At 44.7% G+C, this 144179-nt stretch overlaps 1 protein-coding gene and 2 long non-coding RNA genes across 4 annotated transcripts; 1 reads left to right on the top strand and 2 right to left on the bottom strand.

Moving 5' to 3' along the window:
- Positions 1 to 25572: 25572 nt before the first annotated feature.
- LOC120979638 lies at positions 25573 to 31983 on the bottom strand. Its single transcript, XR_005774343.1, has 3 exons — positions 31671 to 31983; positions 30191 to 30251; positions 25573 to 26645 (listed from the first exon to the last, which is right to left on the bottom strand). It is a non-coding gene; the product is annotated as an uncharacterized LOC120979638 (long non-coding RNA).
- Positions 31984 to 44302: 12319 nt separating this feature from the next.
- On the top strand, positions 44303 to 104982 carry AK4 (adenylate kinase 4). Its single transcript, XM_040408504.1, has 6 exons — positions 44303 to 44477; positions 45172 to 45361; positions 70352 to 70471; positions 90628 to 90800; positions 101232 to 101350; positions 104036 to 104982. Exons 2-6 carry the CDS (start codon positions 45217 to 45219, stop codon positions 104172 to 104174), a joined length of 696 nt encoding a protein of 231 aa, XP_040264438.1. The 5' UTR covers positions 44303 to 44477; positions 45172 to 45216; the 3' UTR covers positions 104175 to 104982.
- LOC120979639 lies at positions 74345 to 76351 on the bottom strand. 2 transcript variants are annotated; one of them, XR_005774344.1, is made up of 3 exons: positions 75882 to 76351; positions 75508 to 75812; positions 74345 to 74399 (listed from the first exon to the last, which is right to left on the bottom strand). It is a non-coding gene; the product is annotated as an uncharacterized LOC120979639 (long non-coding RNA). The 2 variants fall into 2 exon arrangements; XR_005774345.1 differs by having other exon boundaries at positions 75508 to 75806.
- Positions 104983 to 144179: the final 39197 nt, after the last annotated feature.

Genomic DNA, 144179 nt, shown 5'->3' with positions numbered 1-144179 from the left:
GGGTCCGCACCCGTTACGCAAAAATGCAGAACAAAACATACTGCCGCCTGAATGAGCCCTAAAAGTGATAATTAACTCATTCCTGCCCAGTCATATAAAAGTAATTCTCTAGGTGTTACATTGTAAATATCCAGCTCCTGATCATAGATACATAAAGACATCTTTGTTATGTTCAAGATGGGAAATCGGGGGGGATTTCCTGGTCACAGAAGCGTCGGCCTCTCATGTACAGACAATGTGAGATCAGAATTAGTTTCAGGAAACGGCTCTCGGCTGCTAGGAATACAACCGTACAGCGAGGGCCTCCCCCACAGCAGCCCTTAAGGTGGACCGAGTGCATACTGCCATATACATGCATCAGTCTACACTGCACCACACAGGAGAGCCGCCAGATCCTCTATACTACACCACACAGGAGAGCCGCCAGATCCTCTATACTACACCACACAGTAGAGCTGACAGATCCTCTATACTACACCACACAGCAGAGCTGACAGATCCTCTATACTACACCGCACAGGAGAGCTGACAGATCCTCTATACTACACCACACATGGAGAGCTGACAGATCCTCTATACTACACCACACAGGAGAGCTGACAGATCCTCTATACTACACCACACAGGAGAGCTGACAGATCCTCTATACTACACCACACAGGAGAGCTGACAGATCCTCTATACTACACCACACAGGAGAGCCGACAGATCCTCTATACTACACCACACAGTAGAGCTGACAGATCCTCTATACTACACTACACAGGAGAGCTGACAGATCCTCTATACTACACCACACAGGAGAGCTGACAGATCCTCTATACTACACCACACAGGAGAGCTGACAGATCCTCTATACTACACCACACAGGAGAGCCGACAGATCCTCTATACTACACCACACAGGAGAGCTGACAGATCCTCTATACTACACCACACAGGAGAGCTGACAGATCCTCTATACTACACCACACAGGAGAGCTGACAGATCCTCTATACTACACCACACAGGAGAGCCGACAGATCCTCTATACTACACCACACAGGAGAGCCGACAGATCCTCTATACTACACCACACAGGAGAGCTGACAGATCCTCTATACTACACCACACAGGAGAGCTGACAGATCCTCTATACTACACCACACAGGAGAGCCGACAGATCCTCTATACTACACCACACAGGAGAGCCGACAGATCCTCTATACTACACCACACAGGAGAGCTGACAGATCCTCTATACTACACCACACAGGAGAGCTGACAGATCCTCTATACTACACCACACAGCAGAGCTGACAGATCCTCTATACTACACCACACAGGAGAGCTGACAGATCCTCTATACTACACCACACAGGAGAGGTGACAGATCCTCTATACTACACCGCACAGGAGAGGTGACAGATCCTCTATACTACACCACACAGGAGAGCTGACAGATCCTCTATACTACACCACACAGGAGAGCTGACAGATCCTCTATACTACACCACACAGGAGAGCTGACAGATCCTCTATACTACACCACACAGGAGAGCCGACAGATCCTCTATACTACACCACACAGGAGAGCCGACAGATCCTCTATACTACACCACACAGGAGAGCTGACAGATCCTCTATACTACACCACACAGGAGAGCTGACAGATCCTCTATACTACACCACACAGCAGAGCTGACAGATCCTCTATACTACACCACACAGGAGAGCTGACAGATCCTCTATACTACACCACACAGGAGAGGTGACAGATCCTCTATACTACACCGCACAGGAGAGGTGACAGATCCTCTATACTACACCACACAGGAGAGCTGACAGATCCTCTATACTACACCACACAGGAGAGCTGACAGATCCTCTATACTACACCACACAGGAGAGCTGACATGTTTATGTCCTTGTATACTATCTGCTTATATTCTACTCAGCCATTACCTATGTATGCGTTTCTGGGAAAGCTGGGTGATAAGCAATATAACTACTACATTTACAGAAGGTTTTCCTAAAATCCTGAAAAGTAGTTCCAGGATAAACTACTATATAACCGGTCAGAGATGCTGATCAGGAGTCTGAAAAGCTGGGTATCAGCATCTTTGGTTAATAATTTTTTCTAATGTTTCATCACTTTTTTTCTCTCACAGCTTTAAATGAATACGATGTATTGAGATTCACAGAGCATGGGTTATGTTCTGTACTTTATTGTACTTTTAAACACTAAGAAAACGTACACCTTCCTTAAAAAAATAGATAAAAGGCCTGATAGCAAACTGTCCATCGACAGCGGAGAGTGAGAGAACTGGTGGTGCATTCTCCACCCAGTATGTACTGAGAATCAGGACCTGCACAGTATACGGCCAAGTACATGGCTCCGATTTGTCCAAAACAAGTTAGATCAGCTGCTCCTTCATTTTATCTGCTCCTGGGAAAGCTGTGTGACAAACAAGAAAGTATTGCTTCAATCACAGGGTGGGTCATCCAGCTTTCCTAAGGGCTTTAAGGTTTATTATTTGCACAGAAGAAGATTATATGACACATGTTGTAGTATTTTACCCTTTAATGTCATTTGTGTTTCTTTAACGCTGTGGGCAATTCTCTGTATCTCTTATCTTTTATCGTAACAGTAAAACCTACAGAAAAATCATCACATTTCAAAGTTAGGCTCTAAGAAATAGCAATTACAGTGAGGCTTTTGAGTACTTTTGGGTTAATTAGATCCTGCCAGGAGTGCCCATAGCGCCCCAAACATGCGTGGAATAGTCCAATGCTGGGAGTTGTAGTTTTGAAACAACTGGAGAGCTGCGGAGCTACATTTATAATATGATTCATTTACTGTACAGTGTCCGGTACAGAAGTGTAGATGACTAGTGCAAGCGTTGTGTGGGTGGTAAACAGGCAGGGGATGATGGGAGAGTTCAGCTCTGAAGACTCTGGAATTGTAAATGCAGCTCTGGAGTATAAATACAGGCTGTAATAATTCCTTTTGTTTTAAATATCTTGCCATGTATGAGTCTATAGGCAACTTTGTATTCAGTTTAAATAGACTTGGAATACAGACATTTCATTGTATAGGCTGTACAATCATTATGTAATATTTAATTTGTAAGTAAATAATCTCTGGAATTGAAGTTTTTTTAATGCAAGGTTATCAGTTGTTTTTTTTTTTACTCCTGATCTAAACTCATGAAAATCCTGAAGGTGAATTGACATCAGTTTGCGGTTTGTTTCCCCATCTCACAAGTCATGGTGTATTTTTTTTTTTTTAAATAAAAACTCTGCATTGTGCACAATATTGTCACAAATTTGCAATGGTTTTCCCAATAATGAATATTCTACATAAGCATTTTCCTAGAACAGCTTCTTAACCTGTTCCAGACCGCCCATAGACCACATACGTTCCGATGCTTTATACATATATGTCGCCAAAGATGTTCCTGAATGTCTCTGCAAAAATGACAAATACAGGGAGTGCAGAATTATTAGGCAAGTTGTATTTTTGAGGATTAATTTTATTATTGAACAACCATGTTCTCAATGAACCCAAAAAACTCATTAATATCAAAGCTGAATATTTTTGGAAGTAGTTTTTAGTTTGTTTTTAGTTTTAGCTATTTTAGGGGGATATCTGTGTGTGCAGGTGACTATTACTGTGCATAATTATTAGGCAACTTAACAAAAAACAAATATATACCCATTTCAATTATTTATTTTTACCAGTGAAACCAATATAACATCTCAACATTCACAAATATACATTTCTGACATTCAAAAACAAAACAAAAACAAATCAGTGACCAATATAGCCACCTTTCTTTGCAAGGACACTCAAAAGCCTGCCATCCATAGATTCTGTCAGTGTTTTGATCTGTTCACCATCAACATTGCGTGCAGCAGCAACCACAGCCTCCCAGACACTGTTCAGAGAGGTGTACTGTTTTCCCTCCTTGTAAATCTCACATTTGATGATGGACCACAGGTTCTCAATGGGGTTCAGATCAGGTGAACAAGGAGGCCATGTCATTAGATTTTCTTCTTTTATACCCTTTCTTGCCAGCCACGCTGTGGAGTACTTGGACGCGTGTGATGGAGCATTGTCCTGCATGAAAATCATGTTTTTCTTGAAGGATGCAGACTTCTTCCTGTACCACTGCTTGAAGAAGGTGTCTTCCAGAAACTGGCAGTAGGACTGGGAGTTGAGCTTGACTCCATCCTCAACCCGAAAAAGCCCCACAAGCTCATCTTTGATGATACCAGCCCAAACCAGTACTCCACCTCCACCTTGCTGGTGTCTGAGTCGGACTGGAGCTCTCTGCCCTTTACCACTTCAGCCACGGGCCCATCCATCTGGCCCATCAAGACTCACTCTCATTTCATCAGTCCATAAAACCTTAGAAAAATCAGTCTTGAGATATTTCTTGGCCCAGTCTTGACGTTTCAGCTTGTGTGTCTTGTTCAGTGGTGGTCGTCTTTCAGCCTTTCTTACCTTGGCCATGTCTCTGAGTATTGCACACCTTGTGCTTTTGGGCACTCCAGTGATGTTGCAGCTCTGAAATATGGCCAAACTGGTGGCAAGTGGCATCTTGGCAGCTGCACGCTTGACTTTTCTCAGTTCATGGGCAGTTATTTTGCACTTTGGTTTTTCCACACGCTTCTTGCGACCCTGTTGACTATTTTGAATGAAACGCTTGATTGTTCGATGATCACGCTTCAGAAGCTTTGCAATTTTAAGAGTGCTGCATCCCTCTGCAAGATATCTCACTATTTTTGACTTTTCTGAGCCTGTCAAGTCCTTCTTTTGACCCATTTTGCCAAAGGAAAGGAAGTTGCCTAATAATTATGCACACCTGATATAGGGTGTTGATGTCATTAGACCACACCCCTTCTCATTACAGAGATGCACATCACCTAATATGCCTAATTGGTAGTAGGCTTTCGAGCCTATACAGCTTGGAGTAAGACAACATGCATAAAGAGGATGATGTGGTCAAAATACTCATTTGCCTAATAATTCTGCACGCAGTGTACATGGTAATCATGTAGCTGCAGAGGCAAGGAATCCATTGTCTGTGACAGCCAGGCTCCCCATATAGAAGGAAGTAAGGATTTATTTGCAGCCTGCGTCTTCTTTATCACTGTATACACAATTCTCATTGAGCACTGTCTATACAGGTAAGGCAGCGGTCAGGCTGCTTCCTACTCCGGTCCCGAAATCACTGGGTTCTGGGTAACTGCATGAGCTGCTGACTCTTAGCAGACCCATCGGCTCTGCAGTGCATGTATTCCTCCTGTAACTGGAGCAAATATGTCTGCCCCAGTTACATGAGAAATTATCAATAAAAAAAAATATATATATAATGCTAAAATGCCCTCCGAAAGTCTTCTATGACCTTATGGGGATACAAGGTGTAAAATAAAATAAAATACAAAGCAAAATTTTGGCAAAGAAAAGCAAATGGCACCACCACAGTTTCTATCCCCTGCCCTCTCCACCATAAACTATATATTCCCTATATCAAAACGACCAAAATTGCAAAGAGGACAAAGTTCGAAAATTCTTTAGTTTCACTTTTTGCATTATTTAAATAACCAAATTTTAAAAAGTTACAGCCTTCAAGGCAAAGCATAAAAAAAAAAAAAAAAAAAAAAAAAAAAAAAGAAAAATGCCTCTGGTCAGGGATGTCTTGAACTGGTTAAAAAAATAACAATAAGGCCTAATGCACACGACCGTATGTATTTTGGGATCCGCAAAAAATACGGATGATGTCCGTGTGCATTCCGTATTTAGCGAAACGGAACAGCTGGCCCCTAATAGAACAGGACTATCCTCATCCATAATGCAGACAATAATAGGACATGTTCCATTTTTTTGTGGAACGGACTCACATTTAGGGCTCATGCACACGACCATATGTAGCTTGCGGTCCGCAAAACATGGATCCGAAAAAAAATATGGATGACGTCAGTGTTCTTGCCGTATTTTGCGGAACGGAACAGCTGGCCTCTGATAGAACAGTCCTAACCTTGTCCGTAATACAGACAATAATAAGACGTGTTACTATTTTTTTTGCGGAACACACATACGAACATGAGGTCATTTCCATTTTTTTTTCCGGCCCATTGAAGTAAAGGGTTCTGCCACAAAAAAACTGGAACAGAGACGGAAACAAAATACGTTTCTGTGCATGAGCTCTTACTAAGCAGTTTATTCCAGTATTTAGGATAAAACAACCCCAAAAATATGTTGCAGACATTAACTTGCAATAAATCAGAATAAAATAAAAATTTGCCAATTTTCTCAGCTATTGAGAAATCTGTAAAGTAATGAGTACACAAGGCATGGCCTCCAAGGAGATATCGTTTAAAGGGGTATCCCCAGGGTATGCCATAAATGGCTGATAGATGGGGGTACCACCTTCACCTCTCCCAGAAAATGGCAAAATGTAGGCATAAATCTCAGTGTAGTTTTGTGTTTCTGCCTTTGTGCCATATGTATTAAAAGCCACAAGCCTTTTAATAAATTTGGCACAAATCCCAACAACTACCCCCCACTAAGGCTGGCGTATCTTAAACCTGGCATAGTAAATGGTGCCCAGGATCTCCAGCACTGAGAGTACACATACAGATCCCTAAGGCGTCTTTCACGCGAGCGTGGCAGATTGGCACCGGATGTGTTCAGGGAAACTCGCACAATTTTGCAAGCAAGTTCAGTCAGTTTTGTCTGCGATTGCGTTCAGTTTTTTCCGCGCGGGTGCAGCAATGCGTGTTGATGCATTTGTCACGCGCGTGATAAAAAACTGAAGGTTTACAAACAACATCTCTTAGCAACCATCAGTGAAAAACGCATCGCATCCGGAAGCAAGTGCGGATGCAATAAGTTTTTCACTGATGGTTCACTTCTACGGGACCAGGGCTGCGTGAAAAACGCTGAATATAGAACAGGCTGCGTTTTTCACGCAACGCAGAACTGATGCGTGAAAAAAAATGCTCATGTACACAGACCCATTAAAATGAATGGGTCAGCATTCAGTTCGGGTGCTAAGCGTTCACGTCACGCGTCGCAGCTGCGCGGAAAACTCGCTCGTGTGAAAGAGCCCCAAGTGTGACTGCACCATTATAAGCTGCCTTCTGCAACAAGTGAACGGGATGTTAAAGGACAACAGGAGGGCTTTAGGACCCTACGTCCCGGCATGCTCAGGAGGGGAGGTGCCTGGCATTAGAGAAAATCCGCAGGAAGACGTAATTGCCAGAAAATTATATGTGGGCAGGGAAATGTGTTATTTACCGAAAGTGGAATCCTCCAGGCTCCTTTATAGCCTAATAGCCTGGAATTCCCATAACATATCGATTGAGACGGGATTAATAGATCACGTTGTAAGAGCAACAGCTTGCCGTAAAGTCAATCGAGAGGATCACGTTAAAGGGGAGGTTAAATCCATATAAATGGTATTCTGGTATTAAATTTTCATTTTTTTCAAGATGCTTTGAATTAGTTGCATCGGAAAAATTTTATATATAATTTTTTTTTTGTGCAGCGGTGGCGAAAAGGGAGACGTGATGAAATCTGATCCTGGATTATTGCAGCGATTACTTAACAGCACAGAGAGGGCAGAGATTGCGTCTGGATATCAACAAGGAGGAACTAGAGTATGCAATCCTGCTGAGCTGGTGTATCTAAGCCCATCGTGGGCGATACTGTCATTCTGAGCCTGTAGTTTGTGCAGCTTGCCAATCATGTTATACTATCTCTTGAGTCAGTGTATCTAAGCCTACCATGGGTGATACTGTCTTCTCAGCAGGGGTATCCAAGCCTATTAGGTGAGATACTGTCTGTTGGGCTGATGTTTCTAAGCCTATCAAGTCTGAGCAAATTATAGGTTTATGCTGGTTCTAGGTGTATCCAAGCCTATCATGGGTGATATTGTCTTCTCAACAGGAGTATCTAAGCCTATTAGGTGGGAGAATGTCTGATGAGCTGGTGTTTCTAAGCCTGATCATGTGTGATACTGTTTTCTGACCTGTGTACCCAAGCCTATCATGTGTTATACTGTCTGCTGAACAGGAGTATCTAAGCCTTCCATATGCGATACAAATTACAATCTGCTGAACTTCCAGCCATATCATGTAAGATACTGTCTTCTTCGTATATATAAGCCTGTCGTATGCGATTTTGACGAGTTGTGTATCTAAGCTTATTATATAAGCTACTGTCTGCTGAGCTGGAGCATCTAAGCCTATTATGTGCAAATGAACTTGTGTATCTAAGGCCATCATATGTGATACTGTCTGCTGAGCTGGTGTATCTAATCCTATGTTTGATACAACTACTATGCTGTCAGATCTACACGCGTTGCTTTTTCTTTCCCATATAAAATAAAACCCTCTCCAATAATAAGTCTTATAATGACAATGGTGACGCTACGACTGTGTATTATTTTGGTATGAGAGTCAAGGGATTCTGACCCATCAGGCTACATGCACATGACTGCGAAAAACGGACGTGTGGTGGACTGTTTTTTAACGGATGTCACGCGTTCGGTTTATGAACAATGGTAGTCTATGGGGTTATTCACACAGCAGTCTTTTTGACAGCCAGTGAATAAGGGACGTCAAAAAATAGAACATGTTCTATATCGTCCGTTTTCACTGACTGACAGCCCTCATACAGTTGAATGGAACCATTTTTAGGGTCCGTTTTTTTAAGGCATCAGTAAAAATAAGTCAGTTAAGAACCTGACAGTTTATCCATTTTTAACAGACTTTTTATTTCGTGTGCATGTAGTATTAGGGTACGTCCACGTGGCATAGATATGCTGTGGACCTGTGTGCCGCAAATCCGCAGTGCTTTACAGTACCAGCAATGTGATAAGATTTAAATAAAACATTTACACACTGCAAAAAAAATAAAAATAAAAAAAAATGTGCGGCGGAAATTGCCTTGTGGTGTGGATTTTTAAATCTGCAGTATGTCAATTTATGCTTAGATTTTCCCCCACAGATTTTACCCTTTCCGATGCAGAGCGTGAAAACCTCGGAAAAATCCACCTGTGTCGCTGTGCACTTAGGTTATCGGCAAACACAGTTTTTCTGCATGAATTATTGTGCGGGAGAAACCTGTAGCGTAATCCAGTACCAGCAAAGCGTATGAGATTTGTTTTTTCATTCTGTGCGGAAAATGACCTGCCGTGCCGATTTTTCAATTCGCAGCATGTCAATTCTTTGTGCAGATTTCCCCCTTTTCAAGGCAAGGGCAAGACCTGCAGAAAAACGCATCAAATCCTTACAGAAAACGCAAGTGACACATGCGGTTTTTGATGCAGAATTGCTACAATGCCACAAGTGTAGAGTTTTTGCAGTAAAATCTGCATGTGTTATACACAGATTGTGATGTAAATTCCCTGCGGAGTTCCCCCCTCTGCATTGAAGGTGTGAAATTAAACTGTGAAAATCTGCAGCATTTCTGCAACAAGGCGAGCATGCCCATTTTTCAGTGTAGAATTTTCCTGCTAAATGTGGATGGTGCTTTCATAGCTCCATCCACATGTACTATAGTTTGCTGCAAATACATCACTTCTGAACATGGCAGGTTTGCTTCTGTGACTGAATGGGGTCTGTAAAATCTCCCAATTACAGAGGTTTGGATTCGATAAAAACGCATTGCACCCGGGCGGAAAAAACTGAACGCAATTGCAGACAAAACTTACTGAACTTGCTTACAAAATGGTGCGAGTTTCCCTGAACGCATTCTGGAGCCAACCGGTCACGCTCGTGTGAAAGAGGCCTAAGAGGAGATCCCTAATGAGCTTTAGAAGAAGAAATCACTCTGGGAATGAAGCTCTAATGACACATGAGACAGAGCTAGTGAAGACAGCAGCATCCTGGACACACAGATCTCACATCCAGCATGTATCATTGGGAGGAATCCTTCACAGGAGAAAAGTCTGACAATAGGAGCAAGTTGCAAACTGCATATCAAGGCATCTGTAAATGAAGGAAGGATTAAAGATTGCATCCTGATATTTAGAGCAACTTTTTTTTTTTTACTTAAGTCCTTCTGGCTTTATTTTCCCAGATGCAGCGTTGATGTCAAAACAAAAACATATGTCCGCTACAGCCACTAACTGCTGCAGCCAAGAAAACAGTCTTGATGGTTAATATGTGAAAATTGTAGGATTTTAGTAGTGTATGATGTAAAGTCATGATTTTAGGAAAGACACGGAGGCGAGTATTGCTCAACTCTTTCTTTACTGAAACACAGCAGCAAAGAAGACAATCAGAAAAAACATTCCACCAATGAGGATATAGTCCCTCCCCTTAGATCCCCTATATAGGGACCTCCTTCACACCACATCTTCCTCTTTCTTTGATAACGGAAACTCCAACTCAAACTGGAACGCCAAACACTCAACGAAGAATCGGCGTGACATCCAACTATGCCGGGGAAACAGAATTTACCCACAATCTGAAGTCCAGGCGGGACGAAGCACAAGACCGGGGCACGATCAGCCACGGGCAGCAGGAAACCTGGAATCAACCTGGAAATAAATAAATATAAGTAGCAACGAGTAGAAGAGAATCTAGGTGGGAGAGGAGTGCTATTACAACAAAATGCACAGGCTTAAGCAAGAGCTAATACAATGCACGGTACAGAGGAAAAAAGACAGACCATGTAGAGAGGAGGGTGATATGGGGGGGGGACAATACTCGCCTCCGTGTCTTTCATAAAATCATGACTTTACGTCATACACTAGTAAAATCCTACAATTTTATATCAAGACACGGAGGCTCCTATTGCTAGTTTAAAGCCTATTTACAATGGAGGCAAACACATGCGGATCCGGTCTGAAGTAAAACTCCCTAAAAGTAGACACTCAAGACCAGTCCGCCAATCTCATGACATCCTCCAACTTAGCTACTGACAAAGCCAGAGAGGTGGCAGAAGCACCCCGCACCGTGAAAATGGAGGTGTCGATATCGGACAGGGACAGGATCCATTTCACCCAACGTGACAAGGTGACGCTTGTGACCGGCGAGTAAGGGTGGCGAAATGAAATGAACAGCTGAGGATGAGCCGGGGAACGTAAGGTACAAGTCCTATCCTCGTACTCTCTAAAGGCACGCAACAGGGCAGAGCGCCGAAGACAACGGAAAAAAAACAGGTAAGCCACTGACCTGATGTTGGTCTTAGTACGGCGTGAGATATTAAATGTCACAAGGGGTGAACGAGAGGGCGTTGTAGTGCAACGCCCGAGACCCTTTTACAAGAGATGACAGATCTAACAACGTTTATAGTGCAGTAAGCCTTACCATCCTTGTACAGGGAAGAAAGAAAAAGAATAATATTATTCACAGAAGCCGTAGTGGGATCCAGGTTCCTAAGCAAGCACCAATCAGCCCATGACTGCCAGGCTGACCTATAAGCCCTTCTGGTTCCGGGGGCCCATGCGCTCTCCAGAAGAAATCTAGCCATTTCTGAGAGACACCCGGGATCCCAGATACCCTGCAAGCCAGCAGGCGCAAGGAGTCGGCTAAAACCAGAGGGTGAGGTTGACGCAACGGTCCCAGCAGCAGGTTCGGCGACTGGGGTAATAGCAGGGGTCTGTCGACCAGCATCTCCAGGAGTTGCGGGAACCAAAGACTTGGTCCCCCAAAATGGGACCACTAGAACCATGTCTGCCGATTGGTGGCGAACCATGGCCAGAACCCGTGGAATCAGGGAAAAGGGTGGAAATGCGTACATCAGGTCCCCCGACCACTGTTGCAGAAATGCATCCACCGCCTCCGCGGATGGGTCCGGTCTCCAACTGAAGTACCTGGGCAGTTGGGCGTTCCATCGAGATGCAAAGAGGTCGATGGAGAAGGGGACCCATAGGGATAACACATTGGCGAAGATCTCCTCGTCCAATTCCAGTCGCTGGAATCGGACATGAAACGAGAACTCCAATCGGCCTGGGTGTTGTGAAGACCCGGCAGATATTCCGCCACCACCGACACATTGTTGGAGAGACAGAAGTCCCAGAACTCCTTGGCCAGATGAGTTAGCATCTTGGATCGGGTACCTCCCATGGAGTTGATGTAACGGACAGCTGAAACGTTGTCCATCCGAAGGCGAATACAAGCCCTGGCTTTACCTTTGGCGAAACTGCGGATCGCAAAGGATCCCGCTAGGAGTTCCAGAGCATTGATGTGTAGTTTCGACTCGTTGGTCGACCAAGGACCTCTGGTGGATACCCCCTCGCAATGAGCACCCCAGCCCAGAAGGCTGGCGTCCGACTCTACGACGAGATCCGGCCGAGTCCCGAAAATGGCCCTGCCATTCCAAGCCGAGAGATTGGCAATCCACCAGACTAGCTCGTCTCGCGTCTCCGAGTCCAACCGGATCAGGTCCGCATAAGTCGCTCCTGCTTGCAGGTGGGCTATCTTGAGGCGTTGCAAGGCCCAATAGTGGAACAGGGCAGGGAAGATCACCTGAATGGATGATGCCAATAGGCCTATCACCCTGGCCAGTTGGCGAAGGGACACCTGTGGTAGAGACAATGTGCTACGTAATTCTTTGCGAATTGCGAGCACCTTCCCCGGGGGAAGGCTGAGAGTCAAGGCTTCGGAGTCTACCAGAAACCCCAGGAACTCCATGGTCCTGGACGGGACCAAGCAGGATTTCTCCAGATTGATAATAAAGCCCAAGTCTGAGAGGAGGGACATTGATAGTCGAAGGTGTTCCTGAATGGTGGGCCATGATCAGAATGTCGTCTAAATAGACTATGAGCCTCACCCCCCGGCTGCGGAGCCACGCTACCACCGGACGTAGTAGTTTGGTGAAGCACCATGGGGTGGACGACAGGCCAAATGGGAGGCACGTGAAACGCCAAAGGCTGCCTTGCCAACGGAACTGTAAAAGGTCCCTCGAGGAAGGGGTAATCGGGACCGTGAGGTACGCGTCCTTCAGGTCTAGCTTTAGTAGCCAGTCGTTCGGGAGGAGCATATCCCGAAGGAGGTGAATGCCCTTCATTTTGAAATGGCGATACCTTACAAAGGCGCTTAGGGCCTTGAGATTGATCACTGGTCTGAATTGACCCCCTTTCTTCTCGACCAGGAACATGTTGCTGATCACCCCCTGCGGGGCCTGGGAAGCTGGTTCTATGGCCCCTTTTAAGAACAACTCGTTTAGCTCCTCGTCTATGAGGGATTGTGAGGCCAGGGATGAGCACGTGCGAGGTGGGGGAACAATGGAGTTTGGGAGCGACACTAGATATATGTGGAACCCCTGAATCGTGGATAAAATCCACGGATCCGAGGTGATTGTGGTCCACACATGCGAAAAGAATCGGAGTCTGCCCCCCACACACCGATCCGAAGAAGGGAGAAGAAGTCGTTGACTTACTGAAGGGACATCGGAGGTATGGTTGTCCTCTGTAAGATCGTCCTCTGCCGAAAAAGCCTCGCGACGGGAAGGCGGCTTGGGGTTGCCTCGGGTCCTGAGACGAGGACCTGAAGGATGAGGGGCCTCGACCCGAGCCTCGGGACTGGAAGGATGAACGGCTGGCCAGACGGCCCCTTGTACTGCCGGCCCTGGACGAAACCCTATTGTTAAATACTTTGCGCATTGAGGATTGCGCCTTATCGAGGGCAGTGAAGGTCCCTACGAACTTTCCCAGCTCCTTGATGAATGGGTCACCAAAGAGTAAGCCCTGGGCCTCTTTGCCCGCTTCAGTGAGGGCCATATTGGCCAACTTAGGCTCAATCTTGATAAGAATGGCCTTTCTCAGTTCAATGGCAATGGAAGTGTTGGCATTGCCAGCCATACATATGGCTCTCTGGACCCAGCCTCTAAGCTCTTCAGGGTCAACTAATCGGCCCTCTGCTATTGCCGATTCCGCCATATCGAATATCTTGGCCAGCGGACCCATGACATCCAGTAATTTGTCCTGGCAGGCCCGTAAGGCCGAGTCCAGGCCCCTGCGGGGGCTAAACCCCAATTTCGATAAAAACTGTACGACCTTAGGGTCGACCACGGGCGTTTCACAGACCTTGTTCTGGATCGCCGGACGGGGGCATTCGGCCCTTAACTTGTTTCTGGCCTCCTTACTCAGGGGCTTGCGGACCATAGACTCCAGGTAGTTAGCGACATGGGGTGCCGGGAGCCACTCTGATGATCTAGGGTGGTGAAGAGAGTCCGGGTAAAATAACGGAGTACCGGAGGGGTCCGTTAGGGTCATATGCGTGTCCGTCATCGAGGACGACTTAGTCGCAGCCGGGCGAGACAACTGGGGCGACCCAGAGTCCTGTACAGGCTGGTCATCATCAAAATGCACCTCATCCCCTTCAGAGTTAACTGGGGATTGCAATATAACCTCCTCCTCAGACTCCTGAGAGTCAGATTCAGGTGCCGGCTGGGATGTAGCCGATTTCCAACTCCGTGCATGTTCTGCCTGGCGCGGACAGGCTCTTTTGCGCGGCCGGAGCGTGCTGTCAGAGGATGGAACCAAGCCATCATTCAAGGTGTTTCTGGAGGTATTAGGATGAGATAGCATAGCGTCAGGGGCCGTAACCCCGGTCTGGGCGTAGAGGACCTGTGACAGAGAGCTGGTCAGGGGACATAGAGCCCATTGCCGAGAAAATAGCATCCGAAATGGTTTGTTGCAGAGCCCTAGCCTGGGCATCTGCCGAAGGAGGAATACTCCCCGCGGATGGGGGTACAGCTTGCATTGTAGCTGGAGAAGGGCTAGCCTCTTGAGTGGGGCTACCCTGGAGCAAGGCAGATTTCTGGGACATAGCAGTAAGGAGAAAACACCCCCAAGTAGTGACACTAGTGCAGGTAAGGAGTTAATCACCCCAATCACCAGGGATCAAGGGGTAACGAAACCCACAGGTTATACAGGGGATAATAAGCCCCACAGGGATAAGACAAGGAGTCTGGAGGTCAATGAGTACCAAACCTATCCAACCTAACCTAACCTAACCAAGTGGCCAAGAGGCCGTTGGCGTAGGCACTATGGCGTCCGAAATCTCGCGATGGTAGTTGGTTCGCTCCGGGCAAAACGAAACCTCGCGATAGCGAGATCTCGGGCGTGAAAACAAGATGGCGGCCTGAAATCCTGCGAGAGCGGGATTTCAGGGGAAGAAGAAGCGCGAAGATGGCGCTCGGCTCCTGGGTGCGCGGGAAAAGAGCGCAGATGACAGGGGGAAGCCGCGGGTCGCCAGAGGGGAAAAAGGAGGAGGAGCCCCCTATGGGGAACGTCTGAGATGGCACCGGTAGGTGGGGAGACACAAGGGGAGAGAGCCAGTAGAAATATAAATTATATATATATATATATATATATATATATATATACATACACAGTGGGGGAAATAATTATTTGACCCCTCACTGATTTTGTAAGTTTGTCCAATGACAAAGAAATGAAAAGTCTCAGAACAGTATCATTTCAATGGTAGGTTTATTGTAACAGTGGCAGATAACACATCAAAAGGAAAAATCGAAAAAATAACTTTAATTAAAAGATAGCAACTGATTTGCATTTCATTGAGTGAAATAAGTATTTGAACCCTCTAACAAAAAAAGACTTAATACTTGGTGGAAAAACCCTTGTTTGCAAGCACAGAGGTCAAACGTTTCTTGTAATTGATGACCAAGTTTGCGCACATTTTAGGAGGAATGTTGGTCCACTCCTCTTTGCAGATCATCTCTAAATCCCTAAGGTTTCGAGGCTGTCTCTGTGCAACTCTGAGCTTGAGCTCCCTCCATAGGTTTTCGATTGGATTAAGGTCCGGAGACTGACTAGGCCACTCCATGACCTTAATGTGCTTCTTCTTGAGCCACTCCTTTGTTGCCTTTGCTGTATGTTTTGGGTCATTGTCGTGCTGGAACACCCATCCACGACCCATTTTCAGTTTCCTGGCAGAGGGAAGGAGGTTGTCGCTCAGGATTTCACGATACATGGCTCCGTCCATTTTCCCGTTTATGCGAATAAGTTGTCCTGTGCCCTTAGCAGAAAAACACCCCCAAAGCAAAATGTTTCCACCCCCATGCTTGACGGTGGGGACGGTGTTTTGGGGGTCATAGGCAGCATTTTTCTTCCTCCAAACACAGCGAGTTGAGTTAATGCCAAAGAGCTCTATTTTGGTCTCATCAGACCACAGCACCTTCTCCCAGTCACTCTCTGAATCATTCAGGTGTTCATTGGCAAACTTCAGACGGGCCTGCACATGTGCCTTCCTGAGCAGGGGGACCTTGCGAGCCCTGCAGGATTTTAATCCATTGCGGTGTAATGTGTTTCCAATGGTTTTCTTGGTGACTGTGGTCCCAGCTAATTTGAGGTCATTAACTAACTCCTCCCGTGTAGTTCTAGGATGCTTTTTCACCTTTCTCAGAACCATTGACACCCCACGAGGTGAGATCTTGCGTGGAGCCCCAGAGCGAGGTCGATTGATGTTCATTTTGTGCTCCTTCCATTTTCGAACAATCGCACCAACAGTTGTCACCTTCTCTCCCAGCTTCTTGCTAATGGTTTTGTAGCCCATTCCAGCCTTGTGCAGGTCTACAATTTTGTCTCTGACATCCTTGGACAGCTCTTTGGTCTTTCCCATGTTGGAGAGTTTGGAGTCTGCTTGATTGATTGATTCTGTGGACAGGTGTCTTTTATACAGGTGACTAGTTAAGACAGGTGTCCTTAATGAGGGTGACTAATTGAGTAGAAGTGTCTAACCACTCTGTGGGAGCCAGAACTCTTAATGGTTGGTAGGGGTTCAAATACTTATTTCACTCAATGAAATGCAAATCAGTTGCTATCTTTTATTTAAAGTTATTTTTTCGATTTTCCTTTTGATGTGCTATCTGCCACTGTTACAATAAACCTACCATTGAAATGATACTGTTCTGAGACTTTTCATTTCTTTGTCATTGGACAAACTTACAAAATCAGTGAGGGGTCAAATAATTATTTCCCCCACTGTGTGTGTATATATATATATATATATATATATATATATATATATATATATATATATATATATATACACATACACATACACACATATACACACACACACACACACACACTACCGAACCTATAAGCTAAGATACTGCAAACAACAATTACAGATAAACCCCACACAGCCCAAGAGGGCTGTAGTGAGATACTTTTACTGAACTGCAGCAGCAAAGAAAGAGGAAGATGTGGTGTGAAGGAGGTCCCTATATAGGGGATCTAAGGGGAGGGACTAGATCCTCATTGGTGGAATGTTTTTTTCTGATTGTCTTCTTTGCTGCTGTGTTTCAGTAAAGAAAGAGTTAAGCAATAGGAGCCTCCCTGTCTTGATATAAAATAATTTCTTTCAATGATAAAAGAATTGCCTTGAAATATTAAGAAATATAGGCAAGCACTTCTTACACAGCCACATCCATCGACTAGGGTTTCCTTCACACATAAATTTGCTCTCTACAACAACAAAAAAAAATCCATTGAAAAAACATTTTTATGGGTTTAAGTAACTTTTTTTCAAAACATATGTGCAGACAGTTCTTTCTTCAGGCTTTTTTTTAGATGGAAGATGGCATTGCTTCAACATCCTTCTTTTTTCTTTTTTTTTTATGCCAGACACAGAAAAAAACTTACCAAACTGAAAAAATTGCCAGTAGTGCAAAAGAATTAAATAAAAAAAATATGCTTGTATGTCCTACACTTTAGACAGTATTTCCCATATATTTTCTGATAACATCTTAAGTTAGTGTTTTTTTATATAAACTGCAAAAAAAAAAAAAGCCACTTAAAGCCTATGTGTGAATCCATCCCAGCACACATTATTAGTATTATTATTATTATTATCTTGTATTAAAAAAACTGGTATAAACAACAGTGTTCAGTATTCCTTCTCCTGCCAAAGAAAGTCTACAAGGCTCTTACTTAACAAGAAATTGTAATCAGAAATCATGAAAACAAAACCTGCATCGCACTGCTACAATGTTTCCTTTATTTTACAATGTGGTTTTTTTTTACAAACGCTGCCATCTACTGGCTGATGGAGGACACTGACTACCTTCTCCGGCCTTTTAGACATCTGTGAAGGTACAGCCACACGGACAGGTTTCCTGATGCAGCTTTGTAAACCAAAAACAGGAACGATGTCAATGATTACTGGTATATCATTTACCTTGAAATATCTTAAAATAAAGACAAAGATTTAGTGGACAGATCTTGGTGGGACTTTTCTTGCGATATATATACACACTATGCTTAGATGTATAAGTGGAACCTCTGGGTCCAAAAATGCAAAAATCTGTTATAGGGCCTCAGCCCAAAATTATAATTCTAGCATCCTAGGTGTAAGATGGTGCCTGAGAGTGCCCAAAGGCCCTGGACCATGAGGTAACTACCTCTTCGCCCCCCTAGCTATGCAGGACAGGGGGACCACTAGGCATTCTCATTCTGTCTTAAAGGGTATCTGTTTTGAAAATCGAAGATCTGTAAAATATGGATGCGGTCCATGTGCATCCTCCACTTTTTGCTGGCCCCATTGAAAAAAATGGCTATTCTTGTCTGAAAAATAGACAAGAATAGGACATAAGTTCTATCATTTGCAGCTCGGCTACACGCATAAGATCCTTGTGCGCAGTGTCGGACTGGGGTACCCAGGGCCCCACCAGTAAAATGTATTTTGGGTGCCCACCATACAGATACATTTGAATCTAATAAATAATTTAACAAGTTTTTTATATGAACACCGGCTGGTTGAGGTGCTATACATTGAATATATGTATGTAGTGCAGTATGTCTACTGTGTTATGTGCCACTTGTGGAGGGGGTGTGAGACTAGGGGCCCACCGGGGGATTCCCCTTTACCCGTGTGGGCCAGTCCGAGCCTGCTTGTGCGGTGCTCATTTGCTGCTAAACTGCTTTTAGATCTTTGTTTCAGTTGTTTCTGTGATGTAGTGAAATATAATTACACGCACTTCATACGTTTCAAAGGCTTTTATCGACAATTACATGACATTTATGCAAAGAGTCAGTATTTGCAGTGTTGGCCCTTCTTTTTTAGGACCTCTGCAATCCGACTGGGCATGCTCTCAATCAACTTCTGGGCCAATCCCTGACTGATAGCAACCCATTCTTTCATAATCACTTCTTGGAGTTTGTCAGAATTAGTGGGTTTTTGTTTGTCCACCCGCCTCTTGAGGATTGACCACAAGTTCTCAATGGGATTAAGATCTGGGGAGTTTCCAGGCCATGGACCCAAAATGTCAACGTTTTGGTCCCCGAGCCACTTAGTTATCACTTTTGCCTTATGGCACGGTGCTCCATCGTGCTGGATAATGCATTGTTCTTTACCAAACTGTTGTTGGAAGAAGTTGCTGTTGGAGGGTGTTTTGGTGCCATTCTTTATTCATGGCTGTGTTTTTGGACAAAATTGTGAGTGAGCCCACTCCCTTGGATGAGAAGCAACCCCACACATGAATGGTCTCAGGATGCTTTACTGTTGGCATGACACAGGACTGATGGTAGCTCTCACCTTTTCTTCTTCAGACAAGCCTTTTTCCAGATGCCCCAAACAATCGGAAAGAGGCTTCATCGGAGAATATGACTTTGCCCCAGTCCTCAGCAGTCCATTCACCATACTTTCTGCAGAAGATCAATCTGTCCCTGATGGTTTTTTTGGAGAGAAGTGGCTTCTTTGCTGCCCTTCTTGACACCACGCCATCTTCCAGAAGTCTTCGCCTCACTGTGCGTGCAGATGCGCTCACACCTGCCTGCTGCCATTCCTGAGCAAGCTCTGCACTGGTGGCACTCCGATCCCGCAGCTGAATCCTCTTTAGGAGACGATCCTGGCGCTTGCTGGACTTTCTTGGACGCCCCAAAGCCTTCTTAAAGGGCTTCTGTCAGCCCACTAAACCGTTTTTTTTTTTTTTGCTTAATAATAACCCCTACACTGCGATCTCAGCATACATAAGTAAAATAAGAATTTTGGTTCAGTAGAATTTGCTAAAACCCCATTTTTATAATATGTAAATTAACTTGCTACCAGCAAGTAGGGCGGCTACTTGCTGGTAGCAGCCGCATCCTCCGATGGTAATGACGCCCCCTCTGCTTGTTGATTGACAGGGCCAGCGGACGGGATCTTTCTCCGCTGGCCCTGCCTGTTTTCATTCAATATCTAGCGCCTGCGCCGCACCTATCTTCAATCGGCGCAGGCGCACTGAGAGGCGGCCACTCACTCGGCCGCTTCATCCTCAATGCGCCTGCGCCGACGACGTCACATCTACACCCGGCGCAGGCGCATTAAGGATGAAGCGGCCGAGTGAGTGGCCGCCTCTCAGTGCGCCTGCGCCGATTGAAGATGGGTACGGCCGCGGCGCAGGCGCCAGATATTGAATAAAAACAGGCAGGGCCAGCGGAGAAAGATCCCGTCCGCTGGCCCTGTCAATCAACAAGCAGAGGGGGCGTCATTACCATCGGAGGATGCGGCTGGAACCAGCAAGTAGCCGCCCTACTTGCTGGTAGCAAGGTAATTTACATATTATAAAAATAGGGTTTTAGCAAATTCTACTGAACCAAAATTCTTATTTTACTTATGTATGGATAAATCGCAGTGTAGGGGTTATTATTAAGCAAAAAAAAAAAAAAAAAAAACGGTTTAGTGGGCTGACAGAAGCCCTTTAACAAGAATTGAACCTCTTTCCTTGAAGTTCTTGATGATCCTATAAATTGTTGATTGAGGTGCAATCTTAGCAGCCACAATATCCTTGCCTGTGAAGCCATTTTTATGCAACGCAATGATAGCTGCACGCGTTTCTTTGCAGGTCACCATGGTTAACAATGGAAGAACATCACATCATCCTCCTTTTAACATGTCAAGTCTGCCATTTTAACCCAATCAGCCTGACAATGATCTCCAGCCTTGTGCTCGTCAACATTCTCACCTGAGTTAACAAGACGATTACTGAAATGATCTCAGCAGGTCCTTTAGTGACAGCAATGAAATGCAGTGGAAAGTTTTTTTTTGGGATTAAGTTAATTTTCATGGCAAAGAAGGACTATGTAATTCATCTGATCCCTCCTTATACCATTCTGGAGTATATGCAAATTGCTATTATAAAAACTTAAGCAGCAACTTTTCCAATTTCCAATATTTATGTAATTCTCAAAACTTTTGGCCACGACTGTAGATGACCAGAGAACCTTATGGGGGGGTGGAGTCTTGTAGCTATATTAGGGTAAGGGTACTTTCACACTAGCGTTTTTCTTTTCAGACATTCTTTTCAGAGTTCTGTCTTAGGGGCTCTATACCGGAAAATAACTGATCAGTTTTATCCCCATGCATTCTGAATGGAGAGCGATCCGTTCAGGATGTCTTCAGTTCAGTCACTGAACGGCGTTTTGGACGGAGGAAATTCCGCAGCATGCTGCAGTATTCTCTCCATCCAAAATTCCAGATCAGTTGCCGGAATGCCAGATCCGGCATTAATTTACATTGAAATGTATTAGTGCCGGATCCGTCTATGCGCAGACCGTGAAAAAATGTGAAAAATAAACGGATCAGTTTGGCCGTATAACAAACGGAGAGACGAATCCGTTCTTGCAAGGCATTTGTAAGACTGATCCACATCCGGATCAGTCTACAAATGCTGTCCTTTTGCATGCAGATTGCCTGATCCGGCAGGCAGTTCCGGCGACTGAACTGCTTGCCGGATCACTCAGCCGCAAGTGTGAAAGTAGCCTAAGGTTACATGTGGTGAATTTGTGCAACTTAGAGGGGTTTGCCAGTACTAGATACTGATCACCTATCCTCCACCCGGCAGCACCCCTACAAATCAGCTGTTTGTGGAATCCGCTAACGCCTGAGACTTTACAGGGAAGAGAAGGCTCCGTCCACTGCATGGTGTCTGGCTCTGGTGTACTGCACCTCCGCTCTCATTCACCTGAATGCTACAGTATCCTGAAACAACGGCCACTGCACAGTGGACAGAACTTTATGCCTCCAGCTCCAGCCACTGTATAATTTCCTGCGCCAGTGGCTGCCCAAAACAGCTGATGAGTGAGATGCTCCATCTGAATAGGGTTGATTCTGCAGCATGTGCATGAACTTCCGCAATCCCCATTTATACACTGGGTTATTTCAGGTCTGGGGGAGGGATTCACAGCAGGAAAAACTGCCATGCACCTCACCCTAGGCAGAACACAGTGTTGACTTTGCCCAGAACGTTCCTTTGAGGCTCTGCTCACATCACGTCTGAGCCTTAGGTCTGCAAATGCTCCCACTGTAAAAAATTATATATAATATATATATATAGATATATATATATACACACATTATATATATATATATATATATATATATATATATATATATATATATATATATAAAAAAAAAAAATTTGACAGCTGAAAGAAGGAGCCCTATAGTTATGTTTGGTGCATATGGTGGAAACTTTTTTTTCGATGTACACCCCATACAGATGGCTCAAATGCAGTGTGAACACAGTCTGAAACCAGACAGGAATCTACTACAATACGATTGGCTTCTAGTAATGAAGAACAGACCTTTCTGGTCCTTTGGACGATCGGCCCTGCTGAATTCTGACTAGCCTGCAATGCAAAGGATGCAATTTACCAATTAGTCCAGAATAACCTTATCACCCACCACCGTTGCCTATCTTCTGTCATCCAAGGATACAGCTCCTGCCAACAGGATGAACTTCTGCAAACGGGAAGAGGAGGGACGGTGAAGAACCTGCGGCTTCTGTATGCAAAGTGCAAAAACATAGCAACGTACATACCGCTCTCAGAAGTCTACATTCACTGTTAAATACCGCTTTGTAGTTTGTTTATGGGATAAGTTAAAGAAGCCGTTCAGGATTTTTATACCGATGGCCTATCATTATCTGATCGTCGGGGGTCCGACAACCTGCATCCCCGCCGATCAGCTGCTCTGTAGTAGGTGCTGTAACTACAGAGCTAGTTACTGCAGTGTTGCTGTCATTAAAGTGAATGGTAACCAGTCCACTCCGTCCAGAGCTAGTCTAGAAAAACTAAATTGGCGGGGGAGGGGGCAGAGGGGTACTCCGACTGATCAGACATTAATGTTCTATCCTGTGAACAGAATCCATATAAAAACCCTGGAAAAACTCTTACATTACTGTTAAAGGGATTCGGTCATGAGAATTAACCCTATTAAGCTCGCTGACAGTAGCAATGTGCTAATGTCAGCTGAACCTAACTAGCCTATACCTACTTGTATCTATGCCCCCGTTACTCCAGAAATCTAACTTTTATAATATGCTAATTAGCCTCTAGGTGCCGGGGGGGGGGGGGGCATTGCCCCTGCTCCTAGAGGCTCCGTTCTCCCACCTCTGGCCACGCCCTGCTAAACTAGATTGAGGGCTAGGCAGCTTTCACCTCTAACTGCCGACCCTGTGCGCTGGGGAAATCTCGCGCCGTTCAGTACTGAACAGCGCAGTGAGGAAGCCGGCAGCCTGCGAGCGCCCTTCACTCACTGCGCCGAATACTGAACGGAACGGCGCAGGCGTGAGATTTACTCGGCAGACAGGGTCGGCAGTAGGAGACCAACGCTGCCTGGCCCTGTCAATCTAGTGTAGTAGGGCGTGGCCAGAGGTGGGAGAATGGAGCCTCTAGGACCAGGGTCCTCAAATTTTTTAAACAGGGGGCCAGTTCACTGTCCCTCAGACTGTTGGAGGGCCGGACTATAGTTTAAAAAAAAATAAAAATGAACTAATTCCTATGCACACGGCACACACATCTTATTTCGAAGTGGAAAAAACAAACAAAAAAAAAACAATATTTAAAATGAAGAAAAATTAAAGTTAAATCAACAAACTTACCAGTATTTCAATGGGAACTATGGGCCTGCTTTTGGCTGATGAGATGGTCAATGTCCGGTTCCATATTTGTCACTGCTAGTCGTAACAAGTGATGCATCAGTTAGTCTAGATCTGGTTGGAGATTTCAGATGTTTCATTCTGGAAAAAGTCTGTTCAGAGACATAAGTGCTGCCAAAGATGGTTGCCATTTTAAGTGCATGGTTCCTGAGATTAGGATATGTCTCAGAGGGGAGAGATGCATAGAAATTAGGAAGGCTGTTTGACTTGAATGTGTCTTTCAGAGAGTCACACTCTCCCACGAGCCAGCTCCCAACGTTCACTGCACAAGATACCGCGCAAATCGGGTCCGGCAGGCCCCTCCCACATGCCCTCTCTTCCACCAATGATAGGCTGGCTGCCGGACCGTCCGTCTCTTAAGTTGGGGGGAAAAAAGTAACGGACAGGCATGGCGGGCAGCATAAATGTCCTCGGCGGTGGCGGGGCAGGATAAATGTCCGCGGAGGTGGCGGGCTGGATAAATGTCCTCGGCGGGCCGCATGTGGCCCGCGGGCTGTAGTTTAAGGACCCCTGCTCTAGGAGCGGGGGCAACGCGCCCCCCTTCCTGCACCTAGAGGCTAATCAGCATATTATAAAAGTTATATTTCTGGAGTAACGGGGGCATAGATAAAAGTAGGAATAGGCTAGTTAGGTTTAGCTGACATTAGCCCATCGCTTATGTCAGCTAGCCTAATAGGGTTAATTCTGGAGAAACCCTTTAAGCATTGTACTTTCGAGCTGCATTCACAAGCCTGCAACAAAATTTGCTGCCTATGAAGGCGCCCTCAATCACACCCCTAACAACATAACCGAGCTCCTACACTGCAGGAATACAGGTGGGCAGTACAGACCCAAAACACAATGAACCCTGGGAACTTTCAACTGTGAACTGCGTGAATATTGAAACTGATCACGGTCTTTAGTTCTTTAAAAGATGAACTATGGGCTAAAGGACCTTTGGTGACGTCAGATCACATGCTCCAATCACATGGTGATGTACCATGTGATTGGAGCATGTGATCTGACGTCACCAAAGGTCCTTTAGCCCATAGTTCATCTTTTAAAGAACTAAAGACCGGGAGAACTACGCGAACAAGAGGAGAAGGCGAGTTAATTTTTTTATTTTTTTTTAACCCTCAATTGATTCAGAATGCTATTATTTTCCCTTATAACCATGTTATAAGGGAAAATAATACAGTGTATAGACTGTCACCTAGCAACCATGCGTGAAAATCGCACCGCATCCGCACTTGCTTGCGGATGCTTGCGATTTTCACGCAACCCCATTCACTTCTATGGGGCCTGCGTTGCGTGAAAAACGCAGAATATAGTGATGCGTGAAAATCATCGCTCATCTGAACAGCCCCATTGAAATGAATGGGTCCAGATTCAGTGCGGGTGCAATGCGTTCACCTACCGCATTGCACCCGCGCGGAAATCTCGCCCGTGTGAACGCAGCCTTATAGTAGTTATATTCCTGTACATAGCAGGCAGTATTATAGTAGTTATATTCTTGTACATAGGAGGCAGTATTATAGTAGTTATATTCTTGTACATAGGAGGCAGTATTATAGTAGTTATATTCTTGTACATAGGAGCAGTACTATAGTAGTTATATTCTTGTACATAGGAGGCAGTATTATAGTAGTTATATTCTTGTACATAGGAGGCAGTATTATAGTAGCTATATTCCTGTACATAGGAGTAGTATTATAGTAGTTCTATTCTTGTACATAGGAGCAGTATTATAGTAGTTCTATTCTTGTACATGTTGGGCTGTATAATGGTAGTTTATTTTTAACTTGATTTAGTTCACACAAGGCTTGTTGCTCTGTGTGACAATCTGTATTTATATAGCACTTTACAATTCAGAGGGAACATGTTCAAAGTGGACATTACAGATTGCAAAATCAACAATTCAGACAATAGGAGAGAGGGCCCTGCTCGAGATAGCTTACAATCTATGAGGAGATGGGGGTGATACATGAGGCATAAGTGCTTGTATTGTACAATAGACCAGCCGTCTTTTATATACTATCGGGAAGTACATATTAGGCTACACGAGTCGACACCAGTCAGTACCAATATTAAGTGTTCTGGAGTTTATGGAGTATCAGGGCTATGGTTGGATGAGGGGTATAGGTTCTAGGCGATAATATAGAAGGGGGCAGAAAGGAGTTACAATAGGGAATGTCATAAGTGAGGATAGTTACGTCTTAACCCAATTTGCCATGTAAATTACGTCCTTTCTTCAGTATGTACCTCGTTAATAAAAACTCCAAATCCAAATGCGTTTTACTGGCTTTATTGCAATACTTCCAGCAGCCATGTGGACATCCAGACAAAGACTCATCTGACCACAAAACGAGATGGAGGAGCGTAGTCTTCTGGTTCATTCCAAGAGCATGATGTTAAGATGGCTGCCATCCTTCAGTTATCACAGTACTGTACCTTTAGACTAGACAGCATCAGCACTGTGATAACTGAGCCAGGGAAGCCTGTCAGTCACAGCGCTCTTTACCAGCTTCAGCTTTCACAAGTAAAACAAATATTGTAACTTTTTTACTTTTCTCAGCAGCTTCCTATGTAAGGATACAAAGTTATACAAAAAAGTGCAAAACAAAGAACAAAAGCACATACAAGCCAATATGTTGCAATCTATTACACAATAACTGGTTTCTCTGCATTGTGCTCCCTCTAGTGGCGGCTGCGTGAATAAAGATGGTTTAGGAAATTAATCAGTGTAGTAATCTCGACATTGTTAGACACGTCCTATTGACAAAAGAAAAAAGTAACATTTAGTGGTCAATTTATTCATACATTTCTAGAAGGGATAATAGAGGAACGGCACAACATAGAGGTCTACGTAAACATGCTCCAGCATTTTTACTCCATGGTGAATTCAAGCATTGACTTCAGGAGGGCGGACGGGTCATTAGTAACCCCAAAGTGACCCTGTTTTGAGCCTTACTGACCAAGCGTTTTTCTTCCTTTTTTTTATCGTCGCATTCCAAGAGTCTATAGCTTTTTTATTTTTACGTCTATATAGCTTTATGAGGGCTTGTTTTTTGCGGGATTACTCAAGGCTGGTCTGGGGCCTACATGAGACCCCATCCAGCCTTCACACACATCGACACCCCACAATCGCATTTGCAGGGTGCCGATGGGAGACAGAGGGAGTCCACTCCCTCTGTCAGCACTTTGCTTGTGGCCTTCCTCACCTCAGCGCCGCCTCCCTCACCTCAGCACCACCTCCGAAATAGTCCGCTCCCTCAGCCAGATCCCGTGCGGCTGTGAGAGGATGGCTGCAATAGGGCGGTCAAGGCAGGTTTGAGCGAAGTGCGCCGGCCGGCGCATGCACACTTTACTCACGAGGCCGCGGCCAGGAGTCCGCACAGGCGCATCAGGTTATACCTAGTGCGCAGGATCTGGCTGAGGGAGGCGGCTCTATAGAAAGGGAGGGCGGCGATTTCTAGTGGGAAGGCAGCGCTGGGCACCAGACGGAGATGGCTACAGCCGGCCACCCTGTATGAAGCGACGTCCCCTTGGGCACCTTAGGTAGGTGAATGACAGGTTATAAAAACCTGTTTTATGAGCTAATAGAGCCACAGGCACATTTAATAAGGACAGTTTCGGATTTAGGTTATTAGTAGGGACCTGGCCATATGTTTAGGTTATAGGCCTCAAATGTCATGACAGAATCCCTTTAAATCTTCAACTGCCACCAGCCATATGTTCTGTTAGAAGCTGTGGCAGTTATAGAGAGAGAGCTGCAGCAGAAAGGACACGCTCCCTGAGCTGCTCGGCTGAAGATAATCTAGCAGAGCGATTGGAGCAGTGAATGTGGTGATCTGTGGACCCATGTGGGGTACAGGGCTGGTTCCATTGCCACGTACTATATAATGTCTGATTTTAATTTTTTACATCAATCATGGGATCACCCATTTAAGTACATTCTATAGCGAAGCAGACCTGTTAGGAGCCCAGGAAAGCTGGGTGACAACCGCAATACAACTGATCAACATAATATCCACCGCCACTGTGTTCACAGCACTCGGCTATTTCTGGAACAGTCAAAAATCCCATGAGACTTTGTGGAAGTAACTTATATGGCAGGGTACGAGAGGTTGGCCGCGCTCCAATGAGAAGCAAGGGATGAGACGCCATTTGCTAACTGAGGTTGGGCGGTGAAAACAGACAAGGGGAGGCTTCGTGAAAATGAGTGGAGCTCGAGAAGAGGATTTAGATCAGTCTCCAGTAACATGAATTATTCATAAATTCAAATCTGCAGCCCTGGGGCGGTTATAACGATCTGCCCTGTCTGAAATGGCAGTGTGTTAGGGTGGAGACCACGAACGCTGAGCAAACCTGAAGGGGAACGCCTGGTGACTAGGAAGGACAGACACTAAAATACATGACCCAGTATGGCGAGACGTGGGCAGCGCAGGGAGAGATCCATATCCGTTTGCGGAGGTGTGAAAATTACCTGATCCCTGGCTCGTTCACGCCCCAGCCTCTGCTGATTGTCCCTCCAAGTAGACTTTCTGTTTGCCACCACTGCAGCCAATCACTGGCCGCTGCGGTCATCTGCTCCACTTGCATCACGTGACACAAGGGAAGCAGCGGCTAGTGATTGGCTGCGGCAGAGTCAAAGAGGAAGTTTACATGGACGGACCAGAGAAAAGCAGCAGAGGCCGTGGAGCGAAGGAGCCAGGAACCAGTGCTGGGGGATCAGGTACTGAAAATTAGTGCACAACCCCTTTAACATTTGACCCTATGGGTGAGGGATATAACTGTATAGCTATACAGCGACATCCATCGGCAATATGCAAAATCCTAGCAATGTGTCCCTCCAATGGACAGTTCAAAATGCAGACGGAAAGCAGAAACCCCCTCAGGATGACATCACTGTCATATTGTGGCACCATACCACTGGGCACTGGCGTCGCAATATGGCCATGTGTAGCCCTCAATGTAGAAAAAAATATATAATCTATTCTTACATGAAAAGAAGTCAACAAGCCGGTTGCTTGCTGCACATCCAGATCAAGGCTGAAGCGTTTTGGTGAAAGTTGCAGCTGGACACCATAATGGAGTCACAGTACTAAATAAAATAGCGGTCAAAATACCAAAAAGTCCCTTTAGGGGTCCTAGCTCATGTATGTGATAAAACGACATCTCTATTCGATTCTGTTAAAACGTCTAATATAGAAAAGAAGATTTGTGTTGAGTAAAACTATCCGACACTAGCTGGGTACATATATTGTTTCGCAAATACTGGCGGCAATAGGGACAGTGCTTTATACTGCAGCACTGTGTTGTTGATAACAACAATTTTATGGTCGAGTGGTGTATTTTTGTGATATTATATCATCATCTCCATATAACGATTCCTTCTCATCATTATTCTTATTTTGCACACTGGTTGGTATTACAGTTTGCACCCTGTATTTTTACTGTTAACTACAGCACAGGGTAGTGGAGATAAATCCAAATGCTCTAATTATACTGCAGTACTATACTGCTTACAAAAACTCCTACATACACACACAACACGCTTGAGCGGTTGGTATAACGCTCCACACCATTTGTCACCTCACACTTCACTGTATACGTATGGCGGCCAATCTGAATTTATTGTAGTGGTCACTACTTGAGTGCGCTGTGTATCGATACAATCAGTGTGTCATCCACACATTCCGCTGCATATATATCGCACCGCCCTGAACGCTCGCCCTCTCACTGATAATGTGCGGCTTCGTCAGGGGAGAATGGATAATACGCTATGTACCCATACTCCCCTGACGAAGCCGCACAACATGTCGGGATGGGTTCCTTTTTAGGCAGGAACTAGCTATAGGGTACCAATTATCAGTGAGAGGGCGAGCGTGCGGTGCGATATATATGCAGCGGAATGTGTGGATGACACACTGATTGTATCGATACACCAATGATGTATTCAGCTGTACTGAACGCACTCTGTATGTGTGAGCCTATCAAGGATATAAACACAGGATACAAGAGTAACACCAGCTTGCTGACAGTTTCCCCATGGCAAGAGTATTTCTATTCTACATCCCACACATTGTGAACATATTCTAGTATTGAATAAATTAAGCATGTGTGAGAAAACTGTGGTTTATGCCACGCCTTCATATATAAGTGTGCGTCTCTTCATTACGTCATTGCTTCCTGTAACGCCCCAATATCGTACAGTGTAGCTGCTCTGAGTGCGCTACCAGGTTCTTACCGCCTACAGCTTACCTTTCTAGCCTGGCCCAATACAAGTAATACATACCCAGGAGGACACAAGTTACCATGATGGGTAGGGTCTTCGTCCCAAAAGTTAACCAAGTTTAAGTATTGTGGATGTAGCTGCTTAAGAAACAAAAAATATATATATTTTTGGTTATTTTAGTTAAGAAATTAAACAGATTTCCATCTAATGACACAGAGCATGTAAACATCTAGGTGAATATAATTCCTTTAAACCTTCATAAAGGGCATTTTTGAAGTCATTTTTTCTTGTATCTGCCTCAAATCTCTCAACTTATCTGAGAAATAAGTCTACAGATGTTACTTCGTTCCCCCCCCCTCCCCCCCTCCCTCCTTACTGGAGTGAAAGTTCAACATTTTCTGTAACCTTTTGAAAATGTAATTTTTGCTTAATCTGTTATAAACCTACTCACTTACCTAACCACATCTACCTTTCGAAAATTGTGTGGTTGGGGGGGGGGGGGGGGGGATCATAAAAAGTAGTACACCGTCATGCGACAATGGGGTGCCCCAAAACGTGTGACTTTGTTTACAGCCAAGGCTTTATAACTCCCTGCCTCCCTATGTGGTCACCTCGTCGGTCACGTAAATAAGGAGTTGTTCACTCTTCCGTTAAAATTTCTATTTTTCTGCTCCACCCTAGGAGTGCCGGACGGCGCCTGCGAACCCTATTGACTTATTGCGGGTCCTTCGTGTTGCTAGGAAGAACAGCGCAGCCGCTGCATTATTTTCCCCCTCAAATATGACAATTTCCGATGGGGAATGTGCACGGAGCGTCAGTGTTTGGTCAGTGATTGTGAGCCAAAACCAAGACTGGAGCCTCCACCGACATAAGGTATACAGGAAAGATCTGCCCCTGTTCTGTGTTTAGAGGCGCACCTGGTTTTGGCTCAAAAAAAAATCACTGACTGTGTGAATGAGGGCTTATACTGTCACCGTAGTTGTTTGACAGTCCTAAAAACAATGTAGGGTGGCAAGAACCCGGGCTGCATTATAATGAGCACCCACTCCAGAACTAGGTAAGCCATCAGGTATATGGCATTTTATATCTGAGAAGGGCAAACTGGATGACAACCCTGAGGCAACTGAAATGCAGCCAAGGCACTCGTCACCCAGCTTTCCTGGATACGGCTAACGATAATCAAAGAATGCGGTAAAGCAAATTTGCAATAAACTAACGCCGGGACTGAAAGAGTTACAGCGCTGGTGTTTACGGTTATAGCTTTCATACCCACAATCTGCACAGGACCAGACCCCTCCCCCGCTGCCCTCCCTGCCCCTCCTGCAGGAGCGCCCATGTAAACAGCTTTTCAGCTATCTTTATAATTGCAGAGCAGGAAAAAAAAAAAAAATAGGAGGGCAGCATGCCAACATTAACCCCTCCAACCCCAGTACCATGCCACCCCACCCCCTGCCTGTATAGATGTGCATACATGGACAATGCATGAAGACATGCACCAAATAATCCATGCAAAACACGCTCTGCACGTCCGTATACTGCATGCACACGCGGACACCTACCTGGCACATTGCAAGCGCTGTGGAGCCCTGCCGCCTGCCTGGAGGGATTGGAGGGCAGAGACCCCCCCGGGAGGGTCGCAGACAGCGCCGCCAGCCGCTCCAGCCTTGCCTCTCTGCACCCCCTTCCCGGTCAGCATCACCCCGAGTCCGGCAGCCTCCTTGCACCCGCAGTTACAGGAGGAAGAGCTGGTGACGCAGCAGCTGTAACGTGACTGTCGCCATTTTTGTGTTTATTAAATCTCTCTCAGAACATGTGATGGGATAAAAAAAAAAAAAACTTCCGGGTCTCATGACAGGAAAATAACAAAAGGCACATGAGACCGTAATGAGGGGGGAGGAGGGGTGCAGGGGTTCCCTGAGGGGGTGCTCCTGTCTACTATTACAGCTGCGCACTTATATTTTAATGATAGGAAAGCGGACAGGATTTATTGTAGGAACCAATCAGATTGCAGTTTACTTTCGCCTAGGAGAATGAAAGCAGCGTTCTTATTGGTTGCGATGTTTCTCTCCTCTGTATGCAACCAATCAGTGTCTGCCTTTTTTAAGAGTTAAGAATAAACAGCGTTCTGATTGGTTAGCCACATCTCCCTTCTACATGTGAAAGACGACATAAAGAAAACTCTTTGGGGGTCATTTATCAAACTGGTGTAAAGTAAACACTGGCTTAGTTGCCTATAGCAACCAATCAGATCACAGTTTACATTCTTATGAGCCACCTAGAAAAAAATGAAAACTGTAACATGATTGGTTGCTCTATCTCCCTCATGCATGCAGGTGATAGGGTGGAGCTTTTGTAGCAGCCAATTAGCTGACAGCTCTTTGTTTTCTCTGGCATCTTGGACAATTAAAGCAGTGACCTGATTGGTTGTTTACCTTCGCTGTATTAAAAATAGACAAAGGTTGGGAGTGTGGTTCATAAAAACAGATGACAGATTTTTTAAAATTCAAGTAGTAACCTGAGTGCATGTATAAATGGGGAGATGGGAGGATCCGTCGCTTCAGACGCTCTTTAAAGTGTATGGCCAATTTAAAGAGCAGCTGTCGGTTCTCCTGTAAATATTTGCATTCTACGTGAAATATCAATTCTAGAGCAGCTTTCCTTACAGATCTGCATTGTACTGTTCCTCTGTTATTCCTCCTGGAACTAAACTATATATATATTACACACACACACACAGTATATGATGCTGGGAGAAACTGAAGTAGATAGAATCTATCTATCTGATTCACATCTGCATTTAAAGGTTTTTTCCAAGGTATTTTTATTGATGACCTATCCTCAGACATCGCAGCCGAGAGAATTACAGAAATTACCGCGCGGTGGAATTTATCCAGCTGTTCTTCGGCATATTTGCCAGGTTACGGCCGGGTCTCTGCCGTTCCCCAGTAAGATGAATAGGGCCGGATGGATTTCCTGCAGCGCACGGTAGTGACAGATCCGCCAGGCTGTTCCCGGCCAGAACAGCCTGCCCGATCTGCTTCATGCAGATGTGAAACAAGTTTGTCTGTCACCAGTACATATTTATGTTCTATCTATCTATCGTGGGGACTCGCTCTGGTAGTCAGGACACACGGACCCAGTATAGAGGCAAAGACCAGTTTATAACTCAAAAACTTCAGTGTTTATTCACACTTGTTGCACGTACACAGTACGACAGTTCATTTGCAGTATTGGTGTTAGTTCACACCCAAATAGCTCAAAAACAAAACAGTCACCTTTTGTACTGGGTGTTAATCCACACCCGACCAACATGGCTCAGAACAGAGCAGTCCTCCTGGATTCAGGCCTCCAGCCTGGCACAAGGCTCAGATCTCGGTACAGAGATTGTCAGAGAGCGATAATTCCCCACACCTGACACTGCTGGCTGTTTTTTTTATAGGCCTGACAAAACCCGGCCTGGAACGTGGGGAGTAGTCACCCACCCAGCACTTTGACTACTTCCAGTAAAAGCCGTCCCGGATCAGCTATTTACAGCCATACTAAATAGCAAAGTGTCAAACAGCAACTGCTGCTGACACACGAAAACCGGCTCTTACTCCGGCCAGGAACCTCAGTGAGACGTACCTATCATCCACAATGATTCCTTGTACCTTTTTACACTATCTATTGTATCTCTCTCATGTCTATCTATCTATCGTTCTATCATCAGTGGCATCGCCAGGAGGGGGCCATGGCCCCCCCTACATCACGCTGTGCCCCCCCAACTAAAATGCCCCCCAAGTGAGCCGCCGCAGTCGGGCACAGGGAGATGAGCGCTTCCATTGCGCTCATCTCCATAGTCATCTGCCTGTGCTGCGGCGGGGCAGGGGAGGGAGAGGCGTGTCCCTTCCCTTTCCTCTGATAGGCTGCAGGCACTAGGCCGGCAGACTATCAGAGGCCGGCGCAAGCGGCGCGATGATGTCATCGCGCCGCCTGAGCCATACAGCGCGGGACACAGGACGGAAGAGGCCTGCATCGCATCGCTGACACGGAGGTATTTTGTGTTTTCTTTTTTTTTTTTACAATAGTTTTACAGGCACATTAGGAGGGCTCTTATTACTGGCATATTGGGGGGGCTTATTACTGGCACATGATGGGGGGGCTTATTACTGGCACATTGGGGGGGTTTATTACTGGCACATGATGGGGGGGCTTATAAATGGCACATGATGGGGGGGCTTATAACTGGCACATGATGGGGGGCTTATTACTGGCACATGATGGGGGGCTTATTACTGGCACATGATGGGGGGGCTTATTACTGGCACATGATGGGGGGCTTATTACTGGCACATGATGGGGGAGCTTATTTCTGGCACATAATGGGGGAGCTTATTACTGGCCCCATGATGGGGGGCTTATTACTGGCACGTTATGGGGGGCTTATTACTGGCACATGATGGGGGCTTATTACTGGCACATGATGGGGGCTTATTACTGCCACATGATGGGGGGGGCTTATTACTGGCACATGATGGGGGGCTTATTACTGGCACATGATGGGGGGCTTATTACTGGTACATGATGGGGGGCTTATTACTGGCACATGATGGGGGGCTTATTACTGGCACATGATGGGGGGCTTATTACTGGCACATGATGGGGGGCTCTTGTTACTGGAACATTGGGGGGCTCTTATTACTGGCACGTGATGGGGGGCTGGGCTCTCATTACTGGCACATTGGGGGGCTCTTGTTACTGGCACGTGATGGGGGCTCTTGTTACTGGCACGTGATGGGGTGGCACTTATTACTGGCACGTTATTGGGGGCACTTATTACTGGCACGTTATTGGGGGCACTTATTACTGGCACATTATTGAGGGCACTTATTACTGGCACATTATTGGTGGGCACTATAGGGGTATCTACTGAGGCCACAAAGAACGGTTATTTTATATGGGGGCTCTGTATAGGGGCATTTTATACTGGGACACATTATGGTGGGTACTATGGGGAAGGGGGAGAGGAGTACTATGGAGTCATCTACGGAGGGCACTAAGAAGGGGTATTTTATACTTGTAAATTATGGGGGACACTGAGGGCATCTACTGGGGCACGATATATGGAGCATTTTATACTGGTACATTATGGGGGGCACTAGGAGGAAGGGGGGAGAAGAGCACTATGGGGGCATTTACTGGGGGCACTATATAGGGGTATTTTATACTGGCACATTATGGGGGACATTAGCTCAACTGGGGGCATTACAAGGGGGTATTTTTTGCATTGTCACATTATAAAGAGAATTATTTCTACTGGGGGGGCATTATGGTGGGCTTTATTACTCCCCCATGGTATGACCCCCTAGTAGCAGCACCAGCCTCTCCCTGCTCTGCTATCCCTCTGCCCCTTCTCCAAATCCTTATTATGAAATCTTTCTCATTAGGATAAAGCACAACATCAGCTCTGCCGAGCCCCCGACCAAGTGTGGAAGTGGTGTCCGAGATCCCCAAGGGCCAAGCCAAGTAATTGTAAGTTTTCATGTGAAATATGTTTATGTTATACACATATAGTATACACTGTGCCACACAATGTACAATATACCTCTACACTGTGCCACACAATATACAGTATACCTCTACACTGTGCCACACAATATACAGTATACCGCTACACTGTGCCACACAATATACAGTATACCTCTACACTGTGCCACACAATGTACAGTATACCTCTACACTGTGCCACACAATGTACAGTATACCTCTACACTGTGCCACACAATATACAGTATACCTCTACACTGTGCCACACAATGTACAGTATACCTCTACACTGTGTAGTCTGTTCTATAAGCACCCTTGTTCTGTGGCGGCGGACAGAAAATAATCTGGAAGTGCCCCTCCCGAGACCAGGCTCTGGATCCGCCACTGGTCTGGACCGCTCACAGGAGTGTACATTTCTTCTAAACTGTAATCCGTAACCTCTGACCTGCAGAAATCAGCACTCGCTCGGTAACAACTAACAGGCAGTGCCTGTAGGCTGTAGCCTGGCCCTGTTACCGAAGCTAGCCGAGTGGTGTAAGGTTAAGGTACTAGTAGAGATGAGCGGCCGCTTAATCCTGATTTAAAGTTAAAGTTACTGCAGGATATGGATTACAGTTTAGAAATGTCAAATGTACACTCCTGTGAGCGGCGGGGAGGGAGATCTGTGGATGACACTGTTATAGGGAGGGGGATCTGTGGATGACACTGTTATAGGGAGGGGGATCTGTGGATGACACTGTTATAGGGAGGGGGATCTGTGGATGACACTGTTATAGGGAGGGGGATCTGTGGATGACACTGTTATAGGGAGGGGGATCTGTGGATGACACTGTTATAGGGAAGGGGATCTGTGGATGACACTGTTATAGGGAGGGAGAAATGGTAATGACACTGTCATGGGGTGGATCTGTGGATGACACATATAGCATAAGATGCTATATACGGTATGTGTCATCCACAGATCCCCCCCATAGCAGTGTCATCCACAGATCCCCCTCCCTATAAAAGTGTCATCCACAGGCAACTAGGACATGTTAAAATCTGAGTGATTTTATATATTTTTTTAAACCACAGACAGCAGGACTTTTCTTCCCTTTTGCGGTTTTAGGTATTGGGTAAAGTATCGCAGCATTTCTAAGCGTACTTGTGTAAATGTATAGTTGTTATAGCTGCCCCCCCTACTTTTGTCCTGGCCCCCAGTGTGCCCCCCCAAAAAATTTTTAAAGCTAGAGACGCCACTGTCTATCATCTATCTCATGTCTGTCTATCTATAACCAATCTATCTATCTAATTCATCTACAGTATATCATATATTGTTCTGCAGCATTTTTTGTTAAGTAAAATTTTGCGAACATTTGGTACAAATACATAATGACTTTGCTATGACTGTCTGTAATTGAGCTGTGTTTTCAATTAGACCTTGTATTCCCCTTCTCTTTATGTGTGTACTTGACGCGCTCTTTGTTTATTATTTGTTACACAATTTTTACATTTGTCTTGATGGTTTTTATAAGAAAGAGACTAACAGATGTTATTTTTTCTGCACAAATTTGTGTACATGAACACCAGCCATGAGGTGACGTAAGGAAGGCCTCCACCGTAATCTAGCAGTGGTGGCTGCGCTTGCGCTTTGAGATGATCTCTCCTCAGTCTAGTGGCTGGGAGTGTGCATATACAGTAGCCCTGGACCTGTACAGCGGTGCGGAGCGAGAGCTGCTGCCAAGCTCTGACAACCTTATCGGAGCTTAGACAGTACACCTGTTCTAAGGCAATGTTTTCTCTATACGTAAATAAAGAGGTAATAGTGCGCACATACAGGCAAGTGGCGCTATGACATCACCACCATCGCAGCTAGCCTGTCAGTCAAATCAGGGTTACCGCCCACAGAGGAGACTGGAAGCACAGTTGGTGCTGTGTAAACTGGGAGCAGGGTCAGCAGTCATCTCTGTATCATCAGAGGGCAGGATTGCAGTGAACGGTAACAGCTGGATAATAAAGCTGGAGGCAGGTAACACAGGAATCACCAGGAGCAGCTTAGCTCCATCTCCATCCTCCTCCTGTCTGCACAGCGACTACTCCACAGGTCACAGAGCATCGCTCTCCCACAGAAGAGATTCAAGAGATTTTCTTGGCAGCTGTAAGGCCCCTTGCAGACGAGTGTGAGCGGATTAGGTCAGGATGCATTGCGAATGCGTTCAGTGAAAAATGTGCGATTTCGTAAGAAAGTTCATTCAGTTTAGTCTGCGATCGCGTTCAGCTGTTCAGTTTTTATTGCGCAGGTGCAATGCGATTTAATGCGTTTTGCACGTGCGTGATAAAAAACTGAAGGTATACAAACAACATCTCTTAGCAATCATCCGTGAAAAACGCATCACATCCGCACTTGCTTGCAGATACAATGCAATTTTCACGCAGCCCCATTCACTTCTATGGTTGCATGAAAAACGATGAATATAGAACATGCTGCGATTTTCACGCAACGCATAAGTGATGCGTGAAAACCAACGCTCATGTACACAGACCCATTGAAAGGAATGGGTCCGGATGCAGTGCGAGCGCAATGCGTTTGCATCACACATTGCACCCGCGCTGAATACTCGCTCGTGTGAAAGGGACCTAAAGCAAGTTTCATTTGCATCATTCTGGCGAGATTGGCTATTAAAGGGGTTGTCCTATCTTGCCATTACTAAAGCGAGATGGGCCTAACGGTCTTATTATACCTGCAGACGAAGCAGGCGATTGTCAGGAAGGAAGCGGTCCTTCCCAGCAAGCACGTGCTCGTCAACGCAGGAGACCGCTGCTATTACATGCAGCGATCTCCTCCTCGGTATGGGGAGGAGCGATCACTTATGCCATTGTTCGTCCCCATACTGAAACACTGTTTCCCGGCAGCAGATCGTGCCGTGTAATCACGACAAACGAGGACTTGCTAAAAGATTCCGATGAACAAGCGTTTGCTTGTTCATTGGATAATCGGCGGCAGTATTACACTGCCAGATCGTCGCTATCAAGCGTTTATACGAACACTTGTTAGCAATAATCTGAACGATTATCTTCAGGTGTAAGGCCCCTTTCACACGTGCGAGTTTTCTGCGCGGGTGCAATGCGTGAAGTGAACGCATTGCACCCGCACTGAATCCGGACCCATTTATTTCTATGGGGCTGTGCACACGAGCAGTGATTTTCACGCATCACTTGTGCGTTGCGTGAAAATCTCAGCAAGCTCTATTTTGTGCGTTTTTCACGCAACGCAGGCCCCATAGAAGTGAATGGGGCTGCCTGAAAATCGCAAGCATCCGCAAGCAAGTGCGGATGCGGTGCGATTTTCACGCACGGTTGCTAGGAGACGATCGGGATGGAGACCCGATCATTATTATTTTCCCTTATACAGTCCCGATCAAAAGTTTAAGACCACTTGAAAAATGGCACAAAATCCTATTTAGCATGGCTGGATCTTAACAAGGTTCCAAGTAGAGCTTCAACATGCAACAAGAAGAAATGGGAGTGAGACAGAACATTTTTTGAGCATTCAATTTAATGAAAACAACGAATAAACTGAAACAGGCTGTTTTTGAGCTGATCAAAAGTTTAGGACCACACCTCCAAAAAAAACTAAACCCCCCAAAACAGAAATCCAACTTCCAAACATGAACTCAGTAATGAGTAGCTCCGCCGTTATTGTTTCGGCATGCTTGATGCAAGTGTTTCCATGAGGTGAGTGGGAACATTTCTCCAAGTGGTGAAGACGGCCGCACGAAGGCCATCTACTGTCTGGAACTGTTGTGCATTTTTGTAAACTTCCCTTGCCATCCATCCCCAAAGGTTCTCAATTGGATTTAGATCAGAGGAACACGCAGGATGGGCCAAAAGAGTGATGTTATTCTCCTGGAAGAAGTCCCTTGTCCTGCGGGCATTGTGTACTGTAGCGTTGTCCTGTTGAAACCCCCAGTTGTTACCACACAGACGAGGGCCCTCAGTCATGAGGAATGCTCTCTGCAACATCTGGACATAGCCAGCGGCCGTTTGACGCCCCTGCACTTCCTGAAGCTCCATTGTTCCACTAAAGAAAAAAGCCCCCCAGACCATTATGGCGCCCCCTCCACTGTGGCGCGTAGAAAACATCTCAGGTGGGATCTGCTTGTCATGCCAGTAACGTTGGAAACCATTAGGACCATCAAGGTAAAAAAAATTCTCATCAGAGAATAAAACTTTCTTCCACCTTTGAATGTCCCATGTTTGGTGCTCTCTTGCAAAGTCCAAACGAGCAGTTCTGTGGCGTTCAGGGGGACGAGGTCTTTGAAGACGTTTTTTGTTTTTGAAGCCCTTCAGTCTCAGATGCCGTCTGATGGTTATGGGGCTGCAGTCAGCACCAGTAAGGGCCTTAATTTGGGTCGAGGATCGTCCAGTGTCTTGACGGACAGCCAATTGGATCCTCCGGCTCAGTGCTGGTGAAATTGTTTTGGGTCTTCCATTTGACTTTTTTGTTCCATAACCCTCAGGATCATTTAAGAAATTCCAAATGACTGTCTTACTGCGTCCCACCTCAGCAGCGATAGCGGCTGTGAGAGACCCTGCTTATGCAGCTCAACAACCCGACCACGTTCAAAAAGGGAGAGTTTTTTTGCCTTTGCCATCACAACGTGTGACTACCCAACAGAGAATGACAATGAATCCACATCTTTGCACAGATTTGGCCTTTTAAAGGCATGTGGTCCTAAAATTTGGATCAGCTGAAAAACAGCCTGTTTCAGTTTAATCGTTATTTTCAATTAATTGAATGCTCAAAAAATGTTTTGTCTCCCTCCCATTTCTTCTTGTTGCATGTTGAAGCTCTACTTGGAACCTTGTTAAGATCCAGCCATGCTAAATAGGATTTTTTGCCATTTTTCAAGTGGTCTTAAACTTTTGATCAGGACTGTAGCATAGTTATAAGGGAAAATAATAGCATTCTGAATACAGAATGCATAGTACAATAGGGCTGGAGGGGTTAAAAAAAAGGATTTTTTTTTTTAACTCACCTTAATCCACTTGATCGCGCAGCCCGGCTTCTCTTCTGTCTTCATCTTTGCTGTGCACAGGAAAAGGACCTTTGCTGACATCACTGCGCTCATCACATGGTCCATCACATGATCCATCACCATGGTAAAAGATCATGTGATGGACCATGTGATGAGCGCAGTGACGTCATCAAAGGTCCTATTCCTCAAAGAAGAAAACAGAAGAGATGTCGGCTGCGCGATCAAGTGGATTAAGGTGAGTTAAATTATTTTTTGTTTTTTTTAACCCCTCCAGCCCTATTGTACTATGCATTCTGTATTCAGAATGCTATTATTTTCCCTTATAACCATGTTATAAGGGGAAATAATACAATCTACACAACCTTGAACCCAAATCTGAACTTCTGTGAAGAAGTTCGGGTCTGGGTAACACATTCAGTTTTTTATCACGCGCGTGCAAAACGCATTGCCCCGCGCGCATCCGGACCTCCGGTTTGCCGCAACGCATCCGGACCTTATCCGGACACGCTCGTGTGAAAGAGGCCTAATAGGGCCTTAAGTGCTGACCACCAGGTGGTGGGAAAACAGGTGAGCTAGCTGGAACATCACTGTTTCAGCAGCTCCCGTTGCAGTCCATGGGAACAGCTGTAAGGCCGAATGCACATGGCCGTGAACGGTCCGTGGTATCCCGGCCTGGATTCCTGCTGACAGCAGGAGCGCACGGCGTCACTGGTTGCTATGACGCGGTGCGCTTCATGCCGCCGCTGCACTACAGTAATACACTCGTATGATCTATACGAGTGTATTACTGTACAGCAGCGGCGGCATGGAAGCGCACGGCGTCATAGCAACCAATGACGCCGTGCGCTCCTGCTGTCAGCAGGAATCCAGGCCGGGATACCACGGACCGTTCACGGCCATGGAATACGGCCGTGTGCATTCGGCCTAACAGCGAAGTGCTAGTCTGCTCCAGCCCGCTGGTGGTCGACACTTAGTCCCATCTCGCATTAGTAACAGATGGGACAACCCCTTTAACATAATCATGTGAAATAAATATCATAAAAACATACAATCTTTGAATAAAAAAAGCTTAGATAGATTCCCTTTAAGGTCAGTATGTGCATTAAATTCACATGCAATTTTTTAGGTATCTCCACAGATTGTGCCATCTCTGCCCAAATTATCTGTCTATAAACAGAGCACAATTTGTATATCAGGTGGTAATGTGCAAGGGCAGAATTGAGGGTAATAGAGTTCTCACCCACAGATTTTACTATATAGATTAATGGGGGAGGATGTTATGAATCCCTGTGCAGTGAGCTCCCCCTGTTGGTGACTGCAGGTAGCCAAAATCCTCTCATGTCACTCTAAGGCCTCATGCACACGACCGTTGTTTTATTCCATGTCCGCTGCGCCGTTTTTCGTGATTTTCTGCGGACCCATTGATTTTCAATGGGTCCATTGAAAACTCGGCTAATCCACCGTTTGCCATCCGCGTCCGTGATCCGTGGTTCCAGTCCGTCAAAAAAATATAACCCGTCCTATTATTTTCGCGGAAAACGGTTTGCGGCCCTATTCAAATCAATAGGACGGCTAAAAAACGCGGAGGAAGACAAGATTGTCATCCGCGTCCACGCGTCCGTGTCCGTTTTTTTCCTATCATTTGCATGGCAAACCTGTCTTAGACTTTTTTTTACATTCCTTTACGTCTGGTGGTCCTCCAAAAATAAAGGAAGACGCGCGGAAACAAAAACGGAAACGGATCACGGAACGACGGAACCTCATTTTGCAGAACAGAACACAACAACGGTTGTGTGCATGAGGCCTAAAGCTGTGTGAAGGGGAAGCAGGGGGTTTGGAGCCCTGTATCAGAAAATCAGAGCTCAGACCTCCTATTAAGAATTTGGACTGTCCAGATTAACCCCTTCACCTCCATAGGTTACCAACTTCTCCTGAACCTTCCAATATTAAAACGAATACATTGTTGTCTGCTTCCATCTGATTTCCAGTCTTCACATAAAACTCAAGATTACAAGGGGATTTGTATCACTGACAGGAGGCAGGGAAGAATCAGATACTCGCAGACACTGCTTAGATTTCAACGCCATCTGTTTCCTTTCCTGCTTTATTTAAAGGGACAGTCAAGGAAGAGACGATCCAAGGACTTGGGCACAGAGTGCTATCACCCGCAGTAAGGCCTCATGCACACGACCGTTGTTCTGGTCTGCATCCGAGCCGCACTGGGGCCACAACAGATGCGGACAGCACTCCGTGTGACTTCTCTCCATCACTCCAGTGACTCCACTCCTGGGGAGCCACCAGCATCAGTTTACATCCATGGAGCTGATTACGTGCCGTCTACCCACATGACTGCTGCAGCCAATCACTGGCCACAGTGGTCTTGTTTGACTGCAGCAGTCAAATATATCAGCCTGAAGTGTTTTATACTGATGACCTTTCCTCAGGATAGGGCCTCAGTATCTGATTGGTGGGGGTCCAACACCCGAGACCCCCGCCAATCAGCTGTCTGAGGAGGCTGTGGCGTGAGTGCCATCCATTGGATAGCGGCTGTGCTTGGTATTGCAGCTCATCCCCATTCAATTGAAGGGCCTGAGCTGAGATTAGTCCACGTGATCATTGAATGTGTGTCATTGGCCTAGAGCTGTGAGTGCTGGAGGTTAGCCATCACTGGCCTAGGGTAAGGGTACTTTCACACTAGCGTTTTTCTTTTCCGGCACTGAGTTCCGTCCTAGGGGCTCAATACCGGAAAAGAACTGATCAGTTTTATCCCCATGCATTCTGAATGGAGAGAAATCCGTTCAGGATGCATCAGGATGTCTTAAGTTCAGTCACTGAATGGCGTTTTGGACGGAGGAAATACCGCAGCATGCTGCGGTATTATCTCCGTCCAAAATTCCGGATCAGTTGCCGGAATGCCGGATTTACATTGAAATGTATTAGTGCCGGATCCGGCATTAAAAATACTGCAATGCGTTTGTTCCTTATGTCAAACGGAGAGATGGATCCGCTCTTGCAATGCATTTGTGAGACGGATCCGTATCCAGATCCGTCTACAAATGCTGTCCGTTTGCATGCAGATTGCCTGATCCGGCGACGGAACTGCTTTATGAATCACTCTGCCGCAAGTGTGAAAGTAGCCTAAGCCGCACGGAGGCTGCGGTGTTCACTGCAGCGCCACAGCCCCTCCAAGCAGCTGATTTATGGGGATGCCGGGAGTCGGACCCTCACCGATCAGATACTGATGACCTGTCATCAGTATAAAACACTCAGAACATCCCTCCGTCGACACTGGATACAATTGCAACAAACTCTCATCTCTGAAAAGTTTTAGGTCAGTACAGATTTTCAGCCTCTGGACAAAAAAGAAACAGTTCCTGTTCAATGACAGCCAGCAGAAAATGGGGAAGAATTAAAATACAGAATATATTAGAAAGTTTCGTTTTCATGATACAATGAATCTACTTCCTTTTATTTTTCCTTTTTAAAATTAAATTGTAGCCAAAATCTAGTCCAGCTTTTTAAACACGGTCCTCCAGGTGGCAGCAAAGAGCTGTAGTTTATGCTTGTACAGTAATATGTTTTTGTGAGAGGCAATGAGACTACATTTCCCAGAAGGCTGTGCGGCTGAGTCTCCAGAATGAATTGTGCAGAATTCTTTGCTGCTGATGTGTGAGGGAGCAGCCTGTGCTGGGCGTCGTGTCCCTCCTGTGCCACAGACAATCCTCTCCCTTAAAGGTTCCCAGCCTGGACGTGGAACATGTAATGTAGGAATTCTTCCTGCTGCTTACTCGCCATATTGCAGGATATAGAGGAACCCAGGAGGTGAGTTGGGACTTTGCAAATTGCAGAAGCAAGGATGTTGTGAGCAGCACAGCCTGATCTGCTCTGCCTGTCAACCAAAGCTGCAAAGTGCAAAAGGAAGGGCACCCACTGCTCCTTAAGGTGGCGCCAGGACATTCACTCTGTGTAATATTAGTTCATGCAGTTATTGTCTTTGTTGCAACAGCACCAGTTGTATCTTTTTTTTTTTTTAGATATTTTAAAGATTTTAAAGTTAATAGAATGCCCCTTCTAGTGGAAAGAAGCGTCTTGATGTCTGTGTCCAGCTGTAGTTCCAGATCAATTGAATTTAAAGTGTCACGTTGCTTTAAAAAAAAAAAATGTGTCTAAAGTTGCAGACTGGTGATCTGCAACCTACGACCTTGCATGTTTCACAGCAGATGGAGATTTGAGGATGCTGGGAGTTGTAGTGTCACAACAGCTGGGGAGCCACAGGTCATGCATGCTAGGAGTTGTAGTATCACAACAGCCAGAGAGTAAAAGGTTGCAGATCAGTGCACTGCTTCTTTTTACATTGCAAATGGTTTTCGATTACAATTATTATAATAGGTCATGTCACTTTAATTTGGGGTGGAAGGGGTTAACTTCATTTAGGTTTTCTTTGGCATCCTCAGAGGGGCTGGCACAGAGCAGGAGGCTGTAACCAAATATTTTTTCCCGATTGGTTCTTTTACAGATCCTCATCGGAGTTGGGTTTCCAGACATACAAACACTCCTTCTGATGGCGTCCAAACTTTTGCGAGCTGTCATTCTAGGACCACCGGGATCTGGCAAAGGGACCGTGTGCCAGAGAATCGCCAAGAACTTCGGGCTGCAGCATCTGTCCAGCGGTGATTTCTTGAGACAGAACATCCGATCCAACACCGGTAAGATAATGCATTCAGCAGACTTATCCTGAGCGGGAAGGAGGGGGAGGGGGGTGTGTATTGACTTATAAGATATGTTTTATTAATGAGGTTCTAGATATGGCTGATACAGTATGACACTATGTAAAAAGCATCACCCCCAGAACACTGCAGGGATACTATTACATCTATTACAGATAGATAGATAGATAGATAGGAGATAGATAGATAGATAGATAGATAGATAGATAGATAGATAGATAGATAGATAGGAGATAGATAGGAGATAGATAGGAGATAGATAGATAGATAGATAGATAGATAGATAGATAGATAGATAGATAGATAGATAGGAGATAGATAGATAGGAGATAGATAGATAGATATATAGATAGATATAGATAGATAGATAGATAGATAGATAGATAGATAGGAGATAGACAGATAGATAGATGATAGATAGATAGATAGATAGATAGATAGATAGATAGATAGATAGGAGATAGATAGATAGGAGATAGATAGATAGATAGATATATAGATAGATGTAAATATGAGATAGATAGATAGATAGATAGATAGATATGAGATAGATAGATAGATACTTACAGGACAGCAGCCCCGGCTCTTACCACCAAGCCTGGCTGAGCCACTGGGCCCAGAGCAAACCCTGCGCCCTCCAACTAAGTGTCAGCTGTCGGCCCAGCCAAAACCCCCAACATGCCCTGAACAAAGCACAAATAAAGGGGGTCATAGAGAGCTGCAAAGAGCGATACATAGAGGAATGGAGAAGTGAAATAAACACCTCCCAGAAACTTACCGTATACAAATCACTGCAAATGGACTACACCATGGCGCCCTACCTGGTGCAATAGTGATGTCATAGAGAAGGGGTCAGGCACACAGTAGGGTAACCATGGGGCTCCATAGAAAAACGTATAATGGATCTGCACGTCACCTAACATACACTTCATTACTGACTGTACCATATGTTTCAGTGGATATGGGCTCCCGCATAGCAGCTACTATACCATGGTAGTTACGCCCATGATATATAGACAGATAGATATTAAATGTGAGTTAGATAGAAAGAGAGATGTAGTGACCATATGCAGCGAGATATGAGTTTACCAATGTAGCAAAGCTGACTTTACTCCTTTTGCCTATTGTGATGTATTTATCTCTGTGACTAGAGAAAAATCAGTTTGAGTAACGCTTTAGTGCCACGGTGTCAAAAAGGAACAGATGACTGACACATTCAGCTCTGCTGACTCTATAAATACCGTTACTGCTGTGTATTTTGCATGGGACATATTAACTAGTATAAGTATCCCAGACCAGTCAAGCATGATCGCCTCTCTTTGTATCAAACAATGTTGCTTTCCCAAGGCCATCTAGACCGAAATCATTGATGAGTCCAATTCTCCAAATACTGCTCTGTGATTTTCCTGAGCTGCGCCTTATAACTTTATACCGCTGCTGTTCTTAGGCTACTTTCACACTAGCGACAGCCTTCTCCGGCAGGTGAACAGCCTGCCGGATACGTGCTGCCGCTAGTGCACGCGTGCCTCCGGAGGTCTGCTCTGGACCCATTGACTATAATGGGGGCGGGTGGGAGTTCCGGCAGCAGAACGGCAAACATGGCGAGAGGCGTCCGGAATAAAACTACAACTAGAGAGATCTGACAAGCGTAAACTGACGAAAGCTATGAACACGGAGTTTCAGGCTAAACGACAACATATTTTTATGAGGATAACATTTCCAATATGTAAAATGTAGAACATACCTTAGGAGCAGTATTATAGTAGTTATATTCTTGTACATAGGAGCAGTATTATAGTAGTTATATTCTTGTACATAGGAGGCAGTATTATAGTAGTTATATTCTTGTACATAGGAGGCAGTATTATAGTAGTTATATACTTGTACATAGGAGCAGTATTATAGTAGTTATATTCTTGTACATAGGAGCAGTATTATAGTAGTTATATTCTTGTACATAGGAGCAGTATTATAGTAGTTATATTCTTGTACATAGGAGGCAGTATCATAGTAGTTATATTCTTGTACATAGGAGCAGTATTATAGTAGTTATATTCTTGTACATAGGAGCAGTATTATAGTAGTTATATTCTTGTACATAGGAGCAGTATTATAGTAGTTATATTCTTGTACATAGCAGGCAGTATTATAGTAGTTATATTCTTGTACATAGGAGCAGTATTATAGTAGTTATATTCTTGTACATAGGAGGCAGTATTATAGTAGTTATATTCTTGTACATAGGAGCAGTATTATAGTAGTTATATTCTTGTACATAGGAGCAGTATTATAGTAGTTATATTCTTGTACATAGGAGCAGTATTATAGTAGTTATATTCCTGTACACAGGGGGCAGTATTATAGTAGTTATATTCTTGTACATAGGAGCAGTATTATAGTAGTTATATTCTTGTACATAGGAGGCAGTATTATAGTAGATATATTCTTGTACATAGGAGCAGTGTTATAGTAGTTATATTCTTGTACATATAGAGCAGTATTATAGTAGTTATATTCTTGTACATAGGAGGCAGTATTATAGTAGTTATATTCTTGTACATAGGAGCAGTATTATAGTAGTTATATTCCTGTACACAGGGGGCAGTATTATAGTAGTTATATTCTTGTACATAGGAGCAGTATTATAGTAGTTATATTCTTGTACATAGGAGGCAGTATTATAGTAGTTATATTCTTGTACATAGGAGCAGTATTATAGTAGTTATATTCTTGTACATAGGAGCAGTATTATACTAGTTATATTCTTGTACATAGGAGGCAGTATTATAGTAGTTATATTCTTGTACATAGGAGCAGTATTATAGTAGTTATATTCTTGTACATAGGAGCAGTATTATAGTAGTTATATTCTTGTATATAGGAGGCAGTATTATAGTAGTTATATTCTTGTACATAGGAGCAGTATTATAGTAGTTATATTCTTGTACATAGGAGTAGTATTATATTAGTTATATTCTTGTATATAGGAGCAGTATTATAGTAGTTACATGTAATACATATAAAATGTATTTATTAAATTTCAGCCAATTTGTACTTTCCATTTTGCACACTCAGCAGCTAGGAATGAGTTTTTTAGCTTGTTTATGTTGTGTCTGTAATTCCCTAAAGATCACTGCTTCCTGGAAGAGGTTCCTCTAGGAGTCTTTTTTGCCCAATTGAATGGTTGGGACATTCTTTCCTTCCTTCGTTTTATATCAGTTTTGGGCTGCATGCACACGGCCGTTGGGCAGCCGTGGCCGTATTGCGGCCCGCAAACGGCGGGTCGGCAATCCACAGATCACAGATGCGGACCCATTCACCTGAATGCGTCAGCAATTCCAGAGATGCGGAACGGAGTCACGGAACGGAACACCGGAAGCACTACGGAGTGCTTCTGTGGTGTTTCTTTTCGTTGTTCCGCACCGCCCAAAAATATGACATGTCATATTTTTTTGCGGTGCGGTCTGACCACTGACCCAACTTGAATGGGTCCAGCCCGCTGCACGGATGTTTCCCGTGCATTGGGGACCGCAATTGCGGTCCCCAATGCACGGAACGGCCGCACGACGGCCGTGTGCATAAGGCCTAAATCTGAAGTTCAGATTGAGCAGCTCAGGCTCATCTTAACCCCTGCATTTTTAATCATGACTCCCACTTACGCATGCAATGGGCGCCATAGCCACCGGGTTTCTGCTGTTTCAAACAGCAGAGACCTATGGCACATGTATGCGATCAGCCATAAGGCTGAACACATAAACTTCACCCCTCAGATGCCGTGGTCAAATGTGACCATGGCATCTGAGTAGCCTGGAAGCAGAAGCCGCGCACTCCCGCTCCCGCAACAGCGTTTCCCGGCTGAAATCGGGGAACCTGTCATGCTGTACTAATAGACTGAAGCCAGTGAAATATACAAATACAGCCCACCAAGTGGCAGCACTGTATTGTTATTTTGCAAATGAAGTGTTCAATGATTAGGACTTACTGTGAATCTGCTGCCCATTCTGCCTATACTCCATAGCTGAAGGACCTGCGATGACATCATAGTCATGTGATCTTTTCAACACTGGAAGTGGTGGTAGGAACTGTGATGAGGTCCCCATCATGTGACCAGTGCAGAAAAAGGCAGCGCTCCGCAGTAGGGACCTGTGATGCCATGTAAGTGCCAAAGAAATGAGATGTGGTTCTCCTCTATTAAACCTTCTCCCTGCTTAGTGGGGGGGAAATATGTTATTGAACTGGGACTGTATGTTAGAAAGGCTGAGGGGAGGGGTATGAGTTACATGGGACTGTATGTTACAGAAGATTGGGGAGAGATGACTGGTGTTATTTACATGGGACTGGATATTATAGAGGACTGGAGGGTAAGGAGCAATGTTATTTACATGGGACTGTGTGTTGGAGGGGCTGAAGGAGGGGATTTAAGTTATTTACATGGGACTGTGTGTTATAAAAGACTGTAATGAAGAGAGGTTATTTACATGGGACTGTATCATATAGAAAACTGGTGGGAGAGGACTGGTGTTATTTACATGGGACTGCATGATATAGAAGACTGGAGGGAAAGGAATGATGTTATTTACATGGGACTGTATTGTATAGAAGACTGTAGGAGAGGACAGGCATTATAATTTATGTGGGCACTACAGAGAAGATTATAACTCCAGGGGGTACTGCAGGGGGCAATATAAATACTGTGGGCAGTGGTGGCGGGCATTACTAGTGAGGGCTCTATAGGAGTGCCTTATAGATTGCCCTTATTTCTATTAGGGGTGCCTTATTAGTACTGAGGGCACTGTAGGGTTAGATGGTGGGGGGAGGGGGGCTTCTGCCTAGCAGTGAGCCCAGGGACACCGGGAACACTGCTAGGGCTGTAAACAAAACAGCCTTTGCCCTACGCTTTAGAGCGCAGGCCAAGGGAGAGCATCGGAGTATGAAATGTTAGAGGGGCTGAGTGGGGGGAGAAAGGGATATGTCCGGGTTCAGCTGTGAACCCGGACAACTGCTTTAAAGGGCATCTGTCAGCAGTTTTTAACCTATGACACCGGCTGACCTGTTACATGTGCACTTGGCAGCTGAAAGCATCTGTGTTGGTCCCATGTTCATATGTCCCGCATTGCTAAGACAAAATTATGTTTTAATAGGAGCAATGGGGTCGTTTCCATTACACCTAGAGGTTCCGGTTTCTTTGCAACTGCCGCTTCCTGTCTACTTTGACAGAGCCTGGCAGTGAAAATGTCATCACAACTGGCCATGTCAAAGTGCAGAGGGCGCCGCAGTTACAGAGAGAGCAGAGCCTCAAGGTGTAATGGTGACGCCCCCGTTTGCATATAATAGAACATAATTTTTCTCAGCAATGCGGGCACATATGAACATGGGACCAACACAGATGCCTTCAGCTGCCAAGCGCACATGTAACAGGTCAGCCCTTTAATTCTGCAAGCGTATGAGGCAGTCCTGATGGATAGCTGAAGGCCTAGGGAGCATTTTACTGTCAGCTATCTAAAAAATGTGGACTTCAGTGGGGGGAGGAAGCCGGCACTAAAGTGCCCAGGGCAGCATAAAATCTAAATATGTCCCAGGTTCCACAGCAGCAGCACAATGAAGTGTCAGACTTCACACTGCTACTGTGAAGGGGCATAACTACTGATAAGGGGGCACATATCTTCACATAAATACTGTGAACGGGGCACAGATCTGGACATAACTATTGTGAAGGGGCACATATCTGGGCATAACTGCTGTGAAGGGGGCATCTCTGGGCATAATTACTGTGAAATGGGCACAGATCTGGGCATAACTGCTGTGAAGGGGCACATATCTGGGCATAAGTGCTGTGAAGGGGGCGCATATCTGGGCATAAGTGCTGTGAAGGGGCATCTCTGGGCATAATTACTGTGAAATGGGCACAGATCTGGGCATAATTACTGTGAATTGGGCACAGATCTGGGCATAACTGTTGTGAAGGGGGCACATATCTGGGCATAACTGCTGTAAAGTGGCCATAGCTACTGTGAAGAGGGCATATCAGCATAACTACTGTGAAGGGGGCATATCTGGGCATAACTTCTTTGAAGGGGGCACAGTGTGGGCATTACTACTATGTGCAGGTACAAAGGGGGACTGGGTGTGTATAGTTATGCTTTGGGCAGAGTTAGAGCCGTGGCCTAGTATGAAAAAAATATATATACGCATATTGTAAACATATTAACCCATCAAGATGTTTTTTTTCTTGCACGTATATGTTTATATTTGTATGTGTGGTTTGGGGGGGGGGGGGCAGGTACATTCCTTGCACGGGGGCCTTCTGCTGTCTGTGTCGGCCCCGGATCTCAACACATCTCTATTCATTTTATTGTGACTGTGTTGCAGTTCCTGACAAAGTACCTAGTTGGTGGGGGCGCTATTTTGGAAATAGGCCAAGGATGATGCACGGCCACGGTCTGTTCATCTAGCCTCATCTAGGCTTTCAGTGGCCAGAGCCTTACCAATCCCATGAGACATTTGTACATTATTCTATTGATAGTTCATCAATGTTCATCTTGGTAAAACCCCTTTAAGAGAAAAGAGGTTGTCTGTACAGATGGAACTGAAGGTGTGCATGCCCTTTAAAGGCTAGGTCCACTTTTGCAATCATTTTATTTATTGTCCTTTTGCATCTAAAATGACAAATGAGACAAGTATATTAGGTTGTAACGAAAAATTTCCTACCTTTTTGAGTCTTCAGCTCCTATGTGTCTCCATGGTAACAGACAACAAAGAAACTCTGTACAGTCTGGTCCTGCTGTCACATTCCCTTTTATTTGTTGGCTACACCTTGCCGACCTACCAAGTGTATGTTACAATAAAGTAGGAGTTAATTGGAAGATAATAATGCAGGATCAGACTACACAGGTTGTTTGTTGTCTGTTACCATGGAGATGCACAGGTCTTCATAGTAGCTGTAGATACAAAACAATAGGAAATGTTTAAAGGCAACCTGTCATCAACTTTAAGCTACATGCACACGACCGTATGTGTTTTGCGGTCCGCAAATTGCGTATCCGCAAAAAAAAACAGATGACATCTGTATGCCATCCGTTTTTTTTTTTTTTTTGCGGATCCATTGTAACTGCCTAAAACGGACAAGAATAAGACATGTTCTATTTTTTTTGCGGGGCTATGGAACGGACATACTGATGCGGACAGCACACGGTGTGCTGTCCGCATTTTTTGCGGACCCATTGAAATGAATGGCAAAAAAAACTGAACGGACACGGAAACAAACAACGTTCGTGTGCATGTAGCCTTAGGCGGTCCGTGTTATGCCGGCCTGGATTCTTGCTGACAGCAGGAGCGCACGGCGTCATTGGTTGCTATGACGCCGTGCGCTTCATGCCACCGCTGCACTACAGTAATACACTCGTATGATCACTGAGGATAGCATAAATTAGTGACAGAAATGCTGATGTCAGCGGTGTGTCACTCATCAGCTAAAAGTAAGTGGTCGCCGAGAACCAGCATCACAATCATTGCAGCCCAGGCCTGGAAAAGAGTCAGATCTACCTGAGAAGAGTCCTGGATATTATAATCTCCTGCTCTCCCGCCACCTGCTGATGATTGGCCGTTCTCTCCTAGAGAGAGAGGGAGAAAACTAGGTATTAGACGGTCAGTCATCAGCAGGAGAGCAGGAATTCATGAATAACCAGGACTCTTCTCAGGAGGCCGGGACTCTTCTCCAGGCCCAGTCTGCAATGATTGTGATGTCGGTTCTCTGCAACTTATAAATGACCGACCGCTGAAATCAACTCGCCTGTCTCTACTTTATGGCAACTTGGAGAGAGAAGTGAAAAACAAAGTTGCGGCACTCACCGAAGTGTATCAAAAAGTATCCTTTATTGTAGCTTCCTCAACAGGTAGCAGTGGGGATCCAGGGCGGACACATAGTTGCGAGCAGCGACGGCCGTTTCGCGCGCTCAGACGCGCTTCCTCAGGCCATCAGTGGCCTGAGGAAGCGCGTCTGAGCGCGCGAAACGGCCGTCGCTGCTCGCAACTATGTGTCCGCCCTGGATCCCCACTGCTACCTGTTGAGGAAGCTACAATAAAGGATACTTTTTGATACACTTCGGTGAGTGCCGCAACTTTGTTTTTCACTTCTCTCTCCAAGTTGCCATTTGTATACTATACACTATTTTGCTGAGCACCACGTTTAGAAGTGTTCCTGACTGCATCTGGCTCGGTTTTTGCAAGGCGTATTCAGTGCATGCAGTGCCGCCTGTTCACGGTTCATGTCTCCCTCCTCTCTGTCTCTACTTTATACTGCCGTTAGTATGGGCAGTTGATGACAGGTTCCCTTTAAGATCTATTGAAAAGTTATTTTAGCAGGATTGCACGGGGTAGACGTAGCCTTCTTGGCTCAGGCATTGTTCCCTGGGCAGTGACCAGTGTTTTCTGTGCAGCTCTGGGTTATTTTTCCTTTGCTCAGTCTTGCGCTCTTCCTGGGTGACAAGATAAATTGTCACCCTGTGTGCAGGTTAATGCTTGCCCGCTTCACTGCTTCATTATCGCTCATGTTGCTGATGTTTTCTGCAGTGGCGTACTGTACTGAAGGGACCTGCAGTCAACAACTGGCCATAAGTGCGTCACACAGCGTGGCACAGAGCGGGCGGTCACTGTGGCTGCAGGCAGCCAGCATCTGCTGAAACCTTCTAGCATTAGGCTCATGCACACCGTCATTGCCATTTTTGTGGTCCACAAATTTTGGATCTGCAAAAAAACGGATACCGCCATTCCTCATTTTCCAGAACGGAACGTCCTGCTCTCTGTAGAACTGTCCTATAGATATGTTCTATTTTTTTTGCGGGCGCTGCGGAACGGACATACCGATGTGGACAATAGACGAAGTGCTGTCCGCATCTTTTGCGGCCCAATTGAAGTGAATGGGTCCGCATCCGATCCGCATGTGGACAAAAACCACGGTCGTGTGCATAAGCCCTTCCAATTTTTGCCTCAGGCTATGTGCCTCCCTACCCCTGGCCACAAAGCACTGAGGGAAGGGGGGTCCAAGCTGAACTCTTGCACCAGGGCCCATGAGCCTTTAGCTACGTCCCTGCTTCTGCAGGTAGCCTAAGTCTTCCTGCAAAGTTACATTTTTTCATATCTTAGGGGTAAATGCTCTTTTGCATGTTATATGAGCAACGAGAAGGTGTAAGCGGATTGTGTCCTGTCAATGAGGAGCTTGTTTGCAGGTTGGGATTTTATGACCCAGTTTTCTGAGTATTTAACCTTTCTTCAGGCCTATTAACCAGTGACTGGTGGACTTGGCTGCACATGGAGTTTCCTCTCTAGCTCCATGAAGCTGCAGGAGGCAGCTGAGCGTAGCTGTTGCTCAGCAGGAAGGAGGATCATGGTGGGTGTCAGGCGTGGTTAATGAAGCGGGCAGCAGGAGTGAAGGTTAACTGGTAAACAGCGTGCCATCTATATTAATCATTGAGCCTTAGGGGCGAGAGGTCTTTCTTATTCCTGCGACTCGGGGAGGCGAAATAGATTTGTCGTATGTTTTGGATTTCGTCCAGAGACACAATAGCTAGAAGCAATGTGCTGCTGGAACAGTACTGCACTGTGCTGCTGGAACAGTACTGCACTGTGCTGCTGGAACAGTACTGCACTTCGCTGCTGGAACAGTACTGCACTTCGCTGCTGGAACAGTACTGCACTTCGCTGCTGGAACAGTACTGCACTTCGCTGCTGGAACAGTACTGCACTTCGCTGCTGGAACAGTACTGCACTTCGCTGCTGGAACAGTACTGCAATGTGCTGCTGGAACAGTACTGCAATGTGCTGCTGGAACTGTACTGCAATGTGCTGCTGCGATAGTACTGCAATGTGCTGCTGGAAGTCAATGAAGAACTGCAACTTTACAGCAAGCTATCTTTCTACCAGAAATAAAAGGACAAAAATTGCAATTTTCCAGTATAGACAGGCATCGATTGAACATCCACATGCTATGCGTTGATAGGGTTCAGCTAAGCATAATTTAAAGACATGAAATTTGTAATAGGCCACCTGCACACACTGCAGATTACGCATGTTTTTTCTGTGTGGATTTTCTTGCAGAAAAACCGTGACGTAATACAATACCAGCAAAGTGAATGGGATTTGACAAAATGTCATGTACATTTTGCTTTTCTCTTCCATGCGGAAACAGACCTTCTGTGCAGATTTTGAAATACGCAGCATGTCAGTTGTTTGTGGAACCTTATGTATGGTGGTTTTCTCCGCAGACTTCAATGGGGTTGCTAAACATAAACAGAAAATCTGCACCAAAAGGTCTCATACAATATAGTGGCACCGGCTGTGTGTACTCAGTATCACAGATGTGAACCCATTCACTTGAATGGGTCCACAATCCACAATATACGGAGCGGTGTGGAGCAAAGGCACAGAGCGGAAGCCCATGGAAGCACTACAGAGCGCTTCCATGGGACTTCGGCCCGGGCTTCTGCACTGAAAAAAAATAGAACCTGTTCTATTTTATTTTGTGGTGCGGACTGAATGTTGACGATCCATTCAAGACAAGTTAAACAGGTCCGAATCTGCAAACGGCAGGCACACGGCTGGCGCCCGTGGGTTGCGGAACACTATTTGCGGTCCGCAGCAAAACCGGACCGAGTCCAAAACCACAATAAATAGTGCAGAGTTCTGTTTTTTTCTACATACAAATCTGCACCTTGTCCCACATACTCATATACATTGTGTTTTAACTCTTTCCCAGTTTGAAGATCTCTGCTTTCTGTCATTGAATGGTGACATTCTTATTTACATTCAGAGGCTGAAGATTAATAGGTTCTGTGTATTTCTGGTAGCTGAAAGCATATTAAAGGGAACCTGTCACCGGGATTTTGGGTATAGAGCTGAGTACATGGGTTGCTAGATGGCCGCTAGCACATCCACAATACCCAGTCCCCATAGCTCTGTGTGCTTTTGTGGTATAATATTTTTTTTTATATACATATGCAAATTAACCTGAGATGATTCCTGTCCCCGACTCATCTCACATACAGGACTCATCTCAGGTTAATTTGCATATGTATCAAATCTTTTTTTACACAATAAAAGCACACAGAGCTATGGGGACTGGGTATTGCAGATGTGCTAGTGGCCATCTAGCAACCCATGTGCTCAGCTCTATACACAACATCCAGGTGACGGGTTCCCTTTAAATATTATTACCTTGTAGACAGATCTCTAAACATCCACCTGCAATTATTCATTACAAACCTGACACCTCACGGTTGAGGATTTGTTACATTTGTATCCAGTCTAGACAGTCTTCTGTGCGCTAAACACATCAGCAGCACCAATCCTGATAGTTTGCTACAGTGTATCCGTGTAGGTAAAATATATCAGTTCAGAATCCAATCTGTTTAGCTCAGAGGATTGTCTAGACTTTGGATGCCAACAAGAATGTTCAGATTAATGACAGCAAGAAGAGATACTGAAAACGGTGACAAATGTAAACGAATTATGTTAGAAGGTTGTAGAATAAAATTATTACGTACAGTGCTCTGGGCAAAACTGATTCTTTGAGTTACATCTAGTGCAGGGTGCTCGGGGGTGGTGCATGACAAAGGGATTCTCTTTCATTTTCTTTGAACTCCTGTGTCAAGGCCCACCCCCGAGGGTCCTGCTCTAAGATAAACCAGTGTATCAGTTTTGTCTGGAGTGTTTAAGTTAAATCTTCTATTAGATAAATCTAAGAACTGTCCAGCATGGGGTTTGGAAAACCTCTGAAATCAACAGATGCAGTCCATTTTCAATGGGTCACTTGCATTATTTTGTCCTTCTGCAGAAAACATAAGCACTAACATATCTACCACCCTTCTGGAGGCCCTCAGCAGGAGATGGGACGTTCATCCAGGGGTTTAGGCAAGGGCTACACGGCGACACCTGTTGTGGTCAGTATCGCTGAGTAGCGATGAATGGGATCGCCACGGCAGTCACAAGAAATCCAACACTGCTGGATTTATTGCGACTGCCACAGCGATCCCATTCATTTCTATGGGATCACCGCTACTCAGTGATCCTGACCACAACAGGTGTTGTGCGACAAGTGTAGCCCTTGCCTTAGGGCTCGTTCACACGAACGTGTGAAGCCTGTGCTGTGAGCCGCAAATTGTGAAACCATCCGTGGGGCAGGCGCATGTGGATCGTGGACCCATTCACTTGAATGGGTCCACGATCCCTCCGTTCCGCAAAAAGATAGAGCAAGTTCTATCTTTTTGCGGTGCGGAAGCACGGAACGAAACCCCAGAAAGCTTCCGTAGTGTTCCGTATCTCTGGATTTGCGGACCCATTGAAATGAATAGGTCCGCATCTGCGATACCGAATGGCCACGGAACGGTGCCCATGTATTGCGGATCCGCAAATGCCGTCCGCAATACGGAATCGGACAGCACACGTTCGTGTGAACGAGACCTTATTCTGATTGCCACATTTGGTGCTGGGAACGAGTCTTATTTTCCTTAATATAAAGCAGTTGGCATCTGCCTCATAGGTTTTTTTTGTGTTTTTTTTTGCATCATTTGGATGAACACTGTAGAACAGGGATCAGCAACCTTCGGCATTCTAGCTGTTGTGAAACTACAACTCCCAGCATGCTCTTTCCACTTGTCTGGGAGTTTAGACACCAGCCGAGCAAGTGTGCATGATGGGAGATGTAGTTTCACAACACCTGGATTGCCGGAGGTTGCTGAACTCTGCTGTAGAATTATAGGTTGCACTTGATGGACCTGTTTTTCCAACCTTACAAACTGTTACCGACTGTGTATGAGAAGCAGGAACTTACATGGTTTCAGGCTTTCAGCCCATAAAATTGCAGTTGGTGACAAATTATGTTTCCTGAAATGATAAAAAAGGACATTCTCAAAAAGAAAAAGAGGAATTACAAAATTCTGCATCATAGTATTTTACAGCTTTGAAAATGTCACCTGGAAAGCTTCCAGTTTACTTTTTGCATACCATGAGGAGCTGTGTGAAGGACCAGGGTTGTCAGACCTTGCCTTCACTTTCTGTCTAAGAAACTCAAGGGTTCTACATGGCCGAGCAGCGCCTGCAGGAGTCACCGGGATCCGAAAAAACCTGTCAGAGAGAGGGGTAAACTCTGACAACTGTGTTCACAAGCTATAGCGGTTGTCAAGGAGAGCATCTTGAGGGAAAGAAATCCCCTGCAATGTTGAAGGTGCTTATAAATAAAACCAGCCGCACACTGACCTTGAGAACACCCGCTGGCGAAGTCTCTATAATGGTATGTGGCATTATGAAGCATCTAGATCCCGATATAACCCAGCTGTAGTTTTCCGAGGTGTCAGGCCGTGGTATGAAAGAAAAGTATCTTCAAGGCCAAGCATAGAAACATTGGGGGTCATTCACAAAGACCGGCCTTGTTTCCCCCCTGCACTGGCGGATAAAGAGCTTAATTTATGGCAAGGCTCAATGGAGTAGTTTTTACTCTTCTTTTACTCCTGGTAAATGTGTTTATGCCACACAGTGGCAAACGCGGCGCAAAAATGCCTGCGCAACAAAATATTTGACAAATATTTAAAAAGTCACAAAATGGGGTCTTGCAACTTTTTTTAAAACCAAAAACTTGCATAGAGCTGGTTGTAAATGACCCGCATTGTGGTTTAGACTAAGGCTACTTTCACACTTGCGCTTTCCCTTTCCGCTATTGAGCGGGGGGGGGGGGGGGGAACACTTCAGTTTTGTCCCCATTCATAGTCAATGGGGACAAAACTAAACTGAACTATGTCCGTTCCGTAGCTCCGCAAAAAAAATAGAACATGTCCTATTCTTGTCCGTTTTAGGCATTGTTACAATGGATCCGCAAAAAAAACAAACGATGGCGTACGGATGTCATCCGTTTTTTTTTGCGGATCCACAATTTGCAGACCGCAAATCACATACGGTCGTGTGCATGTAGCCTTATTCTGAGGCATGATGTCCCTTGTACATTAGTGTTAGAACATGCCCATTCTAGTTTTCCTTGTAGCTGCCCTGTAAGTGATAGAAACATACCCACTACTCTATAGCAAACAAGTACGGTATAAATTGGGCAAGCTTATTGCCTGCTATGTAATGCAGGCTCCATTCACGTGTCAGATCTTGCGGACAAGAATAGGCAGTTATATTAAAGGCTGTCCGTGCCGTTCCGCAAATTGCCGAACGCGCACAGATGCCATCCGTGTTTTGCGGATCCGCTATTTTCGGACTGCAAAACACACCACGGTCGTGTGCATGTAGCCTTAGGCCTCTTTTACACGGGCATGTGTGCCCCGTGGTCGTGCTGCGGCCCGCATTTTGCACAAGCACAGTCCGTGGGGCAGCCGCAGCGGATCGCGGACCCATTCACTTGAATGGGTCCGCGATCCGGCCGTTCTGCAAAAAGATAGGACATGTTCTATCTTTTTGCGGAACGCAAGTATGGGACGAAACCCCGCGGAAGCACTCCGTAGTGCTTCTGTAGGGTTCCGTTCCGTACCATTCCGCATCTCCGGATTTGCGGACCCATTTAAGTGAATGGGTCCGCATCTGTGATGCGGAATGCCCGCGGAACGGCACCCGTGTATTGCGGATCCGCAAATCCGGTCCGTAAAACGGCAACGGGGCGCACACGCCCGTGTGAAAGAGGCCTTAGACTGATTTAAAAAATATATAAATTTCTAGCCTTAGGGCTCATGCACACAAACATACTTTCTTTCCCTGTCTGTTCCTTTTATTTTCCTTTTTTGCGGAACCATCATTTAAATGGGTCCTCAAAAAAAAATCTAAGTTACTCCGTCTGCATTCCGTTTCCGTGTGTCCGTTGCACAAAGAATAGAACATGTCCTAGAATTGTCCACATTACGGACAGGGATAGGACTGTTCTATTAGAGGCCAGCTGTTCCGTTCCGCAAAATGCACACGGACGTCATCCGTATTTTTGGCGGATCCGTGTTTTATGATCGTGTACATGAGCCCTTATTATATTAGTGTGGGATAAGCGGCACCAGGGGTGTCTGGTTGCCGCTCATTCCACTTTCCATGTAACATTGCAGGGAAATTGTCTATACCCAGCAAATCTTCGAATGTTGGTTTTCTGACTAATTTACTTTGATCTCAGATGTGTTGTTTGGATGTCCGTCTCGAGGCTCCTGTGGGTTCTCATGTTGGTGGAGAAGACTCGGTGATAACGTGGAAGCGATTCACACAAGGCTTCCTTTTTAGACGTTGCGCTCATGCTCGCTTGGACCCTGGGCCTCATACACTCTGCAATGCCCTGTCCATGAAGCCTGTATAGCAGCACGAAGTGACTCCCTATAGTCCCTATAAAGGGGTTATGTCCAGAACTTATTTATCACCTACGTTCAGGATCCCAAAAATGAAGGTTCCCCTGTAGGAGTGGAGCGGTTGTACGTATATCAGTTCACTGCTCATTCAATTGTATGGCAGTTGCAGCACAGCCTGCAGGACTGTGTCCCTAACCCCGGCCACCTCTGGCCGCCACATATGAGGGGTATTCCGACCTCAGCCATGAGGGACTGAGAGGAGAAAACCTCTTTAATCATTGTGCAGTATGCAGCTAACATAATTTATATTTCTCATCATTTTAAATCTCTCTGCTGGCTGTCAGCCAATGGGAACACAAGGATGGGAACATTCAAAGACTGAAGAAATACTTTGCACAGCTGAGAGTTTGCTACAACTGTATCACACATGGTAACACTCTATCAAGACTGGAGACAGATGAGTGCTCCTGAATTGATGTGTTTAGCTCACAGAAGATTGTTTAGACTGGATACAGTTGTAGCAAAACCTCAGCTGTGAGAATCAGTAGTTGTGCACAAGTTTCCATACTCTGTCTGTAAACAGGATTACAATGACAGCAAAGAGAGAAAATGAGGAACTTAGAGAATCCTGTATTTCTGCCATCTGTCTGGAAGCGGCATTTAGGGTACAACCATATGGTGCAGCCGTGGCGCGGTCATGCTGCGGTTAAGGAACACGTGGTTACCGTGTATATAGTCATGCTTTTAGGCTGGGTTCAGACCTGAGCGTATTTGATATGCGCGTTTAACGCACGTTTTTGTCGTGCGTTTTTATGTGCGTTTTTTGCAATAGTAAACGCGTGTTTGACGCGCGTTTGTGTGATTGACTGCAGTGTCCTATGGCCACAAACGCGCGTCAAAACGCCCCAAAGAAGCTCAAGAACTTGTTTGAGCGTAGAGCGTTTTTCAGCGCGTTCAAACGCGCTGTAAAACACTCAAGTGAAAACCAGGGCCATAGGGAAGGATTGGTTTTCATGTGTTGAGCGTTTTACAGCGCGTTTGAACGCGCTGTAAAACGCTCAAGTGTGAACCCAGCCTTAGGGTGCATTTTTTGCACACGATTGTTTATGGACTTTTGTTTGAACTGTTGTGAATTTTTTTGAGGTTCTTCAGCATTCTGAATAATTTCAAATAGTGATACCAAATAGTGATACCTCAGCAACCGGCTGATTAACTGTATAACAAATGCGGTCAGACGGGCATGTTTTACGTTTTGCGTCAACAACAGGTGCAGTCATCACAACTTGGGAAGTGCCAGGTCTGTCTCAGAAACCCATTTTACCATTGACTTCAATTGGGAAATGAGATGCCGTGGTTCCTAACCGCACCCGGATCCGCAACAATTTGCGGAACGGCACGGACAGCCGTTTTTCCAAATTTTACAAGGTTATTCAACAGTCATCCTATTCTTACATTACAGGTATTTCCCCAACCCCCCACCCCTGACATATCAGTTGCTCGAAAAAAAAGAAAAAAGGGACATAATATTCGCTGGTCCCCCCCCCCCCCCTCCAAAGGCCCAGCCCTCCCTCATTGGTCCTCCGTTTTTATTTAGTCATTTCTGCCATAACCTGGCAAATCTATGTTTTTTCTTAATCCCAACCAAATGGAATTCCTCTCTGGCCAGCAACACCCTAGTGAGGGTCTCCCATTCTTTAGCCTCCTGCACACGGCCGTTTTTTTTCCCGTTTACTGGCCGTTTTTTGCGTTCCGTATACGGAACCATTTATTTCAATGGTTCCGCAAAAAAAACTGAATGTACTCCGTATGCATTCCGTTTCCGTATTTCCGTTTTTCCGTTCCGTTTTAACATAGAACATGTCCTATTATTGCCCGCAAATAACGGTCCGTGGCTCCATTCAAGTCAATGGATCCGCAAAAAAAACAGAACACATACGGAAATGCATCCGTATGTCTTCTGTTTCCGTTCCGTTTTTTCCTGAACCATCTATTGAAAATGTTATGCCCAGCCCAATTTTATCTATGTAATTATTGTATACTGTACATGCCATACGGAAAAACGGAACAGAAACGGAAACACAACGGAAACAAAAAACGGAACGGATCCGTGAAAAAAGGACCGCAAAACACTGAAAAAGCCATACGGTCGTGTGCAATAGGCCTTTAACTGTGGGAACAACACTCCCCCCCCAATGTCCAACTATACATTTCCTAGCTTGAAACAGTAGTTTAATTGCTATCTCTCTATGTCGGGGGGCCTCCACTCCATCTATCACCCCTAAGATACATTCCTCGAAGTGCCTAGGCGCTATAAACTGATGGTATTCCTCTATTTTTTCAATAATCTTTACCCAATAATCTTGAATTTTTACACATGTCCATAATATATGTATATCGTCCACTCCTATCTTTCCACATTTTTGACAAGTAAAAACTTTAGCTTTGTAACACTTCATTAACTTCTTGGGAGAGTAGTAAAGACAATACAATATATTAAATTGGGTTATTCTATAGGAGAAATTCCTTGAGACCCTGTTCTTTGCCTGTATAGCCATAAGGGGTTCAAGGCACCCTGCCATTTATGCATCAGATTGTCAGCTGCTCTTCTGTTGTTCTTTTGGTGCGACAGACATTGGTATATTCTTTATTCTTGAGACCAGTTTCTTGCCAGGTATTAATTTAGTAATGTTAACCAAAGGCTGCGGCAGAATAGTTATTTGTGTGCCTTTCCCTATCATCCTATACCGTGCGTGTTTTAGTTGTAAGTAATAAAACCTCAACTCTATATTTTTCAATTGGTATTTCCTTTTTAACTCTTCGTAGGAAATTATTTCCCCCTCTTCCCATACCTGGCCTATTTCATATATACCGTATTTCCACCAGGTCTTCTGTTCAATTAACTTTATTTCTGTAAGATTAATATTGTCCCATAATATGGTGTCAACATGAAAACCAGTTTGGGACCATAGTTCTTTTGCCGTCTTCCAACTTTTAGCCATCAACACAATTAAGGCCCCTTTCACACAGGCGAGTATTCCGCGCGGATGCGATGCGTGAGTTGAACGCATTGCACCCGCACTAAATCCGGACCCATTCATTTCTATGGGGCTGTGCACATGAGCAGTGATTTTCACGCATCACTTGTGCGTTGCGTGAAAATCGCAGCATGCTCTATTTTGTGCGTTTTTCACGCAACGCTGGCCCCATAGAAGTGAATGGGGCTGCGTGAAAATCGCAAGCATCCGCAAGCAAGTGCGGATGCGGTGCGATTTTCACGCACGGTTGCTAGGAGACGATCGGGATGGGGACCCGATCATTATTATTTTCCCTTATAACATGGTTATAATGGAAAATAATAGCATTCTGAATACAGAATGCATAGTACAATAGGGCTGGAGGGGTTAAAAAAATAAAATAAAAATTAAACTCACCTTAATCCACTTGTTCGCGCAGTCGGCATCTCTTCTGTCTTCATCTGTGAGCAATAGGACCTTTGATGACGTCACTGCGATCATCACATGATCCATCACCATGGTAAAAGATCATGTGATGGACCATGTGATGAGCGCAGTGACGTCATCAAAGGTCCTATTCCTCAAAGAGGAAGACAGAAGAGAAGCCGGGCTGCGCGATCAAGTGGATTAGGCCTCTTTCACACTACAGTATGTCGATTTCAGTGTTTTGCGTTCCGTTTTTCACAGATCCGTTGTTCCATTTTTTTGTTTCCATTGTGTTTCCGTTTCGGTTCCGTTTTTCCGTATGGCATATACAGTATACAGTAATTACATAGAGAAAATTGGGCTGGGCATAACATTTTCAATAGATGGTTCCGCAAAAAACGGAACGGATACGGAAGACATACGGATGCATTTCTGTATGCATTCCGTTTTTTTTGCGGACCTATTGACTTTAATGGAGCCACGGAACGTGATTAGCGGCCAAATATAGGACATGTTCTATCTTTCAACGGAACGGAAAAATGGAAATACGGAAACAGAATGCATACGGAGTACATTCCGTTTTTTTTGCGGAACTATTGAAATGAATGGTTCCGTATACGGAACGCAAGAAACGGCCCGCAAAACGGGAAAAAAAAACGGTAGTGTGAAAGAGGCCTTAAGGTGAGTTAAATTATTATTTTTTTTTTAACCCCTCCAGCCCTATTGTACTATGCATTCTGTATGTATTCAGAATGCTATTATTTTCCATTATAACCATGTTATAAGGGGAAATAATACAATCTACACATCCTTGAACCCAAACCTGAACTTCTGTGAAGAAGTTCGGGTCTGGGTACTATTCCGTTTTTTATCACGCGCGTGCAAAACGCATTGCACCCGTGCGGTAAAAACTGAACAACGGAACGCAATCGCAGTCAAAACTGACAGCTATTGGGTACCTACTCGCGCGGGTTTGCCGCAACGCATCCCGACCTTATCCGGACACGCTCGTGTGAAAGAGGCCTAAAGGTGTATATTTACATCCCTGTTGGGCCAGAATACCTGTTTCCATTATTTGAAAGATATTACATTTTTCCAATCTTTTATTTTTCCCTGCTATTATATTCTTAGAACTTTGCGTGTTACTCCATGTTATCATATTTTTTATAATCCCTAAAATGAATTAAAGTTCCAAGTCTGGTACAGATAGTCCACCCTCCTTCTCATGGATACACAGTATCTGTGCCTTTATCCTCATTTTTTCCCCTCGCCATATTAAATCCGTTAGTAAACTAGCTATTATTTTAGAATATCTTTTAGGGATTATCACTGGTGAGTTCCACAGAATATAATTCAGGGCAGGTAGTAAACACATCTTCACCAATGAAATGCGACCCGCCATTGACATGTATAATCTTTTCCATACCTCTATTTTCTTCCTAAATTCCTGAATTTTCGGAACCACATTCAGTCGGACATAATCATTAGGATCCGGGGTAATCTGAATTCCCAGATATTTAACAGGTTCATTAATCATCTTAATTTCCAACAGTTCCGGTGTAAATCAATCGGGATACAAGCTGATTTAGACCAGTTTATACTGAGTCCAGCATATTTACCATATTGTTCAAATACTTGAAAAATCCTGGTGAGTGATCCATGTGAACCCACAAATAACATAATGTCATCCGTATATAAAGTGATTTTTTTCCTCATGAGTACCATATCTAAACCCCACAATTCCCGGATCCTGCCTAATCATGTCCGCAAGTGGCTCAATAGCTATAGCAAATAGCAGAGGGGAAAGGGGACAGCCTTTAATATAACTGCCTATTCTTCTCCGCAAAGCGCGGACAAGAATAGGACAGGTTATATTTTTTTGGCGGACCACGGAACGAAGCAACGGATGCAGAGTGCTGTCCGCATCTTTTGCAGCCCCATTGAAGTGAATGCGGACCAAAACAACGGCCGTGTGCATGGGGCCTTATAGAAATACCGACAAGACATAAAAAAAGAATTGGAGACTTCCTTGCCATTAGGGCTCATGCACACGAACGTATTTTCTTTCTGTGTACGTTCCATTCTTTTTGTGGACCGTATGCGGAACCATTCCCTTCAATGGGTCTGCTAAAAAACGGAAGCTACTCTGTGTGCTTTTCGTTTCCATATTTCCGTTCCACAAAAAAAATAGAACATGTCCTGTTATTGTCCACATTACGGACAAGGATAGGACTGTTCTATTAGGGCCAGCTGTTCCCCTCCCTTTAAATTGACGGCCTGCGCACTCGCTGTCTAGAACGGGGCGTGTGCACAACATCTTCGGCTTCAAAATGCATACTGCGCATGCGCCATTCACGTCGCTGAACCCAGAAGTGGTGGCACGGTTGGCTTCAAGCCAACATGACACCATTTCTATGGCCGGTCTGCCCCTGTGTACATGACTTTACTGACGAACTCCCCCACATGTGGAGACTGAATAGGCAGAAAGAAATCATGGGAGGCATGTAGGGGGTGTCACTAAAAAGTAGAATAAATTGTAAAGACGGCTTCACGTGATCCAGTATCGAAAAAGGAAATGGAGACAGTTTTCAAAATGCAAGTATATTACAAACTGCCTTAGATTCACGTGATTAGATCAGTGGTGGATAGAATATTATTCTCGGAAACCTCTTTAAATGATACACATCGTCAATATAAGAGGCTTTGATGTCGCTGCTTTATGGGGACATAGAGACTGACGCATCTTCTCAGGTCTGTGCATTATAAATGATATCAAAGCAGATCCCATTTTGCAAGGGAGGGTTTTGGGTGGTGTGAGATACTTGGCAGGATTCCCTCTGATAAATCTATTGTGTTCACGCTGTGCATAACATCCCGGCTTCTCTGCTTCTTGCTCCATCTGTCGCTTGTTCAGCAAGATCTATCATCTGTCAATACAAGAACACAGCGCAATGCATTCCTGCAACAGCAATTTTTTACAACGATTTTTTGGAAAGGCTAGTGTATATGTCTAACTTTGCAACCATTCTTTTTTTATTGCAGCGTATAATAATTTGCAACTGTGTAACTAGAGTTATTTATTTTGTGTATAGAGCTCCTATGCATAACTGTGTGTCTCCGGGGTTATAAACCACAGAGAAATCCTTCACGGTGGAGGGTTGTCCAAAGATTAAGTATCCCCTCAGTTTAATCATGCAAAATATAACCATGTTTCAGTTGAAATTAATAAAAAATGTGCTCTTTTGTCTAGATTGCTGTTACATACTTGTGACCACCCTGCTGTTTTTTTATTTCCTCTCAGGACATCCACCTAAGGCTACTTTCACACTTGCGTTCGGAGCGGATCCGTTTGCATAACTTTTTTTCAGATCTGATTTTTCACTTTGTGAAAACTCAGATCCGACCGTATATTCTAACACAGAGGCGTTCCCATAGTGATGGGGACGCTTCAAGTTAGAGTATACTAAAAGAACTGTGTACATGACTGCCCCCTGCTGCCTGGCAGCACCCGATCTCTTACAGGGGGCTGTGATCAGCACAATTAACCCCTCAGGTGCCGCACCCCATCATTGGTGGCAGCGGAGAGTTCCGATCGGGGCTCCGATCGGTTACCATGGCAGCCAATTGGAGTCCCAGTTTAAATCGCTGGGGCTCCGATCGGTTACCATGGGAGCCAAGACGCTACTGCAGTCCTGGCTGCCATGGTTACTTAGCAATTTTAGAAGCATTATACTTACCTGCGCTGTCTGTGTCCGGCCGGGCGCTCCTCCTACTGGTAAGTGAAAGGTCTGTGCTATAAGCAATGCGCCGCACAGACCTTTCACTTACCAGTAGGAGGAGCGCCCGGCCGGTCACAGACAGTGCAGGTAAGTATAATGCTTCTAAAATTGCTAAGTAACCATGGCAGCCAGGACTGCAGTAGCGTCTTGGCTGCCATGGTAACCGATCGGAGCCCCAGCAATTAAACTGGGACCCCGATCGGAACTCTCCGCTGCCACCAATGATGGGGGGGTGATTTTAATTAGGGGGGGAGAGGGGAGGCCGCACTGGCCACCAATGAATTAAATACTGGGGAGGGAGGGGGGCCCGCACTGGCCACCAATGAATGTAATACAGGGGAGGGAGGGGGGGCCGCACTGGCCACCAATGAATATAATACTGGGGAGGGGGGCCGCACTGGCCACCAATGAATATAATACTGGGGAGGAAGGCCGCACTGGCCACCAATGAATATAATACTGTGGAGGGAGGGGGGCCGCACTGGCCACCAATGAATATAATACTGGGGAGGGAGGGGGGCCGCACTGGCCACCAATGAATATAATACTGTGGAGGGAGGGGGGCCGCACTGGCCACCAATGAATATAATACTGGGGAGGGAGGGGGGCCGCACTGGCCACCAATGAATATAATACTGGGGAGGGAGGGGGGGCCGCACTGGCCACAATTGAATTTAAAACTGGGGAGGGAGGGGGGTCTGGCCCCCGCTGCCTGGCAGCACCTGATCTCTTACAGGGGGCTATGATACGCACAATTAACCCCTCAGGTGCGGCACCTGAGGGGTTAATTGTGTTGATCACAGCCCCCTGTAAGAGATCGGGTGCTGCCAGGCAGCAGGGGGCAGTTATTACACAGTTCTCAGTATATTCTAACTTGAAGCGTCCCCATGACTATGGGAACGCCTCTGTGTTAGAATATACTGTCGGATCTGAGTTTCACGATCTAACTCCAATCCGATGGTATATTCTAACATAGAGGCGTTCCCATGGTGATGGGGACGCTTCAAGTTAAAATATACCATCGGATTGGAGAAAACTTCGATCCGATGGTATATTAATAGGGACTCCTGACTTTACATTGAAAGTCAATGGGGGACGGATCCGTTTGCAATTGCACCATATTGTGTCAACGTCAAACGGATCCGTCCCCATTGACTTGCATTGTAAGTCAGGACGGATCCGTTTGGTTCCGCCTGCTGAGCGGAATGGAGGCCAAACGGTGCCATACTGATGCATTCTGAGCGGATCCGCATCCACTCAGAATGCATTGGGGCTGTACGGATCCGTTCGGGGCCGCTTGTGAGAGCCTTCAAACGGAACTCACAAGCGGAACCCCAAACGCAAGTGTGAAAGTAGCCTAAGGCCTCATGCACACAGCCGTTGCCCGGCCATTCCGTGGATTGGGGACCGCGGGGCGGCTGACATTACAGAGAGGATGGGTGTATGAAGGCAGCCATTACCTCACACTCAGATCAGCACTTAGGGCCGTTGGTGTCCCGTGCAAATTGCGGTCCGCAATGCAAGGGCACCTTCCGTGGGGCAGGCGCATGGGGATCGCAGACCCATTCACTTGAATGGGTCCGCGATCCCTCCGTTCCACAAAAAGATAGAGCATGTTCTATCTTTTTGCAGTGCGGAGGCACGAAATGGAACCCCAGAAAGCACTCCATAGTGCTTCCGTAGTGTTCCGTTCCGTGCTTCCGGATTGAAATGAATGGGTCCGCATCCGTGATGCGGAATGACAACCCGTGTATTGCGGATCCGCAAATGCGGTCCTCCATATGGGAACGGGACATCAACGGTCGTGTGAACGAGCCCTTAATGTGTTATTTAGCGCCCTCTAGTTCAGCATTATTATGATGTACTGAATTTAAAGGGACCTGTTCTGGTGACCTGCTCACTTTAATTCCACTCTCACTCTTCTTATCTCGCCCTTACCAGACATCCAATGACAAAAACATCGCACAATGAACACAATTATTGTTTCTTCTCTTCCTCTGGATCCAAAGCAAACAGGAATTTCATGAGCTGCGTGAATAATAATACTTTCCTCCTCGTTGATGGTTTTCACAGATTTTTCCAGCCTCCTAACATTTTGTTGGCCCCGCAGTCCAACAGTTTTTTGAAATAACATGGAAATGACCGACTGCACTACCGAGGATCAGTTATTGTCCCTGATCTGGTTTGTTTGCAACTGTGCAGACACACAGATTGACACAGGAGCTGTATACATATAACATACATACAACAGAATATTTGTTTTTGCTAATTTTTGTTTCATTTTCAAAGCACTGATGCAACAAAAAATTGGTTGAAAAAGTATACATACCCTTCATATTGTGTTCCTAATTTTTTTTACGCCTTAGAAGTGCAATGAATTCTTGTTACATGTTACCTGGTGGAAGTAAAATCCATTTATAGATCTTTCTTTATTCTCCTTGCTGGTAGAGGCCGGAGTATTAGCCAAGCAGTATATGGAACAAGGTCTTCCCGTCCCTGATAAGCTCATCACTCGTGTCATGCTTTCGGAGTTGGAGAAGAGGACGACGCACAGCTGGCTGCTAGACGGTGAGATTACACCTCTCATTTCTGAATGGGTTGAAATATAGCTCTACTCTATTTTACACTTTGTAATATTGTGTCTTATACTCTAGTTACAAGCTGCATGCAAAAAAAATCTGGTTTGTGTCCATCTGGTCATCGTCTGGATACTATGTTGAGTTTTTATCAGGAGTGCGACAACCTATCCGGCAAAGCCAACGTAAAATGTCATCCAGGTTCTATAAACTACAGAACGATTATATTTCTAAGGGCCCATGCACACGGCCATTGCGTTTTTTGCAGCCTGCAAATTGCGGATCCGCAAAACACTGATACCGGCCGTGTATGTTCCGTGCCGAATGGAACGTTCTACTCTCTATAGAACTATCCTAGCCTTGTCGGTAAAAAGGGCATGAATAGGACATGTTCTATTTTTTTGCGGGGCCATGTAACGGACATACAGATGTGGACACAGGTGTGCAGTCCACATCTTTTGCGGCCCTATTGAAGTGAATGGGTTCGCATCCAACCCGCAAAAAATACAGATTGGATGCGGACAAAAAATACGTTTGTGTGCATGAGCCCTAACACAGAGTCTCAGAATGTTCTGCAAGTGTGTTTGCACGCCCAGGATGCCTTGCACTCCAGCCTGAAATGTCACTGTACAACAGCAATGCAGCTGTGTGATTACATACATACCACGGTCCACACAGCGTCCTGATTTATACACAGAGATCAGATTTTGCACTTCATGATGATCCTCGCTCCAGCATAGACAGATGGCTAGGGTATTTTTATACATTGGATTATTGTGCTACCTATAGACATAAGCCAATATATTACAGTTAAAAATAAAAAAAAACTATTTCTAGGTGGAGCACTAACAAAAGATTACTACATAATTACTAAAAAATATCTAAATTGCATATATACAGTTGTGTTCAAAATAATAGCAGTCAGACATCACTAACCTGATCAATCACTGTTTTTGGTAGAAATTATATTTCTTCATGGCAAATAATTTACTAGCAGGTGTAGAGTAATAGAAACCCAACAGACCCAACAGACATGACATGCATGCTGGTGATTCTCTGTAATTCATTCACTTATTGAAAGGGGCATGTTCAAAATAATAGCAGTGTGGAGTTCAATGAGTGAGATCATTCATTCTTTGAAAAACAGGTGGCAATTATTGCCCTTATTTAAGGAAGGAAGGCAGCAAATGTTGTACATGCTGGTCACAGTGCATTTCTCTCTGAAATTCTGAGGAACATGGGTCGTTCCAGACATTGTTCAGAAGAACAGCGTACCTTGATTAAAAAGTTGATTGGAGAGGGGAAACCATATAAAGAAGTGCAGAAAATGATCGGCTTCTCAGCTAAAATGATCGCAAATGCTTTAAAATGGCAACCAAAACCTGAAAGACATGGAAGAAAGCGAAACACTACCATTCGAATGGATAGAAGAATAGCCAAAATGGCAAGGACTCGGCCAACAATCAGCTCCAGGAAGATGAAAGAAGGTCTAAAGTTACCTGTGAGAACTGTTACAATTAGAGGACGCCGATGTGAAGCCAAGCGATCTGCAAGAAGTCCCTGCAAAGTCCCACTGTTGGAAAAAAGACACTATTTGCCAAAGAGCACATTGACGGCCTAAAGAGACATTCTGTGGACTGATGAAAGTAAGATTGTTCTTTTTGGGTCTAGTGGCCGGAGACAGTTTGTCAGACGACCCCCAAACACTGAATTCAGCCCCAGGACACTGTGAAGACAGTGAAGCATGGTGGGCAAGCATCATGATATGGGGATGTGTCTCATACTACGGTGTTGGGCCTATTTATCGCAGACCAGGGATCATGGATCAGTTTGAATCCATCAGAATACTGGAAGAGGTCATGCTGCCTTATGCTGAAGAGGAAATGCCCTTGAAATGGGTGTTCCAACAAGACAACGAACCCAAACACACCAGTAAACGTGCAACATCTCGGTTCCAGACCAACAAGATTGACCTTATGGAGCGGCCGGCCCAATCCCCGGATCTTAAAGGGTTTCTACCACTACATTTTGACCTAATTAGCTGTATGACTTTTATTGCTATGCAAATGAGCCTCTAGGTGCTATGGGGGAGTCTTTTCAGCACCTAGAGGCTCCGTCTACTCACCATGTCTGCCGCCCAGCTCGTCCCTCCAGCCCGCCCATCTCCTCTAGATTGACAGCCTCCAACGCGGCCGAATTCTCGCACCTGCGCCCTGTGCGTCTGTATTTCATTAGACTAGAAATCTACTCAGGCACTTGGCTGGAATAGATTTCAATTCTGGCACAGACAGCAGAAGATGCACCTCAATAAATGGTCGGATTCTTCTCCAGCTGGCTTTTACTGTGAAATGCCTGTCTTTCGTAAATGAGGAGGTATGGGGTTTAATGTCTGAGAAATGGAAATCTGACCACTATAGGTCACGGCGGGGAGTGGGGAAAACCCCCTACCGTGCAATAGCTGTGGCTGCAACGCCAGATAGCAAGGAACAGGGAGCAGGTCACCTCCTAATGTAACCCTGAGCTCTCCCTAGACTCCTAGCGCATGAGCCGCCTCAGAAGGTAAGGGGGCTCATGCTCCCCAACCTAGGACCCTGCTATCCCTGCTACGCCCTAGGCCTGATGACAGGGCAGAGAATACCTGTGCATCCACGACACGGATGACAGGCGTCTCCAGAGGCCCAGTAGCTGACAGGATGCAAGGCTATGGGTGAAGCAGTACGGCAGGTAAGTCACACAGCAACATAACACTTACCTGCCGTAGCCGAGATGGACGGAGGCTCCAGGCTGGGAAACCCACAGTCATGTTTTCGCTTAACCCCTCCGGGAAAGCACGCCCCTTCCGGAGCTGTCACACACCACAATCAAACCTCCAAGCAAAACTCACACCATAACTACATACACCAGATGGGGGGAGGAATGACAGAAACACACCGGAGGGGACAACAGACACAGCAAAGGAAACAGAATAATAAATAAGGGTGACTCACACAGACATAATCACAAACAGCCCAGGAGCAGAGCTCCACACCAAGCTGACAACCAAAATCAAACTGACCTTCAGGCTCCACCACACCAACATATAAGGAGGCCTGAGGTTACACCCACCACACCTACCAGACACACCTTAACCCCGTGCATACCAAAATGGGGAAACACCAAATCCAAGGAAAAGTGCCTCACATGCAAACCACGTTGCCAAAGGCAACCGCATGTGAAGACACAGAGTCACGACCTAACCACGGGTCGTGACACTATATGAAGATGTATCATAACATTTATCAGTCTACAATTTAGGTCTCCTCATAAATACATCAGACTCATAAACTATAGGCTGTATTACACTGGCCGATTTTTCGTATGAATGTTCGTTACCAATCCTCTTGCAGTGTAATACTGCCGCCGATTGCCCGATGAATGAGCAAACTCTCGTTCATCGGGCAATTGTGATTTTTAAGCACACTTAAAAATCATTGTTTGCGGGCAGCAGATCGGCTGTGTAATTAACGATCTGCCGTCGGCAAACCACAGCATGGGACAAACGATGGCATAGCGATCGCTCCTCCTCATGCTGTGGATGAAAACGCTGCATGTAATAGCAGCCGTCTCCTCCGCTAGCTAGCTCAATCGGCCTGTGTAAATCTGGCTTATGTGTCCTTTGTACTCTCTGATTGTTTCTAATGGCCAAGTGGCACAATTGTGCATTTTGGCTAATGGGAGAGCAGACCTTCGAGCAGACCTGTCCCCTTACCTAGAGCTGACCTGTCCCCTTACGTAGATCAGACCTGTCCCATTACGTAGAGCAGACCTGTCCCATTACGTAGAGCAGACCTGTCCCCTTACGTAGAGCAGACCTGTCCCATTACGTAGAGCAGACCTGTTCCCTTACGTAGAGCAGACCTGTCCCCTTACCTAGAGCAGACCTGTCCCCTTAGAGCTGTCACATCTGTGACAGGTCCCAGAAGGTCTGAAAGATTATCTATGCATTAGTGATCTGACAGCCTCTTTTGTATTTCTTGCTTTGTCTGTTGTCCCCTCCGGTGTGTTTCTGTCATTCCTCCCCCCACCTGGAGTATGTAGTTATGGTGCAGGTTTTGCCTGTAGGTTTGATTGTTGTATGAGGCTCCGAAAGGGGCGGGCTTTCCCGGAGGGGTTTAAGTGAAGACTCGCCTGTGGGCTTTTCCAGCTTGGAGCCACGGTCCATCATGGCTACGGCAGGTAAGTGAGGATTGCATAGTTATGTTACTGTGTAACTTACCTGCCGTACTGTTTAGCCCATGGCCTTCTATCCTGCTTGCCACTGGGCCGTTTGAGACACCATTCATCCGTGGTGTTGGATGAATGGGTGGTCTCTGCCCTGTCATTAGGCCTAGGGCTTTGTAGGGATAGTAGGGTCATAGGTTGGAGAGCATGAGCCCCCTTACCTTCTGAGGCGGCTCATGCGGTAGGAGTCTAAGGTGAGTTCAGGGTTGTGCTAGGTGGTGACCTACTTCCTGTTCCTTCCTATCTGGCATTGCAGTCTCTGCCTTTGCACGGTGGGGGGTTTTCCCCACTCCCCGCCGTGACATAATAACAAATAAGGATAGCTCACACAGACAGTATCATTCAGCCCAGAAGCAGAGCTCCACACCAAGCTGACAAACAAACCAAACTGACACTCAGGCTCCACCACACCAACATATAGGAGGCCTGAGGTCACACCCACCACACCTACCAAGCACACCTTAACCCCGTGCACACCAAAGCAGGGAAAAGAAACATCCTAAAAGGCAAAGCGCACACACATGCATAAAAACAAGTTGCCACCGGCAACCAGCATGCGTGGCGAAAAAATGTTGCGGCACACACCGAGGCCGTGACAAGAGCAGGATGAAATCGCTGCATGTAATAGCAGCCGTCTCCTCCGGTAGCTAGCTCAATCGTCCGGTTTAATTCTGGCTTATGTGTCCTTTGTACTCTCTGATTGTTTCTAATGGCCAAGTGGCACAGTTGTGCATTTTGGCTAATAGGAGAGCAGACCTTAGAGCAGACCTGTCCCCTTACATAGAGCAGACCTGTCCCCTTACATAGAGCTGACCTGTCCCCTTACGTAGAGCAGACCTGTCCCCTTACGTAGAGCAGACCTGTCCCCTTACATAGAGCTGACCTGTCCCCTTACGTAGAGCAGACCTGTCCCCTTACGTAGAGCAGACCTGTCCCCTTACGTAGAGCTGACCTGTCCCCTTACGTAGAGCAGACCTGTCCCCTTACGTAGAGCAGACCTGTCCCCTTACGTAGAGCAGACCTGTCCCCTTACGTAGAGCAGACCTGTCCCCTTACGTAGAGCAGACCTGGACCTGTCCTTTTACGTAGAGCAGACCTGTCCTTTTACGTAGAGCAGACCTGTCCTTTTACGTAGAGCAGACCTGTCCCCTTACGTAGAGCAGACCTGGACCTGTCCTCTTACGTAGAGAAGACCTGTCCTTTTACGTAGAGCAGACCTGTCCTTTTACGTAGAGCAGACCTGTCCCCTTACGTAGAGCAGACCTGTCCCCTTACATAGAGCAGACCTGTCCCCTTACATAGAGCAGACCTGTCCCCTTACATAGAGCAGACCTGTCCCCTTACATAGAGCAGACCTGTCCCCTTACATAGAGCAGACCTGGACCTGTCCTCTTACGTAGAGCAGACCTGTCCTTTTACGTAGAGCAGACCTGTCCTTTTACGTAGAGCAGACCTGTCCTTTTACGTAGAGCAGACCTGTCCTTTTACGTAGAGCAGACCTGTCCCCTTACATAGAGCAGACCTGTCCCCTTACTTAGAGCAGACCTGTCCCCTTACTTAGAGCAGACCTGGACCTGTCCTCTTACGTAGAGCAGACCTGTCCCCTTACGTAAAGCAGACATGTCCCTAGGGACGGATTGGGAATTCAAAGTGGCCATGGAAAAAAAAATAAAAGGGGCCCCATGTTGTAGGCGGGACTAAATTGATAGACGACGTTGACACAATGCTGAGTTATGAACGGATGGTGTACCAGAAGCGTGGATGTCCAGCGAAATTTGAAAAATTGTGGGATCCATGGCTGTCGTTTCGATGTCTGAATAGAAATGTTTAAAAATGTGCCTTTGTATTTTGTAGGTTAGGGTGGGGTGGGATGGGGAGGGGGGGTTGGATTGGAACTGGATTAATACACATAATTTGGTGCCCTTTTTGTTATTAGTCCTATGGACAATATGTCTCTATGTCATCCTTGTATGTATTGTGGAAAAACGTGTATTTACACTGTAAAATGTTCAATAAAAATGATCTGATTTAAAAAAAAATTGATAGACGACGGGGCGACATAAGTAAAAGTATAAGTAGGCACGGACTACAGAAGTATACAGGGGCTGCAATACCATAGTCCAGCACAAAGTACCGCCCCAAATACCACATTGCAGCACAAAATACTGCCACCCTCTCCACAGTATTCTGTCACGACCATGGTTGTGGTCGTGACTCCTTGGTTCGCATGCAGTTGTCAGCGGATTGTTTTATGTTCTCAACCACAGGTGTGTGCTCTGTATCTTGCCTCACGTGTGGTTGCCGTTGGCAACATAAGGTTGTTGGCAGTGGAGCGGCCTGAGCGGTTGCTAGGCGCTCGCTGTCACGGCATGCTGTGTGGTTTTAGTGTGCACTTTCTATGTTTGGTATGAGGGAGTTTGTGGTGTCTACACTTCCCCTTTAAGTGACACTTACCTTGTTTGGTAGTGGAAGGGTTAACCCCTTTCCTAGTGTGTGTGTGGGTGTGGCCTCTTGGGCTATTTAGCTTCCTGCTGGAAGGCAGTTGCTGAGGGGTACTTCAGCCATGCGGTTTGCTGGAGTCATCCTCCTGGTTCATATACCATCTTTCCTGTAAGGGCCACCCTTGCGGTCATAAAAGGAATGTCTGATGTTAAGTTGATGTTTTTATGCTCTTGATATTTATTGCAGCTATGGATGTCCTGGTTACCTGTGTGTTTTGATGTGTGTGCTGTCTCCCTAGTGTTTGTGTGGACAGCGTATCTGAGCGCGGGTTCCAGTCAGCAAGGCTGTGGCAGGTTAGTGTGGAACTGCTTGGTTCACCTGTCATATCCATATGTCTGTTTATGTTCCCCATCTCCTTGCAGCTTGGCCAGTGAGACTCCTGTTCGTCCGTGATCAGGAGGAACAGGTCGTCTTACCCTGCTCCTAGTTCAGGGCCACCCTGAGGGCTAGTAGGGACCCCAAGGTTCCGGAGTAATGAGCCCTCCTACCATCAGGGTCGGCTCATAAAGCTAGGAGTCAGGGTCAGAATTAGGGACGCGATAGGAGGTGACCTGATTCCTGTCCTGGCCTAGTAGCGACCATCATCTTCTGGCATCACACGGCTGAGGGTTTCCCCCATCCTCAGCCGTGCCGTGACATATTCAAATGTATCACCGTCCTGAGAACAGTAATACAATTGATTTCAGGAGGGCAACTGAGGCCTGTGGCCATCAGGAGAGCTTGGGTGGCCCCCTGGGCATCGGCCCACCGGGAAAATTCCCTGTAGAGTCTATGGCCAATCTGCCCTTGCCTGTCCATTTACATACAGTAGGGCAGCATCGTCTGGTAACAGATCCACTTTCACTACAATCTGGACTCTTTAGTTTCCTCTTTGCATCAGAAAGAATAGTTTTGTACGGTAAGAAGCTCCAGCGCCTGCTAATCCTTCATTGTGAAATACTAGTTGTGGTCTGTGGAGTCTATCTGCCTGGCTCAGATGTGGCATTAACGGAAAGGCATGACTCAACGCTCTGTCATAACAGAACCTTGTGGCTGTTACACTGTGTCGCCCCCATCCCCGCCCCATCGTCACTTGTCCTTCATTTCAATACAGTGTTTTAATTTTTAACAGAACCGATCTGAGATTTAGGATTATGTTTTATGTAAAAGTAGAACTTAGTTCACCCACAGCTAGAGTGGATGCACGCTTCCTGCTCGTCCTTTACTAGCTGGATCCGCAAGATCGCCCCCCAGGCGCCCTACCAAAACCTTGTCCATTCATATAAATGTTATGTAACGAGATGTAACCCTGTTATGTAACTCAGGAGATTGCAGCTCTGGAAAAGCTCAGTGACAACCAGCATGGTGATTGTTACAGCTCCCACAGAGATTGTCACCTTTCTTTCCCAGACCCACCAATTATAAATCCGCTTTGTTTCAGAAAGATATGAAAAGTGTCAGAGGGATCTGGAACAGCTGGGTGGTGACCCCTGTGGAAGCTGGTATTGCAGACATTTTGGTTTTCAGCCAGCTTTTCCAGGAATGGATACTATATATATTTTTTGTAGATTTTTCCTATGAATAAAGTTTATACAAGATTGCAATGAGCTACCTGAGCAATATGATAGTATGTCAATTCTTTTAAGGTAAGTTCACACAGTGAATTTTCCACCAGAAAACCTCATGCATGCTACCCTGCATAGTTTCCCAATTGGAATCTGCAATGCAGTTCACATGGTGTGAATCTTACAATTCTTGGAAGAATAAACATGTCAATTCTTCCCATTGAATGGGCCTGAATCCCAGTTTGGATCCACAGCAAGTACGACCGCAAATCTGCAGCTGAATTCCAACGCTCACACTGAGGCCTCGTGCACATGCACATTTGGATGCAGATCCATTCCTTTCTGTGGGACTGTAAAAAATGCGGACAGCTCATGGATGTCACATGTGTGCTGTCCACATCCGAATGTCCGTCTCACAGATTATAGAACCTGTCCTATTCTTGTCTGTTTTGCAGAAGGAATAGGCGTTTCTACTGTTGGGCCTGCAAACAATTCAGCATGCACACGGCTGGTGTCCATATTTTGAGGATCCACAATTTATGGACCACAAAATACATACTGACGTGTGCATGAGGCCTTAGGGTAAGCTCATATGATGGACTTAGGCTTTGGTCAGACTTTGCATTGTGGTGCAGCACTTTAGATACAGAAGGAAAGGTGCAGCAGGAAATGCAGCAGTCGCTGTGGTTTTCCCGTTATTGGCAGCTGCAGCTGTTTTTTCTAAAGAGCCATGGCGGCATGCCTCCAGCTGTAGAAAAGCATAGCACATTTTAAAGGCTACGTCCACTTTTGCCCCCATTTATTCATTGCTTCTGTGCATCTTAAAAAATTAAATAAAGCAACTTTGCAAACAGTCTTAAGTAAAAAATTTCCATCATGTAGTGTACCAGCTCCTATGCAAACCCACGTGCTCTCATGGTTACAGACTACAAATAAACCATGTGTAGTCTGATCCAATATCCAAGCTGTCTCCATATCCATTAGATTGGGCTTATATTTTCCTGCATTCTGGTTGGATGCCAGCCTAGGGGATCTACTTCCCCATCTGATCCCACAGATTCTTCCCAGACTGGTGGGGCACATTTACTAAGGGACTTGTGACTATTTTAGGCGTAAAATAGTTTCAAGTCTCCTTTTTTTAACTGGCTGTGCGACAATATTTAACGGCATGGCTGGTTTTAGGCCCCCTTTACACGCCGAGTATTCCTTGTGGGTGCAATGCGTGAGGTGAACGCATTGCACCCGCACTGAATCCTGTCCCATTCATTTCAATGGGGCTGTGTACATGAGCAATGTTTTTTACGCATCACTTGTGCGTTGCGTGAAAACCGCAGCATGTTCTATTAGGCCTCATGCACACGGCGGGTCGGCAATCCACGGCCGTGTGCACCACGCATCACGGATGCGGACCCATTCACTTGAATGGGTCCGCATTTCCGAAGATGCGGAACAGAGTCATGGAACGGAACACCAGAAGCACTACGGAGTGCTTTCCATTGTTCCGCACCGCAAATAAATATGACATGTCATATTTTTTTGCGGTGCGGACAGACCACGGACCCATTCAAGTTGAATGGGTCCGGCCCGCTGCACGGTTGTTGCCCGTGCATTGGGGACCGCAATTGCGGTCCCCAGAGCACGGAAGGGCCGCACAACGGCCGTGTGCATGCGGCCTAATTCTGCGTTTTTCACACAACGCAGGCCCCATAGAAATTAATGGGGCTGCGTGAAAATCGCATCGCATCCGCAAGCAAGTGCGTTTAAGAAGACGAGGGATGAGCGACCCGGAACACCATTTACTTTATTATTTTCCATTATAACATGGTTTTAATGGAAAATAATAGCATTCTTTAATACAGAATACAAAGTCCAATGTCAATTGGGGGTTAAAAATAATAAAAACATTACTCACCTCATCCACTTGGAACTAAGACCGGCGTAAAAAGCTGGTCTTAGTAAATGTTCCCCTGTGACTGTATTCAGTGATGGGATTTCAAACGCTCTTGTTAATTTTGTTGCTTTCCACAATAAATTAGTAAATAAATAAAATGTTTGTTCCAAAATAAATGTGACAATGTAGCGCTATGGAAACCGTGAGACTGATCTCAGGCCAGTATGCTTCAGATTGGGATGTGAGGTGGGAGATTTATATTTCTGACAGCAATTTCTGGCGCTTTATTATGTCATGCCATTGCCTTTATTAAGGAGGAGAAGAGGCCCTAAATCTTATAGGTCGGCAGATTTGCATTCAGGAGCCAGAAGATGATTAAAACTGAATTTTTAATGTGCAAATCTTGCCTCAATCTGGATTTATGCAGATATATTTAGAAGGAGCAGAGCTGAATTTGCTAAAACTTCCATGCTAAACGTGTGCAACTCCATTAGGATAGGTGGAGGCGCCGGTGCAAAAACACTAGTGAGGGCACCTATCCCAGTCACATATGAGGCCTGAAACTCGGACTCCACCTGGCCCCCTGTCTCTGCAGCATATAAGAGAGGTGGTCTCACATGTGTGTATGGAGACACTCTTATAATCCAAAACAGTCAAATGCATGTGTAACCTAGTTCTAAGGGAATGACTGCTGAGCCTGTGCTTATACAACAACCAAGCAGAAATGCAGTATAAAGGCTCATGCACACGAAAGTTTTTTGCGTTCCGTATACGGGCCGTATTTTGATTCTGTATACGGTCCGTATACGGAACCATTCATTTCAATGGGTCCGCAAAAGATGCGGACAGCACTCTGTGTGCTGTCCGCATCCGTTGCTCCGTTCAGTGGCCCCGCAAAAATGATGAGGCATGTCCTATTCTTGTCCGCGTTTTGCGGACAAGAATAGGCATTTCTATAATGGGCCTCCTGTTCGGTTACGCAAATTGCGGAAGGCACACAGGCGGCATCCGTTTTGTGCGGATCTGCAATTTGCGGACGGCAAAAACGGCACGGTCGTGTGCATGAGCCCTAAAAGCATGGAGGTCAAAGCAGCAGACTGAGCCGCTGATGAGACCTGAGTTGGATTTCAGACCATCTCGGTCTCCAGTAGACAAAATGTGATAGAAAAATGAATCAAGCCAGCAAAGGAGGCAATATGGAGAATCACATTACATTAGTAAGTGCCTTGTATTCACTTTGTCTGCATGATAAATGCCACTTATTGAAGTGAGAGGACCCCTTTAAATATTCATAATCCCTTTTTGAAAGGGATTTTAAAAGAGAAATCTGAGTTGTGGATGTTTTCTACTTTTTAAGAAGACTGTGCCATAGTACATTTGGGTTGAAATGAAATTCATGTTTAATGGATTTTATATTCACATCCCAGCATGGACGGCAGCGCAGAGGGACGTACCGAGAAGTGCTCCAGATTCTGCCTGGATTCCTGAAGCCACAAAAACAGACCATATACAGTAGAAATTGTGTGATTTTTATGTTTTATATTCCTTTGTAGATCTACGTATTACATCGAATAGGCCTATAGGCTATCAGTATGTAGCTGTACTCTAGTCACTTCCAGAGCTTCATTAATAATGTCTTGTCAGGCTTCTATGACTTTGAATCTGATTGCAGACCCTTGCTGGTCCAGTGTGCAGTCTTTGTGTTATCACCATACATTACACAGCAGCATGTGGTGAACACTACATTTTCCACAATGCATAGGAACAGAGCACAGGGCATTATCAAGGTGATTAGAGAGGCAGCTGCCTGCACAATGTGAACAGTTTCCAGTCTTCCACCCCCCACATCCTGAATCTGAATGGACTTCTGTAATACCTGGATACAAACATTTCATTCTGATGATTATACAGAGATTAGACACTGCTCATCTCTTCCAGCAGTCTGTCACTGCCAGCGTGTACAAAGCTCCTTCTGCTGGTGCCAACCACCGAGTGACTGACATGTTTTGCTCACACTCTTTTTAAAAAGAAGTTCTTCAGCAGCTGCAGTATCTATTATACAACACTGCGCCCGAGTTGACCTGCAGAACATAAAACAGCTTCTGCAGAGCTTCATCGTGAAAAGGTTGAGGAGGTTTCATGCTAGACATTGGTGCAGAAGTGCAACTTTACTTTTTTAAAAAGAGGTTCTGCAGCAGCTGAATGATAAAGAATAATGTATCCCTACCAAAAAGTTCTGTCTTGTATAAAGGCACTTGAGAAGCTTATTAGCCCACACCTGACCGTTATCTAAAGTCTATGGTCAGCAACCTCCAACACTCCAGCTGGTGTGAAACTACAACTCCCAGCATACACACTTGCTCAGCTGTTCTCGGAGCCCTGATACAAGTGAATGGAACATTCATGGTTGCTGACCCATGGGAAGGCTAAATGTTGTCCGTGAAAGCCTAGGTACGACCACATGGGGCGTATTTTGCTGCAGAAAATCAGTGAATTTGCTTTGCGACAATTTTTATAATGGCAGTCTATGGTGTCGCACTGCGACATGCGACATGCTGCGACTGTGATGCAATAGTCGCAAAAAATACATTCAAAATTGATTTTTCTGCAACTGACGCATCGCAGTCGCAGCATGTCGCAGTGCGACACCATATACTATCGTTATAAAAATAGTCGCGCAACAAATGTTGCAGTGTAGTTGTGCCCTATCTGTCGCACGACACATGTCGTCGTGTAGACCTAGCCTAAGGCCTCATGCACAGGACCGTTGTTTTGGTCTGCATCCGAGCCGCAGTTTTGGCGGCTCGGATGCGGACCCATTTACTTTAATGGGGCCGCAAAAGATGCGGACAGAACTCCGTGTGCTGTCCACATCCGTTGCTCCGTTCCGTGGTCCGCAAAAAAAATATAACCTGTCCCATTCTTGGCAGTTATATTAAAGGCTGTCCGTGCCGTGGCAGAGATCCGTAGCATAAATTGACGCGCTTCGGGATTAAAATCTGCACTGTATGACGCTGACAATTCCGCACAGATTTTTTTCTGCATCATGTGGATGAAATTTGTTTACATGTTATGCACTTTGCTGTTACTGATTTATGCCCACAATTGCATGATGGAAAATGTCAGTGTATGGAAGTACCCTTAAAGAGGTTGTCCAAGATTGGAAGTTTTCCCAAAACAGCACCCCTCTTGCTCATGTGGCTGTTTCCGGTATTACATCTGTTTTTTGTTTTTCTAATTTTGGACAAACCCTTTAAACCAATGAAATTACCAAATTATAAAGGTATAATTTAGCAAGATTACTTTTGTATAAACCATGGCATTAAAATGACTTACAAATGACTTTATAGTGAGGAGAAGATTGTTTTATCCATATGAACGTATGATGTCTTTGATCCCGCAGCTATGAACCCTCATTAGACCATCTACAGGGCACAGGAGTGAGAACCTTTCCTTGCAGCCGACCTGACACTCATTATTTTGTAAGAAATCCTTCCATGTGACAACTGTCAGGTTCATAGAAAACCCACTGATAATAATCACAGCCGCTGCCGCAGACTACACCCGTCCTGCTATCAGCCTGCTTTATGTGGTGGATTGTGACATATGCATTTGTATGATGATAGGATTTGTTTTATTTGGATTCTGATCAACCCTCAGGCAGGCGTAGCCCCGGGACCGCAATGTGCGTTCGAAGTATCGATGATCAATGTGTCCTGTGATTCACACTAAAGCCTCATGCACATGACCGTATGTATTTTGCGGAACTGAACAGCTGGCCCCTAATAGAACAGTCCTATCCTTGTCCGTAATGTGGACAATAATAGGACATGTTCTATTTTTTTGCAGAACGGAAATGAAATGAATGGTTCTGTGTACGGTCCTCAAAAAAAACGGAACGGACACGGTTCATGTGCATAAGGCCTAATTCTCGCAGCTAGCTGCATTCTTCATCGACGCGCGAGCCGAGCGATCCACCGCTGAGAGTTGCTATATTTGGATTCTGAGTAAAGTGGGGCACATTTATCAAGCTTGTCTGTTTTTGGCCATAAAATTAGACAGCATATTTCATTCGGAGGTCTTTCTTTTGCCAAGAATTTACTAAAAGTCGCACATCTGTTGATGAATTAGACTTGGCGTATTGCTATTAAGGCTCTTGCACATAGCAGTCGCTGTTTTTGCGGTTTGCGAATTGCGGATCCGCAAAACACGGATGCTGACAGTGTGCCTTCTGCATGTTATGGAACGTCCGGACCATAATAAAACTGTCCTAACCTTCTCTGTAATACGAAAAAGAATAGAACATGGTTTATTTTTTTGCGTGGTCGCAGAACGGACATACGGATGTGGACAGCAGACAGTGTGCTTCATTGAAGTGAATGGGTCCGCATCTGACCTGTACAAAATGCAGATCGGATGCGGACCAAAAATAGGATAAGGGTACTTTCACACTTGCGTTTTTCTTTTCCGGCATAGAGTTCCGTCACAGGGGCTCTATACCGGAAAAGAACTGATCAGGTATGTCCCCATGCATTCTGAATGGAGAGTAATCCGTTCAGTTTGCATCAGGATGTCTTCAGTTCAGTCGTTTTGACTGATCAGGCAAAAGAGAAAACCGTAGCATGCTACGGTTTAATCTCCGGCTAAAAAAACGGAAGACTTGCCTGAATGCCGGATCAGGCATTTTTTCCCATAGGAATGTATTAGTGCCGATCCAGCATTCAGAATACCGGAATGCCGGATTCGTCCTTCCGGTATGCGCATGCGCAGACTGAAAAAAAGGTGAAAAAATAAATGCCGGATCCGTTTTTGCCGGATGACACCGGAAAGACGGATCCGGCATTTCAATGCATTTTTTCGACTGATCAGGCATTTTTAAGACTGATCAGGATCCTGATCAGTCTTACTAATGCCATCAGTTGGCATACGTTTTGCCTGATCCGGCAGGCAGTTCCGGCGACAGAACTGCTTGCCGGATCTCTCTGCCGCAAGTGTGAAAGTAGCCTTAGGGCTCTTTCACACTTGCGTTCTTTTCTTCCGGCATAGAGTTCCGTCGTCGGGGCTCTATGCCAGAAGAATCCTGATCAGGATTATCCTAATGCATTCTGAATGGAGAGAAATCCGTTCAGGATGCATCAGGATGTCTTCAGTTCCGGACCGGAACGTTTTTTGGCCGGAGAAAATACCGCAGCATGCTGCGCTTTTTGCTCCGGCCAAAAATCCTGAACACTTGCCGCAAGGCCGGATCCGGAATTAATGCCCATTGGAAGGCATTAATCCGGATCCGGCCTTAAGCTAAACGTCGTTTCGGCGCATTGCTGGATCCGACGTTTAGCTTTTTCAGAGTGGTTACCATGGCTGCAAGGACGCTAAAGTCCTGTTTGCCATGGTAAAGTGCAGTGGGGAGCGGGGGAGCAGTATACTTACCGTCCGTGCGGCTCACCGGGCGCTCCAAAGTGACGTCAGGGCGCCCCACGCTCATGGATGACGTGATCGCATGGACACGTCATCCATGCGCATGGGGCGCTCTGACGTCATTCTGGAGCGCCCCGGGAGCCGCACGGACTGTAAGTATACTGCTCCCCCGCTCCCCACTACTACTATGGCAACCAGGACTTTAATAGCGTCCTGGCTGCCATAGTAACACTGAACGCATTTTGAAGACGGATCCGTCTTCAAATGCTTTCAGTTCACTTGCGTTTTTCCGGATCCGGCGGGCACCTCCGGCAAATGGAGTGCACGACGGATCCGGACAACGCAAGTGTGAAAGAGCCCTAATCTGCATGAGGCCTTAGTCTGACCTCTAGTGGTTGTTTTTCAGTTAGACAGGTTCATATTCACTTTGACCGGTCTAATGTATTTGCACGTGAAAAAAAGTCGCATCTTTGCAGAGAAAAGTCACATTTCTCCAGGAAAGTCTGACATTTAGGCCTCATGCACACCACCGTAGTTTTGGTCCGCATCCGAAACGCAGTTTTGCGGCTCGGATGCGGAACCATTCACTTCAATGGGGCCGCAAAAGATGCAGACAGCACTCCGTGTGCTGTCCGCATCCGTTGCTCCGTTCCGCGGCCCCGCAAAAAAAATATAACCTGTCCTATTCTTGTCCTCGTTTTGCGGACAAGAATAGGCAGTTATATCAATGGCTGTCCGTGCTGTTCCGCAAATTGCGGAACGCACACGGACGCCATCCGTATTTTGCGGATCCGCGGTTTGCGGACCGCAAAACACACAAAGGTCGTGTGCATGAGGCCTTAATGCAATGAAATTTGCACTTCACCACTCCAAACAGCCAAAGAAAAGTACACCAGCCCTATTCAGGCGCCAAAACGGCGCACCTACATAAATAGATCGGAAAAAAAGTCTTAAAAGTTAGAAAAATTCTGAAATTGTAAAAAAAAAAACGAAAATCGAACGAGGTGCAAAAGCCTCCAAAACAGGCGACATTTCAGTAGTAAGGCCTCATGCACACAAGCAGCTGTGCCCGTGCTGCGAACCACAAATTAGGGGCCTGAAATGCACGGGCACCGACTGTGTGCCCGCCTTCTGCGGATGCGGACCCATTCACTTGAATGGGGTCCACGATTTGCATCCGATGGTCTGCACCACGAAGAAGTAGTGCATGCACTATGTTTTGGCGGGGCAGAGGCACGGACAGAAAATTCCGGCCATGGACTGCTTCTACCTTTCCCAGACATCTGAAAAGTAAATCTGCCTATGGAGCAATATGGTGGCTCCTCATGTATCACTATGTAACTGGGTTGATCTGCCATTTAGGAGACTGGGAACAATGGATCACAGACATAGTGGTCACATTGTTTCTCACCTTTTGAGAGAAAAGTATTGGGGAGAGGGTGCACTTCTCGTAAGAGCTGAGCAGACATATAATCGCGGACTCATTGCTGGCCATATATTTTAGTCCTTATACACGTTTAATGTTCAGCGGGTACTGCAGTACATCTGGTTCCGCCAACATACATCTAATGTGTATGGCCATATTTGTTCTGTAGTCATAACCAGAGCTGCAGTCACAGCCTTTATTTGGCTGTATGATTTCATAGCTCATTGCTGCCCCCTGCTGGTTCACTGAATTATCTTTTCTATTACCACCATATAATGCACTGCGTGACAGCATGTGGTGGAGAACACTACATCCCCCACAATGTCAGAGTACTGTGTATTACTTGGGTTTAGCTAAGTTGTGCGAGATGCATCTGTCTGCACAAGTCTGATGGTCTCCAAGTTTCAGAATTCGTTTGATGCACAACTTGAAGCTCTTGGGCCCCAATGCAGATTTGACACCAGGGCTCCCACTTATCATGCATCATGTCAATCGGTCACTTGACGCATGGGTGACACGTCGCCGCTGCAGTTAGCTGACCCTTATCAAACCCGGATGTTTACATGGGAAGACCGGAGAGCTGTGGCACTCGAGAGGGAACACTAGAGCCAGAACCCAGAGGGGTCAGGTAAGTATAATTCCCATCGGGGGTCCTGTTTTGTAAAATAAAATTCCCCTGGGGTGAACAACCCCTTTAAGGGCTCGTTCACTCCAAAGTTTTTTGCGTTTTGTACACGGTCCATATACGGAACCCTTCATTTCAATGGGTCCGCCAAAAAAACGGAATGTACTCCGTGAGCATTCCGTTTCCGTATGTCCGCATTTCCGTTCCGCTACATTTTGAGTCTTGTCCTATTATTGTCCGCAAATCACGTTCCGTGGCTCCATTCAAGTCAATGGGTCCGCAAAAAAAACTGAACACATACAGAAATGCATCCGTATGTCTTCCGTATCCGTTCCTTTTTTGCAGAACCATCTATTGAAAATTTTATGCCCAGCCCAATTTTTTCTATGTAATTACTGTATACAGAAAAACGGAATGGAAAAACGGAACCGAAACGGGAACAAAAAACGGAACAACGGATCCGTGAAAAACGGAACGCAAAAAACTGAAATAGCCATACGGTTGTGTGAAAGAGGCCTAAGGTCTATTTACAGGGGCCAGTAAACGGGAGGATAATTGCTTTTTGTTTGAACGCTCGTTTCCAATTATTGCCCCATGTAAATATACTCGCTGATTAGCCATCAGGCGAGCGTCGATCACATCTTTTATGTAGGTATAAACGTCACCAGTTGTCAGCAGCACTTCATCTTGTGTAAACAGGGGACGTGCTACTAACAGTAATGAAACTGTATGTGCCTGAATGATGGCACTAATGATGATTCACGTGCAGAACTGCTGATCGCCCCATGTTAATGAAGCTAAACAAGCATTGATCGCTGCTTCTTACCAGCAGAAATGCTGTTAGTGTGAATGGCCCGTACTCTGTGTCATCTATTTATCATCTCAGGGCCATAAGACAACACCTTTATTACAAAGCTGGAGGCAGATAACACAGGATCCACCAAATGATGGAGACAGCTTACCTCCTCCCCTTCCCTGCACAGTGACTTCTGCACATGTCAGATCGTGCTCACAGTAAGGCTGCGTTCACACGGGCGAGATTTCCGCGCGGGTGCAATGCGGTAGGTGAACGTATTGCACCCGCACTGAATCCCGACCCATTCATTTCTATGGGGCTGTGCACATGAGCGGTGATTTTCACGCATCACTTGTGCGTTGCGTGAAAATCGCAGCATGCTCTATATTCTGCGTTTTTCACGCAACGCAGGCCCCATAGAAGTGAATGGGGTTGCGTGAAAATCGCAAGCATCCGCAAGCAAGGGCGGATGCGGTGCGATTTTCACGCACGGTTGCTAGGAGACGATCGGGATGGAGACCCGATCTTTATTATTTTCCCTTATAACATGGTTATAAGGGAAAATAATAGCATTCTGAATACAGACTGCATAGTAAACTAGCGCTGGAGGGGTTAAAAATAAAATAAAAATAAATTAACTCACCTTAGTCCACTTGATCGCTTAGCCCGGCATCTCCTTCTGTCTCCTTTGCTGAACAGGACCTGTGGTGAGCATTAATTACAGGTAAATGACCTTTGGTGACGTCACTCCGGTCATCACATGATCCATCACATGATCTTTTACCATGGTGATGGATCATGTGATGACCGGAGTGATGTCACCAAAGGTCCTTTACCTGTAATTAATGCTCACCACAGGTCCTGTTCAGCAAAGGAGACAGAAGGAGATGCTGGGCTACGCGATCAAGTGGACTAAGGTGAGTTAATTTATTTTTATTTATTTTTTAACCCCTCCAGCGCTAGTTTACTATGCATTCTGTATTCAGAATGCTATTATTTTCCCTTATAACTATGTTATAAGGGGAAATAATACAATCTACAGAACATCGATCCCAAGCCGGAACTTCTGTGAAGAAGTTCGGGTACCAAACATGCGCGATTTTTCTCACGCGAGTGCAAAACGCATTACAATGCGCGGAAAAATCGCGGGTGTTTCCGCAACGCACCCGCACATTTTCCCCAAACGCCCGTGTGAACCCAGCCTAACTCTTCCGTACAAGTCAAGCTGCTTTCTGACTGAGGTGTCCTATGACCTTGTGGCTGCTGTAAAAGCAAATCTCAGAGCAAAATGTCTGCCAACATAATAATGAGTATAAAACACAATTCAAAAATGCAATCAGAACAGAAAAACAGGTGAGAATAAAACAATATTTATCACTGAGGTTTTCCAGTTAGTAAAAGGAGTGAAATATTTGCAAAGAATGCATCAACCTCAGGGTCCTAGTCACAAGGTGAGGAGGCCGAGTGGAAAGCTACTCATTTGCCGAGCTGCCCCAGGGCGACGCTGAGAACACGGCAATTAATAATCATCTTACACAGAATTACTAAGGGCTTGTTAGGACCTGACCAGTGTCACTGAATGCACTTTGCATTTGCAGCTTTGATGAAAGTTCCATGTTTGTTTGTTTTTTTAAACCCCGCAGGAAATTTACAAGGGTCTGAATATCTGACTATGTTCTTGGTGTTTAGGTTTTCCCAGGACCCTGGTGCAGGCAGAGGCTCTTGATAAGATGAGTGACCTGGACCTGGTAATCACGTTAAACATCCCATTTGAGACCCTAAAGGATCGTCTGAACACACGGTGGGTCCACCTGCCCAGCGGGAGAGTCTACAATCTGGAATTTAACCCTCCTCAAGCGCACGTAAGAACATTTAGTGCTGGTCGCTTTGTATTAAGGAGTTTGACTATTGCCTCATACACACGGCCGTTCCGTGCACTGGGGACCGCAATTTGCGGTCCCCAATGCATGGGCGGTCGGGACGGATCGAGACCCATTCAACTTGAATGGGTCTGTGATCTATCCGCACTGCAAAAAAATACATGTTCTATTTATTTGCGGTGCAAAGGCACGGACAAAAACACCACAGAAGCACTCAAGTGAATGGGTCCACATCCGTGATGCGGGGAGCACACGGCCGGTGCCCACATATTACGGATTCGCTGTTTGCGGGCCACAATACGGTCACAGCCGGGCAACGACCGTGTGAATGAGGCCTATATTGGGTGGAGCTGCTGCTGCTACTGACAGAGCCAGGCAAAACAACTATGCAGAAATCGGGTCCTGTCAATCAAGATGGAGAAAGGGGCTGGCATAGGAAGCAGGAGGAGCAAGGGTGCACAAAGTGGCTAGGGCCTCCCCTCAGTGCACTTAACTGTTCATTTGGTGTAGCGCTGCATTCCCCTTCACTGTTTTTCCCTGCCCAGGAGCGCTTCCACCTACCTAACTGTGCAGGGATCAGTACTCATAAAAGAGGACTGCTCTGTCATTCTCTGCACAGCCAGTGGCCAGGGTGCCACTTTACAGGGTAAAATGATGACAAGGACACACCACTACTACAGCACTATGGCTCCTTCATGCTTAGAATCAGTAGTGGTTCACATAGCACAGTTGTGGCAGAGTCTCCATTTTGTACATAATGCCAGAAATTGATCAAAAAATGTAAAGAAGTATGCAGCTTGCCTTGCTCGTATGTACAAGAATATAACTACTATATTACTGCTCCTATGTACAAGAATATAACTACTATAATACTGCTCCTATGTACAAGAATATAATTACTATAATACTACCTCCTATGTACAAGGATATAACTACTATAATACCGCTCCTATGTACAAGAATATAACTACTATAATACTGCTCCAATGTACAAGAATATAACTACTATAATACTGCTCCTATGTACAAGAATATAACTACTATAATACTGCTCCTATGTACAAGATTATAACGTCTATAATACTGCTCCTATGTACAGGAATATAACTACTATAATACTGCCTCCTATGTGCAAGAATATAACTACTATAATACTGCTCCTATGTACAAGAATATAACTACTATAATACTGCTCCTATGTACAGGAATATAACTACTATAATACTGCTCCTATGTACAAGAATATAACTACTATAATACTGCCTCCTATGTACAAGAATATAACTACTATAATACTGCTCCTATGTACAAGAATACAACTACTATAATACTGCTCCTATGTACAAGAATATAACTACTATAATACTGCTCCTATGTACAAGAATATAACTACTATAATACTGCCTCCTATGTACAAGAATATAACTACTATAATACTGCTCCTATGTACAAGAATATAACTACTATAATACTGCTCCTATGTATAAGAATATAACTACTATAATACTGCTCCTATGTACAAGAATATAACTACTATAATACTGCTCCTATGTACAAGAATATAACTACTATAATACTGCCTCCTATGTACAAGAATATAACTACTATAATACTGCCTCCTATGTACAAGAATATAACTACTATAATACTGCTCCTATGTACAAGAATATAACTACTATAATACTGCTCCTATGTACAAGAATATAACTACTATAATACTGCTCCTATGTACAAGAATATAACTACTATAATACTGCTCCTATGTACAAGAATATAACTACTATAATACTGCTCCTATGTACAAGAATATAACTACTATAATACTGCTCCTATGTACAAGGATATAACTACTATATTACTGCTCCTATGTACAAGAATATAACTACTATAATACTGCCTCCTATGTACAAGAATATAACTACTATAATACTGCCTCCTATGTACAAGAATATAACTACTATAATACTGCCTCTATGTACAAGAATATAACTACTATAATACTGTTCCTATGTACAAGAATATAACTACTATAATACTGCTCCTATGTACAAGAATATAACTACTACAGTTGCAAGAAAAAGTATGTGAACCCTTTGGAATGATATGGATTTCTGCACAAATTGGTCATAAAATGTGATCTGATCTTCATCTAAGTCACAACAATAGACAATCACAATCTGCTTAAACTAATAACACACAAATAATTAAATGTTACCATGTTTTTATTGAACACACCATGTAAACATTCACAGTGCAGGTGGAACAAGTATGTGAACCCCTAGACTAATGACATCTCCAAGAGCTAATTGGAGTGAGGTGTCAGCCAACTGGAGTCCAATCAATGAGATGAGATTGGAGGTGTTGGTTACAGCTGCCCTGCCCTATAAAAAACACACACCAGTTCTGGGTTTGCTTTTCACAAGAAGCATTGCCTGATGTGAATGATGCCTCGCACAAAAGAGCTCTCAGAAGACCTACGATTAAGAATTGTTGACTTGCATAAAGCTGGAAAGGGTTATAAAAGTATCTCCAAAAGCCTTGCTGTTCATCAGTCCACGGTAAGACAAATTGACTATAAATGGAGAAAGTTCAGCACTGCTGCTACTCTCCCTAGTAGTGGCCGTCCTGTAAAGATGACTGCAAGAGCACAGCGCAGACTGCTCAATGAGGTGAAGAAGAATCATAGAGTGTCAGCTAAAGACTTACAGAAGTCTCTGGCATATGCTAACATCCCTGTTAGCGAATCTACGATACGTAAAACACTAAACAAGAATGGATTTCATGGGAGAATACCACAGAGAAAGCCACTGCTGTCCAAAAAAAACATTGCTGCACGTTTACAGTTTGCATAAGAGCACCTGGATGTTCCACAGCAGTACTGGCAAAATATTCTGTGGACAGATGAAACCAAAGTTGAGTTGTTTGGAAGAAACACACAACACTATGTGTGGAGAAAAAGAGGCACAACACACCAACATCAAAACCTCATCCCAACTGTGAAGTATGGTGGTGGGGGCATCATGGTTTGGGGCTGCTTTGCTGCGTCAGGGCCTGGACGGATTGCCATCATCGAAGGAAAAATGAATTCCCAATTTTATCAAGACATTTTGCAGGAGAACTTAAGGCCATCTGTCCACCAGCTTAAGCTCAACAGAAATGGGTGTTGCAACAAAACAACGACCCAAAGCATAGAAGTAAATCAACAACAGAATGGCTTAAACAGAAGAAAATACGCCTTCTGGAGTGGCCCAGTCAGAGTCCTGACCTCAACCCGATTGAGATGCTGTGGCATGACCTCAAGAAAGCGATTCACACCAGACATCCCAAGAATATTGCTGAACTGAAACAGTTCTGTAAAGAGGAATGGTCAAGAATTACTCCTGACCGTTGTGCACGTCTGATCTGCAACTACAGGAAACGTTTGGTTGAAGTTATTGCTGCCAAAGGAGGTTCAACTAGTTATTAAATCCAAGGGTTCACATACTTTTTCCACCTGCACTGTGAATGTTTACAGGGTGTGTTCAATAAAAAGATGGTAACATTTAATTCTTTGTGTGTTATTAGTTTAATCAGACTGTGATTGTCTATTGTTGTGACTTAGATGAAGATCAGATCACAATTTATGACCAATTTGTGCAGAAATCCATATCATTCCAAAGGGTTCACATACTTTTTCTTGCAACTGTATAATACTGCTCCTATGTATAAGAATATAACTACTATAATACTGCTCCTATGTACAAGAATATAACTACTATAATACTGCTCCTATGTACAAGAATATAACTACTATAATACTGCCTCCTATGTACAAGAATGTAACTACTATAATACTGCTCCTATGTACAAGAATATAACTACTACAGGGAGTGCAGAATTATTAGGCAAGTTGTATTTTTGAGGATTAATTTTATTATTGAACAACAACCATGTTCTCAATGAACCCAAAAAACTCATTAATATCAAAGCTGAATATTTTTGGAAGTAGTTTTTAGTTTGTTTTTAGTTTAAGCTATTTTAGGGGGATATCTGTGTGTGCAGGTGACTATTACTGTGCATAATTATTAGGCAACTTAACAAAAAACAAATATATACCCATTTCAATTATTTATTTTTACCAGTGAAACCAATATAACATCTCAACATTCACAAATATACATTTCTGACATTCAAAAACAAAACAAAAACAAATCAGTGACCAATATAGCCACCTTTCTTTGCAAGGACACTCAAAAGCCTGCCATCCATGGATTCTGTCAGTGTTTTGATCTGTTCACCATCAACATTGCGTGCAGCAGCAACCACAGCCTCCCAGACACTGTTCAGAGAGGTGTACTGTTTTCCCTCCTTGTAAATCTCACATTTGTTATTTGGCTCTACTTTACCAGGTGATCTTAAGGAACTGTCATTCCAATTGGTTGACCTATTAGATCCGGCAGGTCAGTTAATAGAGGATTGGGAAAAACACCCTAAATTGCAAAAGTTATCCTTTATCCACAAATTATATATCAAACAATACTTAGGGAAAAAGAAAATATCCACTTCAGCCTCTACAACACAATTTGAACAAATGATCCTTTCTAAAGTCCCTCCTCTGAAAAAAGTCTCGCGACTGTATTCCCTGCTGGTTTCCCAGACCAGACCCGACTCATATCGTTTCATCCGTAAATGGGAAATTGATTTAGATGTACACTTTTCAGCTAGGGAAATAGCACAGATTTGCTCTAACACTCCAAGGGTATCTAGATGTGTCAAATTACAGGAGAACCTTTACAAGGTGATCACAAGGTGGTACTTCACGCCTCAAAGATTACATCATATATACCCAGAATGTGATTCAAGATGCTGGAGATGTCTCAATGCAGAGGGCTCACTGGTACACATATGGTGGTCATGTCCTGATATTGCTGAATACTGGACAAGGATATGCATAATATGTTCACAGATCAGTGGGGTAAAGTTTGTTCCCTCAGCTAAAGGGTGCCTATTGGGGATATTGGGAGAAACTAAAGGGAATAGACATATTATCTCCTTGTTGGGCCAATTGCTGGCAGCTGCGAGGGTTCTTATAGCCTTTAATTGGAAGAATCGCAAGGCCCCCCCCTATCTCCCAATGGATTACAAAGTGTGATGCAATCTACAGAATGGAGCAGATTGCTGGGTGGGAATCCAAAAGGTCGCAGGTGTTCGAAGCCATATGGTCCCCATGGAAAAAATAGAGAGGTTTCTCATCCTAGTAGTAAATAGAGCTAAACAACAATTGTATCAGAGATGTAGGAGTAACTCCTCCTCTTTCCCCTCCTGTTAACCCCTCCTTTTTTCTTTTCTCCTCCCCTTCTCCCTACAGTGTTGGTACTTAAATATGCTTACATTCTCAGATGTATGATTTGTATAATATGTGCCCCAATGTGGGGTGGATGTATCTTTTGTATTTTCTGCCTATGATTCAGAATAAAATATTTCTAAAACTTAAAAAAAAAAAAAAATCTCACATTTGATGATGGACCACAGGTTCTCAATGGTGTTCAGATCAGGTGAACAAGGAGGCCATGTCATTAGATTTTCTTCTTTTATACCCTTTCTTGCCAGCCACACTGTGGAGTACTTGGACGCGTGTGATGGAGCATTGTCCTGCATGAAAATCATGTTTTTCTTGAAGGATGCAGACTTCTTCCTGTACCACTGCTTGAAGAAGGTGTCTTCCAGAAACTGTCAGTAGGACTGGGAGTTGAGCTTGACTCCATCCTCAACCCGAAAAAGGCCCCACAAGCTCATCTTTGATGATACCAGCCCAAACCAGTACTCCACCTCCACCTTGCTGGCGTCTGAGTCGGACTGGTGCTCTCTGCCCTTTACCAATCCAGCCACGGGCCCATCCATCTGGCCCATCAAGACTCACTCTCATTTCATCAGTCCATAAAACCTTAGAAAAATCAGTCTTGAGATATTTCTTGGCCCAGTCTTGACGTTTCAGCTTGTGTGTCTTGTTCAGTGGTGGTCGTCTTTCAGCCTTTCTTACCTTGGCCATGTCTCTGAGTATTGCACACCTTGTGTGGGCACTCCAAAAGGGCACTCCAGTGATGTTGCAGCTCTGAAATATGGCCAAACTGGTGGCATCTTGGCAGCTGCACGCTTGACTTTTCTCAGTTCATGGGCAGTTATTTTGCGCCTTGGTTTTTCCACACGCTTCTTGCGACCCTGTTGACTATTTTGAATGAAACGCTTGATTGTTCGATGATCACGCTTCAGAAGCTTTGCAATTTTAAGAGTGCTGCATCCCTCTGCAAGATATCTCACTATTTTTGACTTTTCTGAGCCTGTCAAGTCCTTCTTTTGACCCATTTTGCCAAAGGAAAGGAAGTTGCCTAATAATTATGCACACCTAATATAGGGTGTTGATGTCATTAGACCACACCCCTTCTCATTACAGAGATGCACATCACCTAATATGCTTAATTGGTAGTAGGCTTTCGAGCCTATACAGCTTGGAGTAAGACAACATGCATAAAGAGGATGATGTGGTCAAAACACTCATTTGCCTAATAATTCTGCACGCAGTGTATAATACTGCCCCCTATGTACAAGAATATAACTACTATAATACTGCTCCTATGTACAAGAATATATCTACTATAATACTGCTCCTATATACAAGAATATAACTACTATAATACTGCCTCCTATGTACAAGAATATAACTACTATAATACTGCTCCTATGTACAAGAATATAACTACTATAATACGGTCTCTATGTACAAGAATATAACTACTATAATACTGCTCCTATATACAAGAATATAATAACTATAATACTGCTCCTATATACAATAATATAATAACTATAATACTGCTCCTATGTACAAGAATATAACTACTATAATACTGCTCCTATGTACAAGAATATAACTACTATAATACTGCTCCTATATACAAGAATATAACTACTATAATACTGCCTCCTATGTACAAGAATATAACTACTATAATACTGCCTCCTATGTACAAGAATATAACTACTATAATACTGCCTCCTATGTACAAGAATATAACTACTATAATACTGCCTCCTATGTACAAGAATATAACTACTATAATACTGCTCCTATGTACAAGAATATAACTACTATAATACTGCTCCTATGTACAGGAATATAACTACTATAATACTGCTCCTATGTACAGGAATATAACTACTATAATACTGCTCCTATGTGCAAGAATATAACTACTATAATACTGCTCCTATATACAAGAATATAACTACTATAATACTGCCTCCTATGTACAAGAATATAACTACTATACTACTGCTCCTATGTACAAGAATATAACTACTATAATACTGCCTCCTATGTACAAGAATATAACTACTATAATACCGCTCCTATGTACAAGAATATAACTACTATAATACTGCTCCTATGTACAAGAATATAACTACTATAATACCGCTCCTATGTACAAGAATATAACTACTATAATACCGCTCCTGTATACAAGAATATAACTACTATAATACTGCCTCCTATGTACAAGAATATAACTACTATAATACTGCCTCCTATGTACAAGAATATAACTACTATAATACTGCCTCCTATGTACAAGAATATAACTACTATAATACTGCCTCCTATGTACAAGAATATAACTACTATAATACTGCCTGCTATGTACAAGAATATAACTACTATAATACCGCTCCTATGTACAAGAATATAACTACTATAATACCGCTCCTGTATACAAGAATATAACTACTATAATACTGCCTCCTATGTACAAGAATATAACTACTATAATACTGCCTCCTATGTACAAGAATATAACTACTATAATACTGCCTCCTATGTACAAGAATATAACTACTATAATACTGCCTCCTATGTACAAGAATATAACTACTATAATACTGCTCCTATGTACAAGAATATAACTACTATAATACTGCTCCTATGTACAAGAATATAACTACTATAATACTGCTCCTATGTACAAGAATATAACTACTATAATACTGCTCCTATGTACAAGAATATAACTACTATAATACTGCTCCTATGTACAAGAATATAACTACTATAATACTGCTCCTATGTACAAGAATATAACTACTATAATACTGCTCCTATGTACAAGAATATAACTACTATAATACTGCTCCTATGTACAAGAATATAACTACTATAATAATGCTCCTATGTACAAGAATATAACTACTATAATACTGCTCCTACGTAGAAGAATATAACTACTATAATACTGCTCCTATGTACAAGAATATAACTACTATAATACTGCTCCTATGTACAAGAATATAACTACTATAATACTGCCTCATATATACAAGAATATAACTACTATAATACTGCTCCTATGTACAAGAATATAACTACTATAATACTGCCTCTATGTACAAGAATATAACTACTATAATACTGCTCCTATGTACAAGAATATAACTACTATAATACTGCCTCATATATACAAGAATATAACTACTATAATACTGCTCCTATGTACAAGAATATAACTACTATAATACCGCTCCTATGTACAAGAATATAACTACTATAATACCGCTCCTGTATACAAGAATATAACTACTATAATACTGCCTCCTATGTACAAGAATATAACTACTATAATACTGCCTCCTATGTACAAGAATATAACTACTATAATACTGCCTCCTATGTACAAGAATATAACTACTATAATACTGCCTCCTATGTACAAGAATATAACTACTATAATACTGCTCCTATGTACAAGAATATAACTACTATAATACTGCTCCTATGTACAAGAATATAACTACTATAATACTGCTCCTATGTACAAGAATATAACTACTATAATACTGCTCCTATGTACAAGAATATAACTACTATAATACTGCTCCTATGTACAAGAATATAACTACTATAATACTGCTCCTATGTACAAGAATATAACTACTATAATACTGCTCCTATGTACAAGAATATAACTACTATAATACTGCTCCTATGTACAAGAATATAACTACTATAATAATGCTCCTATGTACAAGAATATAACTACTATAATACTGCTCCTACGTAGAAGAATATAACTACTATAATACTGCTCCTATGTACAAGAATATAACTACTATAATACTGCTCCTATGTACAAGAATATAACTACTATAATACTGCCTCATATATACAAGAATATAACTACTATAATACTGCTCCTATGTACAAGAATATAACTACTATAATACTGCCTCTATGTACAAGAATATAACTACTATAATACTGCTCCTATGTACAAGAATATAACTACTATAATACTGCCTCATATATACAAGAATATAACTACTATAATACTGCTCCTATGTACAAGAATATAACTACTATAATACTGCCTCCTATGTACAAGAATATAACTACTATAATACTGCTCCTATGTACAAGCATATAACTGCTATAATACTGCTCCTATGTACAAGAATATAACTACTATAATACTGCTCCTATGTACAAGAATATAACTACTATAATACTGCCTCCTATGTACAAGAATATAACTACTATAATACTGCTCCTATGTACAAGAATATAACTACTATAATACTGCTCCTATGTACAAGAATATAACTACTATAATACTGCCTCTATATATAATACTGCCTCCTATGTACAAGAGTATAACTACTATAATACTGCCTCCTATTCACAAAAATTTGACCATAATGCAAAAATGGAATTAAGATAAATTGCATTAGTAATAAATCATCTTCTTTCTGTGAGGACATATTTGGTTACAAATCTTTCATCGCAGTCAGATATATTTATAGGATGTTATTCTAGTTACTCCTCTTGTTGTTGTCATCTCTCTCATTACCAGTAGATGGCAGCAGTATCATCACAGATTGTCATAGTATATAGCACCGTGTGTACAGTATTATGCAATATTCTTCCTTGCAGCATAAATGTTTGTATTCTAGTGATCAGTTTTGTTGCCATTTATCATATTGGTTCCAGGGCATCTGGTTCTACAGATTAACAGCCAAGACGTCTGCAGAAAATAGTGTAAATTGTAAAATATTGCTGTGGATCTTTAGTGAAACTAAAGCTCTAACCATACCACAGGCTGCCATGGCATGCTGGAAGTTGCAGTGTTGCAACTGTGGGAAAGCCACTGGCTGCCAAGCAATGAAGCCAGTGGAACAGGAACCTGAACAGATAATTATATAATGGTTCACTGCATTTTTACCTCCTCCTGGAGAAGTCTCCGTTGTGTGGACAATCACTGTTCACTTAATTCTCCCCAAAATTTCTTTATCTCAACTCATAGTAAAGTGGAATACTTCAAAGATACAGTTTGTGTTATGCTGAGAGCTGCAGGTTGAGTGTTTCTTCTTTTTAATGTCTGGTTTTAGGGCATTGATGACGTCACCGGGGAGCCACTTGTCCAGCAGGAGGATGATAAGCCCGACGCAGTGGTGACCAGACTGCGCCAATACAAAGATGTTGCCAAACCGGTGATAGAGCGATACAAGTAAGTACCCATAGTAGTAGTATTCTTATTACAGCACAAGTGATTCAGCTGATTACATCAGAGGAGTCATCCCATGTGTCGAGAGCTGTCATGACTGCGTGAGCCAGGGGAACAATGCAAACCTTTTTCATGAGGACGACCGATTTAGAAAATCACTACCAAACAGCATCTCTGACTCAGCCCATATTAGTATTACACGGTCTGCCATTCATTTGAATTACTAGAATGTAATACTACATTTCACCTGTAGTGGCCACTGCAGGGGGAATGTACAGCTGGCTGCAGATTCCCCGATCTCTGGGGGATTCAGCACCCTGCATAGCATAGAACTTTCCATTAGATTTTTATACATGGGAAGGAAAGTGATTGGCTCATTTCTGCCAGACCAGCATTCACCCACACTCTGTAATCTTTAAATTCCTTGTAGCGCCACCACAGGAAAAATTAAGTATTACATGGCGCCCATTGAAGTAATTGAAGATCCGTGTGCTGCGGGGTCCTCCAGCAGTTCTTTGTAGCTGATCCCTGCTGCGGCTAATTGACGGAGGATTGGCCAATTTGCTCTTTGAACTAATAGGGTGTTTGAAAATGGGTAATAGGAAAGAGGGCTGATCCTGATGGAGTGCAGAAAGCAGGTCTCAGAAGTGGCTAACAACGGGGGTCCTAGTCATGCGAGCCTGACTCTAGTTTTCTAGCATTTATATCATGTACCCCTGTGGAACGTCCTGATCCTGCCAGCCATGGGTCTCATGACAAGAAGTCTCTGCATAGTCTCTGTGACAGAGACAAAAATAGCCCGACTGTTGAGCCGGCCACGTTCACAGCTTAACACTTGGCTGGTGGATCTTGCAGTCGTCTTTACATTCACTTGATGAGTTTAATGCTGAAGCCTAGAACGGTTTTGTCTTACATAAAAGCCACAGCCATATGGTGTCCGATCCACCACAGGCCTCGAAGTGAGAGAAACCAAAGTACACTGCAATTGTAAATGAAAGTCACAGCATATGTTCATGTCTTTGTATATACTTATCCTGTACTGATCCTGAGTTACATCCTGTATTATACTCCAGAGCTGCACTCACTATTCTGCTGGTGCAGTAACTGTGTACATACATTACTTATCCTGTACTGATCCTGAGTTACATCCTGTATTATACTCCAGAGCTGCACTCACTATTCTGCTGGTGCAGTCACTGTGTACATACATCACTTATCCTGTACTGATCCTGAGTTACATCCTGTATTATACTCCAGAGCTGTACTCACTATTCTGCTGGTGGAGTCACTGTGTACATACATTACTTATCCTGTACTGATCCTGAGTTACATCCTGTATTATACTCCAGAGCTGCACTCACTATTCTGCTGGTGGAGTCACTGTGTACATACATTACTTATCCTGTACTGATCCTGAGTTACATCCTGTATTATACTCCAGAGCTGCACTCACTATTCTGCTGGTGCAGTAACTGTGTACATACATTACTTATCCTGTACTGATCTGAGTTACATCCTGTATTATACTCCAGAGCTGCACTCACTATTCTACTGGTGCAGTCACTGTGTACATACATCACTTATCCTGTACTGATCCTGAGTTACATCCTGTATTATACTCCAGAGCTGTACTCACTATTCTGCTGGTGGAGTCACTGTGTACATACATTACTTATCCTGTACTGATCCTGAGTTACATCCTGTATTATACTCCAGAGCTGCACTCACTATTCTGCTGGTGGAGTCACTGTGTACATACATTACTTATCCTGTACTGATCCTGAGTTACATCCTGTATTATACTCCAGAGCTGCACTCACTATTCTGCTGGTGCAGTAACTGTGTACATACATTACTTATCCTGTACTGATCCTGAGTTACATCCTGTATTATACTCCAGAGCTGCACTCACTATTCTGCTGGTGCAGTCACTGTGTACATACATCACTTATCCTGTACTGATCCTGAGTTACATCCTGTATTATACTCCAGAGCTGTACTCACTATTCTGCTGGTGGAGTCACTGTGTACATACATTACTTATCCTGTACTGATCCTGAGTTACATCCTGTATTATACTCCAGAGCTGCACTCACTATTCTGCTGGTGGAGTCACTGTGTACATACATTACTTATCCTGTACTGATCCTGAGTTACATCCTGTATTATACTCCAGAGCTGCACTCACTATTCTGCTGGTGCAGTCACTGTGTACATACATTACTTATCCTGTACTGATCCGGAGTTACATCCTGTATTATACTCCAGAGCTGCATTTACTGTTCTACTGGAATGTAATTCTGAATGTAACTCAGGATCAGTACAGGATAAGTAATGTAATGTATGTACACAGTGACTGCACCAGCAGAATAGTGAGTGCAGCTCTGGAGTATAATACAGGATGTAACTCAGGATCAGTACAGGATACTAATGTAATATAGCAGAATAGTGACTGCAACTCTGAAGTATAATACAGCATACCTCCCAACATTTGAATCTCCATTTTCAAGTTCCGACCCAAAACCCCTATGTAACCTCCCAAAAATGCTTAATTTGGGTTATATTTGCAGAGCTATCCCCTATGAGGTCTGCTTTGAGGGACGGTTGGGAGATATGCTAAGGTACTGCCTAGACTGAAGGGTATCATCGCTGACGACCTATGTATGGTAACATTGTTTCTTATTCCAGGGGTAAAGGAATTCTTCACTCATTCTCAGGAACCGAGACAAACAAAATCTGGCCGTACATCTACACACTCATGAGCACCAGAACTACCCCGGTGCACCCCGAGGACACCAGCCAAGCCTTCCGCCCTGAGGACTCATAGACACCCCGCTTATTTATTGTCTGTGTGCAGTATCCATGTGGTGCTATGTCCTCACTGTAGATGAGTCGTTTATGCTGTTTTGTTACATTTTCTTCTCTTACAGGAGCTTTAAACAATTACGTCTAGAAATACAATGTTTTCTAAATGTGTTCATTCTTTCCCAGAGCATCAACCAATGAACTCTCCACTGCACTTATCTGGATAATTTTGAACATTATCTATATGACATATCAGATGACTGGCCTTGTGACCTTTATGATATTATTCTGTATTTTTGTGAGGGAAAAATAATCTATATATATGTCAAAGGATTTTTTGTAATACTATTAGATGTAAAGCATAATAACAGTAGACTATGGGCCCGATGCATTAAAAATGTATGAGAGGCAGAAGTGACCTTGTTGTCCATGAGAACCAATCAGAACTCAGCTTTCATTTTGGAAACCTGCATAGGGGCGGGGGAACATGGATTCTGATTGGTTGCTATGAGCCACAACCAAGACACATGAGGCCTATAGTGCCTATACAAACCGAAGACAGTCAGAGATTACATAGCACCCTGGGCAGATTTATCAGTGCTGATGCAGGGCATAACCCCCATCATTTGAATCTTCATTTTCAGGGCATTTTTAAATTACGCCTTCAGAAATGCTAATATTAGGGCACATTATCATAAACTCTTCCCCTCTTTAATGTCAGTTTTGCAGGACAATCCCACAAAAAACAGGAGTGTTGGGAAATATAAAGGAGGGGCATAGTTGTTAAGAATCCCAAATTTGCAGGGATTGTACAGAATTTTGGCTTGGTGTATGTTCGGCGCATGCACTGTACAGGGATGGAGCGCACGGCGATCACCATCCCTGTACAGCGCGTGGGCTGAAAGCGCAACTTCGGGGCCAGGCAGTGAATATGTTTTCAGTGCCTGGCTGATAGTCTTAGCATTCGAGGGGGCAGAAAAGCAGGCAGGGAGCGGAGCCCTGGGTGCAATGACACCACCCCTTGTAGCACTAGATAATATAAAGGATCGTTTTTCTACACATTGAACCCACATAAAGAAATGGGAATAAAGGCATTACATTCAGCTGACGTGTGCACATCTCACATACCAGCTGGACTAAATGCCCGTAAATTGGTGACAGATGCCCTTTAATGATAGTTTGTCCCCCATGCAGTTCTCATTGGCCCATGTGAAGGCCTGGTAAACAGGTGACTTGTTTCTATTATGGTCCTGCAGGTCGTGTAAAAAGATTCTTATATGCCACAAGGGTCAAGGACAAATGTACTGCCCTTACCAAATCTTAGTGATATCCTTCTGTACTTTGGCGCCTACCGAGGCTGTAGTCAAGCATCCCCCCAGGTCTCAAACTGCGGGGCTCCCCCAGAAGACAGGGCCGGAGGTTGTGGGGGGCTCATGAATCTATGGGTCGCACAGCTTCTCTGTCCAACAGGAGGGTCATCTTATAAGAGCACCTGGAATATTTTGCCAACCAGGCGCAATAGAGGTGAGGGTGTGCATATGCCGTCAACCAGGATCCCGTCACCAGTGACTTTTAGCACCCATGGGGTCACCACTCCAGAGGCAATTTTGCACCTTGGGATTTCAAGCTATGCCATTGTTGACCCCGTCTTAGGTTTTTCACCTCCGTCACACTAATGGATCTGCCCCGGTCTTGACAACGAGGTTCAGATCATATGATTCCCGGATCTTGTGCTCTCCATTATTGAGAGCAATGCAGACCCGATGTATGAAGATTTATGGCACAAGAGGTATTATTATTTTTGTCATTATCATCATATCATCCAATATGATTAAAATACAAATTCTTAAACTGTGTTTATTTGACTCATAGTTCTCCATTCAGTCGTATGTTACATACATACAGCACATTTACACTCAGCGTATATGTAGGATCACATGTGGGAATGAATACACATGTGCATGTTCTGTATGTGATTCTGGTACACTGTAAATGCAAAGCAGTCTTCCATTCATCACAAGAGGAAATATGGGGGCTCATGGATACCACCACCGACTAATGATACTGTATCAGCGCTGAACACTCTAAGGTTATATCGAGCAATACATAGTCATGTGCATGAGCCCTGAAAGTGACAACTGACAACAAAAGTGTTCACACATTGATTATCACATCCATCAGCAGGGGGCGACACAGCTCTTCCTGTGCAACCTGCAGGCAGCATGTTATAGAGCAGAATCTGAGCAGATTAATATATATTTTTGTGGGAAAAGATTCTGTAAAAGGTGTAATTTCTGCATTTATATATCTACTTTTCTGACTTCAGATGTCACTCTGGGTGGTGTGTATGTATAAAGAGACAACTACAATCACTGTTAGGGTCTTAGGCTACTTTCACACTAGCGTTTAAGTTTTCCGGTATTGAGTTCCGTCATAGGGTCTCAATACCGGAAAAAAAACGCTTCCGTTTTGTCCCCATTCATTGTCAATGGGGACAAAACTGAACAGAACGGAGCGCTCCAGAATGCATTCCGTTCTGTTTAGTTGTGTTCCCAGACCGGACAGCAAACCGCAACATGCTGCGGTTTTCTTTCCATCCTGGGAAAACGGATCCGGCATGACCCCCAATGTAGTCAATGGGACGGATCCGTTTTCTCTGCCACAATAGAAAACGGATCCGTCTGGCAATGTTAAAGATAATACAACCGGATCCGTTCATAACGGATGCAGACGGTTGTATTATCAGTAACGGAAGCGTTTTTTGCTGAAACCTGCGGATCCAGCAAAAAAGCTAGTGTGAAAGTAGTCCAAGGGGTTCTTTGAGAATTAATCAAAAATAAAATGACTGAAAATACTTAAATGTTACTTTATTATAAAGGCATTCCCTAATAGCTTCCATTATTAATAAGGGCTTGATTTTCTAGGTGGCAATAATCAGGGGAAATAAAATGACCGCCATCCTATTAGTGCACAGAAAACTTGTCCTAATCACACAGGAGGAAAAGTTACTTCAGAGCACTGAGCTAAGGAGCTGCCTCATACTCCTTTCTGCTATGACTGACAGGAATTATCCTACATAATGCTGATAAGATCTTCAGCTGTGTGTGTAGGAATGGAGCAAAGTTAAAGCTGAAGGATGAGGGGTGTGAGGCTAAGGCTACTTTCACACTTGCGCTCAGAGAGGATCGTCTGGTGTCTGCACAGTCGGATCCGCTCCTATAATGCAGACGTTTGGATCCGTTCAGAAACGGATCCGTCTGCATTATAGTTTAGAAAAAATTCTAAGTGTGAAAGTAGTTCAGACGGATCCGTCCAGACTTTACATTGAAAGTCAATGGGGGACGGATCCGTTTGAAAATTGAACCATATTGTGTCAACTTCAAACGGATTCGTCCCATTGACTTACATTGTAAGTCTGGACGGATCTGTTTGCCTCCGCACGGCCAGGCGGACACCCTAGTCCGCTTGCTGAGCGGTGCGGAGGCTGAATGCTGCCAGACTGATGCATTCTGAGCGGATCCGCATCCACTCAGAATGTATTGGGGCTGGACGGATCCGTTCGGGGGCCGCTTGTGAGAGCCTTCAAACGGAGCTCACAAGCGGAGCCCCGAACGCTAGTGTGAAAGTAGCCTAAGAGTACGCAGTCTGCTACATTGCCACATCCCCACAACAGTCTGTCTTGTCTGCCCTCTCTGTACTTCAGCATTGACTTTGCTCGTTCCTACACACACAGCTGAAGATCTTATCAGCCGTATGTAGGATCGTAATTCCTGACAACCAGAGCAAGGAGAAGAGCGTGAGGCAAGCTCCTAAGCTGAGGTAACCCGTCCTGCTTTGTGATTAGGTCGGGTTTTGTGTGTACTAATAGGATGGTGGGCATTTTATTTACCCTGATGACCGTCACCTAGAGAGAAAAATAATTATTTTCAGTCATTTAATTTTTATTAATAAAAAGAGAATCGTATAACTTACCGGTTTTACTGGATCCTTTCTCACAATACTAGATATTCATCTGTTCAGCTCTTCCTTCTCTATAACAAGCTAATTGCATTTTGAAGACCATCAACATACAGGACAGATGTGGGGCCATGGATTCTGCTTCCGCAGATTTGGAAATGTTTCCTCTGTACTTGTATCATGGGCAAGGTAACCCGAGGTACGAACAGTCGCCGCCAGGAATCACAAAGACTGCCAGCCTGACTCCTCCAAGCAATAGAGAGTCCCAGCAGAGGAGCAACGTATATAGTGGCATTGATAGCAACTACTCCATAGTGCAGGCCCTAGACATAGATATGTGTCATGATCGGCCAATCATCTCATGTATATGGGAGCCCCCTGACTATCTCTCAATGGCAGATGTCCGGAGCAAGAAGAGTCGGCCATGCTGGATTCTTTTGTACTCAGGAGATGGGCCCCATGGACTACACTCGCTGGTTCTGTTTGCATCCATTATTCGTCACACGTTTTATTTACATGTTTCATCTTCTTATTCCATCAGACATTTCTGTATCCCTGGTTTACAGAAGGGGGGGGGACTCTAACTCTATTGCACAAACCAAAGTAATGTCTCACTGCTGCTACAGTCATGGGTAGGGTGAGCGAGCAAATGCTGGATTTGTTTTCATTTTTTTGCAAAGAAAAATAATAAGGCAGGGTACAACTAATATGGCCATCATTAGGGATTATAAGCACCTAACTGTGCAAAGATACAGCCCCTGCTCTTGTAGATTTGCTGATCAGGAGTCCTGGAAAGCTGGGTGACAACCTCTATGGCAGTGGTGTATGTAGAAGATAGGGGGCCCCATAGCAAACATTATGGGTCCCCATATTATGCTGCTGGGTTGTGCCCCCTGGATGGAATGGCCTGAAATTTGTCTTCCCTCCATGACTATTGGGACAATTCTCTGCCCCCTTGTTTGCTTGCACTATTGTTCTTTTGGATAGGGGAGTGCTGCACAGGTTCTTACCAACCCTTACCAAAAATGACAGAACAGCCAGGACTGGGCCCCCTAAGTCTAAGGGCCCCATGGCTGCCACATGGTCTTTCTCTATAGAATATGTGCCCTTGCTTGTGGGAGCTGTAGTGACGGCCATATTGGTACTCGCCCAATTATCTCAGGGACTGGAGGTGGTAGAAGAAGGCAATCTAATTATTACCATTTTCCTCAGGGTACATTATGGACTGCTGAGATACAGGAAAGTCCTTCAATATCTAGTAGTCCGGAAATCCTCATAGTTTGGCACGTTTTAGAGGACACAATGCAATGAGGACTGTGCAGAAATATCAGTACTTGTGCCAGGGGGATCTCTAAATAAGAACTTTCTATCACTGTCTGATAATTTTGAATATTTTACAACCGGGCCCCTACTGGTTCCTGTGAGTGTCAGATTAAATGGCTCTTTCTGGGAACTGAAAGGATTTAATACATTTCCTAACAGGCCAATGAGTGAAAATAAATGACAGATTCCACCTCTCACGTGTATTAGGCGCGTCTCTTTCATTGCTTGTATCAACTTCACTTTCTTAATAAATGCTACATTTTATGTGCAGTTTTGTTAAATCTGTATCTGTGTGACAGATCAAATGGATCTTCCAGTTTTAAGCCTCATGCAGACGTGTTTCACGGACATGTGCTGTACGTGTTCTCCACGGACAGCACACGTCCTTATTCATTTTAATGTGTGTATTCACACATCAGTGTTTCAGCACGGTCCGTGGGTCCGTTTTTTTTATCACGGATGCATGCTCTATTTTGTCCGTTTTCACGGATCCATCACGCCCATTATAGTCTATGGGTCCGTGAAAACCACGGATGCCATCCGTGTTGCATTTGTGTTTCACGGATTAATAACAAGAGATTCTTTGAAAATTATTTTTCAGCTGTTGAATGTTAGTGAAACACGGATGCAACACGGACAGCAAAAGACGGACCCACGGATCTGTCACGGGAGAAAACACGGATTGAACACGGTCAGTGTTACCACTGATCCAAAACTGACACGGACGTCTGCATGAGGCATTAAAGTCTATAATATCCCAATATGGGCACAAGATTTGTGTCATTTTGACATGATACAGATGGATTTCCAGCATCTAGTTTAAAACAATTAACATTCCCATTCACTGAAAGCAAGTAGAGATCTTGAAATCCCAGCAACTGAGAGGCAAAATATATTACAAAGCTGGACATGTTCACAATAAAATGAGTAATGGTGATGTGGTGGGAGTCTCAGCTCACAAGTCTTGGAAGGAGCGAGGACTCCTTTAATAAATGAATTGTTCCTTAGGACAGAAGACATAATCGGTGGGGTCTAGGGGCTCAGAGTCAACCACAATAGCTAACTATAGTCTCTATGGGCTGTGACCATTGGCATATAGATCTCTTGGTCTGTGTGCCAGGTTAAACCAGTGCTGTCGAAATACATGGCTGGTTACTAAATATGCTCAGTACATCAATGGATTGTCATCAGGTCTTACCCTAGTCACAACCAGAGCTGCACACAAAATTATCCTGACATTTAAAGGATCCCTCACTGATGTCTTCACAGAGAGATGCTTAAAAACCTTAGCTAAGGCAAGGGAAATGTTTTAGTTTTTTTTTCTATATGAGACTACTGTACAGTTCGTAGTGTAAAAGCTACATTTCCCACAGGTGGAGCACGGTGTGCGCACAGGCTGAACCAGCAGAGGGCAGCAGTGATATGTTAGGATCTGAAGCCTTCAGGAAAGCAACAAAATTGTGAATGCAGCTTTAGGCCTCGTGCACACGAACGTATTTTCTTTCCGTTTCCGTTTCGTTTCTTTTGCGGACCGTATGCTGAACCATTCATTTCAATGGGTCCGCAAAAAAAAACTCTGTGTGCATTCCGTTTCCGTATGTCCGTTCCGCAAAAAACATGTCCTATTATTGTCCGCATTACAGACAAGGATAGGACTGTTCTATCAGGAGCCAGCTGTTCCATTCTGCAAAATACATAATGCACACGGACGTCATCTGTATTTTTGCGGATCCGTTTTTTGCGGACTGCAAAATACATACGGTCGTGTGCATGAGGCCTTAGAGGTTATAAAAACTGTACAAGATGAATAATAATTACTGGATTTGCTAATGTACAGTGTGGCTATCAGGCTGGATTTCCAGAGGTGACAACCAATAGTAACATCTATTAATGCACCCATAGCTGCTGCTATGCTATAACTTATTTCACCTACAGTGTTTTTCCTGTGTGTCAGTCTTCACTGTAGTCCTCGTGTTACATGCATAAACAAAGAAGGTCATAACGAACAGTGCTCAGAATTTCAGATTGATTAAAATGCTATTTCAAAATTCATGATATAGCTGTTTATGGGATAGATGGCTCCTAAATGGACACTGTCTAGCTCTTAGAAATTCCTGTATGGCAGCTATGAGTATTCATCCCCATATCTCTGCAAAGTTAGATTTGTAATTCAGGTCTTGAGCAACAACTCATGGAGGAGCTGTCATGGCGGATAGTTTGTTATTCACATTCCCAAAAGCAAATAGCTGAATGGAATTGTTAACAACTTGATGCCAGAAAATGATCAAATGATACCTGTACTTGGAATTGTCTGATTTTTAGGCTAAAGTGTTCTTTAAATTAGCTGCTTAAAATAAACACCTAACTTTTGCATTAAATCAGACTGTCTCCATAAAAGAATATAACTACTATAATACTGCTCCTATATACAAGAATATAACTACTATAATACTGCCCCTATGTACAAGAATATAACTACTATAATACTGCTCCTATGTACAAGAATATAACTACTATAATACTGCTCCTATGTACACGAATATAACTACTATAATACTGCCTCCTATGTACAAGAATATAACGACTATAATACTGCTCCTATGTACAGGAATATAACTACTATAATACTGCTCCTATGTACAAGAATATAACTACTATAATACTGCCTCCTATGTACAAGAATATAACTACTATAATACTGCTCCTATGTACAGGAATATAACTACTATAATACTGCTCCTATGTGCAAGAATATAACTACTATAATACTGCTCCTATGTACAAGAATATAACTACTATAATACTGCTCCTATGTACAAGAATATAACTACTATAATACTGCTCCTATGTACAAGAATATCACTACTATAATACTACCTCCTATGTACAAGAATATAACTACTATAATACTGCTCATATGTACAAGAATATAACTACTATAATACTGCTCCTATGTACAAGAATATAACTACTATAATACTGCTCCTATGTACAAGAATATAACTACTATAATACTGCTCCTATGTACAGGAATATAACTACTATAATACTACTCCTATGTACAAGAATATAACTGCTATAATACTGCTTCTATGTACAAGAATATCACTACTATAATACTGCCTCCTATGTACAAGAATATAACTACTATAATACTGCCTCCTATGTACAAGAATATAACTACTATAATACTGCCTCCTATGTACAAGAATATAACTACTATAATACTGCTTCTATGTACAAGAATATCACTACTATAATACTACCTCCTATGTACAAGAATATAACTACTATAATACTGCTCCTATGTACAGGAATATAACTACTATAATACTACTCCTATGTACAAGAATATAACTACTATAATACTGCTCCTATGTACAAGAATATAACTACTATAATACTGCTCCTATGTACAAGAATATAACTACTATAATACTGCCTCCTATGTACAAGATTATAACTACTATAATACTGCTCCTATGTACAAGAATATAACTACTATAATACTGCCTCCTATGTACAAGAATATAACTACTATAATACTGCCTCCTATGTACAAGAATATAACTACTATAATAATGCTCCTATGTACAAGAAATATAACTACTATAATACTGCTTCCTATGTACAAGAATATAACTACTATAATACTGCTCCTATGTACAAGAATATAACTACTATAATACTGCCTCCTATGTACAAGAATATAACTACTATAATACTGCTCTATATGTATAAGAATATAACTACTATAATACTGCTCCTATGTACAAGAATATAACTACTATAATACTGCCTCCTATGTACAAGAATATAACTACTATAAAACTGCTCCTATGTACAAGAATATAACTACTATAATACTGCTCCTATGTACAAGAATATAACTACTATAATACTGCTCCTATGTACAAGAATATAACTACTATAATACTGCTCCTATGTACAGGAATATAACTACTATAATACTGCTCCTATGTACAAGAATATAACTACTATAATACTGCTCCTATGTACAAGAATATAACTACTATAATACTGCACACTATGTACAAGAATATAACTATTATAATACTGCCTCCTATGTACAAGAATATAACTACTATAATACTGCCCCCTATGTACAAGAATATAACTACTATAATACTGCTCCTATGTACAAGAATATAACTACTATAATACTGCTCCTATGTACAAGAATATAACTACTATAATACTGTCTTCTATGTACAAGGATATAACTACTATAATACTGCTCCTATGTACAACAATATAACTACTATAATACTGCTCCTATGTACAAGAATAAAACTACTATAATACTGCATCCTACGTACAAGAATATAATTACTATCATACTGCCTCCTATGTACAAGAATATAACTACTATAATACTGCTCCTATGTACAGGAATATAACTACTATAATACTGCTCCTATGTACAGGAATATAACTACTATAATACTGCTCCTATGTACAAGAATATAAACTACTATAATACTGCTCCTATGTACAAGAATATAACTACTATAATACTGCTCTCTATGTAGAAGAATAAACTGAAGTCATATTTATCCAGATGTTGCTGCACATGTCTATAATAGCTGTCAGATTATCTTCTGGTGAATTGCTCCTCGGGTTATTAATGATTTATTATGTGTTTATTCATCTCGGCTTTATGATAATTACAATCATGTTGATAAATATGTGACATAGATGGTAATAGATAATACATTCTGCGTTTCCTTCGCCTTGTGCCTCCCTCTCACTCCACAAAGTAGTGGTATGTTTCCATATAAATGGTGGCTGTGGGAATTTGTGCCCAGGCCATGACTGGTAACCGGTTTATGACTCATGCAGGCAGCTGGCGGTGGCAGCGGTTATTGATCAGAGGCGCTGAACCTTCTGTCTGATCCCTGTGTAATATACAATTAGCCCTGCATCACTCTTGAAATGTGCCGCTTAACTCTTGGCTGCCCGTTCATTCCGAGGCCACACATAGGAATCCAGTGGAGGCTCTGGATCTACAAGTGTGAGCTCAGCATCGGGAGCCAGGTAATCAAACAGGGCCCGGGGCCATAACAGCTGGGGGGGGGGGTCTGCGGGGAGGATTGTTGTGTTAGCCATAGGCCAAGTAACAAACCAGACATAGAAGTCAGTACTTAAGCCTTAGCCTATATGCACACGAACGTTTGTGTTTTGCGGTCCGCAAATTGCGAATCCGCAAAAAAAACGGATGACGTTCGTATGTCATCCTTTTTTTTTTGCGGATCCATTGTTACAGTGCCTATCCTTGTCCGCAAAACGGACAAGAATAGGACATGTTCTTTTTTTTAGCAGGGCTATGGAACGGAGCAACGGATGCGGACAGCACACAGAGTGCTGTCCACATCTTTTGCGGCCCCATTGAAGTGAATGGGTCCGCACCCGAGCCGCATAAACCAGTGTGCATGTAGGCTTATTCACATGTCCGTGATGAAATATGTTATTACATGGTCAGTGATTCATTCATGAAGATTTCCGAGAAGTATCCATGTTGGGTCTGTGTGCCTGTTTTTTGCTCTCCGCGTGTCATCCATGTTCCACCGCAAGTAATTTGCAGAGCAACTCCTATAAATGGTCCATGAAACATGGAAGAAACGCGGATGACGTCCTTGTTGGGTTTGTGTTTTTCACAGACCCATAGACTATAATGGCTGTGATGGATCTGTAAACATGGACAAAATAAAGCATGCTTGTGTTAAAAACACGGACTAAGGCCTCGTGCACATGACTGTATGTGATTTGCAGTCCGCAAAAAACGGATCCGCCAAAAATACGGATGACGTCCGTGTGCATTCCGTATTTTGCAGAACAGAACAGCTGGCCCCTAAGGCTGGGTTCAGACCTGAGCGTCTTTGATATGCGCGTTTAACGCGCGTTTTTTGCAATAGTAAACGCGCGTTTGACGCGCGTTTGTGTGATTGACTGCAATGTCCTATGGCCACAAACGCGCTGTAAACGCCCCAAAGAAGCTCAAGTACTTGTTTGAGCGTAGGGCGTTTTACAGCGCGTTTTTCAGCGCTGTAAAACGCTCAAGTGAGAACCAGGGCCATAGGGAGGCATTGGTTTTCATGTGTTGAGCGTTTTACAGCGCGTTTGAACGCGCTGTAAAACGCTCAAGTGTGAACCCAGCCTTATAGAACAGTCCTATCCTTGCAAGCAGAGATCTTGTAAACTATGAGGAATTGGTACACAAATTATAAAACTTTAAGTTTTCATTATACAATAATTACCAGTTCAAGATCAGGCCATAAACCCCCTTCCTGAGCAGGCCCAATTTCTATTATTTTTCTACTACATGTGTGTTTGGGAGCGATAACTTGTTTTTTATGTTCGGTTATGCAAATAACTTTTGCACCTTTTCGGTGATACATGTAGCTTTATGTTTATGCCATTTTTATTTTAGCATTTTTTTTATATGCCCAGAAAAATGTAAAAAACAAACAAACAAAAAAATAACAAGATTAAAAAAACATCACAAAGTACAATTAAAATACTTTTATAAATGATGTCTCCTTTCTGTAAGGCCCCTTTCACACGGGCGAGTTTTCCGCGCGGGTGCGATGCGTGACGTGAACGCATTGCACCCGCACTGAATCCGGACCCATTCATTTCTATGAGGCTGTGCAAGCAAGTGCGGATGCGGTGCGATTTTCACGCACAGTTGCTAGCAGACAATCGGGATGGGGACCCGATCATTATTATTTCCCCTTATAACATGGTTAGGAGGGAAAATAATAGCATTCTGAATACAGAACGCATAGTACAATAGCGCTGGAGGGGTTAAAATTAAATAATAATTTAACTCACCTTAATCCTCTTGCTCGGGCAGCCGGCATCTCTTCTGTCTTCTTCTTTGCTGTGTACAGGAAAAGGACCTGTTGTGATGTAACTCCGGTCATCACATGGTCCATCACCATGGTAAAAGATCATGTGATGGACCATGTGATGACCGGAGTGACATCACCACAGGTCCTTTTACTGTACACAGCAAAGAAAAAGACAGAAGAGAAGTCGGGCTGCACGATCAAGTGGATTAAGGTGAGTTAAATAATTTTTATTTATTTTTTAACCCCTCCAGCGCTATTGTACTATGCATTCTGTATTCAGAGTGCTATTATTTTCCCTTATAACCATGTTATAAGGGAAAATAATACAATCTACAGAACACCGATCCCAAGCCCGAACTTCTGTGAAGAAGTTCGGGTTTGGGTACCAAACATGCCGATTTTTCTCACACGCGTGCAAAACACATTACAATGTTTTGCACTCGCGCGGAAAAATCGTGCATGTTCCCGCAACGCACCCGCACCTTTTCCCGCAACACCCGTGTGAAAGAGGCCTAAAGGTCGTTTTGATATAGGTGGACGTGTACTGTAGTTTATGGTTGCTGAGGGCGGGATAGAAGATGCTGTGTGGCAGCTTCTATTTTTCTTTTGTCTTTCTTTTTTTACATTTTGTCAAACAAGAACATCACATTTTTTTTATTGCTGATTTCTCCTTTAATGCCTCATTCACACTCTCAGTGTTTGGTCAGTGATTTCCATCAGTGATTGTGAGCCAAAACCAGGTGCAGATCTTTCCCTTAGGCCTCTTGCACACGACCGTATGGCTTTTACAGTATTTTGCAGTCCGCAAAAAATACGGATGACGTCCGTGTGCATTCCGTTTTTGCGGAACAGAACAGCCGGCCCCTAATAGAACAGTCCTATCCTTGTCTGTAATGCGGGCAATAATCGGACATGTTCTATCTTTGAACGGAACGGAAAAACTGAAATACGGAAATAAATGGTTCCATATACGGTCCGTAAATGGAATGCAAAAATCGGAACGTAAATGGGAAAAAAAACCTTTGTGTGCAAGAGGCCTTACTCCTTATGTCTGTGTAGCCTCCACTCCTGGTTTTGGTTCATAATCACTGATGAAAATCACTGACCAAAACACTGAGGCTGGGTTCAGACCTGAGCGTATTTTATATGCGCGTTTAACGCACGTTTTTGTCGCGCGTTTTTATGCACGTTTTTGCAATTGTAAACGCGCGTTTGACGCGCGTTTGTGTGATTGACTGCAGTGTCCTATGGCCACAAACGCGCGTCAAAACGCCCCAAAGAAGCTCAAGAACTTGTTTGAGCGTAGGGCGTTTTTCAGCGCGTTCAAACGCGCTGTAAAACGCTCAAGTGAGAACCAGGGCCATAGGGAAGCATTGGTTTCCATGTGTTGAGCGTTTTACAGCGAGTTTGAACGCGCTCTAAGGCTCAATTCACACCTGAGCGTTTTACAGCGCGTTCCTACGCGCTGTAAAACGCTCAACAAGGAGAAACCAATGCTTCCCTATGGGAATGGTTCTCACCTGGGCGTTTTACAGCGCGTACGATCGCGCTGTAAAACGCCCGACGCTCACACAAGTACAGGAGCGTTTTTTTGGGCGCTTGTCGCGCGTTCCCGTACATAGACTTTCGGGAACGCGCGACACTGTGTGCACACTTGTCTCTGTATGCGCGCTTTGTAAACGTCCCGTACAAGCGCGCATACCGAGCGCTCCTTTCAGAACGCGCGACAAGCGCCCAAAAAAACGCTCCTGTACTTGTGTGAGCGTCGGGCGTTTTACAGCGCGATCGTACGCGCTGTAAAACGCCCAGGTGAGAACCATTCCCATAGGGAAGCATTGGTTTCTCCTTGTTGAGCGTTTTACTGCGCGTAGGAACGCGCTGTAAAACGCTCAGGTGTGAATTGAGCCTAAAACGCTCAGGTCTGAACCCAGCCTGAGGGTGTGAATGAGGCTTAACCAGGGCTGACATATTAGTCCCAAGTTACAGGGGTGTTTGGTTATGTACACACAGCTTAAGGGCTCGTTTACACAAACGTGTGAAGCCCGTGCTGTGGACTGCAAATTGCGGTCCGCAATGCACAGGCACCGTCTGTGGGGCAGGCGCATGGGGATCGCAGACCAATTCACTTGAATGGGTCCGCGATCCCTCTGTTCCGCAGAAAGATAGAACTTGCTCTATCTTTTTGCGGTGCGGAAGCACGGAACCTCAGAAAGCACTCCGTAGTGCTTCCATAGTGTTCCGTTCCGCACCCTTCCCCATCTGCAGATTTTTTCGGACCCATTAAAGTGAATGGGTCCGCATCCATGATGCGGAATGGCCACGGAACAGTGCCCGTGTATTGCGGATTCGCTAAATTGTGTTTTCCGCTGCTAAAACCACATTTAAAGCCTCATTCACACGTCAGTGTTCCACATACGTGTGCTGTACACGTTCTCCACGGACAACACACGTACCCATTCATTTTAATGTGTGTATTCACACATCAGTTTTTTGCACGCTTTATTTTTGTCTGTGTTCCACCCTACTATAGTTTATGGATCCGTGAAAACCATAGATGCAACACATCCGTGTTTCACAGATCATTAGGAAGAAATGCTTTGAAAATTATTTTTCAGCTGCACAGTGTCCGTGAAACATGGGTTACACACGTGAGACAAAAACGGACACACAGACCATACACGGATCCTTCACGGGCATCTTCACGGAGGCACCACTGACCACCTTTCTTACGGATTTAGGCCTCATGCACACGACCGTATGTTTTTGCGGTCCGCAAAAACGGGTTCCGTTTTGCCGTGATCCGTGACCGTTTTTTCGTCCGTGGGTCTTCCTTGATTTTTGGAGGATCCACGGACATGAAAAAAAAGTCGTTTTGGTGTCCGCCTGGCCGTGCGGAGCCAAACGGATCCGTCCTGAATTACAATGCAAGTCAATGGGGACGGATCCGTTTGACGTTGACACAATATGGTGCCATTTCAAACGGATCCGTCCCCCATTGACTTTCAATGTAAAGTCTGGAGTCCCTTTTATACCATCGGATCGGAGTTTTCTCCAATCCGATGGTATATTTTAACTTGAAGCGTCCCCATCACCATGGGAACGCCTCTATGTTAGAATATACTGTCGGATATGAGTTAGATCGTGAAACCTCATTTCCGACAGTATATTCTAACACAGAGGCGTTCCCATGGTGATGGGGACGCTTCTAGTTAGAATATACTACAAACTGTGTACATGACTGCCCCTGCTGCCTAGCAGCATCCGATCTCTTACAGGGGGCCGTGATCAGCACAATTAACCCCTCAGGTGCCGCACCTGAAGGGGTTAATTGTACTATCATATCCCCCTGTAAGAGATCAGGGCTGCCAGGCAGCAGGGGGCAGACCCCCCCCCTCCCCAGTTTGAATATCATTGGTGGCCAGTGCGGCCCCCCCCCCTTCCTCCCTCTATTGTAATAATTCGTTGGTGGCACAGTGTGCGCCCCCCCTTCCTCCCTCTATTGTAATAAATCGTTGGTGGCACAGTGTACGCCCCCCATTGGCCCCCCCTCCCTCTATAGCATTAACAACATTGGTGGCCAGTGTGCGGCCTCCCATCTACCCCCCCCCCCCCCCGATCATTGGTGGCAGCGGGTTACTAGCAATAGTACAATAGTAAAAGATTCATACTTACCTGGGAGCTGCGATGTCTGTGTCCGGCCGGGAGCTCCTCCTACTGGTAAGTGACAGTTCATTTAGCAATGCGCCGCACAGACCTGTCACTTACCAGTAGGTGGAGCTCCCGGCCGGACACGAACATCGCAGCAGCCGGTAAGTATGAATCTTCTACTATTGTACTATTGCTAAGTAACCATGGCAACCAGGACTGTAGTAGCGTCCTGGTTGCCATGGTTACCGATCGGAGCCCCAGCGATTAACTAGGACTCCGATCGGAACTCCGCTGCCACCAATGATGGGGGGGGGGGGGAGATGGGAGGCCGCACACTGGCCACCAATGTTGTTAATGCTATAGAGGGAGGGGGGGCCGATGGGGGGCGCACACTGTGCCACCAACGAATTATTACAATAGAGGGAGGGAGGGGGGGGGGGGCGCACACTGTGCAACCAACAAATTATTACAATAGAGGGAGGGGGGGGACGCACTGGCCACCAACCTATTATTACAATAGAGGGGGGGGGGGCCGCACTGGCCATCAATGATATTCAAACTGGGGAGGGGGGGGGAGGGTCTGAGCCCTGCTGCCTGGCAGCCCTGATCTCTTACAGGGGGCCGTGATCAGCACAATTAACCCCTTCAGGTGCCGCACCTGAAGGGGTTAATTGTGCTGATCACGGCCCCCTGTAAGAGACCATCAATGATATTCAAACTGGGGAGGGGGGGGGAGGGTCTGAGCCCTGCTGCCTGGCAGCCCTGATCTCTTACAGGGGGCCGTGAATCAGCACAATTAACCCCTTCAGGTGCCGCACCTGAAGGGGTTAATTGTGCTGATCACGGCCCCCTGTAAGAGATCGGGTGCTGCCAGGCAGCAGGGGGCAGTCTTGTACACAGTTTGTAGTGTATTCTAACTAGAAGCGTCCCCATCACCATGGGAACGCTTCTGTGTTAGAATATACTGTCGGTTCTGAGTTTTCACGAAGTGAAAACTCAGCTTTGAAAAAGCTTTTATGCAGACGGATCTTCGGATCCGTCTGTATAAAAACTAACCTACGGCCACGGATCACGGACACGGATGCCAATCTTGTGTGCATCCGTGTTCTTTCACGGACCCATTGACTTGAATGGGTCCGTGAACCGTTGGCCGTGAAAAAAATAGGACAGGTCATATTTTTTTCACGGCCAGGAAACACGGCTCACGGATGCGGCTGCCAAACGGTGCATTTTCCGATTTTTCCACGGACCCATTAAAAGTCAATGGGTCCGCGAAAAAAAAACGGAAAACGGCACAACGGCCACGGATGCACACAACGGTCGTGTGCATGAGGCCTTAAGCACAGATACGGACGTGTGAATGACGCCTAAGACTCCACTATCAGTTTAAACTCCACCTTGTGCACACAGTGTAAAAATGTTACAGTCTTTTTTCAGTAATTGATTTTTAAAAAGCTTGAGAAGTGACATGTTACATCTAAGAAGCAGACTTGATTGTGGATTAGCAATCAATGGGAGAGCAGGAAAACCTGAACCAAAAGCTCTTGTAAAAACCTCTCTAAAAGGGCTCGTTCGCACGTATATGGGCCTTTTTCTGCGTTCAGCATACGGTCTGTATACGGAACCATTCATTTTAATGGGTCCGCAAAGGATGCGGACAGCACTCTGTGTGGTGTCCGCATCCGTTGCTCCGTTCCGTGGCCCCGCAAAAATTATGAGTCCTGTCCTATTCTTGTCCATTTTGCGGACAAGAATAGGCATTTCTATAATAGGCCTCCTGTTCTGTTCTGCAAATTGCGGAAGGCACACGGGCGCCACCCATGTTTTGCGGACCGCAAAAAATGGCACGGTCATGTGAACGAGCCCAAATAGCCGCCAAACTCCACATCTGCCACAGTTTTTTCATGCTATGGATTTTATCCATGTGAACATAGCCTCACAGCCCCAGACAGCTTGTACAAGCAGGGGTGAACACAGACCTCATAGGGCTTCATAGCAAAACTTAGTATAGGCCCCCTGCCCCTTTCCCAGTGTATGTGCATCAATCACTCTCAGGTTATGCGAAACATGTGCAACACCGCAGATTTCTGCCAAATTTACATTTTTTAATCAAGTGAATGAAATGTTAATTAAAACACATTGTAATAAAAAAGTTGTCTTTGGCTTCACCCACTGTTAGGCTACATTCACACGTCCGTGGTGTGTTGCGGACCCGCAAATTGCGGGTCCGCAACACACCAGCCCGTCACCCCCATAGAAATGCCTATTCTTGTCCGCAAGCTGCGGACAAGAATAGGACATGCTCTATCTTTTTGCAGAACTGCGGACCCAAAATCGGGGACGCGCTCCGCAATTGCGGCTGCAGACAGCACACTGTGTGCTGTCCGCATCCATTCCGTCCCCATAGAGAATGAATGCGTCCGCACCCATTCTGCAAAATTGCGGAAAGGATGACCCTCATTCTAAACACCATATTTCTCAATGCATCTACACCAGAAGACTGGCAAAATACTCTGATAAATCTCCTGCTTCTCTTCTACTACAAAGCTAACTGGCTGCCTGCAGCCACCACTAGGGGGAGCTAAGTGAATAGGAATTAATACAATGACCATGAAAGCTGTCATAATCTCTTTGCACTGTGCTCCCCCTAGTGCTGGGGAGTGTTTTCACTTGGAAGAGAGGAGCAAGTTCCGTGTGGCTCCCCCGCCTACCCGGGCTCCAGAGCAGTGGCATTGCTTCTAAGCAGATTTGGGTCTACTAGGACCCAGCAGCTCTTGCAGTTACCTAGCCCCAATAATTACATGATCGCTAAGACTGCAGCAGGCAGCAGCATTGTCACTTCCTGATCTGTATATACAGCTCTCAAAGAGAGTAGTGTCAAGAATCTTGAAACCACACACGCTTCTAAACCTCCCTTCTATATGCTGGATCCTCAGGGGTGTGAACATTACGGGCGATGGGCGTGGACCATGAGGGTCATGAGCTACATCCAGAGGAGTTGAAATGGAGTGGTGGTCATGCATGTGCCTTGATGCTCTATTCCAGGAATGCTCAACCTGCGGCCCTCCAGCTGTTGCAAAGCTCCCCCTAGTGGCGGCTACAGGTAGTCAGAGTTTTATTCATTTAAGGCAGGCAGCCTACAGCTATCAGCCTACAGCAGGGCATAGTACGGAGTTGTCGTTTTACAACAGCTGGAGGGCAGGTTGAGCATCCCTGCTTTCAATATCTATGGGACTGATGAAGATAGCTGAGCACAGCGCTCTCATCTTCATCAGTCCAATAGGCTTTGAATGGAGCTGCTGTTCACATGCATGATCACGGCTCCACTCCTCTGTTCTGGGATGATCCCTGCGGTCATACATTGCTCACTTATCCCCTGGAGAAATGTTTTCATGGGATAACCCCTTTAAGAGATTATATTTAGAATAGTTTTAGGAGGATATGACCCACACAGATCTATGAAGAGGGGACCTATAATGATAATATTATGATATAGTGCACAGGACCGATTCTCACTCTTAATTGGATTCTTACATCTTCCTCTGGAATAATCACACGTCTATTTTTACCTAACACGGTCGTGAATCTCTGTAGTCACCTCCTGTATAAATGCTGCTGTTTTAAAGAGGACCTGTTAGGCCTCTTTCCCACGGGCGTTGCGGGAAAAGGTGCGGGTGCGTTGCGGATGCGGTGCGATTTTCACGCACAGTTGCTAGGAGACAATCGGGGTGGGGACCCGATCATTTTATTATTTGCCCTTATAACATGGTTATAAGGGAAAATAATAGCATTCTGAATACAGAATGCATAGTACAATAGCGCTGGACGGGTTAAAAAAAATAATAATTTAACTCACCTTAATCCACTTGCTCACGCAGCCCGGCTTCTCTTCTGTCTCCTTCTTTGCTGATTGCAGGAAAAGGACCTGTGGTGACGTCACTCCGGTCATCACATGATCCATCACCATGGTAAAAGATCATGTGATGACCGGAGTGACGTCACCACAGGTCCTTTTCCTGCAATCAGCAAAGAAGGAGACAGAAGAGAAGCCGGGCTGCGTGAGCAAGTGGATTAAGGTGAGTTAAATTATTATTTTTTTTAACCCGTCCAGCGCTATTGTACTATGCATTCTGTATTCAGAATGCTATTATTTTCCCTTATAACCATGTTATAAGGGCAAATAATAAAATGATCGGGTCCCCACCCCGATTGTCTCCTAGCAACTGTGCGTGAAAATCGCACCGCATCCGCACTTGCTTGCGGATGCTTGCGATTTTCACTCAGCCCCATTCACTTCTATCGGGCCTGCGTTGCGTGGAAATCGCACAATATAGAGCATGCTGCGATTTACACGCAACGCAGAAGGGATGCGTGAAAATCACCGCTCATGTGCACAGCCCCATAGAAATGAATGGGTCGGTATTCAGTGCGGGTGGAATGTGTTCACCTCACGCATTGCATCCGCACGGAATACTCGCCCGTGTGAAAGGGGCCTTATTCTTTTAAATATAAACAGAGTACTTGGCCTAATTCCTGTCGCCTAACGTGATGCATCTGGAGATGTGGCCCCTGTTACTTATGGTGCCCTATATGATGAGTGTGGTGTAACAACCGCATCCTTCAGTCATGGAGGAGTCTCTGCATTGCTCTGATGCTGTCCAATCATCATGGTCAGGGTCAGAGCGGCCAGCGTGGTCTTGCAAGATAAGGTTGCGTTGGGCCAGGCTGCCCCCTTGGCAAACCACATTTCTTAGCATATAGGAACCAAAACAAACAGGAGCCATAGGAACAGGGTCAAATCAAGAAAAATAATAATATGCGGAATACTGAGGGGGCTGGTGGGAACTAGGACAGGTACTTGTATCAGTGGTCTCCAGTCTATTGCGCTCTAGTCATATTTTATATTAGACGTATATCTGCCTGCAGTCACTGCTTACTGTACACGGTTCCCACCTGCTTTGGAGGCTCTGTTAGGGCTGCCACAGAGTCCTTTAAAAATATTGGACAAAAAGTCCTGTAGGCAGGACTGTATTGTCTAGTAAAATGACGAACTCCTGGAGATAAACCTGACGAAGCCCTTTATAGTCAATGGGGTTCGTCCGTTGCCGTTCATCTCAGTTATGGGCCAATAACAGAGCAGAACAATGGAAATCATGTCATGTGACTGCCGCCTAATACATGAACTAAATAATAAAACAGTATGCAGGGAGCTCCCCCTAGTGGTGACTGCAGGCTGTGTGAACGGAACTCCAGGGGATATGGAGTATTGTATTAGAAAATATTTATTTGCATATGCGTAAATGGGTAGTGCACGTTTGTGGAGGTTTTTGGCAACCCCCCCCCCCCCCCCTCTTTGTCTTGCGTCATGTGACCATTTGACATAACGCAAAGGGAGCAGGTCACCACTGCGGCCAGCGATTCACTGCAGCTGCACCAAAGTGAAGTTTACACCCAGGGAGCTCAGTGAAGCAGCCAAGGCCGCAGCACCAAGAAGCAGGTAATGCTTGTCTTTGCAGGTCTTCCCAGGAGCGGTGCCCCCCCCAAAAGAAAGTCAGTATGGTGTTGGCATCAGGTCATTGTCAAGGAGCCATTGGCAACACTAGAGGCTACATGGACTTCTGATAATCTACAAAGTCTAATAATATGGCACCTCAGTGACCCTGATCAATTTTGCTGTATATGTAAGTGTATGTAAAACTAAAAGGTGGCCATAGACCTCAGCTGAACCCACATTCCCCCCCCCCCCCCCCCCCCAAATACACGCACCCTGCACAACAGGGAGAGAGGAGTATGCTGCTGCTGCTATACACCATCTCCCTCGATGGCTAAAGGATCGGGCATGTTGAAGTTCAATATGTCCTGCCTGTCTTACCCCTGGCACCTGCTGTCGGGGGAGAGTCAAGAGGCTCCCATGCACATTAGATCATGGGTGTCAACTTCCATCATGCCTAGACAGTCTCTACAGCTATCATGGCATGATGAGAGTAGTAGTTTTTCAACAGCTGGAGGTCCATGAGTTTGGCATGCTTGCATTAGATGGTTGACATGAATTAATCTAATGTGCATGGACAGAGTTAGGAGAATAAGCTTCGACTCCCTGCATGGCCTTAAGGGGTAAGGTGCATTCCATGCAGAATCAGCTCAGGGATTACTCACAGTTCATTTAGTATTTGCCGAGTCCATTCAAGCCTTATTTACAACAAGGTCCTGTGTCTTTTGTTTTTGGGACAATGGAGATTTGACTGACAGCAGAATGCTCATTGAGCGGGTGAAGATCGATGGAAATCTGCTGGGAAGGAGCGGGACGTGGATGAATCCATGCCATGTTTTGCAACGTGTCTCGGTGACAAGTGGCTAAGCCTCCCCTTAAATCCTCACAGTCCAACCACAACAAAAAACGCAATAGCTTGCACTAGTCCCACATCAGGAGCCCAGCAGCTCCATGGACATCACAACCCGGTGACCTTTGACTGCTGTGAATGACAAATCCAAGCTCAGCATTTACAGAAGCAGCTGGAGACAGAAGCCTCTCGTTCTCTGCCTGGAAAATGAAAGACTCTGCTCAGCAAGGTAAGCGCACTCCTTATACGTTGGGCACGGGGAATGCAGAGCAACGGGTATATAATCGCCATCTGGGCATCATCTCTGCTGCAGAGCTAATTTTAGGAAGGGGGCGAAGGATCTGACCCGTGAAAGAGAGAAAGAGAGATCTATGTACAATGTATCAAATTTACACACATTCAATCTCAGCTCTGTTCTGTTCACATCCTTCTATGACCCCATTGGAGACAGATCACTTCTGGATACAGTGTTGGCTACAAACAGGGATGGGGAAGAGGGGGAGGGGAGGAAAAATATCGAGGGATTTAAAAAATAGAAATATGGTAAATAAAGCAGGGAATCATCTGTACACATGTAGGACAATCACAGCGTTTCCGGCTTCTGGAGTCTCTCCAGCGCTGAAGGAGTTAATGCCTTCTCTGGAGAACAGACTCCATCTTCCTCGCTCCTGCTGAAAACATGGATGTGCTGTATCCACAGGGCTGCGGGGGTCGGTAGAGCCGGGTTGTAGAGTATTAGGCTGGAGTCACACATTCAGTTTTTGATGCAGTTTTCTGAGCCAAAGCCAGAAGTGAATCTAAAAAGAAAGCAATGTCTAAAGGAGAGACGGATTCATTGCCTCTCTTTTTTGTATTTATTCTTGTGATCGCCTCAAAAACTGCATGTGTGATTGCAGCCAGTTTATGTGCTTTCTACGTCATCACTTGCATCATGTGGAGGTTGGATGTTGTCCTTGAGCAGCTGCGTTAGATATATAGAGGGACCCCTGGCTGCTGCCCGCGTCTGCTGACTGCACGGAACCACGGAAGGCGGCTGCTTGGGGCACTTTCACACTTGCGTTTCTCTTTTCCGGCGCTGAGTTCCGTCCTAGGGGCTCTATACCGAAAAAGAACTGATCAGTTTTATCCCCATGCATTCTGAATGGAGAGCGATCCGTTCAGGATGCATCAGGATGTCTTCAGTTCAGTCGTTTTGCCTTTTCAGGACGGAGATAATACCGCAGCGTGCTACGGTTTTATCTCCAGCCGGCCCAAAAAAACGGAACACTTGCCTGAATGCCGGATCCGGCTTTTTTTTTCATAGGAATGTATCAGTGCCTGGTCCGGCATTTAAAATACCGGAATGTGAAAAAAAATTGAAACGGATCCATTTGTCCGTATGACAAACGGATCCGTTCTTGCAATGCATTTGTATGACGGATCAGGATCCTGATGAGTCTTAAAATACCATCAGTTGGCATACGTTTTGCCGGATTCCTCTGCTGCAATTGTAAGTACCCTTAGGCTCAATTCACACCTGAGCGTTTTACAGCGCGTTCCTACGCGCTGTAAAACGCTCAACAAGGAGAAACCAATGCTTCCCTATGGGAATGGTTCTCACCTGGGCGTTTTACAGCGCGTACGATCGCGCTGTAAAACGCCCGACGCTCACACAAGTTCTGTAGCGTTTTTTTGGGCGCTTGTCGCGCGTTCCCGTACTATAGACTTTCGGGAACGCGCGACACTGTGTGCACGCTTGTCTCTGTATGCGCGCTTGTAAACGTCCGTACAATCGCGCATACAGAGCGCTCGTTTCAGAACGCTCAGGTGTGAATTGAGCCTTAGTACCCTAAGTACCCTTAGGCTGGGTTCACACTTGAGCGTTTTACAGCGCGTTCAAACGCGCTGTAAAACGCTCAACACATGAAAACCAATGCCTCCCTATGGCCCTGGTTCTCACTTGAGCGTTTTACAGCGCGTTTGAACGCGCTGAAAAACGCCCTACACTCAAACAAGTTCTCGAGCTTCTTTGGGGCGTTTTTACGCGCGTTTGTGGCCATTGGACACTGCAGTCAATCACACAAACGCGCGTCAAACGCGCGTTTACTATTGCAAAAAATGCGCATAAAAACGCGCGACAAAAACGCTCGTTAAACGCGCATATCAAATACGCTCAGGTCTGAACCCAGCCTTATTTGTATGACCTTGTTCACACACTATTTTAGCAGTGTTTTTACAAGCAATTTTGTAGCATTTTTTTTGTAACATTTTGTACATAAGATTTTTTTTTCTGACATTTTTTTATTTTATAGAGAAGTCGACAAGAAAACCATACCCAGAAAATGCGACGTAACCCCCTAAATGCCTGTGTGACTCCAGCTTTAGGCTGCAATGTACAACTCAATGTACAGTGTTACCAAAATCTGATTGGTTGCGTCGCTGCTATACGTTGTGGCAAGCGGCCAGGGATGGAAAATAGAAAAAAAATCAATGACACGTTATATTTATAGAGCGCACTGCGAGCTCTTCATTTCAATGTCACTATAAAGAAATTGAAGGAGATTTATGCAGAGAGAACCCCACAGAGATTAATAGAAAGCAAATCTCTGTTCCAGACTACTGGAGTTTCTAAACTATTGAGTTCATCTTGGTAATCCAGGTTTCCAGTTGTCTGGAACTTCATGGTCCGAAGCATTTGGGTTTATTATTGGAATATACAGATATTCCATTATTCCAGTATCAAAGTTCAGGAAAATTACTGGATTTGTTTGCATTATAAAACATCCAAACAGGAATTACTGGATCGGGAGAAATAAAAAGATAAATGTTCAGGATTTTTGTTGTCCAGTATCTGATGATCTGCAGCATTTTTACCTTTGTGCGTGGATTGATTACTTGAATATAAAGATATTCTATTACTCTGACATTTTTCACACGAAGAAATAGAAAGTGAGGTCGAAATCTGTAAATCCAGAATTCTAATGGACCCGATGGTTTCCACTTGGGTCCACCATTTGCGGCTCGACTACATGGTGGCATGTGCCACCAGGGGCGGATTGGCCATAGACCTCACAGGGAGATTTCCCGGTGGGCCGATGCCCTGTGGGCCGCCTGAGCCTTCCTCACAGAGGCCAGTGGAAGTTTTTGGGGATGTATTTTGTGCTGCTGGCAGTATTTTGTGATGGACTGTGGTATTTGGCTCTGTTGGGTGGTATAATGTGCCGCAATATGGTATTGCTGGCCCTGCCTTCCATCAATTTGGACCCGACTACAAATCGGGGCCACTTTTAGCATTTTTTCCAGGGCCACTTAAAGTTCCCAGTCCGCCCCTGCTGTCAGGCGACTGTTTTAGAACTGTGATTTGTCTGTAAAAATACAGCCAAGCTATAGGTGACTCCCTCATGCACAACTTCCATTAACTCTAATGCTAGAAATGTTGCACATGACAAGTCTGAATTTTTTGCAACAGTTGCATCGCAGTCCCAGCATGAAATGTTGCACAACTCTTCATTGGATAGTTTAGAATTTCTACCAGCTCGTTAAGATCTGTAGAAATAATCCATAATCCATAATCCAGATGCAAGGAGTTTAAAGGGGTTTTCCAGGACCCAGCAGGTCCCACAAACCCACCTTAATTACACATAACATGCCTGTAGGAGAAAGCTTGTAATATACTTACCATTCTGAAATGTGTGGATAAGACACATAGGAACCTGGTCACGTGATGCTCCTATTCCCGCGGCCACAGGACATCACTATTGCAGGCAGGGCCAGACCTATTCCTCTCCCCGGGGCCTGTGCAAACTCCTGAATCCACGTCATCTGTACACTCTCCTACAGGCCAGTTATACGTAATTAAGATATGTTTGAGGGATCTACTGGATTCCAGAAAAACCCCTTTAAATGGAGCAGTGGTCAAGCAGGGCCCCACAAAGCCTATGGCTCTGATGAAGGAAGCCAAAGCTTTGTTTGATTGCCACCCCATTGAAAACTCCTCCTGTTTTGGATGCACACAAGCTCTGCTATCTTATCAACTGTCTGCTCCGTGCACGACGGAGTAAACAACGCTGACACCTCTCGAGGATCAAAGCAGAATGCTTGATTATTAGAGGAGGCTAAGCAGTATATATGTACATCAGAGGGGGCGTCCCCCCTGAGGCTTGTGGCATTGTTCCATTGGTCATTATACAAAAATAACATTTCACTTCTGCGCAATTAGCATAGCTAAGGAATGTAAACCATAAATAAGTGGGGAGCAGTCCTGGATGCCACCGCCATCTTGTAATGGCTTCAGATCTTTCAGTCTCATATCCACAACACTCCGAGCTATGGGCACCTTGGACCATACAGAGAAATTCCATTCCATTGGCAGATCATTAGGTTTTCTGGACTATTAGATATCCCCAAACTTCCAAGAGGAGATTCCTGGGAGACAGTTCTGTTTGCCATCCACAGGAATACTATCAAGTATCCATTTTCAAACAGACTGAAACATAGTAAAGCCTATGTATTCAAAATAAAAATTAAGGCAGCTTTGAAAATATATACAGCTTCTACACAGACCTATGTGTCTCCATGGTTACAGACTACAAACACAGTAGTCTGATCCTGTAGTCATACTCTCATCCATCTGCCCCTACCTTGCGCTAAACTTACAGCTGTAAGAGGGCAGATGGAGGGGAGTATGATCGCAAGATCAGCATCAGACTACACAGACTTTTTGTCTTTAACCATGGAGACACATAGCTCTGCAAAAGAGCTGTAAACACAATATGGTATGACTTTTTTTTTTTTATTATCTTTATTAGAATAAGACAATGTCATTAAGACCTATACAGTACATTTTTAATACAAAATTACAATTGAAAATTATTATGCTTCCCCCCCCCTTACACCATCTAGCCCTCCCCCTACCCTTGCGATGCGTCGTAAATCCCTCTATCACTTACAAAAAAAAAAAGAAGGAGAGAGGAAAAGAAAAAACTAAAATGGAGAGAAGAAAAAAAAGAAAAGTCAAGTCAAAAATAGTCAAACACAGAAATGAGGAGAGGAGGTTTGATGCCTCCAAGACTCCCATATCTTCGTCTAAGGCCTCATGCACACAGCCGTTTTTTTTGGTCCATTCACTTCAATGGGGCCGCAAAAGATGCGGACAGCACTCCGTGTGCTGTCCACATCCGTTGCTCCGTTCCGTGGCCCCGCAAAAAATTTTTTAACACGTCCTATTCTTGTCTGCGCTTTGCAGACAGGAAAAGGAAGTTATATTAAAGGCTGTCCGTGCCGTTCCGCAAATTGCAGAACGCACACGGACGCCATCCGTGTTTTGCGGATCCGCGATTGGCGGACCGCAAAACAAACAACGGTTGTGTGCATGTAGCCTAATTCTGAGCATTTCTTTGCTTGTAAAGAATATTTTCTACGTTTTTTACCTTATTAACCAAGTTTATCCATGTATTCAGCTCTGGGACACGTAGTGAAAACCAGGCTTGAGTAATCAAGAGTCTAGCCAGAAACAATGATATACCCAGAAGAATCTTCTTATGTTTATGGGTACAAAATATTAAATTGTACCAAAACGTGATTAAAATTGTGAGATAGAACTTAAATTCACAAAAATATTTCCCCATCCCTCTAATTGAATTCTTGTACACTCAACTCCCAGGGGCCATTTGTCCTGGTGATTGTATTTTAATAAATATTGCCTTATGTAGTAATTTATAAATATGTGCAATCTTAACTCTCCGTTCTAAATTCACTATTAAATCATTTACAAAAGTGGAAGTGTCTATCTCAAAACGTGATTTATCCTCTACACTAGAAAGTGCCGATCGCAACTGAGAATATCTAAACCACGACAAATTATCCAAGGCCCCCCTTTGTGCTAACTCCGGAAACGATAATATCTCTCTATTCTTCACCACCCGTGTAACATATAAAATGCTGATCTCGGGCAATTCCATCTAAAGCCTGTAGATAGGAGGAATTATACCAAAGAGGGGTGCATTGGAGCGATCCTTTTATCCCCAGCCATGATCTAATAGTGTCCCAAGAGTTGGATTATCCAACTCATGGTACGACATTTGTAACCAGGACTATTTGCAAAGTTACTTGATTTTTTCTTTCAATTTTTTTATGCCCTGAAGCAAATGGTTGCAAAGGTGGACATACCCTTTAAGCTACTGGGTAGAAGATGTATGGTGTCCAGGTACTGCTGTCCATATTGCAATGCTGCCGGGCATTTGATTGACATTATGACTGTTCAGCAATGTCCTCCCCCCTCCCCAAGAAAAAAAGTGCCGGCCTCTTCTACCTGAATGATTGATATTATTATTACCTAGTAAGATAACGCACTGCGTTCGGGTGCTCAATCTGCAGCGATTCACTGCAGCCTCCTCTTTGCTTGCTATGGCTCACAGCACAGTTTTGACCTAAATGAAATGCTACTTAATGAGCTCTATAGTCCTCTGCTTTATTAAAATAAATGACTGTGCATGGATTAAATAGCGCTCCCAGTGGTATCACTAAGATGGCCTTTCATAGATTGCTCTAAAGACCTCTTGCTGGTTTCACTGGCACTCTTATAACAATATCCTTCTCAGTGATAAATGGGGACAAGAGCATCTTGCAGCTGTTATATTGCACCTTGCCCCTTACCCAACAACATCCCTACTGTACTATACAGGAAGACCACACTACTGCTATAGAGCATATGGTCCGAGGGCATCAGCATTGAACTGCTCATTTCTGTTTATCTACAGCCACCACTAGGAGAAGCTCACTGCCTATAGATGCACACAGCTCCATGAGTTTAATAAGAGATGTAAAAATCCACATGATGTGAGCTCCCCCTAGTGGTGGCTGCCTGAATTTTATAATTTCACTCTGGTGGTGTTACCACTGTAGGTAGGGAGAGACAAGGACAGTGAGCCATAAGGCTAGAACCCAGTCCACTTTCCCTACCTACTCGCAATACAAGCCTTAGATAGCTAGACCACAACTGGTCGACGGTCCCTATGCTATTTAAATTCAGAGATGGACTGAGAAACACAATACCAGAGTTGTACGTAAACGGGTCAGAACCAGAAAAGATACGAAGTACCTAATGAGAGACAGAGGGTCGTCAGAAGACAAGCTGAAATCAAAACCAGACAGACAATGCAGCACCAAACAAGAGACAGAGTGGTCAGAAGATAAGCCGGGGTCAGAGGAACGAGCAATCCAACAAGCACAGGAACAAGGAACCAGGAGCCCAGCTAGTCAGTCAGTGACTATCACTGGCACTGGTGTATGGCCAGGAAAGGGTTGAAATAGAGCGCTGAGTCCCAGGATCAGAACCTGATAGGTCCATGACCCGGGCTCCATTAGTCAGAACACAGCACATAGAAATAGAGCAGCTAACACGCCCGCTGCTGGAAGAAACAGAGCATTGCTAAGCATGTTGTCATGTCACCAGGGGGCATGGCTCAGCAGTGTTTCTGTCCGGGCGCGGCCATGATGAGGCTGAGGATTGTGCCACTGGACAGGGACAGGTTCTTGCAGGTGGTGTGAAAAGGGTTTTATCATCTCAGACATTGGTGGCATATCGCTATGATATACCTCCAAAGTCAGATATGTGCGGGTCCCACCTCAGGGATCACTACTTATTTCCAGAAGGGACCCCCAAAAGTGAAGGAGAGCGCAACATGCAGAAATGGGACCCGCACCTATCTGACATTGGCATATCCTAGCAAGAGACAGCCTTTTTAATTTCACACCAGAATAAAATTATAAAATTCAAGTAGCCACCACTAGGGGGAGCTCACTTCACGTGGATACATGCATCTCTTATTAAACTCATGGAGCTGTGTGTATCTATATGCAGTGAGCTACGCCTAGTGGTAGGGGAAGCGCTGTGCCGGCAAGGGGAGCTCTAATACCTATCTTGCTTCATTTTCACTAAGGCTACTTTCACACTTGCAGCAGAATGATCCGGCAAGCAGTTCCGTTGCCGAATCTGGCAAAACGTATGCCAACTGATGGCATTTGTAAGACTGATCAGGATCCTGATCCGTCTTACAAATGCATTGAAATGCCGGATCTGTCTTTCCGGTGTCATCCGGAAAAACGGATCTGGCATTTATTTTTTTAACTTTTTTTTTTCAGTCTGCGCATGGGACGGATCCGGCATTCTGGTATTTTGAATGCCGGATCTGGCACTAATACATTCCTATGGATCCGGCATTCAGGCAAGTGTTCCGTTTTTTTGGCCGGAGATAAAACCGTAGCATGCTGCGGTTTTAACTTTTTCCTGATCAGTCAAAAAGACTGAACTGAAGACATCCTGATGCATCCTGAAAGGATTGCTCTCCATTCAGAATGCATGGGGATAAATCTGATCAGTTCTTTTCCGGTATCGAGCCCCTAGTATGGAACTCTATGCCGGAAAAGAAAAACGCTAGGGTGAAAGTACCCTAAGATATATTTTTGAGCGTTAGCTTTTCCTCTTTGGTAATCTGAGCCTGGTATAAGGTATAAGACTAGCAAGGGGGAAGAACACGGGTTTAAGGGGCATACAGTAGGAAGTAGTAGGGAAGTAACATGCTGTTACTAGCTTGTCACCTTACTCTCCTCTTAGTTTGGCCCCATCCTGCCTCGTCCATTAATGGTGCACGTGCACCAAGAGCCTCTCTTCACTTTCCACATATTTACTCCTATACTTACTGAACCCCCGCTAGTGGTGGCTGCAGGCAGCCAGCATTGTAAGGCTACTTTCACACTAGCGTTTTGGCTTTCCGTTCGTGAGGTCCGTCCAGGGCTCTCACAAGCGGTCCAAAACGGATCCGTTTTTCCCTAATGCATTCTGAATGGAAAATGATCCGCTCAGAATGCAACAGTTTGCCTCCGTTCCGTCTCCATTCCGCTTTGGCGGCGAGCAGCGTTTTGACGAAACTGAGCCAAAACGGGGACGGATCCGTTTTCTATGACACAATCTGGCACAATAGAAAACGGATCCGTCCTCCATTGACTTTCAATGGTGTTCAAGACGGATCCGTCTTGGCTATGTTAAAGATAATACAAACGGATCCGTTCTGAACGGGGATGTAGACTGTTGTACTATCTGAACGGATCCGTCTGTGCAGATCCATGACGGATCCGCACCAAACGCGAGTGTGGAAGTAGCTTAATATGTGAAGGGAAGTGGGACACTAGCAGTGTATTTATGCCAGTTTTCTGGTGTAAATGCATTGAGAAATATGGAGTCCATGACGAATACCATACATTTGAAGCACCAGTTTCACTTTCTCCAAAATAAAAGATGATAAATCTGTCAGAAATCTGGAGTGTTGCGGTTTGCGTTCTGCATTGCCTGAGAGTGGTTGATGCATGTGTACTGGGAAATTGGTGGTGTGGGGGGCGCATACCAAGCTTTGCTATGGAGTCCTTTGAGATATGTGTTTGCCTCAACTACTTTATACAAGATTAGCTAATAAATCTTCTGAAATACTCTGTTCTGCTGGGAACCTATTTTGTCCACTACTTCTACCGATTCCTCTGCCCTTATGCTTTTGGGAATAGTTATATTACATGGAGCACATGTTGGGGCCCCTACTCTGTGCCTTCTCTAATTCAGTCGGGGGCCTCCCGTCTCCTCACATCTTCGCTGCCTCCTCCATGATTAGCACACTCCTCCACAGCTACCCTGAAAATGCTTAGAACAAAATGAACATGTTCACCTTTGCTGTGTAAACTCATATAATCCAGGCTGACTCTAGTGACAGGTCCAGTATCATCTCTGCCCTCTATGATCACTAGATCTCTCCACTTCTGAGACGTTATGATCCATAGGTTTGACTGATCTCAGCCCCTATCGCACTACTGCCGCCCCTTTAAGAGCTACGTAAGACATAGCGAGTCCTATACGTTATGAAGACATCCTCTAATCTTCTTCACATATTGAATATTTCCGTCTCTTGTGTTGGATAATTCTGTACTGTCATTGTTCTCAATATAATTTAACCAGAAATTGACCTAAAGGGCGGAAATAATTAAATTTCACTCCTCCTGGCCATCATTAGGTATATATTATATATATTACACATGGACATAATGTCATTTCAGCAGTAATCTCCTGTAAATATATCAGGCGATTTCCTCGTAAAATACCTCTAACCAGGAATTATAGAGATCGATCACTAATAGTAACCGAGATACAAGGTGTACCAGTGACTTCATTACTTCCTACTGTAAACCCGCTCCATAGGGAGCCATAACCCAGTCCCTATATGTAGCTTAGGGCTCATTCAGACAGCCGTATGTTTTTTGCAGTCAGCAAAAATGCGGATACGATTTTCTTGCGGTCAGTTCAGCATGTCAGCATAAAAGCGGATTGCATTCCGCTTTTTTGCTAACCCATAGACTTCAATGGGGCCACGTCCTGATTTGACACTGACAAGTATAAGACATGTTTTATTTGTCTTTGTGGGGCCATGGAACGGAAGAAAAGATGCGGACAGCACACGGCGTATTGTCCGCATCTTTTGGGGCTCCATAGAGGTGAATGGGTCTGCATCTAATCCGCAAAGTTACGGATCAGATGCGTAAAGCAACATACGGCGGTCTGAATGAGCCCTTAGGGAACTGTACAAACAGGGATGTACGCAGAAACCATAGGGTCCCATATAGTCATTCTCTTTTGTTATTTAGTGCTGGAGATTTGGTCTGATGCCTTTTAAGCTATCGCTGTGGCTCCGGACTGGCGCACAGGGGAACGAGTAAAGCCCCGGAGGTCCCCTGAGCAAGGGTGGGCCCCAGTCACCCTCCCCCTACAGTAGACTGATTGTACTACATACAGATAGGCAGCATATGAACCAGCCGATGCATCATAAAGAACGGGGTAGACGTAATCTAACAACCTGCCCGGTTATTATTATAGGTGCACTGGGTGGCGCAGAGGCAGGCTGGACAGTACCTTCTTTCCCTAGGGACCCGAGTTTCTGAAGTCTCTTCAGGGGCCCCTATCATCAATTGTCTTGCAGCGTCTTGCTGCCTGCCGCTGTGTGAGCATGTCACATAGCTAAAAGAGCCAGTGAGCGGGACACTGACAGGTCTCAGGCACAAGCTACTACTGAAAAATGTGCGTTGCTGCAGTTTTAGGGAATTATGAACAGGGTTTCAGGTAATATTAGCATTTAGCTGTATAGTGGGCCCCCGGAATGAATTTTAGTGGTGGGCCCTAGACACCCTAGCCAGTCACTGCTTTGACAATATTTCACATCCTTGTCTGTAACTATAGGTATATGATCAGCTTCATTAATGAATAGAAATGTAGCAAAATCATCATAAATACTACAGCAAAACTGCATGTCCTATAGTAAGTACTAGAAAGGCCCAAAGAGCCATTTTCAGCACCGTTCTTAGGACTAAAATGTAATTGCAATGCTCGCAATAAACACTAGAGGGGGCTAATATTAGTAGTAAATTGTTCAGAGCACTGATGCAATTCAGGCTATGTAAACACTCCAAGGTGAGAAGCAGACAATGGGCCCCTATAGCAGGAGGGGGGAGTATCGTTATTTAAAATGTAACTTTTAATGGGGTCAAAAATATCAGATTAATAGAACTCACTACATAAATAAGACATACATACACATAGGGACCAAGGAATGGTACCCGGCTGGTAAAGACAAAACACTGTTCCGTCCGGGGAGACGTGAACAGTCTTACCAGACCCTTTGTAGGTAGTGGGAGAGGTCCTCGGATACAGGAGACAGGAGAAGTGATGACCAAGCCGTTCGGGAATGGGTGCTGTAACAATGGAACCGTGCAGATGGAGCACTAGGGGGATTCCTAAACAAGCCCTGCCTAAGGTGAAGGGGGCTATTATATTGCTACCTATCTACACGGAGCACTCGCCTTGAAAAAGGCGACCCTGTCCGGTAGCCTGTCCCTAAGGTGGACCTCGCCCTATAAACTACAGAAGTTATGCCAGTGGATTGTTGATAAAGGTGCTTCCAAAGGTCTCCCGACGTGGCACGTTTCTGTCCGTGACTCTTCTGTCCGTGACCAGGGGGTAGAAAGCCACAGGTATCTGGCCTGGGGCTCAATAACACACTGGAGAAAAAGAGACAAGCTGGGAAGCTTGTGTGCTGCTATCCTGGTGTGGGATGCAGTATTACACTGGAGGGGTAGTCCAGTGCTGGACGGTCCGGGAGACACAGTGGTCCCAGGCAAATGAGACCCTTCTGATTGGGGGTAGCAATGCAATGAACCAGCCGCAGTGATGTACCTCGGTAATGGGTTTTAAATAATCGCGCCCCTGGTCCTTCGCCCCTCCCTCTCAGTTGCGTCATCGCAGTGCCACGCCTACCTGAAGCGCCGCTCCTACCCGGTCACGCGACCCCAGCGTCAGAGAGCCTGCGCCGAGGCAACATCCACAGGGCAAGAGGCAGACGCAGTCGGTGACGTCACACGTCGGCAACATCACGTGAGATGGGCGGGAGCGCGATAGGAGATGGGCGGAATCCAGGATCATACAGCCAATAGTCAAATGGTCTGATGATCATGTGGGACGGACGCACAGGGTATGCGTCACCATTGATAGTAAACAAAATAGTAAAGCCTAAAAACGGCTAATGGCATTTAGTGCAGGAGTCACAAGGAGACTGGTGATCAATGCAGCGAATTGCTGCCGGGGGAAGGGGGGGGGGGGCCCGGCAGAGTGACAAGAGATCAAAGCTTATAAATGTCCCGATTACACGGAAACCCTGCAATCGGAACCAGTTGCTGGTATTAAAGAAGCGCTCTACAGGTTAGGAGCGCGCATGGAGGAAGCAGGTGCAGTCAGGTTGTGCACCTGCTTTTGCCCCCACAGGGTCCCCATACTCGTAGCGGTGTAGGCCAGCATGGATCCCTGTGCAGCAAGGTGTATACCAGCATCATTATATGCGCAGAGAAGTACAGAGGCAAATGTGCATGAAGGGTACGCAAGCGCAGGCTAAAGGCAAAAGGCCCTAATTGCTGATTAAAGTGCATGTAGCCCTTGATGTAACGTCCGGGCCACAGCGGCAGCAACATGACAGAGAGTGGAGACAGCAGCTCATGAATAGATAAACAAATATACATATATACAGAGCCTTCAATCAAACAGCAGCATTATGGCGGAAATTACCCCCCGCTTCCCTACCACATGATTTTTCAGAGGAAGCAGGAGTAGTTCAATCTCTCGTTCATGCCCAGAGGTGCCGCTGTTTTCAGATTGAAGATCCAACGCGCCTCACGTTGGAGGAGGCTCTTATCCCAGTCCCCCCCTCTTGGAGGGGGTTTCACTAGATCGATGCCCATGAATTTCAACCGGGCTTTGCCATTATGGTCGGTGTGCACATGTTTAGACACCGGGGTGTCCCTCTTGTGTGTCACGTCCCCCATGTGCTCACCGATCCTCCTCCGAAATTCCCGTATGGTCTTGCCAACGTATTCCAGCCCGCATTCACAGAGGATACGGTACACCACTCCTCTAGATTTGCAATTGATAAAATGCGGGATGGAATACGCTTTGCCTGTGACCGTACTGGTAAAAGATTTGGTAGTCAAAATGTATTTGCAGGCAACACACCTGCCACATCTATGGCTACCTACCAAATTGCACCGCAGCCATGATGAGTTTTTGCTAACAGATGAAAAATGGCTGTGTACGAGTTTGTCACGCAAATTCGCACCACGTCTGTATGTTATCTGCGGACTATCCCCTACTATATCCAGAAGGTTGGGGTCCATTTTCAGGATCCCGCAATGGCGTCGTAAGATGTCCCTGACCTGGCTTGACCCTCTGTCAAAGGTAGTGATAATGCGGGACAGTTTGGTAGTGGGCGTGTTTGGCTGTTTCTTAATCAGTAGAGTAGGTCTCTGTCGTGCAAGGGCCACCTTGTAGGCTGCTCTTAAGATGTAGTCCGGGTACCCCCTTTCTGCAAATCTGACACTTAGGTCAGCTGCTTGTGTTACAAAGTCCTTTTTGTCCGAGCAATTTCTGCGCAGGCGAAGGTACTGCCCTCTAGGTATCCCCCTCCTGAGTGGGAGAGGGTGACTGCTCTCCCATCTCAGGAGAGAGTTTGTCGCATTAGGCTTTCTATGAATCGAGGTGTCCACTTCGCTCCTATCATTCCTGGAGATTTTGATATCCAGAAATGGTAGACTGGTTGGGTGGGTCTCGTATGTAAACCTCATGCCGATCTCATTCTGGTTTAAACGGGATACAAACGACTCAAATTGAGAGGGGCTCCCGTTCCAGGTGATGAAGATGTCATCTATATATCGCGCCCACAGTCCAATTCTGGATATATCGTCCGGACCCCCATCCTCAAATACCAGGGTCTCCTCCCACCAGCTGAAGTGGACACCTCGATTCATAGAAAGCCTAATGCGACAAACTCTCTCCTGAGATGGGAGAGCAGTCACCCTCTCCCACTCAGGAGGGGGATACCTAGAGGGCAGTACCTTCGCCTGCGCAGAAATTGCTCGGACAAAAAGGACTTTGTAACACAAGCAGCTGACCTAAGGGTCAGATTTGCAGAAAGGGGGTACCCGGACTACATCTTAAGAGCAGCCTACAAGGTGGCCCTTGCACGACAGAGACCTACTCTACTGATTAAGAAACAGCCAAACACGCCTACTACCAAACTGTCCCGCACCGGAAAGACGGATTCGGCATTTCAATGCATTTTTCAGACTGATCAGGATTCTGATCAGTCTTAGGCCCCCTGCACACGAACGTGTGCACCCCGTGGTCGTGCTGCGGCTCGCAAAATGCGGGCCGCAATGCACGAACACAGTCCATAGGGAAGACGCAGCGGATCGCGGACCCATTCACTTGAATGGGTCCGCGATCCGGCCGTTCCGCGAAAATATAGGACATGTTATATCTTTTTTCGGAACGGAAGTACGGGACGAAACCCCACGGAAGCACTCCGTAGTGCTTCCATAGGGTTTCGTTCCATGCTTCTGTTCCGCGCCATTCCGCATCTCCGGATTTGCGGACCCATTCAAGTAAATGGGTCCGCATCGGTGATGCGGAATGCCCACGGAACGACACCCGTGTATTGCGGATCCGCAAATGCGGTCCGCAATACGGCAACAGGAAGCACACGTTCGTGTGCAGGGGGCCTTACAAATAGCGACGGAACTGCTTGCCGGATCACTCTGCCGCAAGTGTGAAAGTAGCCTAACAGGGTCAAAATTGAATTTAATCTTTTAAATGCAAGACAGAATTGATAATGGAAGTGTCGCCCATAGCGTCACAGATCTTCATGATCAGTTGTTATAAAATCCTTCCTAAAAACACCTCCCAGCCAATTCACATAACAGCGGATTGAACTGTGGGTAATTGCCCTCGGAAACAGCCATTCAGATCATACCCATAAGCTGCAGTGTTATAGCATGACCGACCCCCATCAATTTTTTATGGATAGACCTGCTCCATAGACTTCGGGTGCCGGCTGTGTATACAGCTGAAACCAACGTGCAGTGACAGGGATCAGATATAACTCTGATCATGGTCATTTAGCCCCTCAGATGCCACAGCCGATAATGATTGTGGCATCTGAGTGGTTAGACAGAGGGAGGCGGCTCCCCCTGTCCTCTGCTGGGACCCCTCGCTGCTAAATTCCGGCGTTCTGATTGTTTTATATGGCAGCCTGAAGGCTTGTTACGTCTTCTAGGCCTGCTTCTGGCAGGGGTTAACAGTGGGATGTCGCAGTGTATAGCTGTGTGAAGGAGCGGTGTATAGTATAAGCAATTGAACACTGTATGTTCAAAACGCTTAGAGGTACAATACAAAAATAATGTAAAAATTGTTTAAAAAAAATCTATTAAAAGTTCAAATCAGCCCCCTTCCCAAACTTTCTTTTAATTAGTAAAACATAAAAAAAAGTATCTAAATTTGGTATCACTGTGATCCTACTGACCCCCACAATAAAGGCAAAATGTCATTTTAAATGTGTTTTCCGAGACTGATCAGTGGGGGTCCGACACCTGAGACCCAGCTTTGCCTAGGCCATGTGATGTCACATTCATCGGTCACGTGGCCTTAGGCGCTTCTCAGCTCCATTGAAGTGAATGAGGCTGAGCTGAGATACCAAGCACAGCCGCTATCAAATGTACGGTTGTGTGCTTGGTGAGCTGAGAGAAGACCGCGGCACTACTGTGAGCGCCGGTGCCTTCTCAAACAGCTGATCGGTGGGGGTCCCAGGTGTTGGACCCCCACTGGTCAGATACTTATGACCGATCCAGAGGGTAGGTCATTAGTAGAAAAGCTTCGGAAAACCCCTTTCAAGCAAATGGTGAACACCGTAGAGACAAAGCCCAAAATACAATGGCAGAATTGCATTTTTTTTTCTCAATTTCAACCTGTAACGTTCTAATATACTTTGTTTTTACATATTTCATCACTGTCACGTTCACTGCTTGCTGTGAATAAATGACAACAGTCTTACACTGAGATACGGATGAGATACGGCCTCTAGCCTGGACACCAGATGAGATACGGCCTCTAGCCTGGACACCAGATGAGATACGGCCTCTAGCCTGGACACCAGATGAGATACGGCCTCTAGCCTAGATACAAGATGATATACGACCTTCAGCACGGATACCAGATGAGATACAGCCTCTAGCCTGGATACAAGATGAGATACGACCTTTAGCACGGATACAAGATGAGATACGGCCTCTAGCCTGGATACAAGATGAGATACGACCTTTAGCACGGATACAAGATGAGATACGGCCTCTAGCCTGGATACAAGAGGAGATACGACCTTTAGCCTGGATAGAAGATGAGATACGGCCTCTAGCCTGGATACAAGATGAGATACGGCCTCTAGCTGGATACAAGATGAGATACGACCTTTAGCACGGATACAAGATGAGATACGGCCTCTAGCCTGGATACAAGATGAGATACAGCCTCTAGCCTGGATACAAGATGAGATACGGTCTCTAGCCTGGATACAAGATGAGATACGACCTTTAGCACTGATACAGGATGAGATACGGCCTCTAGCCTGGATACAAGAGGAGATACAACCTCCAGCATGGATACAAGATGAGATACGACCTTTAGCACGGATACAAGATGAGATACGGCCTCTAGCCTGGATACAAGATGAGATACGGCCTCTAGCCTGGATACAAGATGAGATACGACCTTTAGCACGGATACAGGATGAGATACGGCCTCTAGCCTGGATACAAGATGAGATACGGCCTCTAGCCTGGATACAAGATGAGATACGGCCTCTAGCCTGGATACAAGATGAGATACGGTCTTTAGCCTGGATACAAGATGAGATACGGTCTCTAGCCTGGATACAAGATGAGATACGGCCTCTAGCCTGGATACAAGATGAGATACGGTCTCTAGCCTGGATACAACATGAGATACGGTCTCTAGCCTGGATACAAGATGAGATACGGCCTCTAGCCTGGATACAAGATGAGATACGGTCTCTAGCCTGGATACAAGATGAGATACGGCCTCTAGCCTGGATACAAGATGAGATACGGTCTCTAGCCTGGATACAAGATGAGATACGGTCTCTAGCCTGGATACAAGATGAGATACGGCCTCTAGCCTGGATACAAGATGAGATACGGTCTCTAGCCTGGATACAAGATGAGATACGGTCTCTAGCCTGGATACAAGATGAGATACGGCCTCTAGCCTGGATACAAGATGAGATACGGTCTCTAGCCTGGATACAAGATGAGATACGGTCTCTAGCCTGGATACAACATGAGATACGGTCTCTAGCCTGGATACAAGATGAGATACGGCCTCTAGCCTGGATACAAGATGAGATACGGTCTCTAGCCTGGATACAAGATGAGATACGGCCTCTAGCCTGGATACAAGATGAGATACGGTCTCTAGCC

The sequence above is a fragment of the Bufo bufo genome, chromosome 9 (genome assembly GCF_905171765.1).
Source record: "Bufo bufo chromosome 9, aBufBuf1.1, whole genome shotgun sequence".
NCBI lineage: Eukaryota > Metazoa > Chordata > Amphibia > Anura > Bufonidae > Bufo > Bufo bufo.
The sequence above is the reverse complement of the archived record's forward strand: the minus strand, read 5'-3'. Positions and strand labels throughout refer to the sequence as shown.

Excerpts from the sequence above, each read along its gene's own strand:
- AK4 (XM_040408504.1), top strand. The coding sequence starts at position 45,217 with ATGGCGTCCAAACTTTTGCGAGCTGTCATTCTAGGACCACCGGGATCT. Across the intron at positions 45,362-70,351 it reads GAACATCCGATCCAACACCG|AGGCCGGAGTATTAGCCAAG; the intron begins GTAAGATAATGC and ends CCTTGCTGGTAG. Across the intron at positions 70,472-90,627 it reads GCACAGCTGGCTGCTAGACG|GTTTTCCCAGGACCCTGGTG; the intron begins GTGAGATTACAC and ends CTTGGTGTTTAG.